Here is a 144,179-nt window from a genome sequence, read left to right as displayed (position 1 = left end):
TTTTCAGTATTTATCATGTCCACTATTTACCATCATTAAAGCTTGTATTCTTTTCAGAAGACTTGCTTTACATAATGTTGGGAGAGATGAAGAAGCCGGATGCATGTGCAAGTCCTTTGATTTTTTGAAGACGTTGAAGGAAATGAAACTACAAAAGTGACTAAACAAATACGGAACACTAACACTAACACTGACAAAATACTTTGACAGAGAACAAAGGACAAAGAGACATGAAGTAAACTGGTTAACAAATGAGAAATAACCAAAACAGGGCCTGGGAGAACAAAACACAAAGCACACAAGCAGAGGTATAAATACAAAATATTTGAAACCAGAAACACCTGGGACAAATGAGAGAGCAGGGCTACAGACAACAGATAGGTGAAACAGATGACAAGAAGGCAGGACCGGGGAGGAAACAAAGACCAGAACAACAACAAAAGCACATGGCCTACATAAACAAAAGCACCTAGAACTAGAAAACAAAGACTGAAACAAAGTAAGACGAGGACAGGGCCAGACAGGATGCTACATTTTCAGTGTTTTAAAGAAATCTGCAGGGATATTTTTTTACAATATGAGTTCAGTCTTAGAGGTTGGTTGCATTTTCACAATCCAAGTTGCTTCTCACAATCCAAGTAATCCCAAGTACATTCTGGGGTGGTCAGTCCATTGTTCTGAAAACACCAGCACCTTAATGAGCATGTCTTGATCTTCACAACAGTGTGCTTGGGATCGTTATCTTGCTATAGAATGAATTTCTTTCCATTTAAACACATTCAGAAGGTGCATTAACATTTGTTTGTACTTATCAGCGTTAATGATGCCTTCAAACAAAAACAAATCACCAACTACAGATGTTGTTATTCTTGCCTAAATTGGCACTGATCCTCCACCAAGCTTGACTGATGGTTCTAGACATGAGTCTTACATCACTTTGTTGGCAAACATGCAACCTTCTGTTACTTCTAATGCAAAGTTATTTTTTTGTCTTTTTTTAAAAAGCTTCTTGACAGCTACACATCCTTTCAGACCCATAGCGCTGTCTTCTCAGAATGTAAGGATGTTTCCTGCTTCTTTTCTAACCCAAACTTTGTAAAAATCATTTTTGTCTTTTGTTTTCAGTTTTTGACATAATTTATATTGTGAAATATATGTGAAGATGAATGGACCAAAAAATTACTTGGAAAAATGTCTGGTTCCATTGACTTACATTAAAAGTAAAGTATGTTTTTTCCTTCTCCTGTAAAGTCACCATTTTAGAGATATGACATTTTGTACTGACAACAGAGAAATGTAAGTACACTCTGACCAAAGAACGGGGTTCTTTAAGTGTTCTTTAGTAAAGGCAATGGTTATAGATAAGATTGTAACAGCTCAAAGAACCATTTAAATTGCATCAGTGATTCTATGTATGGTTAAATGGTTCTTCTCTATGATGGAAAACATTCTGTATGTGGTTCTTTAAAGTACCTTTAAAAAATGCTTTCATAATACCTAAAATTCTATTATTAATACTAGACCTAGAGGCTTTTTGCTGCTATGTAGAACCCTTTTTGCTGAGAGTGTAACTAAAAAATTCAGTCAGGACCATTTTGTTGGTTTGGTCAGTTAACTGTACTATTTTCTCTGGTTTCACTACAAATATTGGTCCTGAAAATCCACTTAAAACAAACACAAACATACACACACACACACACACCACAGGACAGTAAAACGATGTTGAGCATGAAAGGATAGAGGCCACAAAACAGGATGGGGAGGAGGCTCTGTGAAGTGTTTAATCAATACCACACAGAGTGAAAGAGAAATGGGGACAGAGAGAGAGAGATCAAAGATAAAAAAATGAGTACAAAAGGAAGTGCAGAAACATTCCCGCCACAGTTCAAAGCCCAGTAATTTCCGTAACCCATCCTGCATTCTGATATGGCTCCCTGCCCTCCCATAGACACAGACACAGAAACGTCATCGCCTTCGATTTTCTTCTGCGGCTGGAAAGCTTCATTCAAAGCATTATGAAAGTCTTTCCCAGCAGTTAAATAAATCCATAACAGCTTGTGTTTCACCAGCGTAACATCAAAAGAGCAGAGACACAGGCTTATTGACTCACTGAGAAGATTTCAAAGGAACAGATGAAGTCTGATGACTGATTTATTCACGTGAAATCATGTGCAGATGATTTATTAAATTGGATGCAATATTTGAAATGGCTCCCAGTGCTGCTGCCTGTTGATGGATGAAAGAATCACAATCAGAATATTGTTTGGGGTAAGAGTGTTTGTCTTGAAGCAGGTGAAGCTAAATAACAATAGAAAGTACATATTATATAATACAATACACTATACTAAGGCATAAAAGATGTGCTCTGAAAGTTATGTACAGTTACATTGTGAATATTGAAATATGGCTGTCACATTCAATTATATTAATAAGCAGCAGATTATTTGATGAGTAATCAGAGTTTTTGCCAAAGGCCAAACAATAAAAATGGATTTAACTGAATAGTAATAAACCATGTGCAGCCTAAAACACTTTATAGGAAAAATTGCAAAACACTATGTAGTAAAAAGTGCATAAATGGATCCACTGGGCTCTGTTTCAAGTAAGAAAATCTAAAATATGCATTATCATTAGGCCACCAATTATTGGAAATTTCTTTGAGAAAACAAATTTACTAATTTTTTTCAATTGAGTTTAATCAAGTATTCATGATGGGCCTGTATTGAAAATGTGTTACAGGTATAAGTTATACCACTGTTGATCCTTCAGAGAAGGCCTGTAAAATAAAGATAATATATGATGACTGTAGTTTAATTCATTTTTATTTAATATAATCATCAAACTTGATGTATTTAAGCTCTGCAAGTATTGTAGCCTCTTATTTCATTGTTAACAAAAGGGTTATTCTTGGAACACCCAATGGAAAATTTTTTCCCATGGTATCTAGGCAGACACAGTCAAGCCAGCTCTCTCATTGGTTAGGACTTCAGGAGCTGAACTGAAGGCCTGACATGTTAGATTAACTACCATTATATAATTAAAAAGTGACCATGGAATCAACCAATCACTTTTTGATTTACAATGAGTGGGAAAAATCAATCTAGGCCTTCTGGAAGTCCTAGATATGTCACAAACATAGAGTGTTTGTCTGACCAGTGCATTTCAGATAGTTGTTAAACAGAACGTAAAACAGAACGTAAAACAGAGGCAGCTCTATTTCAGGGTTCTTTACTGAAAGAGTTACTGTAAAGGTGATAAAAGGAAAAATATATGTTAAATGCTGCAAAAGTCCAACGGGGATTTCACTAGCAGAAATTAGCATTACAGGTAGAGGTAGAGGTGTGTTTTCCCTTCCTTGACTCAAACTGAAGCCCTAGCTGTAATACTGGTTCACCACTGAGTTATACATAATTTCCAGTTAAAGATGTAAATAGTAGCTCTGCCAGAAAGGGGGTGACCACTTCATAGATTTGGGAGAGAAACAAAGAGAATATCTCTGGCTGTCAAGACATTCTTTATAACTCTCTGATAAACAAGAGAGTTGTGTTTATAAAGGAATTCATTCTTCTGTGTTTTATTGGACAGTAACAGTTTTCACTTTTGCTGCTCATTAAAAGTTTGAAGATATCCAGCTTTCCAAAATAATGCTTTTTAGCATTTGGAAATAACCAGGTTTATTTTGTGGAAAACTATTTGACACTTTCCTGGTAAATGTCCTTCACAGCACTACACTTGACCACAGTCTGCATTACCACCCTATATGAAATGTATTAATTGTGTGTTGCAGCATCTCTTATTGCTACTTTGTTGAGACAGGATCTGTCCTACAGAGAAAGTGTTGGGGCAGCTAAATAATAATTACAAATTACAAAGACCACAACAAAAAATGTTAACAGAGAGCCACAGACCACTTCAATTCATTTTGTAATTTTTACATTTTACATTTGGTGGAAAATTTGACCCCATTTGGGTTTTCTCACCTAACAGACATGTCCTGCGTAAGAGAATTCCATTAACCCAAATTGATAAGAGTGAAAAGGGTCCCTGACCCAGACTAGCCCCACACTGACCTACTTCAAAAACCTGAACAAACCTGATCTCAAGAGCTTGCATAACATGCAGGAGGCCCCGATTACTACCGATGGATTTAACTCCGTCAGAGCAGAAGCAGCAGTAAATTCCACGAGTGGCTGCAGTAGAGAGTGTGAACATGTACCAGTACAGTGCACAGATGCCCCCTCACTTTCATAAAGTCACATCTTCACTGAGTGTGAGTTATTGTTGGCGCCTGGTGAGTACTGGGGCAATGAAGTCGACACGAGAGGCGAGAAATAAAACAAAATGAAACGATGCGAGACAATAAAAAGCAGCCGTTTACGAGGAGCCGGGCGTGTGGAAAATAGGTTTAATAAAGTTACTGAGGGATGAGGTCAGCACTGCAGCCAGAACAAACCACTCTCTCTTTCTCACTCCCTCAGCAGGAGGAGCGCAAGAAAGCTTTCTTTGCTTTTTTTCTTCTCCATCCCCAAGAGAAAATGCAGAAAATATATAAATAAGGTGATTAAGTGAGGAAAATGTAATGCAGCTGACGTCAAAGAAGCGTCCTGAGGGAGGGAGCTGATGGCTATCACAGGGTTGGCCTCTCCTCAGTGTCTGTGCTGTGATTACAGTGCTGAACTGTAATGTTACCTCTCACACACACACACACATACACTCCAGCTCTGATATGGCGACATTTCACAAGTGGGTCAGACACTCCAACACCCCCTCGCTTGTTACATTTATTCCATGGGAGTGTTCCCCAAGGGGGCTATTTTCTTTTTTTTCACTCTCTCCAGGCACTGAGCTAATGTATACGTTTAAGTAAGAGTCACAGAATGGGAGTAAATTAGGTTAATAGCCCTCTACTTAAAGCTGGAACATATACAGAGACTCATTATTTGCAAGAAAGTGGAAAGTAGAACCAGCAGATGAGACTTAGTGTAATTAAATGTGCTTTTTTTCTGTATGCTTTAATGAATTCACTGCTTAATTACTCTTCACACAGACTCTCCACAAAGTAGTCATCGCTTGAGGCTAGTGCTGGGCAAAATTGCTACCATTCAATATAGTCATTTAAATTATATATGATTCTTTGAATATATTGCAGCATATGATGTTTACATTTTTATATGTATATGCAAGGATATTTTTCCAAACATCCACATCTCCAAAGTTCAGTCAGAAGTTGTTTGCCTTTTCTGCTTCACACAATCCAAATAATCCCAAACACATTCAGTGATGTTGAGGTCTGGACTCTGGGGTGGTCAGTCCATTGTTTTGAGAACACCAGCATTATATTATCAAATCTACTCAGAAATAGTCTTATAGATCTGACATGGATTTTTTTGCTCTCAAATTGATGAATTGTCTCTTAAAGGGAACACAGGACTGTAAACATTAACCACATCAAAAATGAAATTTATATTATAGTTTAAAATGCTACATCAAGAGGTTCCACACAACTGTGTTAAGTACAAGTACTGTGCTTATAAAGGTAAATGGATTTAAGTTGGTTATACATAATTTAGTTAAGTTGTTACTGCAATATCCAGCTGTTGTAGAAACGCGGTCAGCAGCAGGACACATGGTAACTCACTCTGACAGCCAATGAGGCCAAGCATTCACAAGTAAAGCATTCACAAGTGAAGGCCAGAGGAAAAGACAGAAAATGAGTAAAAGAAGTAGGAAAGAGAGAGACAATATTCAAATAGCAGGTACCAGGATGGGAAAGATGAGTTGACCAAACAAGCAGTTACCAGCCCACTGTGATTCATTGAAACAACACAGCTGACTCAACTTCTGTCAGTTATATGCATTCTTGAGCGAGGTCAACAAAATTGACATAAACAGTGCGATTTCATTTTTTCTGTGTTTTCTTCATTTAACTTTATGATTTTTCCAGAGAGCAAACTATTTTGTTAATTTTATGTATGTTAAACTGGTCCTTCAAAACATCTGAAGCACCCAGTAATTGGCACACACTGCAGTTAGCTCTTTGAAATCTAAAGAGTATGATCTAACAGGGCTGAAAACCAAATAAATTAAGTGTTTCCATAGTGATATCAATTGTTCTGAATGCATACGCATGCTCAGAAACGATCACGCTGCATCCAACAATAAAGGCAGTATGGAGCGTCTTTTGTACAGGGAAAGGAAACATGGTAGCTCACAGAAACCTCCCAATTCCACATGTTGATCCATTTTACTGTGGCTAACATGGACATCCACGCTCACCAACTACTCTGGGTAGCAGATTTTAATGAGTTAAATAGGCTTTCCAACCTTTCTTTTTGTGTTTTGTAGTTTTTCAAAAGTTCCTCCCACCTTCAAGATGCATCATCAGAGGGGGCTTTCCGAGTCTTTAAACCTGAAAATAACTGTAGAAGGTGAGTGGGCATGTTTACATCAGAGACATGCCTACTCATATGCCTTGGCCAGAGTGACCCATTAAAGGGGACAAAGACAAAGACAAAGAATGTATCACTGATGAGATGTTGAGAAGTTTTTAATCTATCACTAAAACGTAGACATGTGTGATGTAAATACCAGTCTATTTGTATAGACGAAATGTCTCACAACAGTACTTGAGGTTCATCTTTTTACATCAGTCATGTATTCACAGAATGGGAGGGGAATCCACCTAAGACTCAAACCTTCTGGCTCTTGGCTTGCAGTCCTGACACACCATACACAAATTAGAGCCTGTGATATCGTCAATCCAGTCTTTGGAGAGCCAAGCCAATCTTTTTTCTCTTCCATTCCAGCTTCCAGGACACCTGAGCCAGACAATCACAGCTCCACAGCCCATGATTACATGGCACAGGTGGGCACTGTGCTGAAATCGATCAAAAATTCCATCTGTCTGGAGTCCCCAGTGTCAGGACTGCTCCCCTCAGCTGTAGGCCATGTGTAATCAACCAAAAGACCCAAAACGGTACAGAAAACGAGAGCTTCATTATGGTACAGTTCAAGCTCTTTTGCAACACAAGAAGCAGAAAATGGAGTTTGTTTCATATATATATTTTGGTACATTTCATCACTTGTGGTCTTTACATTAATCTGTTAAGTAAGAACTGAATGGAGCTACAGTTGTGAGGCAAAAATCTAGGTACGCTTCAAACTGAATAACTGCTAATATGTGATCTTATCTTCATCAAAGTTGTTATAAGACATACAGATAAAGACATATTTATCAGAGTTACAATGATAAAATCTTTATTGTATAAACCTTTTCAGCATTGTAAAATGTTGGACATTTTTTGGTAAAAAAAATCTTTTTTAATAAATTTGTTAAAACTTCTTTTTATTTTTATGATTATCATGCAGATTGAATCACATTAGAGGAGCCATTCCTTCCAGAGAATTCAAAAGAGTACCTATAAGTCACAAACTTAACACCAACTGACCTGGATAAACATGACCCAGTCCTGTTGGAGTGAATTGTATGATTTGCAGATTTCAAGACATTTGTGAACCTTTTGGAATTCTCAAAAATCTAGTACTTAATCTACTCTCAGAGGGTGACTGTATACCAGTAACACTTTGTGTGAAGGCTACCAGTACAGGGACATAACATGCACAAACACTGAATAACATTTATAAAACAGTACATGAGTATTTATGAATAGCTTATGCCAGTATTGGCAAAATTACATCAGGCATAAGATGTTTTTTGAAATAATTGACATTGTGTTGGCATAAGGGGCCTTAAACCTTACATCTTAGACACTGAGCCCTGTTTTATCCCACACATAAACACAGTCACTAGCTTTCTATTAAGTATCTTTCTATCAAGTAGCTTTCTATTATTTGAGAAATATTGCTAAAGTTTTCTCTCTCAGAGTGATGCAGAGAAACTTGTTCATGCATTTGTTAGACGCGGAATTGACTACTGTAATGCTCTTCTTACTGGACTTCCTAAGAAAACTATAGATCCCTTACAACTCATACAAAATATAGCAGCATCCTAACAAAAACAAAACAGAGAGATCAGATCACTCCTGTTTTGAAAGAACTGTACTGACTACCTGTATCATTCAGAAAAGCTCTGCTAGTTTTTAAGGCTCAAAATTATTAAAGCACCTGCTTACATCACAGAATGTCTGTCTGTTTATGTTACAGCTCATGATCTTAGATCTGCAGATACTGACCTTCTGCAAAAACCTTCTGTAAAATACAGAAAACATGGAGAGACTCGTTCAGTTACTCTTCTAAACTGTGGAACTCAATTCACCATTTATTAGACAGTCAAGCTCAGTGCTCACTTTTAAGAAGGATCTAAAAACGTATCTCTTTAACTTAGCATTTAATTAACACTACGTCTCGTAGTATTTATCTTTTAATTTGATCTGTGTCATTTTCTTATAAGGTTCTAAATGACTACTTACAATTTCTTGTATTACTGTTAAGCTTTATCAACTGTCTGTAAAGCACTTTAAGCTGCCAGCATGAAAAGTGCTCTATAAGTAAAAAGTATTATGATTATTATTAAACTAAAGTCACAGACATTTGTTCAACTTACAGCACTGTTATAAAGCATAAGTCCCAAGTTATGGAACTTATAAGGCAGAGGTCTGGTTAAAAGCTAAGCAACAGCTAATATGAACATTTCAGACACATCAACAGAATGAAGGATGAGTTTCAAACTTCCATCCATCCATCATCTAAATCGCTTATCCTTCTGGGTCGCGGTGGGGTGCTGGAGCCTATCCCAGCTGTCACTGGGCAGAAGGCAGGATACACCCTTGACAGGTCACCAGTCCATCACAGGGCAGACAGACAGACATATACAGTCACACCTAGGGGCAATTCAGCATATCCAATCAGCCTGACTGCATGTTTTTGGACTGTGGGAGGAAACCGGAGTACCCGGAGGAAACCCACGCAGACACGGGGAGAACATGCAAACTCCACACAGAAACGACCCTGGTCACCCAGCCGGGAATCGAACCCAGGCCCTTCTTGCTGTGAGGCGACAGCGCTACCCACTGCGCCACCGTGCTGCCCTAGTTTCAGACTTATGATTATCAATAGTTAAAAAAAAAAGTTTACAATTTTTTTTAAGAAATACGGCTTAAAAAATTAATGTTTTGCCCAGCGTGCTGTTACACACAGACGTCAGAATTTGTCATATACATCGTACGTGTTATGTAGATGGTGGACGTCAATTTAAGAAGTCAGATTTCAGGGGCTTCTGCATACAGCCCTCTTACAGGCCTGCATACAGACACTTCATCTAATAATAATAAAGAATAAAGACAACAATAGATGTATAAGGTGTCAGTAATGTAGTGTACTGCAACAGCTGTCCTGCATATGGTCAGGATGCCAATTATGTCAACCAACTCTTTGCTCATCTCATCTATGACCTCCCGTTTACATGCAATTGACCAGATGGGTTTTAAGGATGACCACTGCAGGGACTACAGAATGGAAGTCTAACTATATCATCAACGCATTACTCAGAAGATTATTGCCGCAGATCTGCAGGTTGACGTGTAGGCTTGACAGCCAGTGAGAGTGCTGGCCTTCAAACAAAGGACACAGTAATATTACAGGTATGAATCATAAATATATCCTCTTCCCAAGACCGGTCAATCCTCCCTCTGGGCTCTGAAAGACGACTCGCTTTTCAAGGCACACTCTAATGTGTGACTGCACAAGGGCGAATAAGAAGGGTAACTATAATAGTGAAATTCAATCTGCTTTTCCGGATGTTTGAAGTGCTCGCCATTATAAATGGGGCTCTAATCTGGCCCACGCTTCTAATACCTATTCTAATACATATATCTAATCTGTGCGGCTCATTCATGTTGTTCTGTTTCTAAAGTTCCTGTGACTCCATTTCAGGGAAAGACTGAGCTGTGTAGGAGAGAAAGCCTTGAGATCGGCAGCTCAGAAGGACACAAATCAAAGCCTGTAGGTCCATGTCTCTTCGGCCTCTGAAGTGAAATTTGAGGAACAGCAGGGGTTCTTCAAATACAAGCATACAGGGACACCAGAGACACCTTCATCAGTCATGGCCTTGGTCAAATAATCACATACTATTGGTTTTGTTAGAAAACCATGTATTTCCGAATTGGTAACATGACAGGAGAAGGAAAAAAATGTTCTTATCTTCAATTTACATCAACACAGTAAGATTTTAATCTAGGCAATGGTTTAAATAAACATTTCTATTGGTCCATTCCTCATAAAATGTTCAAACAGTGCAGGGCAGCTACTGTGAAATGGTGTAAAACATGAAAAGTTATGATGTTTGTCAAATGTACCACTGTAAACTGTACACCTATGATGGATCTGATTAACCAGAGCCCTCTCTGACTGTTTGGCCCTCCAAAAGCCTCAGAAAGAAATTGATTTTGATTTCTAGGCTGGGGGGGGGATTTTTCCCTGAGTTTAATTGTACTCCCCTATTTAGTTGTATCCAATTCCACCCACTAGTTAAGACTCCCCCAATCACATGATACCACCAGCACTAGGAGGGCGAAGGCTGGTACAGGCCTCCCCAGAGACCTGCGAAGTGCCACCACATCTTTTTGAACTGCTGCTAACACAACATCATTGGACAGCCGAGTGTGCTCAGAGGAAAGCGCCAACTGCCAGGTCTGTAAATTCAGCTAACCGACGCCTGCACTGACTTGCATCGCGTTGAGTGATGGGGGGAGAAGGGGGGCCATCCTACCTCTCTCCGCCTAGAGAGAGCAAGGCCAATTGTGCTCTCTTGGACTCTCTACCACGGATGGCTGTAGCATCACCAGGGATCAAACTTGTGATCTCCTGATGATAGGGCCAACACTTAGATGGTTGCGCCACTCAGGAGCCCTTGATTTCTATAAATAAATAAGTAAATAATATGAGAATGCATTTTCCATGATCATCTTTCAAGTTCTGTTTATCTACCTGTTGTTTCCAGTTCCCACACTCCACCCACCTCAACACCCTCTGCCGCCTCAAAAATAAACGTGGTTTGATCTTCTGGCCCACGCTTCTAATACCTATATCTAATACCAACCAGCCTCATCTAACTTCACTGTTGTTGGCTATAGATGCCAGTTTCATGAGGCTGGTTGGTGGTTAGTGGCTGTTCACGAGTTCTGACCTGTTTAAAATGAATCAAAATCAGGAATCCAGAAACGAAATGAGAAGAAAGAGACAGACAGAAAGAAAGCAAAAAGAGGGCAGGCAAATTCTGACCCAAGACCATTTCAAAAAAGAGGTGAGCCTAAAGTGCCAAACTTTAAATATGTTGTAGTAGCATGAGCTAAAGTTAGCTAGATTAGCAAGCTAGAAATTACCTACATTTGCAGTCAAAAGAGGAAAAATATTTTTAAATATTTAAATTTAAAATGAAATATAAATATATAAATTAAATGTAAACATTAATGAAAATACTGCAACATAGACGAATGACTGAAAGTTCTTGTTCTCCTTTAGCAGTCCGTGTTTTTGGGCAGTAATAGCTTCCCTGCTGAAAAAGGACCATTAGACACCATTAGGATTCAAATCTAATGGTTTTGCTTTCTAACGAAAATTGGCTTAATGGTTTCCAGTAGAGACAAGGAGTTTCCTGTAGAACACCAGGTCCCACTAGGAAACTATCAGATGCATTTAGAATAAGCCATTGATCACCTGTTAAACCATTAGGATCCTTTACACAGCAACCTGTTAAAATAATAATAATTCGCAATAGAAAATGTGTGTAATTTATCATATTTTATGATATCACCTTTTTATAGAAGCATTAACCACTTAAGGCTGTGTGCTGCAGTGATTTTATCATGTGTAAAGGAGTTTGAGGAAGAACACTCCTTCTCCATTATAAAATCACAGTAAAGCACAGCCTCAGAGGGCTAATGGTTGTAATTTCCTTATTTATGTATGCATGTTTGTTTATTGTTATAATCTAGCACTTTTCATGCCGTTGGCAGCTCAGTGTGCTTTACAGACAGGTGATAAAGTTAAACAGTAATACAAGAAATTATAAGTATTAATTTAATATCATAAGAAATTGACACAGATTGTCATGCTTCCCTCTGTTCCCGCTGTCTCTGCCTCCCAGCCTCTGGACCCCACTCCCAAACACATGACTACCAACCTCCCTCACATGACTCTCCAATGCTCTGCCTCACCTGACTACTGATCACTCTCACCTGTTCCTTGTTATAGTTACCTGTTAGTTTAGTATATAAGACCAGGCTTTAGCTTAGTTCAGTGTGAAGTGTTGCCTCTGTATTCAGAGCCTTACTGAACCTTCTATTTTATCTGTTTGCCGTTTTGTGTTTGAACCTTGCTTCGTTTTTCTTTGACCTTGCCTTTTTGCCTTGCCCTCTTAGTATTGTTGTGATTTCTGGTTTGACCCTGTTTTTGTTTTGTGGACATTGTTTTTTGGACTATCATCATGGTTTCTGTTTTAGGGTGTATTGGTTTTTGACATGGGACTGGCTGACTTTGATTACAGATACTACCTTTGTTAATAAACTCTTTTTACCTAAGCGTGATCTGCAAGCATCTAAATTTTGTCCGAGCCAGATCAACACAGATCAAATTAAAAGATAAATACTGCGAGATGTACAGTGTTAATTAAATGCTAAGCTAAAGAGATGCATTTTTAGATGCTTCTTAAAAGTGAGCATTGAGCTTGACTGTCTAATAAAAGGTGAATTGAGCTCCACAGTTTAGAAGCAGAATAACTGAACGAGTCTCTCCATGTTTTCTGTATTTTACAGAGGGTATTTGTAGAGGGTCAGTATGTGCAGATCTAAGATCACGAGCTGGAACATAAACAGACAGACACTCTGTGATGTAAGCAGGTGCTTTAAGTCATTTAGAGCCTTAAAAATTAGCAGCAGAACCTTAAAATCTATCCTGAACGATATAGATAGCCAGAGGAGTTCTTTCTAAACGGGAGTGATGTCATCTCTCTTTTTTTTGTTTTGTTTTGTTTTGTTTTTTGTGAACTGTTGATATTTCCTTATATGGAAGTTTGCACCATGGCACTAGTGAGCCTCTGAAAACGTTTAAGCATTGTTCTAATTTACTAACCATATCTTTATCAGTTTTGCATCAATTGTACGGAAAAAAAATTCTCTGTGTGGACACATCCTTAAATTTGTAAAGATGATTCCAAGAAGCTGGAATGTAAACTGTGCAAATGAAGTTTTTTTTTTAATCTTCAGTGAGGGGCTGCTCTACCAGCAAGTGCTCCTCCCATGAGTCAAGAAACCACAGAAATGAGACAAGGCAGGATTCACTGCCTCCTCCTCTGTGTGTGGCATGCATAATAAATCAGACAGTCTCACAGTGATGTTGTGCCAAATCCAGCTGACATGACAGCTGACTTAACCTACTTAACCCTCCTATTATGTCTAATTGGTTACATCACTGATGTTTGCAGGTCATTTTTGATCCTGTATGGCTAAATCACCTCCAAACAGTCCTAGAACATGTTACTCTACAGTTTCATTTGACCTGACAATTACTTACCCTTCAACAACTTAGACATTAACTTATTTTACTGTATTTTATTGTTCATGATTACCTTATTTACTCATTTTCATTACAAAACGCAACCTTAGAGCATTTTATGGTTTTAAAATGCTACTTTGGATCTAAGAACCATATTGCTGCTGTCGGAAGAAAACCTTGTATCTCCATTTTTGTTGTTTTTCAGATTTTGACATAATTTGAAAACGCCTGTTGCCCTTTACACTGTGTGTAACTTTCATGAAGAATTGACCAAAAGAAATGGCCCAAAATTACTTGGAAAAAAGTCTGGTTCCATTGACTTACATTAAAAGTTTTTTTTCCTTTTCCAACTCAAGAGTCAAGTCAAGAGGCTTTTATTGTCATTCCATTTATGTACAAGTACACAGTGGAGCGAAATTACATTCCTTCAGGATCATGGTGCAACATGGAACAAAATAGACAGTACAGACAAAGTGCGAACGTGCAGACGCAAGTGTGCAAAACATTAAACTAGAAACAACACAATAAATCCGATAAATAAAACAGACATTAGACGCAGTAGATGGACAGGACAGAGTAGCGCCGACACAGCACTCATTTCTGGACATGAGGTAGTGAGAATAAGGTGCCGAGATATTTCACATGCTGTGATATGTGAGTATACACAGTCAGATTATAAAATATGTGAGCACAGCAGTTACTGAGGTAGAAATACACAGTATTTGAGTAGAACACAGTTCTAGCAGCAATGTTCCCTGTTTCCTACAAAGTTACCATTTTGAAGATATGAGGTTTTCTTCCGACAACAGCGATATCTTCTATTCGATTATCTCTTTCTAGCAAGTATGTATGTCACATATTTTATTTGTGCTGATGACATCACATCGGGAATAAATTCACAACTTTTATGTTATGGGTCAAAGTTGGCCCTTATGTTACAAATGAAACCAAAAACACAAATTTTATTCATTTCATTGAAGAAAATTTTGACATCTGCTACTCTTGTGGTCACTGAGTCAATCTAATTATATGTTGAGGTGCCATTCTTCCCCGAGTTTCAGAGGGCGGTGAGGACTGTGCTATTTGGGTATTTTTTGACATGAATTCCTCCTTTTAAGCATTTTGCTGCACATCAGTTTCTTCTTTAGAGCATAACTCATCATGGTCTGAACCGATCACCATTGTCCTCTCCTTTCAGATGCCTCTTCTTTTATTTCATGATTAGCATCTTGTAAATCATGGCCAAACATGAGAAGTGCGTGCGTGTGTGTGTGTGTGTGTGTGTGTGTGTGTGTGTGTGTGTTTGTGCGTGAAACCTTACAAATTGTAACAAATTTGATCTGCAGTGTTTCCCCAATCTGCTGCATTGCCATTTTTAACCTACAGGGTCAAATGAACAGCATCTTTGTGCCCAAATTCTGTAGAGACTTTATAAAAACATCAAATTGGTCATCTTAATTTTTACACATTCATATCGACACTGTTGAGAAAATCAGTTTTCATGAAAAAATGATGAAGTTTAAAGGTCTTTTAGAGATATTGAAACCTGAAAAGGGTCAATTTTGACCCAGAATACAACAGGAGGGTTAACTCTACAGCAGAAGCTCTGGGACCTGAGCTGACCCGGGTCACGCATACCATCCAGCAGCTCAAGAGATGATCTCCACACAGTCACACGCACTGACCACACCAATCAAACACATGATTCCATGATTCTTCAGCAGAGGGGGATGACGCAGAGTGCTGGAGGTAGAGAGGGGGAATCTGGGACAGATCACAGACAGGGTAGGCCAGGCCATTTCAGCCTAGGTGACGCCTTTCCTGAAGTCATTCATTACGGTGACTATTACCTGGCCCGGCTCAGCCACCGAGGAGGAGACCTTTTTTTGCGCAGGCTCTGTAAATTACGCACTTTGTCGTCAGCGGCCATCCGGTCACTGGGCGAAGTGGCTTTCTGGCCTTTAAGAGGCTTTTTCGTCTCTACCATGTAAACAAAACTACCAGCTAAGGAAGTGTGAATGAGAGCATTGTGCTCCATCTGCTTAATCAAATCAGCGGTGTCTTCCCTCACCAGCTGAAGGGGTGCTGTGTGCGTGCGTATGAGTGTGTGCGCGCGAGAGAGGGCGCGTGCACAAATGCGTAAGTTGTGAGAGAGAAAAGCAGCTGGTCTTAATCATCAGCTCTCCTCTCCACGTGAGGTGCGGGTGGGCTGGCGTCAGTGAGCGCTGAGCAGATAAAGCCTGATGTCACCAGCAGGGCTCCAGCTAACCCCTCACAACCCCCACCTTCTGCTGCCTGCAGCCCAGGCAAAGCACATCTGAGCCAGCCCTTCTGATCTGCACTGTCCCTGCTGGCTTTCCAGCTGGCCACACACTACACCTTATTCAATTTAATGCTACCGTGTAAACTTTGGGTTAGCAGTGGTTGAATAGCAGGTGTCAAACTGCATCAGTGAACCATGATGCATGACGGTGAAGGTGGAAACTGCATAAATATTGGAATGTTAGAAATGATTATAACTGATTATAAATGCTGGAATTCTGTAACAATTCTCTATCAAATCTAAATGCAGTAAGATTTTGGCAAAAATAGCTAAAAGTTTAGTGAAAATGAGTCAGAGGACACACTCCTGAACATTTTAATGCATAACTACTGTTTATTTGCTGAATTTAAGTTACTGGGGGAAAAGAAAAAACATAAAATGTGGTCTGTGCAAAAGTTATGGTACATTTTATGTTTTATTTTTTTCCCAATATGTTACACTCGGTAAATATATTGAAACTGTGCACTAATGACTGGCAGAAAAATGACAGTTTGTTCCCGATACAGAATTTATTAACTTTTTTTTTACAAAACGTCATTTTATCAGGAGTGTTCGCACTTTTGCATATGACTGAATATTTGCATATTCCCTATATTTTTAAGAACAGTTCTAAATCTTCCTAAAAATCGGTGATTATCACCAAAGTGGACATCAGCTGGAAATTTGAATCAAAATTATTATTCTTTATGTTTTACTGTAATTACAAGATATTGGGCATATTAGATAAGGGGGGGAAGGTGTGTTTCATTGAGAGGGACTGTGTTAGAGGGACTTAGCTGGAGTAATGAGATTAAATCAGGGCAGTGCAGCAGGGACAGAGACCCTTCTGTTTATTACACACACATGGACACGCTCTGGGGAGCAGATGTCCAAGTAGAGCATCCAACATACATGTCAACAGTTGCACAGACGCACACAGGTAAACACCTGAGAGTCGGGGGGCCATATGAACAGGTGCACAGTGTTTGTCACATGGAACAGACTGACTGAGACACTAAAAGCTGCCAATCTGGTTCCAGCTAGTGCACCAGTAGAAAGAGGAGCACCGATTGAACACTCAGGCTACTATGTGGCTACATGCTGTTTGCACCGCAGTCCACAAAGCAGACTTGGCAAAGAAAATCCTGTTACACAAATGCATGCACCCACACAAATACAGAGGCTTGTTTGTACCTAAACTCACAGCTTAATTTTCCATATTGTAGCATCTGTGTAAAACAAGACACAAGGCAGGCCATGATTCCACCACTAGAAGTGCTTTTTATTAAACACCAGGGCAGAACGACACATACACAGCACTGAACTCATGGAGGAGGTCATTGCTAGCCATACTTTTCCCCCTTAAGTCAATGTAAATATATTTTAGTCCAAGTAATTTTAGAGCATTGCTATTGGTCCATTCATCATGAATTTCTCACATGATGTAAAGGGCAGCCACCATATTCAAATGATGCAGAAAACTAAAAATCGACAAAAATGGAGAGAGTTTTGGAAAGTCAAAAACAAACACAGATGGATGTGTCTTGTGTGGCCACAAGTGACTTTTCATTAGCGTGACGCTGTTGACCATTCCTACTGCAAAAATGCACATATCTAAAGTGATCATTGGTCCAAATTTGGCTAGTTTGTTGGATCAGTTGCAAATCAAGGCAAAATATAGACTTGGGAATTCATGATTTTCAGGATTAGATTGATATTCACTTGGGATTCACAAGACACCAGATGGTAAAGCTTTAAGATACAACACAAGTTTCCAAAATGCCTCTGGCTTGTCTAGACATTATTTTGTACGCTTCAGAGTTTTGTGATGAGGTTGCAGGTAAGGTTCCCTTCTGATGACTCAGAACAGACCATGTTTGTGCAAGTAATGTGTGGCACCACTCCTGTGTCATCTAAACCTTCCAGCAGGTCTTTTGCTGTCATATGGGGGTTTTGCTTTGTCTCTCTGGTCAGCATATGAGCAGTTCAGTCTGAGAGTTTTCTTGATTATCTAGATCTTGCCTTGACTTCCACAGTTCCCCTTAACAGTCATTTCTTAATGACATTTCATACAGTGGAAATTGTGAGCTGGAAGCGCTTTGATATCTTTTTATAGCCTTCCTCTGCTTTGTAGACATCATTTTCTAATCCAGGTTGTTGAGTTTTAGGCCAGGATTTGGCATCAGGAGTGTCAGAGAATTTATTTTACTCTGAAATTGTCATCAGCTAATGACAAATGTTGTCTTAGCTAACCAGTCCTAACAAATCAATTAAGGCATGACAAGTTCATTAAAAGTTATGAGAATTTACAAATAGAAGGTTGTCACACCATTTGCACATGCCACAATTACCATTTCATATTTTTATGAAAGTTATTTAAATATGAAAAATCTATGCATAAACATTTGCAGAAAATATCATTTTTTGAAATCGTTTTTTTGCTTTCTGCAGTTTGTGTTTTCCTGTTTCCACTTGAAAACAACAAAATCTGCAATTTTTGTCAGGGATGGCCAAAGTTTTGTATAAAACTGTGAACAAGATTGTCAACATGGTGGTCGCATGATTGACTTCAATGCAAAAATACACAATCAAAATGTACAACAATACAATATAAACAAAGAGACAGATACAGTACAAAATGCAGTAAAATGACACACCTGGATTATAATCATATTCCTAATCCTGACCACACAAACACTTGGAGGAAAACACTGTACACGAAAAAATGTCTGAAACTGTCACTGGGTGGTACCTCTCCTGTCACTGGGGTGGAACCCTCAAGGGTACATCTCAGTACCTTTAGTCAAGGAACATAATTGTACCACAGTCCAGTGACATTATATGTTCTAAGTTGTACTGACTCCACACACCCCGTCTCGTCTCTAGGCTTCTTATTTTATTGTTCTGCTTTAAAATATGAGGTTATGAAAAGCACATACTTTTATAAAAGTATGTACTTTCCTCTGGGAAAAGCTTATTTAAGGTGGGCGATTGGACCTTAAAACCACTGTTGTGCCTTTGAGGGTACATTTACTTTGTATATACCTTGCTGAACGAAAAATGTACCTGCACAGAACCTTTATTTCTAACAGTGTAGGGAACCTAAATCTAAGAAAAGCAAACTAATCTGACTGAGCCAAGACGCAAGTGAGCATGTGTGACCCCCCTATCAGGACCAACATCGTCACAGGTTTTAGCTAACGCCTACACTCATACATGAGGAGCTTATAATTAACTCTGAAATACACAGACATGCAGTGTAAAGCCAGATTAGCAGCTTTTACGGTTTATGGAAAATGACTGGCTCGACTCATCTGAGTCACAGCGCCCTAATTTAGCCAGGGGCTTGCGCTAATAAGCTCAGGATACCCAGGACGAATTGAAGTCATATATTAAAGTCATATGCTTTCAATATATATGTTTTCATTGATGTGGACTCTTTTAATTGGGCAAAAAGGAGAGACACACACACTCACACGTACACACACATACACACACTCTCACCTACCCACACACAAATACACATATTCGTGGTGACAGTCACAGTGAAGGTGAAGTCTGATTAGACTCTGAGTCATGGCTGCATGTGAATATAGATCTGATACCCACACGCTCTTTCTACAAATAGGCAGGAATCGTCTGCCAAGAATGTGCCTTTCATATCCATACGATTATGATTCACACACTTCCATATGATTCACGCACCCCCCTCAGGTTCGTTCGCCTCAACACCTGTCCACAAGCCTCAAAATAGCAGTCAGCAAGACCGAGTCAGACTCCTGACAACAATCCTGCCAAAGTGCCTGAATGCTTTGTCTATGTCAGGGCTTTTCCAGGCTTATAGGACTACATCACAGCTCACTTCAGCTCCTTTTGCTCACTTATATATTCTCATTTCATCAAAGGCTAAACTGAGCAGAATCAATTAACATCATGGAATGGAAAACTAGCTGTATAGTACTGACGACTGATGCCCACGTTTCAGGTACTCCTGTGGTGTAGAGGTGGAGGTGAAAGAGGTATAATCTATGTTCCATTCACCCTCCTGTTGTGATGAAAAAGCCTCAGCTGGATGCCCTGGAGATTTTAGCCATAGCCTATCATTATACGCCTCTTGAACTTTTGTCATGATTTGCAATGAGTTTCGTCGCTGCCAGTCCCCGCATGAACTTCCAACCTGTAATCCTACATTACACTCATACTGAACTGTTCTCATATTTAATGTCCTCTATATGTCCAACACTATAAGTAAATCACCAGGCCTGTCCAGTGGATTCTTAACATTGATCATGGTTCAGTCTTTTACCGTACCTCTGTTTAATCCTTGAAAGGGTGTGCTACTTATGCCCTATCTGCCCCATCTGATTCTGCACAAAGCAGGATGTGTTCCACTTTTGAGTCTTGGTTTCTTTCTCCCTGATACTCTTATGGAGTTTTCAGTATTTGTCCATTTGAGAATTTTGGTTCTTCTGAGTGGTTCTTCCTCATGTGCTTAGGAAGTCTCTCCTTTTGAGACTTAGTTCCTGACAGTGGTTCTTCATCATGCTCTTAGAGAGTCTCTCTTTTTGAGTCTTGGCTCCTCTCAGTGGTTCTTCCTCATGCTTTCATGGAATTTCTCCTTTTGAGAATCTTGGTTCTTCTCAGTGGTTCTTCCTCATGCTCTAAGGAAGTCTCTCCTCTTAAGTTTTGCTTCTCCACAGTGGTTCTTCCTCACACTCTTAGGAAGTCTCTCCTTTTGAGTCTTAGTTTCTGACAGTGGTTCTCCCGTGTGCTTTTAAGGAGTCTCTCCTTCTGAGTCTTGGTTCCTCTCAGTGGTTCTCCATTATACTCTGAGGAAGTGTCTCCTTCTGAGTCTTGGTTCCTCTCAGTGTTTCTTCCTCTTGGAGAAGTTGCAGTTGTGGTCCAAGAATAATTTCACAGTTTTTAAGTACTGTTAATGAGGGACCTATTGATCTGTGTCCACCATGCATTGCAGTGTTACAACCCTCCGCCCAGTCATAATATTCATTTCTTTAAAGCTTCATTAACATTGTGTAGCTTTGCTTTCTCCTGTTTTTGAGGAGGTGGTTAGGGTAGCTCTTTGTGTTTCTGTTTCTTTTTACTTTAAGGTCTAGTTAGCCAGTTGTTTTGTTTATTATTTTGGCCCAAGCTTGTCCCTGAGGCAACAATCACTCCATAGCTTAGCTATCTATCATCTTACAACTGAAACTTTTAATAATATAAATAACCCTAAGCTGGTTTACTTTAGAAGGGTGTTTGGTGTTTAGTCTGGTGGCGTCTGGGGAGAGACTCCACTCTCACATTCTGTTATGTTCTGACCTTAGACTGGGTCATAACAGACTGTGAGCGAATATATTCAATTCAGCAACAAGACAAAGCATTCCTGTCAAGCTTGATGTAAATGCACAAATGCATTGTTGAGATATGACCTCTCTTCCTGTTTCCAGAAGTGCTGCCTAGTGACCAAACAAGTCCATGAGTATCCTCAGGGCATGATGCCAAAGACATATCTAAAGGCTGATACCGCCTCACTTCCTATGTGAAGTTATATGGCAACTTTTTTCTGTCATGGGTAAATGCTTATGAATGGAAAAAAAAAATTAAAAATTGCAGAATTACAGAAAAAAATGGCTTTCATTCAAAGTCAAAAAGCTGTATAAGCTGTTTTTGTTTTAAACTGTCCTGCAGATGAGAAGAGCAGATGATCATGTGACCGTATTCATAAAAGTAAAGGTATATATTAACGTCTTTGATAGATTCAGGATCTTGTAAATACAGTAAACCAAAGAGCTCCAGCTAGCGGCACAGAACTGGAATGATAATGTAATAATACTGTAATGTTACTGTAAAGTTCAGTTCATGAATGCTACAGGAATACTTTATGTAGGTATTGTGTTTTCCATATGCTTTGTTTTAGCCTTAATTGCCTTATGACCATAAACTTGAATGCATGTTAAGTGAGCTTCCAGTATGTTTAGTGCTATAGGCCCAGTTTTTTTTATGTATTCATGAACGTATCATGATGTATATGCTAAGAATCACTGAATGTGTTTCCAATTTATTACAAATTACATGTTACCCCTTAATAAACATGTTTAATACATATTTTAAATGTAAAGGAGTCTTACTGCACTCTTTATGAATATGCCATGAATGATTCATATACATGTAGTTCCTGTAAAGCGTTAATTGATGTTTTTGTCTGCTGGAGTTTACAGCAAAATGTCATCATGTGGACTTCTGGACTGCAGTGTGTGAGTAAGTTTGGGTAGTTTATACAGTGTAATTTGCTGTTGCTGAGTGTGGAGAGTGAGTGATGGAGCTGCTGCTGGCTTCCTGTCTCTCCCACTCCTTCCCTCCGCTAACATCTCTCATGCTCTGAACACTGACGTCTTTCCTCCCTGCTGATGCGTCTCACAGCGTTCCTCTGTGTGTGTGTGCTTCTTTTCAGACAGTGAAGTTTCTGTGGAAGAGGAATGTCAGGCGTGTGTTTCTCTGGAGGAAAGTAACAGAAAAAACGAGAAGAAACAACATTCATTTTCCTGCAGCCGCTGTGGAAAAACCTCATTCTGCAGCAGGTGCACTCCAGAGATAAGAAAGAGAGAGAGAGAGAGAGAGAGAGAGGGAGAAGGAGTGTGAAGTGTGAGAGAGAGAGAGGGAGAAAGAGTGAGAGAGAAAGAGAGTGAGTGTGTGTGTGTATGAGCGATAGAGAGAGGAGAGAGGGAGAGAGAGAAAGAGAGAGAGTGTGTGAGACAGAAAGATGGGGAGAGAAAGAGAGAGGGAAAGAGAGAAAAGAGGGAATGAGAGAGAGAGGAGAGAGAGAAGGAGTGTGAAGTGTGAGAGAGAGAGTGGGAGAAAGAGTGAGAGAGAAAGAGAGTGTGTGTGTGTGTGTATGAGAGATAGAGAGAGGAGAGAGAAAGAGCGAGAGAGAGAAAGTGTGTGAGAGATAGAAAGACGGAGGAGAGAAAGAGAGAGGGAAAGAGAAAGAAAGAGGGAATGAGAGAGAGAGAGTGAAATAGAGGGATTGAGACAAAGAAAGAGAACATAACATAATAATCATCCATCCTGTCTCGCCATGCAGTATTTCCTGCTTGCCCAGCTAACTTCAAGCGTGATGATTTAACCCTGGTGGCAACGGCCTTTACTTTCTGCATATTTAGGAAGTATGATTTCTTTTTCTTCCTATGGCAGCTTCATGTTTCCTGGGATTAGCTGTTCATTATAAACGTCACACTTTCATCTACATGCACACAAGAAATAGCCTGACTACCCTGGAGCTTCCTGCTGTACAACACTGTGCAAACCTCACCTGCATGAACTGACCCTCCTGATGATGCTGCTGCACAGACTCGAGCTATTCAAACACAGACATTGCTTCACCTGTTTTTCTCCTTTGCTGTATTTTAACACCTAATACTAATGATAAAATCTTATTCCCTGTCTATATTGCTTATGTGTTATTGTTTGCTATCTAGTGTGGACCAGAAGAGGATGGGCTCCCCTTGTGAGTCTTGGTTCCTCTCAAGGTTTCTTCCTCTTCCTATGAAGACCCTCCAGCGAATAGTGAGGGCAGCTGAAAAGATCATTGGGGTCTCTCTTCCCTCCTTCACGGATATTTACACAACATGCTGCATCCGGAAAGCCACTAGCATTGTAGATGATCCCACACAACCCTCACACGAACTGTTCTCTCTTCTGCCATCTGGAAGAAGGTACTGCAGCATTCGGGCCCTCCCAGCCAGACTGTGCAACAGTTTCTTTCCACAAGCCATCAGATTCCTCAACTCCCACAGACTGAACTGATGGACACCCACATAGGCACACACACATATACATAACAATATGAGACCAACTCACGCCTCACTTCTTGCAATTCCAGACTATGTCTGACATCCTGTAATTCAATATAATTATTGAATTTTACACTGAAATACTTAATAGAATATATATATCTGGTCAACCAAATACTGTATTCTGTTACTGTTGCTCTGGTTGCTACCTCAGTGACTGCTTTGTTCATATAGGTTACGCCAGGGGTCAGCAACATGCAGCTCCAGTGTCGCACGCGGCTCTTTTAATGCCCTGTTGCAGCTGGACTTTTGGTGAAAATAAAATAATCCTCCTTTGCAGAAAAATAGAGCTCTGCTGTTCATTCTAACAGTTTTAACAATAAATGGTCTTAAACACTGGAGTTAATATAGCCAATAACTGCTAATTCACCTACCTTTAAACCTGAAGACTGGTGCACAGATTGCTGGTCACCATAGCAACACAGACAACAGTCTCGCTTAGCTAGTAACTAATGAAAAGACAAAGAAAAGAAAGATTTAAGACTAACATCAATAATTTGGAGACGAATGGACACATTTGCGTTTATAAGCACTCCAACTGGTTTCTTGATACATTTAATTTGCAACGAGAAACTGAAACTCTAAAAAGTCACAAAGCTGAAGTCAACTTCCTGTTAGAACTGTCCCGTTCCACCTTAAATAGTGCAGCAGATTCATTCTGGTGCCTCAGACACCATTTGAGGTGGAACAGGAAAATTCAAACATGATACTGGTGAATGAGAAGCTGAAAAAAGTCGAACGTTGGGAGTCATTTTACAAGAAACTATTCAACTTCTGAGGTAAAGTTTCCTGCTGAAGATGCGAGAAAGGTCGCTATAGATGAGCTAAAGCTTAAAGCAGAGCAAAGTTAGTGTGCATTTTCGTTTTTAGCCTTTACTAGAACTTCAGGATATACTGAGGCATATTTACAGCCAAGATGGTAAAGTGGACATAAAATGCTGTGGCTCCCAAGGTGGTTGGATTTTTATTTAAAAAAGATGTTCGCTTTTTTTGTATTTATTGTAAGTCTTTTGTACTTATTGTGCTGTATTGTCTGGACTGTGTATATTGTATTGTTTTGCACTTTGTGTTCCTGTGTTGCCCCATGGTCCTGAAGGAATGCTGTTTTGTTTCACTGTGTACTTGAATATAGCTGAAATGACAATACAGTCTCTTGAACTTGAACTTAAACTTGAACTCTTGCTCTGTTTGGAGTTTGTCCTTGCCACTGTCACCATAGGCTTTGCTCATGGCGGCTTGGAGTCAGATTCTTCTGTAATGCTGCTTTGTGACAATGCATTTGTAAAAAGCACTTTAGAAATAAACTTGACTTGACTGGCTTTATCACAGTCTGAGTATCTAAACCTGGACTAACAGAGAAAACTGCTAACTACTGTTGTAAAATGCTGTTGTGTCTGTAGTTATTAAGTTTTGTGAAACTCAAAGTTGTACCTGTTTTCTTAGACAGACCTCAGATCCACTACTTCTTCTGGTCCAGCTAGAAACTAAAACAAACATAAACATAACATTAACACTTACACATCTTTATCTGTATCTTTTCTTCTCCCGTTCTCTTTTTCTTCTCCATTTTTCAACTTCAGATGTGTACGTTCTTTTCTAAGACATAATTACCCAGTTGTTTCTTCCCTCACTCAAGCATCTTAGACAATATAATGCTGCTTTAAAAAACCCATAAGTTGTTAGAGAATGCTTTAGCAGCCATGGGGCCATAAGTAGCTGATTATGTCACTTCTTAGGTAGAACCAGCACTGGAGTCTGGGGAGGAGCAGCTTATGCACAGAGCGTTTGTTTAGTTTAAAGATGAAGTTGCTCAAACACTCTGGAGCCTGTTCAGGTGTCCTTGCATGGAAACCTCTGCAGTGCGTCTGCAGGAGTCCCTCAGTTTTGGAAATTAGAACATTTTTCTGGATCCTCGAAAGGACAGTTTATTTCCTACACAGTCCTGTGTGGAACACACAATCCTATAAACTCAAACAAATTCACACCATGAAAGAACACAAACAGCCTGCAGGTTAATACCAGCACGGGATGTGCGGTGTGTCAGGCCTCACACAGCATGCATGCATGTATGTGGCAGTAAAAGCGTGTTGAATATTTTTAGAGTTGGCTCATGTGGTGAAGTGATGTGCATTAGCTCATAGCTGCTTCACACGCCATGCTCACGCAAGAGAAACCACGCACGCACAACTTAAATGCGCCAAAGCGGCAACGCACAGACACACAGATGCATCTCAAAACCAACAAACGAGAACAATGTCTGTAAACACGTCAATAAAACAACATGCATATCTAGAGCGTGTGACACAGGTTACTGGTTAAGTTCAATAGATGAAGAAGCAAACAGTAGGAAGAGGAGTTAATCATTAATGAAATATCCTAAATTGATTTCTCATTTTACAAATACTGACAAAATAACACTAGAATGCATGTGCACCTCCTTCAGCAATTGCAGTTTGCCTGTATGCTGACAGTCAGCTGTGCTGTGCTGTGAGGGAAACACATCAGCCAATGAAAAACACACTTTTCTTGTATTTTATTTTTCCCCTGATGTCTGCATAAAACATTTTGTACAGGTTTATGTATCAAAAACAGTCATAGCTCATCTTTACATGATCATTTTCCAACATCTCTTTATCCCCTAGAACAAGGTGCCAAAACATTTTGCAATTTTTTTAAAAGTATTCTATAAATATTATACTATGTTTTATTACAAAAACACATTAAAATGTCATTTTTGAAGAAAAACAAATATGTAATAAATTACATTTCGTGGGGTGGGGTTAGCTTTCTGGTGGGCCAAATCAAACGGGCCACGGACCTGCCTTCAAATTTCACAGGCTTTTTTGTTACTGTGTTTGATATATGCAAATGATTTCTATTCTGATTGGCTGTCCTGTATTGTGTATCATTCAAAAAGCAGTCAAAGTTTAAATGAATGTTAAGTTGTTACATAAACTGTTCCAGCTAAAAATTCCTTTGGAAGGCTGCAATGAGACATTTGCTAAAACCATCACAACATTAATTGCCCCCCCGCCTCATCTTCCACTCTAACATCACGTAACAGACTAGCTGCAGGAACAACAGCCCACATGACTTCAACATGAATGGGTGCAGCTACGGAGCTATAGGCTGAATGAGTGATCATATGTAAAAAAAAATATATATATATATATCATGAATTTAAAACGGGTTGTTTTTGCAGCTCTTTTTCCATAAGTGACAAAAGGGACAAATTTCAGGTTATTTTTATTTGATTATTATCATTTTTGTTTATATATAAGCTCTGCAAGTACTGCGGTTATACTCATTTCATTGTTTTTGCTGAAAACAAAAGGGTTAAATTCTTTAAACACCCAGAGGAAAATTTATCCATCCGGATTTTTTTCTCCATACTATCTATTTAGCTACAGCCAAGTGAGCTCTCTTATTGCTTAGCACATCAGGAGCTGAACTGAAGGCCTTAAACATCACATTGACCACCAACAAAATTAGGAAATAAGAATGGAATCAACCAATATTGTTTTTAATGTTCAATGGTTGGGACTGATTTCACGAGAAAGATGTCACTTCTGGAAGTCCTAGATACAACACTGACTGTGAAAATGAGCCATAGTGTAAATAGGCTTTAATCAGTTGCTAGAAATGGAAAACAGTGGTAGCTCTATACATACAAGGTAAAATATATGTTAATGTCTGATGCTAGCTTAAAATAAAACATATAGAATGTCTTCAAACATTAGTGTTTAATCTAGATTGGCCAAAAATCTTCATGTGACATGCTGTTAGCTTAGTAATAACATACATACATACATACATCATCTAAACCGCTTATCCTTCTGGGTCACGGTGGGGTGCTGGAGCCTATCCCAGCTGTCATTGGGCGGAAGGCAGGATACACCCTGGACAGGTCGCCAGTCCATCACAGGGCACTTAGTAATAACATGGTACAGGAATTCCATAGAGGTGCTAGCAGAAATTGGCATTTTTGACTGAATTTTGACATTTATGGCCCAAACTGAAGGCCTAGCACATTTATCACCACTGATAAATGGACTGTATGGACTGGGGAGTGAAATTTACATTTTGAAATTTCAACCATGTTTACATACTACATCAAATCTACTACAACTTTTATTAGAAAAAAAAAAGAAAATTTCATTTTTCATGATACGGCCCCTTTAAGACTCCACTGTAACATGTAACACGGTCCAACGTCAGTGACATTAACCCCACTAGGCCTGTTAGCCTAGCATGAATATTTAACCTTCCCGACCCAATTCACTTCACTCACTCACTCTCTCTCGCGCTCTCTCTCTCTCCCTCACACACACACACACACACCCCAGTTAGTGGTTACCATGACCTCATATGGACATCACATAAGGCCACATACACCCGGAGCAGCCACGGTGTGACGTGAACCACATTAGCTTCGGCTGTTTGGCTGCTGCTCGTCTTCAGACAGTGTATTCAACCACAGCTGGTATAAATATTAAAGACTCCCACCAGGCCGCAACTGACAAGGTCAAACTGACCAGAGCCACTGGGCATTCACACACACACACACACACACAGTAGCAAGCTGACACCATCTCACTCACTACTAAAAAGTAGTCATGTCAAAGTTAATGCATTATTAATGTGTCAAAGCAATAAATTATCATTAAATTATTAACGGCACTAATTTTTTAATGCTGTTAATGCATTTTCCTAGTTTGACCCTTTGAAGAATCCGTAGTTCCAGCCTGAAACCCAGATGCTCACACTGTGTATGTTGCTATGGCTCCGTGTCTGTAGCCCTCTCGTTCAAGTACAGCTTTTAAATAGCATATTCACCGATGGTTCTCTTGATAAAAGTTTCCAGCTACTGCATTGCCGTGAATTTGTTTATCACCGAAGTACATCGAATCTGAGGTTTCATTTATAAGCACTAAAACACTGACATACAAGTAATATCAGTAACATTAGCACTGGAGGGCACCTTCAGCAGGCTACACTAGACAGTGCTCATGGGAGAACTATGGATAAATCAACCAGCAGCAGACTAGACAGTTTCCGTCAGAACAAGACATAACATAACATAGCAGTTTAAGAGCAAGTGGGCTACATTCGCAAAGCTGGAACATGCAAGCACTGCTGATGAAAATTGGACACGTGATTTTCATGATCACCCTGCATTCATGTGATTTCATATTCAGGTTCGTGTTGAATTACTGAAAGTAAAAAAATACATTATGATGAAGCTTATTTTGTCCACTCATATAGCTATAAAAATGCACTGCTTTTTAAATGGGAAAAAAAAAATCAGGGTCAAATTTGAGCTAATAAGATGAAAGTGATTAATTGCGAATAACTACAAAAACTAATGCAATAAATCTCAACTAATTATTTTAACCATTTGACAGCCTTAACACAAACGCAGTCTCTTCTATACATAATACAAAGACGGTGTGCCGCCCCTCTCTCTCTCACTCTCTCTCTCACTCTCTCTCTCTCTCTCTCTCTCTCTCTCTCTCACACACACACACACACACACACACACTCACATACACACCTCTCAGGAGTCTGCAACCTGAGTGTACAAACTCCTGAGTGTACACAGTGAACTTCACAGCAGACTGTGTTCTCTAACTAATACTTCCTGTCGGGACACACGCACACAGACACACTGTAACATTTACGCAAGATAGATGACACACACATACAGTCACAGAGAGAGGAGAAAAAAATGAAAAATGATCCCAAAGGGATCACTGGGGGTTGCTTTAGGTGTGTGTTGCGGTGGTGGTGGTGGGGGTTGGTTCAACATTGAGTAAATTCTTCTTACATATACAAACCCAATTCCAGAAAGGTTGAAGTAAGAAGTCAAGTCAAGTCAAATTTATTTGTACAGTGCTTTTTACAACGGATGTTGTCACAAAGCAGCTTCACAGAAATCCATTAAACACAAAGTTTTAACATGAAATGTAAATCCTCCAGGTGAGCAAGCCAGGGGTGACAGTGGCAAGGAAAAACTCCCTCAGAGCTGAGGAAGAAACCTTGGGAGGAACCAAGGCTCACAAGGGGGGACCCATCCTCCTCTGGTCAAACTACCTACACAATTATTATACTACTAATATTAATAGTAGTAGTAGTAGTAATAGTTAGGAGTCCATGAAAACTTCAGTGTAGGGTGGGCAGCTAGTCCAAGGAAAGTGGCGGTAGCTGGGCAAGTGGCGGAGACTGGGGCATGAGCAACTGGTCGAAAGCGGGTAGCAGGAGAGCTCTACAGACAATCATCCATCAGTGTCCGGCTGGACAGGTGGGCAGTCGTTTACTCAGAAAAAGGTAGGGAGATGGAGTTAGTTTTGTTCTGTATGGGTGTTTGTATAATAATATGTAAATCATTTCCAGAGTGTGGCTAATGACTCCGGCAGATCTGTCTATAACAGCTTAACTAAAAGGAGAGAACCAAAAGGGCACACAGATACGGGAGCACCCTGAAACAATTTGGCATCCCTCTGCTCCACCGTCCACAAACCTGAGTGATCGCGTGCGAGCGGCGGGACGACAGCACCAGCGTCTCAGTTTACTATAATTCCCTGTGTCCATGGCCCTGGATCTGCTGCCTTTATCTAAGGGGAAACATTAACTACCAAAAGCTAAACTAAACAAGTGAGTTTTCAGCCTAGATGTGAAGATTGCAACTGAGTCTGAGTCCCGAACATTTTCTGGAAGATCATTCCAGAGTTTGGGGCTTTGTAAGAAAAGGATCTTCCCCCAGCTGAAACCTTCTGAATTCTGGGAACTATTAAAAAGCCAGCACTCTGTGATCTGAGTAATCGTGGTGGTAATGGGAAAAATCGCAATGGGAAGAATCAGTAAATTCTTTTTGGCCCGTACTAAACTGAAAATGGGACAAAAACACAATATTAATACAGTCTTAACATGCATTTTGTGTATTTAGTGATGGATGGTGTTTGTTGACAACAATTTGTCAATGTGTTCCCAAGTGCATGTGCATACCATATGAGGGGTCGAAGGTCATGGTCATTAATTTGTAGTTGTCTGCCTTTTTCTTTACGCACAGAGATTTCTCTGGATTTCTTGAATCTTTTGATGATATTATGCACTGTAGAAGGTGAAATGCTAAACCCTGCAATGTTATTATTAAACTGCTGGACTATTTGCTGATGAACTTTTCGCAAATTTGTGAGCCTCGACCCATCCTCGCTCATAAAGGACTCGGCTGTTCCTAATCTTAAATCGACTTTTTTATGTGTTTCAGGCGTCAACTTTTAGGACTTTATAACTCTGCACTTTATAACTGTGCCTCATGCACATTCGTGATGTCGATGCAAGCAGACCTCTTCACTCGGCCAATGAGCTGATCAGCTCTCCAACCAGTCAGCAGTCAGTAGCAGTAATGCCAACCAGTCAGCACTCAGTAGCAGTAATGCCAACCAGTCAGCACTCAGTAGCAGTAATGTCAACCAATCAGCACTCAGTAGCAGTAATGCCAACCAATCAGCAGTCAGTAGCAGCAATGCCAACCAATCAGCACTCAGTAGCAGTAATGCCAACCAATCAGCAGTCAGTAGCAGTAATGCCAACCAGTCAGCACTCAGTAGCAGTAATGCCAACCAGTCAGCACTCAGTTGCAGTAATGCCAACCAGTCAGCACTCAGTAGCAGTAATGCTAGCCCTCTATGGCACAAAACTTGATGCTGCCTACTTTAAAAAATTAAAGAAAGGTTCTGTTCTTATTACAAGTCATAGAGTGTTGTTCTGGTACTATATAGAACCACTTTCGCTAGAACTGTATATAATAAATGTAGGACATATAAACCCAAGTTCTGACATTATACAAAAACTATTGTATTATATATTGTGTGTCTGTATGTGTGTGTGTGAGTGTGTGTGTGTGCGTGTCTAACATCACAGTATTATGAGCTGTTCTGTGAAAACGGCTGGGCCTCTGCGCCTCCTACTGACCTCACAATTACTGACTGCACATAGGACATGAATCACAAGAGCACAACAAAGCAGTGACACACACACAAACACGCACACACACATACACACACAGACCTACAGTGACGTACACATGAGTTGCACATACACTGCCAGTCAAAAGTATGGACACACCTAACTGCATATGTACAGTTCATCACTTTAACACCTTAAAATCCCACACTTATTACTTAACAAGCCTTATTATTCAGTAACTATAGGGACTTCAGTGCAAACTGGTTGAGCTAATCTTAGGTCACAGAAGTGTGTAATAAAACTTTGAGCCTGCTGGTGGGCCCAGGCCATTTAAGGGGTTAAAGGCATTCTGATACAGACCCTAATTTTTAAATCCAAGTCAAATGTGTTTCTAAGACAAATGCAAATAGTGACATTACATGTATACAACGATCACATTTGCACAAGTTTGTCTTACTCACTCAAATTTGACTGTAAACAACGTTTTTTTCATTTTAAAAGCAGTGCATTTTGTTACAGCCATGTGAGTGGACAAAATAAACTCCGTCAGAATTTCATCTCCATGTTGTCTCATGAACTGAGCAGGAGAATCACAACAGTGGCCGCAAGCAATCTCCTCTGTGATTGTAGCCTGTAGCTGTCATATGACTATGTTACGTCATGTTTCAAGAGGATCTGGAGTTGATTTTGGTAGTTTGCTGCTAGTTGACTTATCCATAGAATAACAAAAGAGTCAGTCACAGCAAGTTACAGCATGTGAGCAGTTGGGATTCAGGATGGAACAACCAGGCCTCAGCAAATGTGTATCTCTTTCAGCTCTATTAGAAAAGCATCTCAGGTGGCTCTTCATGAAGCTGCGTGACAGAATGACCAAATGCTGCATCAAGATAAACAGCCAATTTTTAAAAAAGAATCAATAATAGAAAATAATTTGACTTTTTAAAACATTTTTTTAGTCTCTGCATAGTGATGTCTTGACTTTTATTGGTGTGCGTGTGTGCGTATTGGCAGGTGAGGCTATTGCAATACAAATAAAATGAACATGTATTAAAGCATACACACACACACACACAGTGACATCTGCGTCATCCACTTTCATCATCAGAGCGCTGACTCACAGACAGACAGAAAAAATGAGTTAGTGGACCTTGCTTTGTGCTCGTGGACCATGTCATCACACGGACACACGTGACACCAGTTCTGAGAAATCCACACTTGTCTTCTCTTCTAGATGGCCGTTATCAGGCCTTCAGCTCCCTGCCAGTCCCTGCTGAGCAGCACTAAAGTTCAACATTGTTCTGACGCACTGACCACAAGACCGGTCACAGCAAAACAGCTATGAGGCAGAATCAGAGCGGTGTTTGTCAAGTGAAAACACACACACACACACATACCCACATACCTAGAGCAGCATAATGATGGTGTGAGGAAACGGAGCCAAATGAGACAGATGTCTGCTAAACGCACAGCATGTAAAAGACAGCACAACAAAAATCTACACAAATACTCAGACATGCACGCATTTGTCCCATATGTATTATGTACATATATTTATTGGAGTACATATATATATATATATATCACTGCTGTCGGAACATAACCTTGTATATCCAGCAAGGTAACAAGGGACCATTTCTGTGGGTCCGTTCAACATGAAATTTTGACACATCATAAAGGGCCACTGGCCTTTTCAAATTATGTCAAAAAATGAAGATACTAAGTTTTGTCCCAACAGCAGTGACTATATACACCGATCAGGCATAACACTATGACCACCTCCTTGTTTCTATGCTCATTGTCCATTTTATCAGCTCCACTTACTATATAGGTGCACTTTGTAGTTCTGCAATTACAGACTGTAGTCCATCTGTTTCTCTGCATACTTTGTTAGCCCCCTTTTACCCTGTTCTTCAGTGGTCAGGACCCCCATGGACCCTCACAGAGCAGATACTATTTGGGTGGTGGATCATTCTCAGCACTGCAGTAACACTGACGTGGTGGTGGTGTGTCAGTGTGTTGCGCTGGTCTGAGTGGATCAGACACATAAGAAAGAGACTGGGCAAAAATGGCCTCCGAGTTCCAAGACGAAAACCACTGCTGAGCAAAAAGAACATAAAAGCTCGTCTCAGTTTTGCCAGAAAACATCTTGATGATCCCCAAGACTTTTGGGAGAATGATCTGTGGACTGACGAGACAAAAGTTGAACTTTTTGGAAGGTGTATGTCCCATTACATCTGGCGTAGAAGTAACACAGCATTTCAGAAAAGGAACATCATACCAACAGTAAAATATGGTGGTGGTAGTGTGATGGTCTGGGGCTGTTTTGCTGCTTCAGGATCTGGAAGACTTGCTGTGGTAAATGGAACCATGAATTCTGCTGTCTACCAAAAAATCCTGAAGGAGAAGGATTTATGACCTCAAGCTGAAGCGCACTTGGGTTCTGCAGCAGGACAATGATCCAAAACACACCAGCAAGTCCACCTCTGAAAGGCTTAAGAAAAACAAAATTAAGGCTTTGGAGTGGCCTAGTCAAAGTCCTGACCTGAATCCGATTGAGATGCTGTGGCATGACCTTAAAAAGGCGGTTCATGCTCGGAAACCCTCCAATGTGGCTGAATTACAACAATTCTGCAAAGATGAGTGGCCAAAATTCCTCCAAAGCGCTGTAAAAGACGCATTGCCAGTTATCGCAAACGCTTGATTGCAGTTGTTGCTGCTAAGGGTGGCCCAACTAGTTATCAGGTTTAGGGGGCAATCACTTTTTCACACAGGGCCCTGTAGGTTTGGATTTCTTTTTCCCTTAATAATAAAGACATTCATTTATAAACTGTATTTTGTGTTTACTTGTGTTATCTTTGTCTAATATTTAAATTTGTTTGGTGATCTGAAACATTTAAGTGTGACAAACATGCAAAAGAATAAGAAATCAGGAAGGGGGCAAACACTTTTTCACACCACTGTGTGTGTATATATATATATATATATATATATATATATATATATATATATATATATATATATATATATATACACCACAGCTATGACCGCCTCACAACAACTGAAATCTGTATTACTGCACCAAGGCACGAAAAATCCTTCAGCCCTTAATGGAATATCCATTTGACTCTAATACTGATTGCATGAAGCACCGAGTGAACTGATGAAGTAGGAACCTGATTTTGTTTTAAACTGAGGATCTGAAAACTTATTTCAACAGGCTAAAAGATAGCAAACATGATAAATAACTCCAACATTAATATCACAGGCTTGAATTAAAGTACTCAGGATATGACTCACTGAAAACCGGCAATATAAAAGCCTAAAGAATGTCACCTGAATGTCTCACACGCTTCAAATGTCTGCTTCAGTCAGAGGTAGCATCAAACCCAGGCTGAATTCCAAACGGCTCCATACTCCCTACATAGTGCACTGCTTGTCGAGTATGAATGTGGATGAATCCCAAATGACCATTATTAGCAATATTTTTCATTGTTGGGGTGCAGGAGTCAGCATTTAAATTCCTATGTAGTGCACTATGTAGGGAGTATGGAGCCTTTTGATATTCAGCCCCAGTGTGAGAAAAGTGGCCTGGCTGAAGACTCGCGGTGGTAATTTGGTGACCAAAAAGTACTGAAAGTATGTGCATTAAACAGTGCTGTGTTATCATATGTTCACTGTTATACGAAAAAGTTTTAAAACTCATTAAATGTCTGCAGTTTACAGTGAGTGGTGACCGAATGTTCTTCTCCTCATTCAGCAGTCAATGGTTGCTTAGCAACGATACCGTACTCTAAAGGAACTACATTTCTTGGCAGAATACTTGTTTATATCAATTATTATTCATAATAACTCAAATAATTATAGAAAAAATTGTGTATTTTAATATATTTTATGTTGGCCGCTGTTTTATAAAAGCAATAAGCCACTCAAGGCAGTGCATTACTGCGAATTTATCATGGGGAAGGGAGTTTTAGGCATTCTGCTTCGGGTCGTGCCAAAGAACACCCTTCTCCGTGATAAAATCATAGTAACCCACGGCCTCTCGTGGCTTATTGCTTTAGCATACCACATATATAAGGTTCTAATTACATCCTTTAACAAAGAAAAAAAGAAACATGAACTTTTTGTAAAAAGCACAAGTCATGACAGGTCATTTTGTTTGTCCTGAAGGTCAGCCCTGTTTTACTCTGCCTTTATTGTGATGATGATTATTATTATTTTGCAATCATTCTAACACCAGTGATACTGTGATCTAGATTAGTACTGCTAATTTATCAGCTAATTTGCCTGTGCTGATAAATTAATGTTAATGAAAAGGGTGATGAGCTGCTGTTGCTTTCACTAATCCCCTAATAAATTTGTTTTCTATGAACCCACAACTGTCTAGAACAAGGTTAATATCTTCAACCTTAATCTTTAACATCTCCTGTTCAGATCCTGACAAAGCTGAATGGGCATGAGCAAAAAATCTATAACAGATTTTACATGTAATTGTTTCCATTTATGTTGATCTCATTTTAGGATGTTGACGCTCTTTTGTGATTAACATCATATGTGTGTCTGTACATACTCTGTGTGTATTTTATGTCCAGTTACAGAAATTATGAACAGCTTTCTTGGCTAGGGCTCCATTGTAGAAGAGGACCTCTTGGTAAAAGAGAGATTAAAGAAATTAAGCTCAAGTACTTTCAAAATAGGTAAAACTGTTTTGCAGGGATGTTTTTGCCAGTGCATTCTAGAATCAGTTCCAGTGACCTTTATCAGTTTCTGCCATATAAGTTGTTGAAAGCTCCTTGGAAACCTCCTTATGAGCTCAAAGCAGCTGGAGCAACTGACACATTAATTGAAGAGACGTTCATTGAGTCTAACTATCTTAGGACTTCTTTTCTGAGAAAGATATTAGAAAATAGAAGTATTTGCATAGTTAACTGACGTAAACATTTTAACCAGGCTTCAAATCATCACAGAGGAGTGAGAGGATATTAACAAATGTAATAAATGACCTTAGATCAAATATTGCTGAGAATAATAATTAAGTTCTTATCTTAAATTGTGTTCTATATTTAACTGCAAGACCCTATTTTCTTAATTTACATAACAAATGTAATAAAATTCTCGTTGGAGTACCACAGGGCCCTGTACTTGGACCACTTTTGTTCTCTTGTATACGCTACCATTATGTCAAATTATTCATGAAAATTTAGATTTTTATGCTTCAAAGATTTGGAACTTGGTACTCCTTTGCGCCCCTCAAAAGTAAAATGTTAGAATTCAATTCAAAAAGTATTTAACCACAGGGCTGCCAGCTTTGCCCCCATTGCCCACAGTGGTGTTGCCGTGGGGTTAAAAAGATGTTTGGGATGAGCAGAGGGAGGAGACACTAATGAGGTAACAGCAGGAAAGGGATGAATGACCTCACTTTGCAGTCTAAGCTACTAGCAACATCGAACATGCCATCTGAGTTCAAACCACTAATGCTTTAGGATTCTCTCTCCAGTGCCCTCATATACTCTTTCTTTCTTTCTTTCTCTCTCTCTCACTCTTTCTCTCTTTCCTGTCACACATGTACTTCTTCAAAGCTCAGTAAAAAATTGATGGTATCTCATTAAATTGTTACCACTAGCAGACAGCGGTACAGATAAAGATCTAAATACCGTAGGGCTTTGCAACATGGCTGAATCTTATGGCGTGACTGTCTTTGATTACTGCTTAGTGATTACCCATACTAAGTAGTTTCACTAAGTCTAAGGCCAAGTGTGTTCGCAGGGAACGCACATCTATTTTTGCTAACTAGTGTTTGGATTTTCCTCTTACCAGGTCCATGAAGTACAAATAGGAAACATCATGAACATCATAACAGGAATCACCAAAGCTGGGTGCAGTTCACTGGTGAAACTCCAGATTTGCACAAATATAATATATAACAATACCAGTAATTGCGATGCAATAGAGTAACTAAGGTTGTGGAAAAACTGCATGCTATCTGAAACCCTGAGATGACGGACATTTTCAAAAGGAATGAATTTGTATTTAAAAAAATCAAACAACCAATTATGTTATGCATCACATGATGCTACAAAGATGGGAGGGTGAAGGCTAGTCCATGTTTTCTCAAATACACGTGAAGCACCGTGCATCTTTTCAAACTGTCACTACAACATTATGGACGGCTCAACATGCTTAGAGGAGAATGCTAACCTCAAGTTCTGTTACCAACAGATGCCTGCATTGGCCAGCATCACATTGAATGATGGGGAGAGGTGGGACCATCCTACCCACCCTGAAAGAGCGAGGATAGTTATGCTGTCTTGGACTCCTGACCACCGACAGCTGTGGTATCATCAGGGATTAAACTTGTAGACCCCTGATAACAGGGCCAAGATGGTAAATGGGTGTTTTTTAAAGGTGTTTAAAAATGTTTACATTTTCTTTTCAGCTTTAGTAAACCTCAAAAACACCTTAATCTAAGACTTGCTTTGTAAGCCTTTTAACACATTCCAAATCATTCTTTTTTTCTATTTCAAAATGAGGTCATGAGTCAAGTAAAAAAAAAAAATCTGTTCAGTGATATTGTGGCCATATACTGCTTCAAAAGGCACCGTTCCATCACATTTCAAATGTTTCCCAGTTTTTGAATTGCTCTTTTGCTGTTTTGCTTCATGTTTGCCCCATAATATTAGTATTAACCTCGGTAGAACTGTTCTATGAAGACTCCTCTATAGTAGCCTATTGGTTGGAGGTTGTGTAGTGATGTCACCAGAAAGGTCCCGCCTCTGATTTATTTACTTCTAAATAAAATCATCTTACACTTCATAAGGTAACGAAGATGAGCTCATTTTAAAACAAGCTCTGCTCCAACAGCTTTGTTTTCCGTCATTTTCATGGTGCTGTTTTTTTTTTTCCTTTGCGTCATCTGTTGTGTCCTCGAAATCACTCAGAACATAGGCTGCATTTCTAGGCTGAATACGAAGGGTCTTCCCTTTGGAATGGCCTTCTATGACGTAGCAGCCGAGAAACACAGCCTACCTCAGCTGCAGCCTAGGCTTTGTCTCTGTAAGAGACAGCAACTCTCATTGGCTGGCCTGCCAGCTTGTCCAGCAAAATACTCTCTGGGTATACACCAGATACACAAGGCTTGGATATTACAAAATGCATTTTAGTACAGTACATGTCCCAATGTACCAATATACAAAATGCACGTATGCCAATCAGATCACTTATCAGTGTCCAACACAAATAATACAGTGAGGAACATGGCAGTCAAAATATGTGAGGAAACTGCTTACTTGCAGTAGTTTGCTAGTTCACATGGCAAATGATTGAGTTAGTTATTCAGTCAGTTCTTTGTATTGTGTATAAAGTTAATATAACCTGTGATTGGTTAACATTCAAAATACTGTGCACTGGTACACTGACTGCACTGACTATAAGATGATGAAATAATCAAACTGATGGTGATCACAGCTTTAACAGTAATCCACACTGTGCTCAGTGGTGCTCTTTCCACATACGCACAAACAGCATCAGGTTTATCTTTTTAAATAGCGATGCTGCACTGCACAACAGTGTGGGTAACCAGCTGCACTGAGCTGGTATGCATAGGACGTCACCAGCACAGTCAGAGAATATGCCTGTGTGCACACACGTCAAAACGGGCAGAGCTCTGATGTCAACAAGCAGTGAGGGAGTGCGTGTGTGTATGTGCTGGGGGGGGTGCAGGGGGAAGTGACTGCTAGTGAAGAAATTAGAGAAATAGACAGATAGCAAGACAGGAAGATGTTTTTGTGGCTTTAGCAGTTGGAGACCACTTAGCACCACCAAACTGCACATTTGTTTATTCTGAGCCTGACTGTTCTAACGAACCATTCTCACAAAGTCAATTTCCATGAATAAATTCACAGTGAATTTGCATATAGTTGCTGGGATTTTTTTACACCACTTGAAAACACCAGCTGCCCTTCATATATGAACATTACATGATGAACGGAACAATAGCAATGGTCCAACACTACACTGAAAAAAAAAATAATTTACATAATTTTAAACTGCACGCAAACATATATCGGTAACACTTTCTATGAATTTGTAAGCATCTATAAACACATTTATAACATGTTATAATGCATTCATACGGCATTATAAACATGATTATAAACATTTATAAAAATGAATTACACTTTATAGCCATGTTTATTATACATTATGAATTGTTAATATAATGCATTATAAGTAGTGTTGATAACATGTTATACTGTCAGTGCCAAAGAAGTCAGTCCCAGCTTGGAGACTGCAAAGTAAAGACAAATACCAAGCTAACGGTGGTGTACACTGACTTTCCTGTGTTGGGTAAAACACTGATGGCAGCACTAGTTTAAACTCTGACATTGGAAGCCTGTAATGTGCTGTACTTTGTACGTTGACGTGTTTCAGTAAATCCTTCAGTAAATACTTCAACTTGTAGCCTCACTGTTAACACTGGAGGAGGCTTTAGTACAGTACCTTTCACTTTACTTAGAGTGGACAAATACAACTTATGAGTTCTTATAATTTGTTATGATCAGTACTTATAATATATTATGTTAACAATTCATAATGCATAATAAGCATGGCTATAAAGTGTAATTCATTTTAATAAATATTTATAGCCATGTTAATAATGCCTTATGAATGCATTATAAAATGCAATGAATGTGTTTATAGATGCTTACAAACGTGACATTCATAGAAGTGTTACCCAAATATCTTACATGAACAAAAAGTACACCAACACAACAGTCTCTCAGTTCACTTATTTTGCCAAAAGAGGTTTATGTAACATATTATATTAATGTGTGATCAACTGACACATTTGAAACAAATTCACACCACGTTTTTCAATGTGTTTGGTATAAAATCTCACTACATTAACTTACATTCAAAGTTAAGAACATTAGGCCTCATTCACCAATATCTTCCTACGTTTTTCCTTAAACTTGTTCTTGAGAAAGGTCCTAAGAAAAACATCAGATTACGTCAGATCTGTGTCAGATTTATGTCATGTTCTTAAGAACTGTTCACACCTTTGTATTCCTGAGTGTGTGTAGTTTCTGTTCTTACCTAAGAACAAATCCCAAATAAGAAAACACTGGTGAATGTCAGATTCTTTATGAAAACTGTGCACGTGGGTTTTATGAGGAAATCTCTTTTTAAGAACACTTGGTGAATGAGGCCCCTTTTTCCCTTCTCATATAATGATTCCTATAAAGAAACATTATAAAGGAGGAGGAGACGGTTCAAAATGAAAAATGAAAAGCAAAGCTCGTAATGCTCCACATGGTATCTGTTTCTGTCCTTCAGTAAAAACAGCCCATCGGCTTAACTGGAAAGCTGCAAGTGAGAAAAGGCCTCCCTTGTTGTGGAGATATGTGCCTCCATGTCAGCCAGTAACCAGAATAAACATGCTTTTTTGTGCATTATTTGAGCCAAACACTACAAAGTATTTGTGCTAGTTTTGTCAGATTTTACCAGTGATATCAAATCTGTTTTTGAAATGTTAATGTGGCTTTCAGTTTCAGGTTCATAGATCTCCCCCCAGTCAAAGAGTAAGGGGGACAGTTTAAGGGAGCCTAGCAACTTCCCATGTCTCCCATTGTAACAAGACATGACTTCAGAACACTAGAGAGTGTCCACAAGTGAGTACTCAATGAATGGGGATAGATAGAGCCTAAACAACTGAAAACAATAAACGAAACACGGTTCTAGCCATGTATACAGAAACTTTAACTGTGGAAAGTAGAAAGAAAAACAGTATCTTTCTGTTTTTCTACAGCAAACAGGTTTTGGGCAGTAGGACACTAGCATTACTGCTACTGCATGCTGACTGGCTGGTGAGCTGATCAGCTCTTGGACTGAGTTAAGTGGTTCATGCTTAATGACTTCATGAAAGTCATGAAGTCCTATAATTGATCCTATACTTTGAATTCAAAAGTGCTCAAAAAGTGCTGAAACATTTTATGTTGTTTTGTATTGAGAAAATTAATGCATTTTTTGACATAAAAATGTTAAAGCATTTACAAACTATAATTTTGCACAAAAGCTCCATAGGAGCCCATTCATTTTGGACTCACCCTAAGCATTCGCCAAACCCAGAAGGCATTATTGAGCGTCAATTCTCTTCATTAGATATTCTCTGGTATAAGTGGGAATAAGTGCCCAGGCCATTGCCAGGAACGCCATTCTCACCTGAGAAATAGAGCCATAAAAGAGCGAAGGGGAAAAAACACAACTCCAAACAGCACAGAGAAGAAGGGAAACATGAGAAAAAATAAAGCTTCTTTTATGAGAAATATCAACTACAGCCTTCGCCTTCATGGTCAGCTGCATTTGAAGAAAATGATGGCTTAACTGCATGAAAATGACTGCGTCAGAATGAGGACTTCAAGCAGGTTCTTTACAACTTCTCCTTTAAAGCACAATAGCCCTTCTCCATCATCGTAGCCTATTCATTAGACGCAGAGATTACAAAAGAGCACTTAGAGAGAACATAAAGAGAACAATACTGCATACATGCATGCACGCTGTTAGAAAAAAAGAACATCCACCACTGTGCAAGTCTTAGCCAGCCATGAAAACAGCTTAAACCTTTTCATCTGGCTGGTAAAATAAAATATACCATTGCAAAAGAAACACGGCAAGAATCTGAGAAACATTCAGTTAAAGTATTGACCAAATTATGCCAACAAATCTGGAAAAAAACACCCAGTGGCCAGCAGATTGGAAGAGGCCAGTTTGTATCTCAATACCAAAGAAAGGAGACCAGAAAGAGTGTGCAAACTATCGCACACTTTCCACATGCCAGTAAAATTATGCTCAAAACCATTCAGCGCAGACTAAAGCCTTAAAATGATGAGAACTGCCAGACGTACAAGCACGATTCAGGAAAGGCAGAGGAACAAAAGATATCACTGCTGATCTATGCTGGATAATTTAAAAGGTCAAAGAATTTAATGAGAAAGTCAATATGTGTTTTATTGAATACAGCAAAGCTTTTGAAAGTGTCAGCCATGACAAAAGAAGGACTTTAGAGAAAACCTTTGATGGCAAAGAAAACCGAACGAATTGTCGGCCCAATCAAGCCTCACCTCTTACTAAAAGCCCTGATAACCAAGCTCTGTTATTGTGACCATTTTATGAGAAGAATCAATTCATTGGAAAAGAAAATTATGCTCTGAACAGTTGAAGGTAAAAGAGGAGGAGGATGGACATCAGAGGAGACATGAACAAGACATCAAGAAGCCTGAAGAGTTAAACAGATGACAGGATATTATGGTGAAACGCTATCTATATGGTCGCCAGTAGTCAGACCCAACTCGTAATAACCATAATAATAAAGTATGTTTTTGAAAATAAACACCCTATTTGACATCTAAATAAATAAAAGCAAACATAAATACAGTAAACATAACCAGATTTTCTTGTTTTAATTTTAAAAGTATTACTAATGGGATTTAGCTATATTTAAATTATATATGCTGGATGCAACATGTTCTTGTTGTTTTTTCCTTTCAGTTTTGCACTGTAACAAAAACAAACAAATAGGCTGAATGTCTGCAAGTGCAAAAATATATATTTTACTCATTACACAGTGGGCAAACTGTGATGCTGAGAAAGCTACTTTCCTTCTTGGAAAAGCAAAAGGAGCACGGAGGAACTTTAACAGCAACTTTATGAGATCTTTCTCATATAGTTCAGTTGTCTGTAACCCAGTTTGAGCCCCATTTGAGCCGGTTTTAGAGATGAGACACCACCCATAACAAAACAGAAGGCAAACTAGTTCTTTTGATGTTCTGGTTATTATTAGTATTCTCGTTATTAGTTATTTTATTGACATGTAAATAAGTTACACAAGCAAATTGTGCTCGATTTGCAATGGCTTTAAGACTTTTGAACAGTACTGTGGAGGCCCATGAACAGACATTTTGGGGGCAGGGGCTCAAGGTAAGGTGACCAGATATCTGAAATGAAAACCAGTAACATTTCCAGTTCGGCAGGTAAAATGTCATTTCAGCACCACCCCAGACATAATCTCTGTTCTCTAATGCAGGCATCAAGTTGTAAAAAGTCTTTAAACTGACACTATTTACATACTCAAGACCAGTAGCGTTTCAGGGAAATATGATACTTTTGAACACATTTTCTATTGCAAGTTTGCTTTTATGTAATTTCAATTACTGTTTTAAATATATGAAACAAAGCTGATAATTTTTATCTAATCTTTTTTCTATTGTTTTTGTTTAAAGTAAGCCTCATCACTTAACTAAAAAAGGTTTATTGTTCATATTCAGATAAAATAATATTCAATCAAATTAGCTTATAGTAATATAACAAATCAGGACAATTTCCTTCACAGTATACCAACTACCCACATTTTCTTACCAGCCCTAGTCTCTCTTGCAAAAGAGATTTTTATCTCAATGAGACATTAAATCAACATTATTCCACATGTATTGTGACATTCACACTGACATTTACTGTAGATATAAAGACTAACAGCCATATCCTATGTGTGGTAGATGTAAGAGGAGGGCAAGAACACAGAGCGTTTCCGTAACCATAGTAACTCACTTCTCCCTGTGTGTGCACAGTGCAAAGGTGTTTAAAAACTCCAGCAGCACTGCTGTGTCTGATCCACTCGTACCAGCACAACACACACTAACACATCACCACCACATCAGTGTTACTGCAATGCTGAGAATGATCCACCACCCAAATAGTACCTGCTCTGTGAGGGTCCATGGGGGTCCTGACCACTGAAGAACAGGATAAAAGGGGGCTAACAAAGTATGCAGAGAAACAGATGGACTACAGTCTGTAATTGTTGAACTACAAAGTGCACCTATATAGTAAGTGGAGCTGATAAAATGGACAATGAGCATAGAAACAAGGAGGTGGTCATAATGTTATGCCTGATCGCTGTAAACTCCTTCAATAATAAAAGATATTAAGTTATTATCTCTGTTGTTCAAAATAACCACATTATAGAAGGTGAACCCCCCCCCGGGACATGCACACGCCTGGTGCACAGTACTGATCTGCAGTGCATGAGTCTTTAATTTTCTTGGTTTATTCTGATGTGCATTGAGTTAATTACTTACTTTATATGTACCATCTGCAGATTCCAAACAATCTGTGCTGTATGTCTTTGTTGTGTGTGTGCTTGTGTGGAATCATGTCTGCATGTGTTTAATTTTCCTCGGAAGGCTCAGGTGGCTGAGCAGCCCTTAGATCATCGGGTCGTTACATCACCATCAGCACTTACTCAACTCGCACTGACGCACTTAAACAAAGCCATCGAACATTCCTGACATTTCCAGGCTCCCCGCCTGCAGCCCACTGCCTGCAAAATGAGCCTCACGACTGCACCTTCAGCCAATCTCAGGTGTGGCACAGAATCAGAGTCAGGATCGCCACCCACTTTATCTGAAACCCCTACAGTGTATGTGCACCCACTGACCGCTGTACTTTACTGACCACTTCCTGTACTTACTGTATATGTACCGTAAAGGTTTTCTTCCAAGGTGTGCAGATACACACGGTAGCCCATCTGTTGCCGCACAAATTGTCAGCCACCATCTACTCCGTCCATCAATGGTCAGTCTCTAAACAAAGGGCCACTGTTGTCCAGATATTATTTGGGTTGTGGACCATTCACAGCAGTGACACTGACATGGCAGTATGTGTGGTGCTGGTATGAGTGTAGCAGATACAACGGCTTTGTTCATATATATATATATATATATATATATATATGATAGTTCAATCACAATCACTCAATCATATGTTTACACTGCAACTAACAACATGCGAACTGGACGCATGTTTATCAGCTGCATTGGAGCAAATGCATGTAAATACAATCAAACAGAAAACACGTTTATTGAGACAAGTCATGGATAGACAGGGCAGAAAGATTCATTGGTTTTATGCTGAAATTTCAATTTGAAACTTGAAAATTGCATAAGCTGCCATTTTAATTACAGCCTATATTGTCAACAACATTGTCTTAAGTTTTAAGCATGAAAATTTAATAGAATGGAGCTCGTGAACTGCTTGTAGAGGAGCTAGACCCATCAAAAGCAACCCATATTCTGTGTACATGACAACACAACCACAACTAACTGGCGGAAATCTGGCGCACTATGTCCTGCATTCAAGCATCACTTCAGAAAAAGTGAATATTCTTGGCCAACATAGCAGGACTGGAGCTTAATTTATAGAAAGTAATAAAATAATCAATAATTGCAATTTAAATTATAGTCACAATACTGCACAATACGAAAAATGCTATTTATTTTCCAAATAAATGCATGTTTGTTCTTATGAAAACAAAAAAGTTGTAACTTCTGACTGGTGCTACATCACCTTTAGAGGGCAGCAGTGAGTAATGTTTGTTTATTTGAGCTCGAGCTGTTTCTGGCTTCAGTTGGGAATATCGACAGTCAGGAAGCAGCCAATCAGCTAATTTTGACACTTAAGGTACTACTTTACTAGCTGCATGCAGTGAACAAAAGACATTTAAATTGGTAAATTATTTACGTAGTAATTCAGCTAAAATTTCATGATCATAACAGGCCCTAATCACTAATGCTGGATAACACTGTCCATCAACAGATGGGTTACACTCTATAACTGTACAGCAGCAAGATGGAGCTACAAAGGTAGGTGTTTCTAACAAAGTGGCCAGTGAATGTATATTTACACATACAAGGGATTTGTCTTTAGTTACATCATAGCACACAATAGAGAGTCTTCACACCGACATAACCATGTCATAAACATGTCATGGCAGACGTCCTATGTGGCCATGAGTAATTTAACAGTGTCATGTTACCGTTAGCATTAACAGTCATATGTCATGAAAATGCATGTCACATGGTCATTTTTGCCATCATGACGTCAAACATTACAACATATGTCATGACAATTATACCTAATGGTCATGTGACACTGTTTACAGTATTGCTCATAATCTTTCATGGCAACTCATGACACTATATGACATCTGCCATGACATGTTTATGGCATGGGCATCTCGATGTTATGAAGAAGGGTTCGAATAAAGTGTTACCCCTTGACTCAGACACTATCTAAGTTGCAATTCAGCAGATTCTGGATCAGGAAAAAAAAGAGCAGATCACCATCAGACAGGGCTCTTTAAGTAGCTGTCCTATGGAGTGTCCACGTCAGGGATGCCCAGTCCTATTCCTGGGCACCCCAGTTTTACATCATATGGTATGACTCAATCTGATGAACAACCTTGTAGGGTATCGTCATTGGAAAAGGCTGCAATGCAGCGTTTGCATTTAGACAGCTTTATCCTAATCAATATGGCTAGTGTGGAGCAGCCTGGTGGGAATTCTACATCTCCACGCATCTGCCCACTGCAGATTACAGTCAGGGTCAAGGTACAAGTGCTGTGATATTACTAATACTCAAGCACTAAAAAAAGCACCATATGACTAACAGAGTTGACACTGAAAATGCATCACAAAGAAAGGTGCTGAAAGCTTTGTACACCTGACAAAAGTGATGTGAAATGGACCTGAAAATGTCACAGGAGAATGGATAAGTATTGTGATTAAAGTATGAGCACAGTAATTAAAGTACGACACAGATTTAATTGGCGTGTAATTGCTGTGGTTGGGAATCAGCAGGGAGAAGCTGCTATTGTAGAAGTCATGGCCAAGAGCTACAGCATCTGAATGTGCGGCCTGTGCGCACATGAAAACCGGTGTCACCAGAGACGAGTACTTGACTCAGGTACTTCATGGTTCAGTCTGTTGTGTCACAATTCAAAGGAATGTGGAACAGTAATAAAACCAGTAGCCATTTCTTGCTGTAAGTGGTGTAAGGAGTCATTTAGGGACTTTTTTAGTATCCTTTGTATTAGTTCTGATATTGGCAGGACATATTAAAGCAGCACTAATAATCATTGATAAACACTACTTAATTAGACCGCCCTTCATTTAATTAATTTCCATTAAAGCGGCCATTAAATTACTAATTTTTCATCATCAGAAAAAAAAGCAGAAACAGTGCATATTTAACATAAAATTACACAGAAGCTTCAACAACTAAATATATATTTTTCAGTATTTAGTGTGTCAACTCTGCCTTTATAACAGTTTCCATTCTTCTAGGGACGCTTGCAAAAAATCTGCAGAGATATTTTTCCACACCTCCAAAGTTCAGTCTAAGAAGTTGGTTGTATTTTCTGATACTCATCATCCAAATAATCCCAAACACATTCAGTGATGTTGAGGTCTGGACTCTGGGGTGGTCAGTCCATTGTTCAGCTTCTTTGTTTGAAGTGTCTGTCTCCTTTTCTCAGTAAGAGCTTCTTGACAGCTACACATATTTTCAGACCCACAGCGCTGAGTCGTCTTCTCACAGTGGAAGGATGGACAGAAACACCTGTGGATGTTTTCAGATCTGAAGCAGCTTGATTTTCTCCTCTCTCTAAAAGACAAAAGTTTTAAGTGCTGTTTATCCAGTGAGGACAGTTTTGGTGTCTACCAGGTCTTGCACAGCTGTTAAGGGTCCCATTTTGTCCATATCTTTTAATAATTTTTTGAACTCTAGTTTTGTAAACTCCTGTTTTTTACTGATTTTCTTGTGACTTTACCCTTCCTTTACCCTACCTTTTAACATAATGGCAGTTTTGACATAAAATTATAAATGAATAAAGCATAAATGAATGGTCCCTGTCTTTTGCATAGTACTGTAGATAATGTAAAACAGATAGCTGTTTAAAGATTCTGTTGGCCCTGTGTATAGTTCATTTCCGTGTGCACCTTAGCATTTATTAAACTATTTTCCCGATTAAAATTAATGATATTTTTAAAATTAGTATGATAATTTTATGTTTATTTTATCTTTTTTGATTTCATTTCTATAATTCATATCTAAAAATATGACTTTGGGTGGGAAGGACCCTCAAAGCAAGATGTTGAAATATTCAGAAACAGCCCAGTCTACACTGGAGATGTGCTAATGGGATACAAAAACTTGCTTACAAGGGTGTCCAAAAGGTAGTAATCTCTGGGGCATCAACTTCAGGTAAACACTGACAATCCAAAAAATCAAAAAGGGGAGGAAAGTTAAACACATGGATCACAATTCCTAGGACTTATTTCCCATGTTTGAAGGAAAAGAAATATATCTGAGACAGCCCAAGTGAACTGAACTGTATGTTTCAATGTCAATTCTCGCAAGCTTGTCAAGTTACACTAGCATTGTACTAAACGTACCAATCCTAGGGGAGGTGTTGGACTAAGTATTGGACAGTACTCAGTCACTTGGTTTACAGTGTGCTACTTTCTGAAAGTCTTGTTTTTCACCTCACCTCCACGACTGCAACAGTGACCTGTCCACTGAGACAGACCTTGCATAACAGAGTGTTACACAGATCACTTTACTTTTACGCTTCTCTGACGCAGGGAGAGATACTGTTGCAGCAGACGGCAACCCAGGGCGAGAGAAGAATGTTGTCTTTACATGTGGCTCTAAAACACTCATACATTCTCCATTCTCCACAGAGTCCAAGCCCAGTGGAGCTCCCAGCACACACACGGCTCGCTGTCAGTCCTTGAGGTGGTGTTAATGTGGAAAGTAACCTAAATTACGCCAACGCTCTGAATTGTCCATTGACAGTGGAAGGCGTAAGAGGTAGTATTTTTGCGGCACCAGACTGGCAGACGTGCGTAAGAGGCTGTGCTGGCCTCCAGGGGAGGCTGTCCACTGAGATTACTCTCACTTTCCTCTCTCAATGGCACATTACTGCATTTCAGCTTTGTGACCTTCTCCTTCTCTCATATTTGGGGCAAACTGAAAAGTATCATATTCATGAAAAATATCCTGTCTTATATTGAATACTCTGTAGTGTAATGTATTATAGCTGCTGTAAGAAAACTGTCTCTCTCTGAATTGGTGGCTTACACGAATAACTTAACAATTGATTATGTAACAAGCTTTAATTACAAGTCATTTTAAGAGGTTCACACATGTAAAGGGCAGAGGTCATTTAAAATAAAAATGGCATTACTGAGTTACAAAGTTGCAAAGCTGTTTCCACACCTAGTTTGTCTGCTAAAGTTCACAGTGGTTTGGGGTTTTGTGACATTATGTGTTTTTCATTTGCTTCCATTGGTTTCACATTGCAAGGCTATCATGCAAATGACACACATGGGTGTTCACTGATCTGTGAAAAATCTAGTGGGGTTACAAGCACTCTGTTCCTTTACGTTCATCTCCATTAGAGCAAAAAAAACTTCTAACCCATCACTGTATAAAACCCTTATCTATCCCTATCTATCCCCGTAAATACTCATGTTTGTTGTACTTAAACTCTGCAACTATTGTAGTACTACTGTAGTATTGTACTTATGGTTGGAAAAAAAAGGGTTAAATTCTTGAACCACCCAATGGAAAATTACACACACACACACACACACACACACACACACACACACACACACAAACATTTTCTTAGTCGCTTATCCTCCTGGGGGGGTGCTGGAGCTTATCCCAGCGTTCATTGGGCAGAAGGCAGGAAACACCCTGGACAGGCCACCAGTCCATCACAGAGCAGACACACAGACACATAAATTCACACACATATTCACACCTAGGGCCAATTTAGCATCTCCAGTTCACCTGACTGCATGTCTTTAGACTGTGGGAAGAAACCGGAGCACCCGGAGGAAACCAGTGCACACATGGGGAGAACATACAAGCTCCACACAGAAAGGACCCTGTTCACCCAGCTAGGAAATGAAAACTATCCAATTTGAATTTTTTTAAGATAGAGCCCAGCAAGCTCTCTCTTTGGCCTGACATGTCAGATATATTACATAATTAGAAACTGAAAGTGGAACCAACTAACCGCGTTATTATTTTCTAACAGGTGGGTCCAATTTTGTGAGAATAAAGGTCTCTCTAGGGCAGAAATCGGCAACCCAAACCTTTTTTCAACAAAAATCAAACCACCTTTTACATTTATTTTATTGTTTTATTGGTTTACTGGTTTAACATCTTGGTTGTAAATATGCCTTCGTCTTGAATCTTTCTCTATTTTGCCATTTCATAGCTACTAGCTAGGCAAGATTGTTGTCTGCATTGCTATGTCACCAGCAGTCTGGGTTAATTGTTGGTGAATTTGCATTTATACATTACTTCTAGTGTTTAAGACCACTTATTGTTAAAACAGTGCTCAAACTATGAGTTAGAATGCTCAGCAAAACTTTATTTTACCTCAAAACATTATTTCACTGCAAAGGATGGTTATTTTTACCTAAAAATCTGATTCTGCTGTGGAGCTGCAAGGGGGCAGTAAAAGAGCCGCATGTTGATGACCCCTACTCTAGGCCTTACGGAAGTTCTAGAAATCTCACTGACTATGAATACAAGCAGTAGTCTAACTAGGTTTCAACCAGTTGTTAGACAGAAACTCTATGCCAGGACGCTATACTGAAAGACTAACTGTAAAACTGCCAAACCAGGCAAAATATACATTATCAGTTCAAATAAAGTATCAAATAAAAAACAGAATGTCTTTTACACACTTCAAGTGTCCATCTTTAATCTAGAATGCCATAAAACATTCATGTGAATCACGATTAGCTTAGTCTTGTCATACTAGAAATTACAGAAATCAACATTATTGTAGAGGTGTTTTTTCCTCACTTTTCTTTGTTTTGACATGTGTGGCCCGAACTTAAGGCCTAGCTCTTATATTCACAGTTCACCACTGAAAAATACGTTCTGCAGTCCATGTGCCAAAATCAAACACATTTCTTTGGCATTAGTTTATTGCTTGTATGCCATTATTAGCAGCAGCCCATACTGCAAGAACAACATGAGCATCTGTGAAGGGCGAAATGTTAAAATGAGACAGATTATGCAAACATTACAGGGCTGACAAGCTGCTAGAAGAAGACTAGAAGAAGAAGAGAGCGTGTACTTAAGTTGAATGTTTATGTTTGATGTAGACCACCGTAAACATCAGCAGCAAACAGAACTGGGGCTCACTTATAAGTGGGCCTTGATCCATGATTTTTGGCGATCCCTGGTTCAGTTGTCTGTTGTGCACCTGGTTGAGGTGGGGAGTTCACAGCTGTCAAAATGGACCACATTAAAGAAAAGATTCTCAGCAAACAAGGTCGGTGTGAAAGTACCTTTAGGATACAATGGGATTTACTATATATATCATGTGAACAGTGTGAACATATATTTGTTTCAATATATTACAACTGGACTGGGCAAAGTTACAAAGTGGACAAATGAATCAAATCAGTATTGTGCAAATACAAAGCTATTAATGACAGAACCACTCACAAACCTGGTGAAGTGCTACATACAGCAGTTTGGGACCAAGGCTACAAGTAACTTCTAAAATAATAAAAAAAGGATCTACATCTACATATCCACCAAGACAGTGTTTTCCACACCAAGACTAAATGGTGGATTTTCTCAGGTCACAGATTATAAAATGTGTCTGCTGGAAACCATTTCTGGCAACAACATTCACAAGAAATTCCATCATCTGTTGTTTCGTCGACTGTGGTGGAAACCACTGTTTCAGTGGCTGTTCCAGATTGTCCAATGAATCTCCCAGCTGAGGTCTGGTGTCTGAGGGGGAAAGAGCGTAATATTTTTACATTAGTCTCATGCCTTATATATTATTCAGTGAGTATTCATGGACTGTGAGACATTGTTGTCTAAGACACTATTGCCACTGGAACATACACGCAGGAACGGTTTAAGCAGTGCCATACAAGCCTCGGGAATAGCTCCCAGTTAATTAACATGACAAAAAAAATATGCTGCATGATTCAGTGGATGCATTGTTGTCACTGCAGTACTAGAAACTGACAAGCACTCACTGAGCATTTGACACAGCTGCAAACATAGTACAAAGCAGAGTGTCTGAGTGTAACTAGATGTTGAAGCATTCGCTTTCATATAAAATATGTATCCTTTATTTATTTATGTTTACTTAAGTATATTAAATGTTACCTGCATGTTTTTTTCTCTAGACACAACATGAATTTATAAGATATAAGAAACCTACAGTACAGTGAATAACTATGCGGACAGCGATAGTATTTTAATGGTGCATTTATGTGAGTTCAGCAACAGCAGACACATGAACAGACCACAGAAGACCACACTAGTCACCAAAGATTATGTTTAGTCAGTTGAACGGATCAATAAGACTCTCCAGAACAGGCACAGGTGTGTCAAAGACAAGAAGAGAAAAATACAGCATGATCCTCCACAAGATGCAAACCTTGCAAACTAGTAAATCTCAAGGAAGACCAGATTACAGTTGTAAGGGCTGTTGAAATTAACATTTAAGGACATACAAAGCAAGAATTTTAATCTGTACCAGATTAAAAAAGAATGTAAGCATAAAAAAGAAATTGTGCATGATCCAATGCAAATCCTGTTTATGTGTGAAAGGTGGTGGCATAAGCATGGACGGCTGCCAAATGCGGGATGAAACTTGGTCACTTTCCTTTACAGTTACCTAAGTTCTATCTATCAACCAGATAAGTATGAGGTGCAAACTCCAAAGTACTAGATAAAGACAGTTTAACTAAATCACAATGAAATTACCAACAGATTCTTGCTATTCAGTCTGGTATTTTCAGTCTGGTATTCAACCTGTGAGTAGGTCTGTAGTACAAACTCCAAAGTGCTGTGTAATTGCTGTGGTTGAAATGATAACCAAGTACCAAATCAGTCTAACTAAGTCTAACTAAATTAGCAACTTATTCTAACTATTAACCCCATAACATTCCAGGCTTATTCATCGTAGGTCTTATTATTCAGTAACTACAAGGACTTCAATGCAAACTAATAGAGTTTTTCTTAGATTATAGAAGTGTGTAATAGAACTTTGGGCCCACCAGCAGGTCTATGGCTTGGTAAGGGGTAAAGCTGATAAATGTCATCGTAAAATGTCTCTATTTGCAGCAATAATATTAAACAGATACATACTATTTCAGACTGTAGTTTGTGTACAATCTTTTTACGTCTGGTACTTTTTTGGAGGGTAAAAAGTATGCAGTACTGTTGAGTTTGTACCTCAGACTTACCCAATTCATACCTAGATACCCAATTAATACCCAGTTAATACTTTACTAGGCATTTCAGTGTAATTTAGCTAGACTGTCTTGAAACTTCAAATCAATTTTACCCAAAATAGTTTTTCATGGCCGAAAAGTTTTTGACTGGCCAAGTCAGTCATCTAACCTGACCTCAACTAAGCAGAATTTTAAACACAAAAAATGAGACTGAAGAAAAAAACACTAAAACAAGCACGAACTGAAAATGGCAGCATTACAAGTCGGGTAGGGCATCACTAGAGAAGATACTCACCATCTAGTGATGTCTATGGTGTCTGTGGGATTTGCAATCAGGCACTAATCATAAATTTATTTAAGAAAATGCTAATGTGCCGGATTTCTTTTCGTCTCCTGTGTGTCTGTGTCTAAACTACTTAGACATTGCACTGAATTACAATAACCATTCTTATCAAATAATGATAATAACTATAACTTATAATCACTACAATAACTATTCTGTCAGCAATAATTACTCAGGCCATTACTTCAGTTACATTCTCAGTTAGGAACTGTCTAAAAGTCACCACTGTTTCATTGGGTGTTGTTTTCCTTGTAAAACTCAAAGCTGCCAGTGAACACTGACTGGGGCTCTAGGAAAAATAAGATGCGGGCAGTTCTGTGCTGAAATCTCATCATCACTGCAATAGTGACCTCCTCAGGACAAAAGTGGCACCACATCTAATCAGATATCAGTACTTTCTTTTTTAAAGGAGCGAACAATTAAACATCATCACAAACACTTTTGCAAACAACCCTTAATTTTGGAGACAAAAGTGACATAAAAAGGCGTTTTGGCACTTGACTATTTATGTGGGAACAGACTCACTCTGAGCTTACTGTAATTAAAATCTAGCAAATCTATACCTGCACATATAAATTGACATCTTGTACATCTTCTATCTATATCTTGTTTAATCTGGAATGTATATATCAATATTCTATCCCCTGTGTACCCTGCATTTAATTTATCTATCTCAGACTCGTTAATGGCATATATGATGATGATATATATCTGTACGCATCATAGCTTTTACATCATAAACTATATTACTGTTACAAAAACATTGGAACAGTACATTGGAAATGGTGCAATACGTGCAATACGTGTATATTATTAATGTATATTAATTTGTATGTGTATATATATATATATTTATATTCTATTTATTTATTTTGGTATTTAAGTACTACACGGGGTTATGCCTCCTAAGATTTTCACTTACCTTTGCACCTGTGTAAATGAAATGTGACAATAAACGTGATTTGATTTGATTTGGTTACCTAAAAGGATGTTAAAACAAGTAGCTGCTTCATCCTTAAAGATCAGCCGTCTTTTCCATTAGAAGACAATGACACTGGTCATATAACACCAACACTGCGCAAAAACTCAAAAATACAAGGTCTAAAAACTATGCAACAGCGGAGACTACATACATACACTGACCCTTACACCGGACTGGATTCATCAGCACTCAGCAGGACTCTCACATGCCTGCACTTTATATAGAGGTTCAAGTGATGTATTTGATCCAAAGGTGAAAAATGCATTTGGCCACATTCCTAAAGCTGAATTGCTTCCAAAAGCAGCAGTGTATCCCACAACACAAGTCTGATTTATTTTTTTTATGAACTCTTATTCATTAGAAGATACACCACCATACAATACACCAACACACTGAATTCAGACAGATTTGAGACTGGTCTGTATCTAGAACACCTGAGAAAGTGCTTATCCTTTTGGGTTTCCTGTTTGAAAGAAAGATATTAATTGATTAGCTGATTGGTTTACAGGACACAAGAATAAATTGCATTACTATTTATAGTAATGCAAGTTAGTACTGATAGTAGTACTGTGGAATACTTTTTAATACCCGAGATCTGAGTTTCTCACCTTTGTTAAAGTTCTCCTGGAACCTTCATTAAACGTTTACCAGCCTGTCCAGGAAAACCACCCAAAAGAAGAGGTGAATCACAAAAAACAGGCAATTTGGGGATTAAGCCTGAGGAGCCTATCTATAACTTTGAAAACTCACTGTTTGCAGTCCTCTGTGTACTATATCAGTGTGTTTTTCAAATTATTTCAGCATAGAAATGTAGATAATTGTGTATGTATTATATAAGGTATGACGTTTTGTTCAAAAGCCTTGTTCCGAACACCTGCTACGCATCCAGTGTTTCTTCTGAATTCAATGGTATTATAAGGGAGTTTGTCCCCCTTTGCTGTAGTAACAGCCTCTACTCTTCTGGGAAAACTTTACACTAGATGTTGGAACATTGCTGTAAGGATTTGATTGCATTCAGCCACAAGAGCATTAGTGGGGTCAGGTACGGATATTGGATGATCAGTTCTGGATCATGGCAGCTCATCCCAAAGGTATTGGATGGAGCTCCATCACTCCAGAGAACACAGTCCCACTGCGACACAGCCCAAAGCTGGGGGGCTTTATACCCCTCTAGCTGATGCCTGGCACTAGACATGGTGACCTTAGGTGGACCTCATGTGTGGCTGCTCCAGAGCATCCCATTCTATTGGCAATGCTTTTCTATGGAGAAAATATACATGCTGTGTGTGCAACTGAATGCCTGTGTCAGCAACTGGCGCACCTTAAAGTAGCTGAATTCACAAATTAGAAGCCCTGTCTGAATACTTTTTTGGACATAGTGAAGGATCAAAGCAACTTTGTGCCAATTTTGTGTCCTCCTTAGGGCGTGCGTGGCATCACATATGATCAAGGATCAGCACTTTTCTCTTTCTGTTTTAATTGGTTTGCTCCTATAAACAAACATTCACTCACAAACTCATTTATTTTTCTGTTCTCTGGGGAGCTCACATTGAAAACTACAACCTCCTAATAACGACCCTAAAGATGACACTACACACTTTAAAAAGATCGTTCTTCAAGGGTTCTTTAGTAAAGGTAATAGTTCCATTTAGAACCATGAGTTCTACATCAAACCTTTTAATACTCAAATGGTTCTTTGCATGGTGAAATGGTTCTTCAGACTGATTGACTGTATTCTACAGTTTTAAAAAGTTGGTTCTTCAAGAGTTCTTTAGTAATGAAAATGGTTTTATATAGAACCATGAACATTCAAAGGGTTCTTTGCATCATGAAAGTTCTTCCGATTGATGGAGAGCGTGCTGTAAATGGCTCTAAATAGAATCTTTTTGAAAATGGTTCTTAACAGCACCGAAAAAGGTTCTTCTATTATCAAGGTGTCAAGCTTGTAACAATAGAATAACCCTTTTTGGTGCTATATAGAACCATAGACACCATGTTCTCCATCAGTCTGAAGAACAATTTCATGATGCAAAGAATCCTTTAGTCATGCAAAGGGTTCTTTGATGGTGTTCATGGTTCTATACAGAACTATTTTCTTTACTAAAGAAACCCTGAAGAACCATCTTTTTTAAGAGTGTACATGGTTCTGCATATAATCTTTTTGAAAATCATTCTATATAGCACCAAAAAAGGTTCTTCTATTGTTACAAGCATGACATCGTAACAGTAGAAGAACCCTTTTTGGTGCTATATAGAACATATACAACACATTCTCCATTCTGATTAACCATTTCACCATGGAAAAACCTATTTAAGCATGAAATGTTTTTATGTAGAACTCATGGTTCATGGAACTCTTTACTAAAGAACCCTTGAAGAACCTTCTTTTTTCGGTTTGTACATTTTGAGAGGTGTTTCTGGAGTGATGGAGCTCCATCCAGTACCTTGGGGATGAGTTGGAGTGATCCAGAACTGATCATCCAACATCAGTACCTGACCTCACTAATGCTCTTGTGGCAGAATGCAATCAAATCATCAGAACAATGTTCCACCATCTAAAGCCTTCCCAGAACAGTATGGGCTGCTCCTGTCTACAAACTTGCCTTACTACTCTTACTATTAAACGCCCCCTACCGGCAGCTTGAGCTGGAGATGTGCTGTGAGGGAAAACACAACAACACTGTTAAAGAGGAGAGGTGTGCAACTTTTCTCCTTGGTAGTAAAACCACGCTTCGCGAAATCAGAACCTGGGAACTCACTTAACTGATAAAACCACGAAGCTGAGCTAACCTGGATCCTGAAAAAACATGCTGAGCCCTGCAAACGGGGAGTCGCTGAACGTTGTGACTAATTATGTGGAGGAGTATCTGGACCTCGTTGAATCTTTACCGCTGGACCTGCAGAGATGTGTTTCACTGATGAGAGAGATAGACGGAAAATATCAAGGTTGGTTATTAACGCTAACTAAGAGCGCTTAATGAAAGCGTACAACAGCATTAAACCTCACTAAACAAGACTTAACTTACTTGCTTGCTTAGTTAGTTAGCTAGCTAGCATAGCCGGCTAAGTGGATTCGCACGCTTCTTGTTCGAATTTCAACGTTCCACCTTAAATGTTGCCGCAGTTACATTCTGGCGCCTCAGTCGCCTGACTGTAACTGCAGCACCATTTAAGGTGGAACGGGAGAATTCGAACAAGAAGCTGGCGAATCAGAAGCTGACTTCAGCTTCAGTGTAACCTTTTCCCTCCTGAAATACATAACATTGACTGTTACTCTGGCAGCTTCTGTTGTCTTATGTGGATATAATAGGTTATATTTTTTATGAAAGAAGTTTAACAGGGTCATTTTAAGAATGTCAACACAGGCTAGCCGCAGGCTAATGGGCTAAATAGTCCGTCGTAACCTTACCGGAGAAATAAACACCACCACCACTCTACAGCTGTAAATGTAAATATTAAATACCTACATAAATGTATAAATATGAACGTAGCCAGCCCAGCATAACATTTATAGAAACTTTATCTGAGGCTGTAGATAACTAGTCGGCTAGGTTAGCTGCGGTCGGCTAAGTTAGCTTTCATACGTTAACGTTAGCTTTTGAACTAGCGCGCCGAGTTTAGTTCTCCAAGTGAGCTTTTCTAACTTCTTTAAAGGGGGATTCTACCATTTTTTACAAAAAAATGTGCGTAATTCAGACCTTGAGATGTAAACAGTGTCGTTCAGAGTGGTTTGATGTAAATTGTTTATTTGTAGAGAGATTCCAAGACTCTTTTTTCTTTACAGTGGTGGTGATGGGAACCAGGGGTCGCCATGTCTACAACACAAAATAGCTATTTTCTGTACTAACCTGTCCAAAACCACCAGTGATCCTACACGAGCCTTCCGAGTTTTACATGTAATGTTGATGATGATAAAGTAGTAATAAAACCTGAGCAAAAAGGTTTTCTTTGGGGACTATTTTGGGGACCCCTCCGTCATGAATGGTGTGAAATAAATGGATTAAAATACATTTTAAGCCAAAACTTTATCACAAAACTATCGTAAAGCAGTGTCTCAGACATGAGGCAGTATATGTCTAACCATTTCATGTAATAGCTTTCTGTGAGGAAGCTTTCAGAGGCATTAAACTCTCGAGATGTCTGGTTCCAATGACCTCTACTGCCACTGCTGTCCATTTACTTTAATCCATTCATGGTAGAGGGATACATGTAGGGTGTTGTAGGGTGTTGTAAGGCAAAATGGTCCCCAAAGAAAACTTATTTTTTCAATTGTATGACTATTTTACCATTCTCAATATTACATATAAAACCCAGAAGGCTTGTTTAGATTTACTGGTGGTTTTGGATAGTAAATGAAATGACTATACTTGTGTTGTAGACATTGTGACCCCTGGTTCCCATCACCACCACTGTAAAGAAATCAAGAGTCTGTAAGTTTCTCTACAATGAAAAACTGAATTATTAAAAAAATAAAATTAAATAGTTGGAATTCCCCTTAAACATTATCAACATGTAGACGTGTAAACTGCTCTGTCCTACTTCTCTCTCTCTCTCTCTCTCTCTCTCTCTCTCTCTCTCTCTCTCTCTCTCTCTCTGAAAGCACATAGGAACCAGACTCACATTCCTGAGTAAAAGGAACCCAAACAGCTCTCTCTATAGGGAGAGCACAAGGGAATGTCTTTCGTAAGATATCAGCCTTTCTTTATCTCTGAAGATATAAATACAGTCTCAATATTGTATTAATGAAGGATCAGGGATTTGAATACCACCTACCTGAGAAGAGGAGATGAACATAAGCATTTAATCGAGAGTTCTGGAGAAAAAACATAGGACCTCTTTTGCGCTTATTGCTCATAGACTGCTGAAAGATTTCTGAGAAGTAGAAGAGACTTATAAAAGACAATGATTAGATGTTTCTCATGTAAATGTTGTTCACCTAAGACCTGGGCGAGATGAGTCATACACAGAAAAGTTGAGTCATCTGTGAGGCAAAGCAGTTGTTTATCAGGAGAGAAACTTCAGAAATATGAGAAACTTGCGTAAAGTCTCATTCTGATTCCAAATAAGGCTTAACAAGATTAACAGATCTTATTTAAAATACTGCTTTTAGAATAAAAAAAATGAGAAAAACAAATTTAATTTATAAAACAATGAACACTTAAAACTTTAGATCCTAACTTTGTTACTTGTAGTAATACTGTTATCATCAACTCAGAACTAACATTTAAGTTTTATGGATGCTAAATCTCATATTGTTCAGCACCCAAACTGCTTTTTAAGCTACTATGTCATTATTTTTTTGTAAAGTCATCATTTACAGATGAACTTAATAAACACATTCCAAAGTAAAGTTCACAATATAAACAAGTTCTATCAAATCACCAAAAAAGTTAATTTTATTTCTTCACTTTTACTCAGTTTTGGGTCAGTAATGTGACAGAAAGACAGGAGTTATGTAAGAAATTTAAGCTTGTATTATCTGCACCCTTGACTATGGTTATTTGGCCACACTGGTTTATGCAGCAGTCTTGGTTTCCAGTTCTTGTAACCTATGAATTCAGATCATAATTAAAAAGTAAATATATTTTTGCTAATTTATCCTCTGTAATGTATGTAATTGCTGGTTTTGCAGAGATCCTGAAGGAGCTGAATGACGCTTATGAGAGACACCGGCAAGAATCAGACCCGGTGCTGAGGCGGCGACTCCTGCACTGCATTCAGTGCTCTCTAATCCGCGCTCAGGAGCTCGGAGATGAGAAGATCCAGATCGCAGGCCAGATGGTGGAGCTGGTGGAGAACCGCACTCGTCAATTTGAGTGGCAGGTGGAGCTTTTCCAGGCCTGTCAGAGCTCACCTGAGAGCGCCGTGTCCGTGGGCAGCGCTTCATCTGCTGCCATAACGACAGTAACCATGACACCACTGTCCACTCCGTTGCTTTCGCTGGGCAAACCAAGCACAGACAAAAAGCGAGACGAGACACCAGGGTCGGTAGATAAGTCTGGTGCGAAACGCTCGCGAAGGCAAAAAAGTGGCTCAGAGAACCGAGAAAACACCAGCTACAACTTAGACCACGGTGAAGACCTTGGAGCAGGAACACCAAAAGAGAAAAAGCCCAAGACTTCATCGACGTCGTCGTCGAAAAAGAAAAAGAGGTCGAAAGCCAAGCAGGAGCGAGAGGCATCACCGGCTGACCTGCCCATCGATCCGAATGAGCCCACCTACTGCCTGTGTGAGCAGGTCTCTTACGGAGAGATGATTTGCTGCGATAATGACAAATGCCCGATCGAATGGTTTCACTTCTCCTGTGTTGGCCTCCACCATAAGCCCAAAGGGAAGTGGTTCTGCCCGAAATGCAGAGGAGAGAATGAGAAGACCATGGACAAAAGCCTAGAGAGGTCCAAAAAGGAGAGGGCATACAGTAGGTAGTCTCTCACCTAAGCCAGCCTTACTTAACCTTCTCACTCACCTGTTGATACTCAGTATTATTGCAATAGTGTGGAATAGTCTGTTCACAATGGACCAGTTACATTCAGTTCATTCAGTGTTTTCTTTTTTCTAAGAAAAGTATTGAGGTTCACACTGTTCACAGGAGCTGTTTAGTCCAGCTATACTCAGTTATGCGTGAGTGTTCTGTTAAAAAGGAGTCCTCCAGTATTTTTCAGTCTAATCTAAGTCTGCTGTAGCGTGCGGTTGATTGCCACTGACAGTTATTTCCATGTATTTCGAGAAAAAGCCTGCAGTCTTCTTTTAAATACAGTCATACGCAAAAGTTTGGGCACCCCAGTCAAATTAGGTTTTGTTGAGAGAACAGAAAACATGCATTTTAGTGCATTTAATTACTATTTATTTGCTGATGTAAGTGTGTGGCATGTATTAATGTTATGGCACATTTAATATGTAATATTTTCCCCTAAATGTTAAATCCAGCAGATAATTAGAATTTGTGCACCTAATTCTGTAGAAAGTTGCCATATTTAAGTTTACTTGCTGTAGTACATGTGTTAACTTATTTTCACTTGGAAAAACCATGTAATTTGACCAGGGGGTGTTTAAAATACGCATACGACTGTATGTTGCAAGTCAGTGGGTTTTCTGCCCTTTTACTAGCCACAGGGAAACATCAGAATAACGGTCTGTCATAATCCGTGTGCTTCTGACACAGCGGGTAAAGATTAGGCTGGGTAACACTGGAATATTCCTTTAAGGGTTACATGAGGTCCGTAGTATCACTGAAAGTTATCAGTCTCTGTCTCAAATTGATCAGCTTCCTACAGACTGCTTTCAGGTACTGTTATCTGTTCATCTCACAAATCTTATAGCAATACCATATTTTTTGTAGACTTCACGTTTCCACCAGTTTTATATGCCTACTTTTTCAGTGCCATAATAAAAGTGCAGTTTATCCATTGTGTTCTGTGCTTTTAGCTTTGCATTAATACCGATTAACCGAAACGACATCCTAAAATTGTGTGTTTATCATGTGCTGTTACCCGGGGATTGTGTTCACTGTTTCCATTTCAATGAATACATTGTATTCTCTGACTAACAGCTTGCACACAGGACAGGAAACTGGTGCACTGTGTTCCAGAGGCCTTTTTTCCATTGCTGTTCACAATAGCACTCACTCATTTTAGGGCAAATAAGTTGCGTTATGTATTGAGACTCAGGCTGCCCTGTGGCTCATGCAGTTACTCTCAGAGATGTTAGAATGAACTGTGGAATCCACAGATGCCACTGTAGTTGTAGATAATCAGTATTTCTTAAATTACTACAGTATTACTTCAAAATGCTGCTAAGAAGAAAATACAATGGCAAATATTTAGCAAACTTCTCACCGTAAGAACGCTGATCTGGGGTCAGCTAACTGCTTTTATATAACACAAAATAGAATTACATAAAACTCATTAAACCTGATCTCAGATCAGTGTTTTTACTTTAAAATTTTTGACAAATATTTGGTCAAAGTTCCTATTTTTACACTCACTAATAGGTTATAGTTGTACAATAATCCTACTCTTTTATGTTCAGTATTGTAGGTCCTTAATGCACTTTTTCAGGCATTAATTAATGTCATTATATACTAATTCAATTTTGTTTAAAAGTTCACACTGAATCATTCCATCGGTGCCATTTGGGTATACAACGATTTTTTTGTCTGCAAAGACAAAGTGAAATTCCATCTCAAATATTACTTAAAAAATCAGAACTGACACAAAAACATTGGCATGCTCAATTGTACATCTGTTTCCACGACTACTTAACACTACTTGCATTAAGTGACCCTTATATCCCACAATGGGGAAATTTCACTTCTGCATTTTAACCCAGCCGTGCAGTAAAACACCACATAGTGAACGCGCACACACACTAGGGGGCAGTATGACACTTGCACAGGGTGTGGGCAGCCCTATCCGCAGCACCTGGGGAGCAGGTGCGTTGCTCAAGGGCACTTCAGTCACGTACCGTCGGCTCAGGGGATCAAGCCGGCAACCTTCCGGTCACAGGACAGGTTCTCTAACCTCCAGCCCACGACTGCCCCCTCAACCTCACGTAAAACAGGACATCAACTTGATGTAAAACATTTATGTACTTTAATACAGGTTTTGCTCAACTTGTCCACAAAAATATTGCTCTGTCACAATAATTCACATTTTAAAGTTATGAGTGTTCAGATTAATTGAGAGAGATTAAGAAATGTGTGGTGAGACTGTGCCATTACACTTTATGGGGCAAGTCTCAGCCAATGTAAGAGTTGGCAGCCTTGCTGATGATGGGTATATGGATGTCAATACTGGATTTTCTTTTTATTTTATGGAAAACACTGCATTACAAGTCTTCCAGATATTTTAGTATTTTCATTATTTACAAGTGCTGGAAAATGACTGACAACCAGTGCAAAAATCTGTACATATATTCAGCTGTGTTTCATATATACAAGATTAATAGGCTCACTATGGGCACAGTCAGGCATTCATGCATGTAACAGCATACAACACCAGAGACTGGGGTAGGCAAAAGAAAGAAAAGTATATCTTGAAATATAGTTTGATAAAGTTGGCTCAAAGGCATATGACTGAAGATTTGTGTGTGATAGTAGAGTAAGTGTTACTTCAGAATAGAGAATGGAGCAAACAAAGTCAGGAATACTATACACTCTATCCACAAACTGCACAGGGTTTCACCATCTTATCCTTGGAGCTGTCATGTCACGCTGCAGCAACATTAACATTTCAGGACTGGAATCAACACATCTACAGTCTTGCACCTCATGTTTGACCCAAAGACTTGACCACAAAAGCACCTCCACAGAAGCAAAGAGTGGATATAACCATGTAGTGTATGCCTGACAGAACATTTAAGGTTTCTGTAATGTGATAATTTACTCAACAGCCCTGCTACTGAGACACTTTCCTTAAAAGGGCATAAACCAAACAGATATTGTCAGTTTAAAAAAAAAAGTCCTTGTTGAAGCCATTCAGAGTTTGTAATGTTTGAAACATTCACAACAGATTCAAAATTAGTCGTGCATGACGGAACATCAATGCAATCAAACAATCAAAAAACATGATCCTGTACGGCAAAGTAAGTAAAGTGCATACAAAATTAAAAAGAAACATTGATAATATTTTTCCACGACTGACCACAAAACAAGAGAAACATTAAGTCCGAGTGTGTGGTCAACTGTCTCTCCAGCTCTGCTCAACAATAGCGGACACCCGTTTCTCATATTCTCGTTTATTTTCCTGATAGAGCTGAGCTGCCTGGCTGTTTGCGGGGCTGTTGGGATTGGGTTCGTCTAGAAGGGACTGTGGGGAAACAAAAATGAAGAGAGTTAACATTTAGGAGTGCATGTCAAAAAACAAGGAAAAGTTGTAGTGCTCACAGTGCAAAGAAAAACTCTGACTCTCCCTTTTCTTCACAGACATGACAGATATCCTACCATTGTTGATGAATTTAAAGGCAAGGTCCTGCACGTTCTCAGCCCATTTAGATAATAGTAGTAATACTAGTAGTAGTAATAATAATACTACTACTAATAATAATAAGGTAACTTTCAAATTGATCGAGTTTCAATTAACAGCAAAACTAGTGTAGAATGCATGTTTCTCTTCAGTTATAAAAGTACAAATACAAGTTGAGTCACAAGCAAATTTCTAAACCAAGTCTCAAATAAACCATATCAGTCTAGACATCAGATTTAGTCAGCTATTTTAATCTCAATATATTTATGTGATAAAAGCCAAAGAGAATAAAGAAGCTAGATATCAGTCTGTGTACAGTGCTATTTTTACTCCAAGTTTTGTTTTCAGTATTTTTTCCCCACTCTCTCTGATTGCTGACCTGAATTGATGTCAGGATAGATGAAACATCATATGTTGGACTCCAACGATTCTGAAGAATATCCAGACAAATACTGCCATCTGCATATACTGTGGACAAACAGAAAGACAGCGGGAGTTCAGCAAAACAGGTTCTGGACAAATCAATGTAATGTAGTTTTATTTACAAAGGATAACAGTAGTAACACTTTATAATTAAAGAAATGTGATGTTGACTGACCAAGTCTTTAACTAGGGGCCACCCTATATCTATAGTGCAAATATAGTAGTTTTATCTGGTTGAGTTACAATTACATTTTGAAAACAGATGGAATTTCCCTTTAACTTTGAGCACACATATCTACTGTTGAAGAACCAAAGCTAGCCTGAAGCTGCTCAGGTTTCAAAATGTATGTGGTTTAAGTCAAGACTTGTACTGGATATCCAGTAACAGGTTCTGACCCTGGTTTAGTTCCTTACTAAACAAAATAGGCCTTTAATAGTTTCTAGCCCAAAAGCAAGCGAGATGACCACTCACCATTTGGATGAAACATCTTTGAGACAAATCTCACAGTTGGGGGCTTGTTCGGGTATTCTTCTGTAAACTCAACTGTTAGCTTGAACGTACCTAGGGGTGGTTTAAATACAGAGTTACATATAGTTTGCCTGGGTAAGTATTTGAACTATGAAAATGAGTACAGTATGTGCAGCGCTTACCATCTTCAAAAGGTGTACCCTCTGGGCTGTTAACAGGGGGAAAAAAAAAAAATGTACAAAGAGAAGTGATTACTTGAAGTAGAAAGATTTAGTCATAAGCAGGAACCAAATATTTAGGCCAACTGTAATTGGGACACATAGGTGTCGCCACCCTACCAGGAGACTTGTTACCTAGATCTCACATTACAACACTTCAAATCAACATTGACTTAATAAAAATAAGCAAAAAGAAATGGTTTAAATTACTACTTTCTTGAATTTTATCACTTATTTGGGCACTCAAACTCACAAGCACTTCGTAAGAACCACAGTTGTGTCCTGCTTACCCAAAAATGACTGCGTTCCAGATCATGATGTTGTTCTCTGATGGGGCACCACTGACCCCAGCTGGGGGATCCTCCTGGAGCCTGTGGGGGCAGAAAGAACATGAACTCATCACACACGACAGATAACACAAAACCACCAATCACAATCAGACCACTCATTCTGTTGAAATGCCCTACCTCTCAGAGTCCTCGTTTTAGGTTTACGTCTAAACTTCTATTTTGACACAGACGGCAAAAAGTATGAAAATATATCAAGGAAGGTTGGTCGCAGTTTCTTTTACTTAATATCTGAAAAAAAATAAGTTATTCAGACTGATGGACATGTGTGGTATGTGGTTCTATATAGACGCTTTTTGAAAATGGTTCTATGTAGCACCAAGAAGGGTTAATCTACTGTTACGAGCTTGACATTGTAACTACATAAGAACCTTTTCTGGTAGGTTATATTGAACTATTCTCAAAAATCTTCTATACAGAAAATGTTCTATACAACACAATCTCCGTCAATCTGAAGCACGATTTCATCATGCAAAGAACCATTCAGAACTCATGTTCTATATACAACTCATGGTTCTACACAGAACCATTCCCTTCACTAAAGAACCCTTGAAGAACCACCTTTTTTAACAGTGTAATGTTGTTTTTACTCTGCTGATACACCTTGGTGACCCAGACAGCGTACCTCACCTTATGTTTAGCTAACGTTATCTCCAGGCCGCTTTGGCTGGTAAGGTATCCAAGGCTAAGTTTAGCTAGACAGCGACTTTCCTGACCATAAAACGTCTAAAAAACACCCAATATCACACCATGGTAGATATTCATGGTCTATAAGAGGAAGGAAAAGCTATTATCAGAACTTAACATTTTCAGTGAGACGTCGAGCAGTAAGACATTTTAGCCACCCAACAACCTAAATGTGAAGTATGTAGCTAATTGTACTGATATAACTACTAAATTATAGACATAACGTCTTACGTGATCATTGTTTTATACAATAAATTGATTTTTGTAACCTGTAAAATGCTACTCGGTATCGAGGATTCACCAGTACTCGTCAAAAGACGAAGCTGAAACCAGCTTCTTGTTCGGATTTTCCCGTTCCACCTTAAATGGTGCGACACTTCCATGTACCTGCTGTGCCATTTAAGGTAGAACGGGAAAATTCGAAGAAGAACCTGGCGAATAAGAAGCCAAGTTCAGCCTCGTCGTCCGTATGAATTTAGGAGTGAAATCCTTAAGAGGTCCGAGCGAAATACTGATATTTCAGCATTAAAATACGACTAAATCCATGAGAAAGTTAACAGGAGCCGACTGAACTGAACAGAGCAGAGCAGAACGCCGGTTAACCAGCTACAGCCCGGCTAGCTTACGTAGCGTCAGCTAACTTACCCACAAAGAACACATCAAATAATGTTACTCACCTTTTAAAATCTCTCATAAGTCGTCTTCTGGCAGGGGTTGACATTGTTAGTTGGCTATCTAGGTTAACAAATAGATATTTACACCGTATTGTACGCCGAAGCGCTCGGCAAACTGCGGTAAACTAACACAGCTACACCTCGGCTAACCTAGTGACTACACGAATTTCATCAAGGAGTCACAGCCTGTACCATGTCGAATACACGGGGGGACAGTGATGTTGACGCCTCATGGATCTTTGACAGTTTAAATAATATATGTTGTATTCAGTTACCGTTCTGCTTAACTCATTACGAGACATTTTTACTGTGTAAACGTAAATGTGGTTGAATAATAAGACTGTTAAAATATAACCCCCCCCACACTGTGCCTAGTTGGTAAAGTCTGTACTGGAGGAGCAGCGATGACGTTTTGTTGCTGTTTGCGGTGGAGTGGAGCGGACAGGCCCCAGCAGTAAAGAGGTAGGTGGCGATGGAGGAGGAGGGAGGTAGGTGGCGGAGGAGGAGAGGAGGAGGAGGTCGTCCTTTTACCATCATTTGTGGTCAGTCTTGCACTCAGTTCGCTTTACAGCTTTGCTGCTGGTGCACGGAAAGCTGTTCTAGCTTTGAATCCACAGTATTTTCCATAAGAAATGTATTAAAACAGGTGAACATTTTATGAGAACTAGTAATACAGGCCATTTGACGTGTAACTAATCTGTTTCTAACCTGTCGAGACGTTTTAAAGGCAAGGCGAGTTTATTTATATAACATCTTTCATATTCTGAGGTCATTCAAAGTGCTTTACAAATGGGAAAATACAATCAGAAAATACAGAGTTGTTTAAAAAAAAGTAAAGTAAACGAGAATAGAAATTAAAAACATGATTAAAACAATAGATTTAAAAGCAAAAATCATTCAATTAGAAATTAAATTAGGATGGTAAATTAAAACTATAAGTGGTAATTACATTTTTGCATGTACTCCATATGGTCTTTTCTTATTAATTTTAATGGGAGGAACATTTTTAATAGTATGAATGACTCTAGTTAATGTAAAATAAAATGTTATGTTGAAATACTCATCATATATGGTTTTATTGTTTTTACTAGTGCAAATTGAGTTGTTGCATGTTAAAAATGTAGTCATTATATGGAAAAATAAAACATTTTCTCTTCATCTCAAAATCTTGTGGAAACCTTAATAGAAGAGTGTGGGCTGTTATAGCTGAAAAGGAGGGCCAACTCCATATTAATGCCCATGGTTTTGGAAGAGGATGTCCAACTAGCTCATATGGGTGTGATGGTCAGGTGTCTACATTCTTTTGGCTACACTGTGTGTGTGTAATGGTAAGAATTTGATTTTCACTAGTAAGAAATAGATTTTTTACATGTAATAATTAGAATTTCAGTCATTTTTTACTGGTTAAAATTGAATTAGCTCTTTATCAACCCTAAAGTGAGCCCTGTTAGATCTGAATGCATATTGGAGCAGCAATTTGGACCTGCACCTCAGCCACATTAAGTTCTTCTGAAGTTGAATCTGGGGTGTTGGAGCACCTAACTATGGACTATGAAAGTGGAGTTGGGAAATGGTACTAAATACCCAAAAGGCCACAGCTGACACAGTTGGTGGTGGGAGGGAAGGACACTATCAAGTCCACACTGAGAGAGAAAGTCCAGGTGAATAGTTTTATTTAGACAGAGAACAGATTACAGGGCACGACTGAGATCACACTGCACCAGCTCATAGTTTGCATCCAGATTAGAATCCATCCAGGAGCCAAATGGTATCACAAACCAAACAGATGCAAAGAGCTCCTGATACATGAAGCAAGTCTCTCAGATAAAAGAACACACTTGACCAGACCCTAACAGTCCTACAGTTAGGGGGTAACAGGGAATTTCCACCCCTTCTGGTTCATATTAAACTTTTTTTAACTGTGATTAATGGGGAATATTTACATACACTGTATAGGGAACTCCTTAATAACCTCTCAATTAAAGGCATGAGATATCAAACTGATCGCTCTGGCTTTTTAAGACCCATGAAAGAGATGCAGGGTGCTGAAGAAAGTGTAGTCATACTGCTCCTCAACACTAATCGACTTCCGGTGCTCTATCTGACTGCTGACATCCTCAACGCTCTCAGCTGTGTCTCCAAAGCCATTTTGGTGGTTGAAGTGAAAACCATTGCCAAGGTTGCCACAGTGCAAAGGGAAGCCCATCCCAGCTTCTGGCACGAAGGCCGTGTTCCCATTCTCACTCTCTTGGATTTTTCCAGACAGGTGAGGCATGTTAAAAGTGCTTCCTGGCATTGGAGAGAAGAAATCAACCTTAAGGACATTTAAGATTGATATATTTTATTTTTGCTGAACATAAGTTTTGTTTTGCACAATAATTTCTGATGAATCTCCTTTTCTATCTATTAGAGGATTTTAAGGGTCAGGGTGGATAGTCATTGTGATAGTCTGTCAATAGATTATGAAACTGCCTTATATAACACGTTCACACATCAACCCCTTGATAGTGGCGGGCAAAGTCCTGATTCATGTAGTGATAACTTTTACCTTGGTACACACAGAGGAAAAATCAGCACACTGCCCTACATTTACCAAACATTAACCTCAAAGCAAGTCAGGTCACGACATCAACAGAACACTGATCTGATTTCACTGTAAAGGTCAGGAAATGATGTGACTGATACTGAGAAAATGAGAGACGAACAATCGTAGCAGGATGTTAGTTGGCTTTCTGTTTACATTCTAAGAATTCTTGTAAAGGAATGAGAGAAAACCTCTTCCTAAATCTGCCCCATATTGTTTTTCCCAAAAAAATAAAACCCAAACTGCCCTTCTGCTTGTCCACCACCAGAGGGCCAGTCACAATCCCCAAAAAACCTAGAACAAAATCACAGGCGAACATAAAACACAAGCTTTAGCCACCAGGCCAATAATTAAATGACGAGACATTTAATGAGCACAGAAAAGCATCAATATTAAGTGTCTTGCTACAGGGTTTAAACACACACCTTGCAATCAGAATATGTCTCTCTTGATCTTTCACAGGTCTAAAAAACCAAACCAGCACTTCATGACACCCATTTTAGTTTGTGTGCCAAGTTCTGGGCTCAGGTGCCATGTATTAAAGCGTATAGCCAAGAAAAGATTACATAGTTTCTTGTAATTGAGATGCCTTTTATTATGGTATTATGGCAAAAGGAGTGCTTTAATAAACTTTACAGAATTTCTGAGTCCGCTTTATTCGTTTAAATGACCATCAAAGTTATAAGAACAGAGAAAAAACAAATATAGGCTACACACCAAATTCAACAAACATAACTTTTAGCCCCTCATACAGTCACGAGGATACAGCAAGCCTCAAACAAACACAAAGAAACTTCCAGAACTCCCACAGCAAAGTACAAAGCTACAAACAGACTGCTTGTCAAAAAGACTGAAAAATCAAGAAATCAGCTTAAATAGCACCCAGCAGTTACTATGAACACATGGAAAAGCTGCACAGAGAAGTTTCAAACATACATCTCATACATTCATGTAGAGTACAGATATGCTTTGGCATTATACAATTCATGGTAAAAACAAACAAATGAAAGAAAACAATAATAAGAACACAAACAGTTCATGGAGGATTCGCACAGTGCCAATTTCTAGAGCTGGAACAAATTCCCTTCTTTGTCTCTCAAGGCAAGGAAAAACAGATCCCACTCTCAGGTCAGTAGAGAACAAAGTCAACCAGAGTTCAACCAAATCCTCAGGCAAATCGCCCACAGGGCGGAGACAGTGCTGAGTAAACACTACGGTCAGATCACAGACAAATTCAACATGTACTTAAAAAAGAAGATCTGGGCATCAGCACTGCTGTTAAACATGACTACAACCCTTACAAACAGATCTAATCAGTAAATGCTTATATTCTCAGGTGGTACAATCAAAATCACACACTGATTTAGGAAACTTATTGTGCAAAACAAAAGTACACTAATATATGAAGTTGGAATGGTTCAAACAGTGCAACTAAATCAATTTTCTTTTCCATTTTCAGACAAGGGAACAATAAGGCAAAACCTCAAAAAGTATACGCCTGTATATAACTGTTAATCTAAAGCTGTGTGTATATCATACAGTTTAAAAATAAGAAAAAACAAGGATGCTATACTTGTGAACAAACCCTTTTTTGTGTCAGCCTTTCAGTTATATACATCAACTCTTTCAAACTCTCTCGCACACAAACACAGCAAAGGCCACTACAGGTAAGCATAGGAGTTAGTGCAGCGACAGGGAATTTGCATGGAAGCCACTGTGAAGATCTCCAGCTCTTTTGGGGCCGGAGAGGAGGAGCTCTCCATTCTGCAGCCCTGCTCCTGCTCTGTTAGGGTGGTTATGGCACTGGAGCCCAAAGGAAGCGATCCGTTTAAGGATCCATTCCCACCTGTGTTGCTTGGTGCAGGACCAAACTCCATGTGCATGGTCTCCATCAGGTCCTCTCCACCAGACCCGTTCATCCCATTCATCATTTTCATTTGAACATCCAGATCTGCAATTATATGTAACAGAATATGAAATGTCAAGTGACCATACAGTGAGAAAACCTATTCTAGTTCCCAAAATATTAGAGATGAACAATAAAAAAGTATTAAATGCAAGTTCTGGATGAGCAGATATACACATGGATGTACACAGAACACCTATGAATAATTAAAATGGTGCTTAAAAGGGACACTGCGGACAAAAGGAATCACTGTTGTTGAAAACATGCTTATGTGCATCATACAGCAGTGATGCAGTAGTCTGTAGAGTGAGATTTCCTGGTTTAAAAACTAAAAAGCCCCCTTCGTGATGTATCTCGAAGGTGGGAGAATTCTTTGGGGTGGATTTTTTGAGGCAGACCATTTTTAAATGTTTTGTTTACTGGCTAGCGAATGCAGAAGGAAGCAGCTAATGTTGCTGCTAGGAAGCTGAATATCTTTTTGGATATGTATGTGTGTGGTAACTTATCATTACAATGGGGAGAATGGATTAAAATTAGTTGCATGGTATCCACTTGGCCATCTAGATACCTTCCCAGTTTGGCTTCTTTTCTCTGGCTGAAAGGGCTAAAAATGTGTCTCTGGTATCTACTTTGTGCTGAATAATGAATCTCTTTTCTTTACAATCTTGTTTGACAGCAGAGTAAGACTTAAACTAATGCTGTCTTGGTTTTGTTATTAGATTTTATCACCAGACTATAGATTAGTGGTGAGATAAGCAGTCAAGATTGGCTGCCAATCCACCACAGTGATAACCAGTAGTTATATAATGTTTTTGTGTAATGTATGTTGGGTATTGTAATAAGAGAACATTAGTAAAACAAAAAATAAAAATAAGAAGAATATGATGAGCTACAAAACACTGCATAACAAATAGTTTTAGGTCTGAATGCCCCTTTAAATGCAATCAAACCACAGCGATTTGAGATTGGTGATGAGATTTAAAAAACACACACATTTTAACTCCCTGGGATTTTAAGAGGATGTTTGGTTCAAATATCTCGCATCCTTAGATATACCAATTATTTAGCAGTATAAGAGCCTAACCAATTTTGATATTTGAGAATTTAAAAATCTGATATATCGGCCGATATTATTTTTTCCATCTTCTGCAGAAATACAAAGATTTTCCTCAACATTTTTATGAGCAGTTATGTGTAGCACACTGTGATAGTGTGCAGTGTGCATAATTTTTTAGAAGTGATGAACTAGTGAGAAAAGATAGGATCGTTGTTTGTTTACTCACTACACTCTCAGAAACAAAGGTATGAAACTGTCACTGGGGTAAATCTCAGTATCTTTAGTCAGGGAACATAATTGTACCATAATCCATTGAAAGTATACTTTCTAAGCTGTACTGACTCCACACACCCCGTCTCGTCTCCAGGCTTTTTATTTTACTGTTCTGTTTTAAAACATTAAGTTATGTAAAAGGTACAAATATGTATTTTTTCACCTGTGAAAAATGTATTTAAGGTACACAGGTGGACCTTAAAACCACTGTTGTACCTTTGAGGGAACATTTACATTGTTTGTACCTTGATAAACAATGTACCTGCACAGAACCTTTATTTCTAACAGTGTAGAACTGCCAAAATAAATAAATCTACAAAGTCTGTCAACAGAGTAGCCTGCACCACTCAACTACAATAACATTAAACATAGGCCAATCTTACTGCAGCAAAAGAAGGCATGGCTGACATGAATGTTGCCAGGCTTATTTAGGCTGAGAGAAGCAATGGGGATATTTGCATTATTTAAGTTTTGTATTTCACGTGACACTTCTCAGCTTACCATGAATGCAGACTATCCCTGTCGTGGGGTACTAGACTTTGCTTTGTGTGATTTGTGGTGTTCCAAACACGCGTGTGTTGCCAACAGAGAAGCTGCAGAGCACCCTCTATTGGACAAACTACACAACAGCATGGCTGCAAGACCTGCCTTCCACCTCTCCGTAATTTGTCAGCCACTATCAACTCTGATATTGTTTTATCTGAAACAAGCTCATATCGGCCGATAATATCGGCACGCCGATTTATCGCTTGGGCTGTAATTAGTATGTTATAATTCAAATGTCTCAACCTACCGCTGGTTCTGGCCTTTTTAAAGTGACTGGGCTCAATGCATTCAAGGGACCTCTTTCTATTGGGTGCCCCGTTAAGGAAGCTCCGCCCCTGGCTTAATTGGTGGCCCCCGTTGAGCAACCCCGGTGAGTTACTGGTGGAGAAGCCGTTAAGTTGGCTGAGCTGCTGGTTCTGCGCGTTGGACAACAGTTGGGCGCACTCTTGGAAGCCCTGGGCATGGGCTAGGTCAGCTGCAGTCAGTCCACTAGCGTTTCTCAAGCTGCGCAACGATAAAATCAGAATGTTAGCGTTCTTGGTCTACTGTAAAAGTGACCCACCCACACACATCTATAAACACTCATACACACAGTTCCTTTCTGCCTTTCTTAACCTGGTAATAACAAATCATTTGACATCAACATTGTTATTAGCCAATAAAGACATTTTTTGTTCTGAAACAAAGTTCTGACTGCAACAGAAATGAAACTTTAGAACATGCACTTATGCTGCCTGAAACCAGATATGACTCAGGATGAAAGAAAGCTGAATGCAGAAAGAACACCAGCTAAACGCTGAGTGAATGATCAGGTTATTAAAACTAGAAAAGGTCCTTAAGACATTACCTTGAAGCAAGAATGGTATTTTCAGATAAAGATGAATTGGGGTATTTGACAGTTCTGTAATCAATCCACTGAAAATGAGCCTTTTTAGTCAAAGTCCATTCAGTCTGAAAGAATTCAACTTCAAGTTGTTGGCAGGGTCTTAAATGAACCCCACTCATAAATTTGCACACTGAAGCGTAAATAAGATAGAAAAAGCTGAAGAAACTTCCAGTGACGGAATATCAGAATATCACCAAAGAAGAAGAGTGAGACACAGTGGTAGAATCCCCAAAGACGAGACACAGCCAATACAGTAACATGGCTCAAGAATAAATGGGAAAGCTGCATTCGGTGCTTCCTGAAGAACATCAATTCAATTCAAGCCTGCAGCACAGAAAGACAGGTTTCTGAAGGAAGGTTTCTCAGCAATGAAAGGTTTGATTCTTCAGTAAGAACTCTCCTCTGTAAAATATTACTAGGTGTTGATTTGGAATCGCCTCTGGTTGTGAGCAAAAGTAAGAAAGAACATATTTCGCAAATGGTTTTCAATTGAGAGACGATAGTTTGGATGTGATGACAATGACAGAAGCTTCTGATAATACAGAGCAAGTAAGAACAGCATTGAAACTGACGGAAAGAAGAAATTATAGCAGAATATTTTCTTAACTTGGTGAAAGGATCAATCAGTTCAAAACACTACACAGAATTCTTCAGTAAAACTTAATGAAAAGAAGTAACAGTGGAGAGATATGGAGGGTCCAAGCTGGGAAAGTGCCTTTACAAATCAGCAGCAACCAGCCAGTACTTATTTACTGTATGAAGTCTGGAAGAAGCAATGTGTGACATTTTTTAGGACATGAACATGAGAACATACATGGTTCAGGCCTGTGCATGAAAACAGTCATATTCTATTGCAGTCATGAAAAAAATAAGAATACATGGATGAACAAACCGTAAAGCATTGTAATACTACAGTTAATGAACTTACCCCAAGATACTGGCTATTTCCCCATTCCCATTCTAAATGTAGCCAAAAGCCACAAATGTCACCACAGGTAGCGCATCACAGTTAAACAACTCATAATGACTACTTACAAATGTAGCTGAATGGTGTAAAAACAAAAACAAAAAAGAAGCCTTTTTTGTTTTTTTAAAGAAAAATATTTTTTTCTTACTTTTTCCATTGGCCAACTAACATACATCCAAACTTTTGTAAGGCTACGTTCAATTGAGAAAACTTTTTATTCCCAATGTTGTGTTTTACTTTGTAGTCACTGAAGCCTGGGATAGACAGAATAGAATAAACAGAAATGGAGAAGATCCTGGAGCCATTCTCAAGCTCTGGTTTACCAATGGCAGCCCCTTCCATACAACTATTTCCATTGTGGCAGAAAATCCAATCAGCTCTTGCTCTGAATAGCAGGTTAAACAGGGGCCCTCTCAAATGTACTCATAACGAATTAAAGTGCAAGTGCTCCGGCAAGAAATGCTGAATGTTTACATTCTTAATGCCAGAGGAAAACAGTTCAGCGCTTGTTTTTTCCACGACTCTGCATCACTGGATTCAGTGGCCAAACACATTCTGGGAGAGAAACAACTGAGTCATTGTGAAAGACTGTGGTTATGATGCCTACGTGTCAAGAATTCAAGCATTTTGACTGAGTTGGTGGTCCGACATGGCATATGCGGACAGTTTCTATGTCCAAGCATTTCCAGGCACTGAAGAACTGACTATTCATTATTATTAACTTATTATCATTATATCTTATCATTTTATTAGATTAACACTTACTTACATGTCAAACTGGAAACCTTGCGGGCCAAAGTGCTGCGGAGATTAGTGTTTATCCTCATCTAACGCTCTGAATTCAGTTCGGTTAATTAGCTGATCATCTGAATCAGGTGTGTTTAATAAGGCAGTGTGCTGAAGTCTGCAGTGTTTTGGCCCGCGAGGACTGGAGTCTGACACACGTGCGTTAAGAGTTTCTCAGATTACTCTCATTACAGAAACAACTTTCTTACATCACATCTTTATGAGATCCTGCTCACCTGTGAAGCGCAACCAGTACATGACCATCATTAGACGGCTATTCCTCAAGCTCAAAATGGAAGAGTTTGCTCATTCATGAATTCATCATCAAAATACACTGTAAACCTTCATAAAATATCTGCCTTGCTAGATCAGTGAGAGATACACACACATACACACACATTCATTCACATACATAAATGCATTTCCAAATTAAATATATAAAACAAAATGTTATGTTGAATGAAAAGTAAAAATTCAAACTTTGTTCACTTGAACAGACCTTCCCCCCTCAATTCCTACCCAAAATCTGTTAAGAGAGAAAAAAACAAAGACGAATGCTTCCAAGCAGCTCTGTAAACAAGAGTAGAGGTGGACTGATAAAGCAGGACTGTTTTAAATGTTTGGCAATCAGCAAGGAGGTGGGTCTCAGACTGAAATCAAACTCTTAGATGCAAAAAATCTGAAGGACAAATGTGAACAATGTGCCCAAAGAAAACACACAAGTTCTGACTTGTCAAATGGATTTTAAAATGCCAGTAAGTGCAGTGCAAGATGCGTTGGTTATTTAGCCTGTATGTTGTAGATCTGGTTATTTTCCCCCCATATTATTTAGTGCATTTCCACATAGTTTACCTTGATGAAATAATTTCCACTGTGAACAAATTAAAGATTTATCTACGGCTAACTTCAGCTCAGTGTTAGAATATTCACATTAAACATTATGCTCTATAGTAATTAGAAACAGTGTTTCTCTATAGAGCTCATATGATCACAACACCTCCATGTGAACCCATCTGAGTGAACAGTGTCGATAACAGACTGCTCAGCTGTCTATAGGTTACAGTAGCACTTTCTTGTGCTGTAAAGGACCTAGGCCACTGTAGTAGAGCCTAGTTTTATTTTTGGCCACAGAGAGCATAACATTCAACCTCTTTCCACAACAAAAACAAGCAGTGCTTTAAATGCAATGATTTGAAATAGAAATTTGAATTTTAAACTACTTAAATTGGAATTTATGTCAAGGTATTGCTAATGTAACACCTTTACTGTACAATATTCTTCATAAGCAATTCTACATTACAGACTGACTATTTAGATCATTTACAATAGCATTCTACATGGCCTACATACAGTTAGATGACTAGTTTTATTTACATAGTCCATAGGCTGAAATTCTCATTTTTTACATCAAGTAACTTTCAAAGACATTTAAAGCGGTCATCAGTAAAGTATCATCATCCTGCACATGCACACATGCAAAAAAGGCATTAAAATGCCGTCTTTTGTTTGTCACACATTCTGTCCTCAAATGTGGATCGTTTTGAATCAGATTTCTGGCACCACTTTGATTTCAGTTTAACTGTAAACACTGAGTTTTTAAGCATATTACTTTCAATATTTTCCGTTCCAATTCTGTAGCTGAATGAAAACAGCTGCTTAAAATAAAATGCAACATTTTTTTATTTTTCTATATTGGTTGAACGTAGATTCTAAAACATTGGTAAATTCGATTCCTAGTACTTGTTTTAAAAAAGAGGAAATTTTACAGATCTTACTTAAATATATAATATTTTCATAACGATCAAAATGTATTTAACATGACACATTAAGCATTACTAGCATGAAATAACCTAAACTGATATTAGATAGGTGTTTTATATGGTGGTCTTATGTAAGCAGTTTTTGGCTATTTAATCTATATATATATTCAGATTGACTTAACTAAACAGCTTCTGCTCTTTTTATATGTACATTTCTAGTAAAAATTTAAATTTGTAGACAAATGATTTCCCTTATTCTCTAATATTGTCTCTAAAAAAACTCTGCCAGTCTTTCTGGGGCTGTGCTTTTCTTTCACCCTTTAAATCTATAAAGCTGTACAAATCTCAAAGCTTTATAAACAAACATTAAGATCTTCCTTTTTATTAAGTGTTATTCTTGAATGTTTTACTGTACAATATTTTTACTACAATCTAAAAGTAAATCAAAAGACTTTAGCCTACTTTTGCCTTAAACTTTTAATTATTATTAATATTATTATTATTTAACAGATAAGTATGTATGGATAAGTCTTCCGTGTATTGCTCAATTCCTAGCAGTCCTATGCCATGGTGGTCTCTGAAAATTGATATAAAAGAATGTATTAGGACAGCTCAGCATTCTTTGATGTGGTTTCAGTGCAGATATCTACAGTTCTGTAGTGCTGGTCCATCAGCATGTTTGCTATATTTTCCTGTGTTGTAGAGCTCTCAGTTTTTGGGTTTCAGAAAATAAAAACGCCACCCAATATCTTGGTATGCATCATTTACATATGATTTTAGATGTAAATATAGCCATGGTCCACAGGACATCATTTAGATCAACACAGCAATAAATACATATATTAACAAATTTAAACTCATAAAACTCAGATTTGCAGTGATGATTACACTGATGTCCTGGAGCCATTTCTATTTGGAAAACATAGCTATAGAGACATAAGCATCCATACATACTAGACGTACCTAAAGACTACTACAGAACATATTCAAATGAGACCCACAAAGCTCCAAGCATTTCAATGTCTACAGTGAAATTGATTTAAGCCAACTAATCAGGTCAATGTATTCATTCATCTGTTTGGTTTGATGGAGGCATTTGTTTTTGTTTCCTTCTCTCCTAATATGCTTTGCTTCACTATTCTGGGTACACAAACTCCCTGCCATTTTTGTCTCAGCCTAACACATAACCTCCTGAACGTCATGTTTTACTCATGCTTATTCTGAACGTGACAAGCGGAAACTGATTAGGCCTGTCCTACACATAAAAGTCCTATGGTTAGTTTACAAAGAAACAAAATAAAAGTTAACCAAGTTAACAAAAAACAGTCTTGACTTAAGGGCATAATTTAGCAAAGCATGCAGGTCTAAAAAAAATAAATAAATCAATAAATAAAAACAACTACATCTAAATTGAAAAGTCTTCTCTTTTGAAACTTCTCTACGTACAAAACTTCCTAGCAGTAAAACCAATCACCGCAAGAAATACCTCAACAGTTTGCCAGTGTGTTGATACTGAAGGGAGCGATAGTGAGAACACTCCTAATGCCACAACAGTGCAGTTTCGTTGAGGGAACTTGGAGTGAGTCAGCAGTGTCTATTTGGAATGCTCTCCCCCTTTTCTAGGATTACTTGAAAAAGTCAAGTCATTTCGAATTCAATGGCTGCAAAAACATTGAGACGTGTAGATTTTCTCTAAAAAATTTTGCAGCAACAGTTAACAGAATAAGATTAGTTGAATCTGCAGGGTTTCTTTTGTAATTGCGTCACTTTCATAAGGATAAAGGTGACAGGGTTAATAAAACAACATGTTCTATCATTATATCATGAATAATAACTCTGCAGATGACATTTTTTTAAAAAACAAAAACAATGAACCTCTAGGCAAAAGGTCTCAGCATAAAGAATGAAGACAGATTAAATAAGAGTTAAAGTAAAGTACAGATGTAGTAATGCACTAAGCCTGTGCTTCACCCTATAGACTTTCCTGAAAACTGTTAACTTCTACATGGAGGATTAAGGGCTCCTGAAAAGAAACAGAAAAGCATGAAAGCATATTTTCACATTTGGTATGCATGTTAAAAATTAATTTAATTGTATTTAAATTAGGTTAGGTTATCCTGGCTAAAGCATTTGGTGGGATTTTGGTAGATGCAACTGGATATTTCATCTGGAACCTTTCCATTGCAAAGGTTAAAGCACTGTATAAGCACCATGTATCTAAGTCTAATTTGCATATTGCCTGTAAGAAACAGGTAAGAAGCTATAAGGTTCGTGCAAAACAAACAAAAAAATTCAAGATTTAATCAGGTGATCAAACTCAGATGCACCAAGATCCAACTAGAGAACTCAAAGTGTGGAAATAAAGCCGATTTTAAGGCTTAAACACGACAAATGATGTTGTACTGGACAGTCGTGGTCTTATTTATTAATTAATTATTATTATTTAAAAGTGCACAGAAGAATCAGACGGTCCTCTTCATGTAATGTAAAGACTGAGCAAATCATCCATCCTTTCCAGCACGGCAAGGTCAGGACAAGCTTCTGAAACTCTCATTCATCTGGCAGGAGTCCCAGGAGATGTCTTCGAAAGAGTTTATAGAGTACAGAGCAAGGTCATCGTACAAGAGGCTGTTAAGAAGCCCAAAAATGAATAAAAAACCACTCCTGGCATGACCAGAACTGAGGAAGCTGCACAGAAGTGGCCACTCATGAGTAGAACTGAGTAGTTTGGGCAGCGTGTGATCTGCAGGGATTACAGATGGCGTATCGGAATCGATGGTTATCAGATCAGACCAATATCAGCAGAAAAAGCTGGAATGGATATTGAAAGGGGGGGAAGAATGAATCCTATCAATCCAGTAATAAATGTGAAACAGCACTCATTCATACTGTGATGTGATCTTAGCTGTGGAGTAGTAGAGTATATCAGTAGTCTCTGCATGATGCACTACTTTAAGATAATCATCTTAAGTGAAGTGCTTCAATTAAAAACAGCTAATTTTAAAGCTGAGCACTTTTTTTTTTTTAAAGAAAATAATATTGGATCTGTATCAGCCGATACTCAAGGTTTCAATATCAGTATCGGAAAAGAAGAAGTGGTCTTGTGCCGTCTCTACCAGGGGACTTAAAATAGAAAGGCGCATGAGAAGAACAGATAAATGATCCATCGCTCCATCTCCGTTGAGATCCATCCTCTTCAAAGAGAGACAGTTATCACTCGTGACCTAGATTAACGTGGACTCGTCATCAAGTGGTTCACATTTTCCCCGAAGCACATTCAGACACTTGGCAGAGGAGCTTAACTGGAGATTTAAGTTCCTCAAAGCTGAAGCAGAACCTTTAACGTCAAGGAGATTTAGATACATGGTGAACTGAACCAGAAAGTGTGGCCATGCAGATCTGCAGCCTCCTTTACTGCGTCTCTGGTCCAAAGAATTTAGCTTTGATGTTCCATTTCTCCACATCTAAGCAGGACCACGGATTGAGTCCAAGCATGAACAAGGAAGATGACTTGTTCAGGCAAGTCTGTGTCCACTGTGCTTTCTCCAAAAAGAAATCATGATTGAGCTGGTCATGAATGAACTTCAGTAAAGATGGAGACTTCAGCCTTTCAAATGCACAGTAAAAGAGAATTATTAATGAGAGGAAAAGTTCAGCTTCTTCAGGATCAAGGATGTACGCAAAAAGAAGACGACTTGTCTCAATAAACGTGTGGCCGTTATTTCTCCAGAAAGAAAGTCACGAATGAGATGAAGGTCTCATTTTGCAAAAATATTGTCAGTCTTGAGCCGTTTTAACCTTCGCAAGGATGACAAGCATAATATCCAGTTGTTTTGAGTTATTTCTGCGGATATTTTTTAAAAGCTGTTATAGTTTTTTGGGAATTTTCTCAAACTTCTAGAGGAAAAAAAAAAAGTTTAAATGTATTCTATTTTATTTATTTCTCCAAAAAATCTGAAAAATATTTTTAGAGCATTTGTATAAATTTAAATACTGCTAATTGTGTTTTGTTGCACATTTAAGTTAGTTCTCAAGGAAGATCTATTTTTGCCACTTTCTTCAGCACAGCTTCACAATGTTAAGATGCTGTAGCATTGCTATATGACTCATAGCAACAAGTTGCCCACCTTAGAGTCGAGAGGCTCTTACGCCAAACTGGTGACAGCAGAAGAACAAACAAAAGTAAATTTCTGAATAATAGTTGATATTGTTCTTGCTTATCAAGAAATGTGCATTTAAAAATATACGTTAACTATTTAACTGTTATATTCATACGTTTTATGTAGAATATCAAGTTTCTAATTACAATTACTTTATTCTTTGAAACAGCACATGATTATAAAACATCACAGGAGGTCTAAACATGCATTGTAAGTTACACAAATAACCAAGTATTATGCTAAATTGTGCTTAATATTACAAAAGTTACTTAAACAGTGTTAATGACTAACTATTTAATAAGAACAGATGAGATTGAAATATTTTGAGGTCAAGTACAAAACCTGACTGTTTAAACAAATCAAAAAATGAACTAAAAATGTTTTCCAATTAATATATGCACATTCCACTAACCATTTAACCCTCAAGAATTACATTAAAATTATTTATTATTTAAATAAGGAGTTTAGTTGCTGTGCTACATTTTTCTATTGCTGCTACCTTTTTATTATGACTACATTTACCTAGCAGTTGTATCTTTTTTTTGTTTAAAAAGAAAAAGAAAGGAGCCCCTCTTTCCTCCAGCTCCAACCCTGAACTCTAAATGTAGACCTGTCCTACTCCCTTACTTAAGAGCTTCTGAAATACTACACCTATCAAAGGAAAACAACATACTTACAACATTCTTCAATTCTGCCTTAACCTGCTGTAACACTACTAGTACTAATAAGACCTTGAAAAATATACAGTCATACAACAATAACAAACACAAATCTCAACAGATCCTGTTTGAGTGGATTACATGTGCACATTTCATCATTGCCTCAAACGCATCTGTAAAATAATGATAAAAAAGCCTTTGTTAAGATTCTGGTAGTAATTATCACCACACATTTGTACGGAGTCAATGAGTCTGAATGCCATATGTTGTCCTGGATGAACAGAAGACATCTGAATGGGACACTCTCACATAAACAGGTTCTTTTTGGCCCTTTTTTTAATCAACAGATACATGGCAGTCCAAGGTATTTAGATGATGTCAATTTTTGTAGGATTGTTTTATTTCATTCAAATGTAAAAAGACCATGAGGTTAAAGAGAGAAATCTCAGTTTACTTCAAATTGATTAAAGGGTCTTAACATAGTACAAGTCAATGCAATTGTTCAATTAGCTAAAGACTGCACTGTATCTTGTCCTAATAATGTCCAAAATAACCCTAACGATAAAATGTCGCGTACTTAAAGGTATATTTGTCAACTTTAGCATCAGATCCCTAAACTTTCACTGATCATTAAATTACCTTTATAAATTTGTGTTTTAGCTACAAAACATAACAGCAATATAGAGCTGGTTAAGGATTCGTACTGTTATAATAATGTTAAGGTGCCAAATGTCAGGTTAGAATCATCCCTGATGGGATACTGTGGAAGTTCTTGGATGCTGAACTAAAAACTCAGAAGCTGTTGATTTTAACCATGAAAATCAGCAACAAATGACATTCAGAGTCATAGGAGAGTTATTTATTATTATGGAAAACTGGGTTGTTGAGAGGACTTTAAACATGGAAGGGGATCTAGACCTAATGCTTCATATCTGTTATTTCACAGAAGACACAGCTTATTAACTTAAATATTTAAAAAAAGGACAGTTTACTCACCACAGTGCCATGAAAAACTGCACATTCTGATTTGAGTTTTTTCCCCAGTAACAGATGCTATTCAGTCTAATAATTCTAATAACAACTGTGTTGCATTAGTAAGCAAAGGATGACAAATAGCAAGCGTTGTGCCTGTTATTTTGCTTTGAATGTAAATTGTAATTCTGATTAGATTTTTAAATTAGTTAATAAATCTGGAATATTTATTAAAATTAGATCATTGAATATGAAGTTGTGATTTCTAATTACTGGAATTAAAAGCGTTAAGAGCTGATGTTAAATTAACTCAATGTTTAATGTTTTGAATCAGTCAAGCAATCTTGAAAAAGAAAAAAAAAAATGAGATGTGACTGATTTATAACTGTATTATTAAAATTGTGTTCAAGCCTGAGAAAATGTGTTTTTCCCAAATCAGATGAACATGTACAGTATGTAATTTGTTCTAATTTTGTGGTCAATGTGGTCACTGGGTTGTTTAATGATCAATTCAGTCTCAAATACATGCAAAAATATTTCCTTTTTTCACAGCACTGCAGGTTGTTACTGTGAGTATTTAGTGATATACATTCTAGAACAATCACAATTGATTTGGTGTGGTAAGTTTAAGACACTTTAGCTTGTGCTTATCTTTTAGTTTTAAGCCATTTGCATTAAGATTTGTTTTTTAAAGGAATCTAATGTGAACACTAATGGATGCTATTCAGTCTAATAATGTGACACTGAAAACTTTCAGTTAAAATATTAGAACTGAACTTGTAAAATTTAATGTAAAGTTTGAAACTATCCACAAGCTAAAATGTCAAATGTTATTATCCAAAAGTACAGCAACCACAAGATCACCAGTTTAAGTCATTAAGCATAAAATGGTGCTTCTGTGAAACTGCAGATACCTATTAGCATCTAAGAGCATCACTGGAATAATTCTATTAAAATAATCAGACTTCTCATTGTGGAGAGATATAAAATGGTGAGACCGCTATATAGTCTTCAGAATGAGCAACAAGGACTCTGTTGACCCAAGTAAACTTTAAGAGCCTGCTTCCCAGACCCAGATTAAGCCTAAGCCTAAGCCTAGACTAAAAAGAGTTTCTAATGGTAATCCACCACTGGTGCTGCAATTTAGTCCAAGACTTGTATTAATCCAGGTCGAGGAAACCCTTGACAATTAGCCATGCACATATTTCAGGTCCCACCAGTTTGGAGGCTGGTGCATCTGAACTACGCACAACACCCATAAACATGAACACGAACAAAGAACAGGTGTAGCTGTAATGTTTCAGTATCAAATATCAAAGGATGGGCGTCTTGTTGCAACACGCTGAAGTTATGTAGACTAATGAATATTAATAATCCATTAGGTTCTGCAGAAAGCTCTCTCTGGAATGTATTAATTAAGGGTAAATCTAATTACCAGAACTTTCCTGAACTCAGTTCTGCTGTACCTGGTCATGTGCAGAGAACGTCTTATTTAAAAGGGGAAAAGGTTAAAATTAGTTTAATACAGTAGTCTTTATCAAATGAGTGCTAAGCCTGTTGGGATATTCAGCCAATTGTCAGTGACGATTTGTACTATTCATGTAGATTCATGAATTAACTTAACTTTAAATTTACTTTTAAATTTTGAAAGTGTTTAATGCCCAATGTGTTTTAAATTTAAAGTGGTACAAAAATACTGTTGAACAGCAGCTCGTCCCTTACTTGCTATTTGATATCAAAACGCTGCTTCATTTCAAATAACTGAATGAGTACACTAAGCAAATCAGGCTAATACCCTGCAATAGCCTTTCAGAGAGCTTAATTGGTTTATCATCAGTGCGGCGTCTAAAGCACTCGCATCTCTCCCATTTTGCATCTCTCAACAAGGAACAGTGGATCAGCAGCGAAGGACCTGTGCTTTGAAACAATGAGGAAATGTGCATTCAGCTTTGCAGCCGGGTCATAAAAACACACTTACCAAAAACTCAAAGTGAAAGAAAACAAAAAGGACATTACCTCAGCACCTGATGACATATTGCAACACACAATGTAAAAATGGTAAAAACTTCCCAATTCAGAGTATAACAAGACACATTTAGCAATAGTCACATTAGGACATTAATTCTTTTCTGTCTGGACAAATATTCAAGAAGGACTCCCATCAAAAATAGATTTTTGATCCCAAACATGTTTGATGAGTCTAATAACGGACATTTTTGAATATTTTATCAAATACTTTTTTGATGACTTACATTCTATTATTCGATATGTTCAATTTTAATGATTTTATTTAAAGACAACTTTAGCGGAAGAGAACAATTTAATAGCAGTAGAATATAAATGAGATGAAAAGCTTCTGTGTAGGACATAAACCCTCTTATTAACCCTTTTGTTTACTGGTTTTGGGACAAGTGTTTTTCAAAATAACTTGGGGTTAGTTCTGCCAGAACTGATCTTTTGTCAAGGCTATGAAATTCTACTATTGTAGATTCTGTATGATGAAGGTTGTTAAGCTGCTCAAAAAACTGCTTTCTACTAGATCATGGGCTAAACTCATCAGTATCAGTCTTAAAGTCAGGTGCAGTATGAAGAAGTGTTCCACAGCTCTGAACTTCCTGCTTTCTACCACACCCTTGTTTATCACTAAAATAAATGCAACTGAGAGCACACCAACTAGCTAGAAGTCAGGAGCAGTAGGACATTTATTTGTACTGCACCTGCTATTAGGACAGATACGGTCACCTCAGATTAGAGCTTGGGACAGAAATGAACAACACATCCTTCATTTATAGTAACTGCTCAATTCACATCAGCAGTTTTGGCTTTTATAGCATGGCTTTAACCCTGCACCATCATCAGCTGGTTAAAAGGTACAATATTAACATTTGTCAGTTTACAGTACAGAATTCTCCCAGCTGGCCATACAGGGATGTTTCATCTTCAGCTGTTCTTTCATGCAAGTTGTGCTGTTGTGTCAGCTTAATTCTTGTTTACTAGACTACACTGAATATTACAGTTCAGTTTCTTTTAAACCTGAGATGTGTTTATGGGTTTGCGCAAACCATCTGGAGTTTGAAATGACTTATAATAGGTAAATTACTCTTAATTGCTATTATTTTATTCAGGTTCCACTTATACTGCAGATTGAAATACTTTAAGTTAGACACCATCATTTATTAAATGATAAATAATACATAGTAATTATTTTTTATAGTAATTTCTTGACAAGTTATATGCATTCAGTCATTAAACCATCTTCTACAGCTCTGTTCATCACCGTGGACACATCTAAAATTGTTCTGTTATCCAATGTCGACCAGAGAAGGATGGGTTCCACCAAAATTCCCCTTGGTTCCTCTCAAGGTTTCTTCCTCTTGCTCTTAGGGAGCTTATTCCATGCCATTGTCACCATTGGCTTGCTCATCTGGGACTCAGAACCGGATGTTCTGCGAAGCTGCTTTGTGACGACGCCTGTTGTGTATAATTTTTTTTTTTTTTCACAGCTTCCTACAATGACTTTAGTGTAGAATAATCTCAACTTTTTAATTATTTATTTATTTTAATTACTAAAATCAGTGACCTTAAACTTTGAATTGTGAATCCAAACTGTAATGCTAATGTAGAAAATGTAAACTGAGTGGTTTGAGGCCAAAAATGTGTAAAACAAAAATTTGCTTGATATTTCTTTTCTGTCCCTCACCAATTAAACCTGGTAATTAACCGTTTGCAGAATTACAACTGACACCCATTTCATATGATCACACTCATCTCAACATTTCTACCTCCGTCAAGCAAAGCAAACAAAAATCTGCACTAGAAATGCCTGTGGCAGTAAATCAGAATTATTAGACTAAGAAATAGGGAAAATGTGTTACTGAGGAATGAATAATGCCCGACACATACTATTCTGATCACCTGGAGGATGGTGGTGTTTTTGTTTCATTCCTGAAGTTCAAAACTATTAACGGGCAGAATTATACTGGCCCTTTGGTAAGCTAAACTTTATGTGGGTTACTGTATTTGCTTATAAATATCTTAATATGATGTCTAACTATAAATAATGTTCAGATCAGTCAGCTTACTAGTTTGCTTTTCTTAATTCAGCTGCTGACATTTATCTTGATAAATCAGTCAGCTTTAACAGGACTGTACAGCTCCCACACTTTAATTTTATTAATGTTTGCTAAAAGACCTAGTGTACAGAACAAGTTCTCCTCAGCATCTAATGTTAATCTGAATCTGAGGAGCTCCAGCACTAGTCCATCTGAAAAGGCAGCTTTGTCGCTAAAACCTCCTCCTTATGAGACATTACAACCTGCCACTTTAACTTTGAGTGACTGAACGTTTTCCCTGGTTGAGTAATGTAAATACGGTCACCAGAATTTCTGTTTTCATTAAGCTGGCATGTATGCGTAACTTCTCAGTTCTCAAATACGTACATCAACTTATAAGGCCAGTTTATTTTTGAATGAAACATGGTTTAAAATGTACTCTGCACGCTTCTACATTCACCTTTGCGCTACTGAACATTTTAGTTGTTAGCTCAGAAGTCACTGATGCTACCAGGTGGCCTGAGCTGAAAGCTTGACAGACATAGCAACAATAACTAAGGGAGGCGGGACTTTCTCTGAATTTTGCAAACGGTCAATTAACTGATGAGTTGAATTAGGAATGTCAGATCAGGGAAAATTGCTGGACTTTTGTTCTTCCACAGCCAAAAATAATGGCTGCTTTATGCTGTATAGATGGACTTGGATCCACACTGGACGTATACTTCGAACATTAGAAGATCGAGTTCAGCGAAGGGCCTTGGCTAAAGGCTAATGACTAACAGGAATCCATTGCGCCTCTTGTTCGTCTAACTTGAGCAGCTGGAAAGGGATTTTTGATGGGAGTCCTTCCTGAATAAAAAGTGCCAGTGTGGTACTTTCAGGGATGCTGAGGGTAGAGAGATGCAGTTAAAAGAGGTGACCAGCTATGAGTTTGGACTTACTCAGCTTTCGCCCCCTGGATCAGGAGAGTGTTAATGCACTCAATGCTACCAGCACGGGCTGCCTTGTGGATGGGGGTTTCTCCCACATAATCCTGAAGAAAAGACAGAAGTGAATGCAAGGAGCAGTGATGAGAGGGAGAGAATAAAAGGAGGAAAATGAGAAGAAAGTAGAGGGAAAAGAGAAAAAAAGAAAAGAAAAAAAGATGATGAGCACGGACTTCTCATAGCACTGATATCAGTCTCAATGTGGTCAACCAGTTGAGACCAGGGCTAATGTGTTTTAAAAGGCTCTGTCTATTTTTCAGGGGTCTCCTGGTTCTGAGAGCACAGGTTGAAGATTTTTCAATGTAACACACCAACTAAACCTAGTAATTAATTGAGAGTTCAATCAGGCATGTTAAAGCAGGACAATGTGGAAAAACTGTGCTGGAACCGGCCCTCTAGAACCAAAATTGCTCTATTTGGTAAAACCCAACATATGGCAGCTGCATTTATAACATTTCTATTTTAGCAATACTCTGCAATCAATACCAGTAAATAGTAAGAATGTCCTGATATATTTTTGCCCCCCACACCAATCAAAGTACTTTAAAAAGTACTTGACAAAAAAAGTTACAATCTCTGAGTTTTTGGCATGTCTATAATGCGACATTGTGGACTTCAGCTGGATTTGGCTACCAGTTACTTTATAATGCTGCAGTGAAATCACCTCATTTTTAATATGTGCAATACATGAATCGGGTGAATTTTCATTCATTCAGTTGAAGCAAAAATGCATAAATAAATGAAAGCTGGAAATGCAGTCCAACACCTTTAGAAGGCTGCTGTGGGTAATGTCCATTTATTTAAGGTCAAAGCTTAAATAAATCAGCCAACTTTGCCACTTTAGGGTTGTACTTTAACAGTTAACAAAAAGGATAATTAAATCAGCACAGTAGCTCTCTTTCTCTGAGTTTTGAACATGTTCTTTCTGCCGAGTTTAATTTTCAACTGGCTGCAATTTACGAATGAAAACGTGGTGGGAGGGTATCGTTTACGTGGCATCCAGTTCATATTAATTTGCAAAAAACAGACTCAAAGCACAACAGCTCCCTGCTCACATTTTTGTGCCAGTTCTTGGACGAAACGTGACTTGCTCAAATACACTTAAAACACTGGTACTGCAGAGATTTCATATTCCACTGTGAAACAGTTCCACACTACAGACATTTATATGCCTTTGTTAACTTCCCATAACACAAGTCACTGCTTCTAGGTGCGGATAATGTCTGTTTACGGCGACGGTGGAGTACATAAAACACATAAAAACAAGAAACATAGGACCGGAAACTAGATCAGGCTTCACGGCCGAGACCCCATCTCAATCCCAATCCTCAACTGACAGATCCCCAGTAAATAGGCCAGACAAGTGACACTTTCCCATAAGGAGCCACGACCTGCTCACCCTGAGAGAAACCCATAAAAAGCACACAAGAGATAAAGAGATTGGCCGAACATCACTGAAGCCCTCCAGCCTTGACTGTGACTCATGGGAGGAGAATGTAGGTCAGCCCAGAGTCAAGCATCACTGCTCTCTATGCACAGAGCAGAAAACAGAAGAGCCTGAGCACAGAAACTGGTCACAGGGTGAAGGAGAACCAGTCAGGTCTCTACATGATCATAATCAACTTGATGTAAGGTTACCAAGGGGGCAGACAGAAGAAGAGAGGATGTAGATGAGATTATACTAGGAAAAAAGGCACAGCTTCAGCAGTTGCATATTGTTGACCCACTAATCTGTGCGCAGCGCAGCCGAGGCATCAAAGGGCAAAGTCGGGCGGAGCGTCTGAGAAAGTGGAGTCGGAAATATGTCTGAGATAAGCAATACTAATTCTCACACACATGGAAAATACAGGGAGGCACAGGGTGCTGAAGAAATGTGAACATGATTGGACATGTGGTGCTCAGACACAACCTCAGAGTGAACTCAGCTCTTGTGCTGGCAGATCAGACAGACTTACTTAGCCCTACGTTTAATTCTTTGTGTGTCAGATTTAGGAGCGGGGGTCTTCACCTTTATAATAGGATTCGTTCAATTCCATAAAACATCTGGCATTTTCAGTTGGGCCAGGTCAGCTCTAGCAATCTGGCAAGAATAGAATATTCTAAAGAAGAAGTCTATAAAAATACGATGGATTAAATTTTCAGTGATTTTGCTATTTATACAGACTATTATAAAAGTGAATTAGACAAGAAAGACAGGGTTTTTAAACTTCCTATCGGCCAAATATATTCGCCGATACTGATATGATTCAAATTTTCTTTGTGTATCCCCATTCTATGCGCCCCACAGTGTTCATATGATACACAGACTGTATTTAAAACAGAAATCTGCGTACTCTATAGTGTGTAAGCTGTACAAGGTATGCTTTTCTTCACAGTAGTACACATTACAGACGCACCAATTGGAATATTTATGGCCGATGCAGCTTCCTATGTCTTCGTGGCCAAATTGGCCGATGGTTTATTTTTTGGGCCAATTTTTTAGTAGTCTCCTCCCCCCCAGCCTGAAGGACACACTGTGTGGGCTACATTAGCACATGAAACACACCAGTATACTTTCTATTAGCCCAAGTCACCAAATAAATAACATTACTTGCTCTGTAATGGGGCAAACTGGCATAAATTGACAAATGACAATCAGCTATTTAAATAACATGACTCAAATAAAGTGCTTTATCAAAGGTAAGAGGCAGTTAGCTATTTAGCACAATGAGTCATGCATAATTACAATCACATGCAAAAGTATAAATAATCCAGTCAAATTTCATGTTTTGTCGAATTTCTAAGTGAAGGCAAGTTGACACACTGTACATAGAATACATTTATATGGTACTTTACTGATTATTTTAGTGCACAATTTCTCTTTATTTGCTGAGTTTGTTATACCCCCCCCAACAATAACTTTGGCACAGTCCATACTTTTTGTTTTATTCTCTTCTCCAATATGTAAAACTCACAAACTAAACAGTAATTGTTTATTAAAATGTGTACAAGTGTGTTCTCTGTAGAGGAAAGCTTATTTTCACTTAAATCAATGAAACAGAGTTTGAGAGATATATATATATACACACACACACACACACACACACACTTGTATTAGGATATTTTGAACATAGTTAGTCATTCAGATAGACTGCAATACATTAACAGAAGTATAGGAGACAACATGGCTTCTTTGCTAGAAAACAAATTGCTTGCTACACTTCCATGATGGATGTGTGCCAGGGTATTGTGGGACGAAACCACAGAAGACACAATGGTTCAGTTAGTCAGTCTCATCCATCACAGACATAAAAACAGGCCTAACTATTTCCATGCAATAATCCAGCAGAACTGCAGAAAGTCAACAACATGCTAGGAGGTCTGACCCAACATGTTCAAATATTACAGCCAGCTTCCAGGCAGCATTTCTCTCTCAAATATCAAGCTTCTCAGATTAATCAGAGATAATTTAAGACCAAGCAGCTGTTGCTATATCAGCGTGTTTACTCTGAGAGGCTTTATGAACATGGATCCAAGTTTAAGGGTAACCAACCTGTCTGTTGATGTCAGCCCCAGCCTGCACCAGCCAGAGCAGACACTGTGGGTGGCCACCAAAGGCAGCGATGTGAGCAGGCGTCTGGGCAAACCGAGAGGTCACAGAGTTCACTCCACAACCCACCTGTACCAGCTGCATGATGCACTCCAGCTGTGTGAAATCAGAGAGCATGGAGAGAACACTAATTAAACAAACACGAAGGACACAAAAAGCAAGAACACAAAAATCTATGAACAACAGAACAGGCTGACCTAAATAGTACAGCATTGCTCAATGGGTGTGCATGATTTTTTTTGGTGGCTCAATGTATTCTCAGCTACATAAATAAAAAAAACTGTAATAATTAATTATTATTCTGATATTGGAAATATTGTAATTACTATAAATAGTTTAGTACTGTATTTTAGCTTGCACACACACTGATGCACTAGGTGTGTAACAAAATACATATATTCAAGTTCAATATTATTTATTTTCAATGCTGGGGACAAAATTCAATTCGATTTTCAATTTATTTACATCTTAAAAGGTTATATACTACTATAGGCCAGCAAAATGGCAAAAATACCATGATATGTAAATAAAATTTCACAATACACAATTTGTACCACAATATTTTGACACACAAACACAACACAATGCACTGCACTACAATTAAAAACTGCTACCAAAGACTTTTATTCAAACTTTTACACACTGAGCTGAGCTAAATCCAATTAAACAAGACTATTTTCTCTTTGTAATCAAACAAGCAGTGAGTGTTTTTTTTTATATGAACATTTTCCACAATATGCTAAGAAAAGCATATTGTTGATTAGACAATAAAATATTGTCATATTCCCCACCTCGATACACTACACTGATAACTAAACGTTATCAGATAGAACTATTTCTATGCCTGCCGCACCAGCACTCTGACAAAATAAGTCCCAAAAACTGCAACATCTAGAGTTTTAAGTGACTTCGGGCCAAAATACTACTCATTTGAGAGGATGCAACCATATGCATAGAGGATCTACAGTGCTTAACCCTGCACTAGGGTCTATTTCCCTGCAGAGTTTGCTGAAGATTAGAGCTAGAAAAAAGAAAAAGAAAAAAAAAAGAAAAGAAAAAAACACATACAAGCCAATGGGAACCTCTCCAAAAAGCAAGTTTATGATCTAAAAATGTTCATTAATATGGTTCTTAAACATTTAAACAGCACTTCTTAAAACATGTATAGTAGTCAGAGTGAGGAAAAACAAATGATAAATGATAGTTGAAAACATGTAATATTTCCTGTTACTCCCCTGAAACTATGCCCATGCAGCACCACTCCCATACTTTAACTGACAAGATACACATACATGGCAGCTCCACCCTCTGTGTTTGTCTAGAGAGCAGCCTGAGCTATTATTACCTTATCAAACCTCATAAACGAGCTTTGTAAGTTATCTTGACGACTGACAGGGTGCATACACACCTGTGTTGTATAAAACCACAGTGTGTGTGTTACGGTAAGAGTAACAGTGTCTTCATTCATCATCGTTTCACATGACACATCATCTCTGTGGGTTACCATGTTGACTGTGGACAAAAACCTAACATGGCCAGTACCATTTAACGCCCAAGCATGACTAATCCAAATTCATGCTGTTGGGAGCTGTGGTCCTCAACTCTGACCAGTAGACGATGTGCAATACGAGCACCTGAGAAAACACTACGCTTAATGGCATCGCTTACTGGTGAATTATGGGGCTCAAAGCCAAGACAAGCATACAAGGCTGAATGCTAACAGGAAAAAAAAATATTTTTATGGCAAATGACATTCTTAAAAACAAACGTCATAAAAACGTCATAGAAGAATCACCTTTTCTCCCTAAAGAACCTTTAAACTTGAACTTTCTTTAAAGAACTATTTTTGGAAATGAGATGTGTGAGGGTTAAAAGCTTCATAAAAGTCTGTGCCACCTCCACATAAAGTAAGGGTTACATACTAATTAATATTTTTTTTGTAGAACTGTATGTTTAATCCAAGAACCTTCATTCTGCAAGAGTGTTCAACAGAAGGCACTGTTTTTGTAAGACACCTGCAGGCCCTGCACAAGCAATGCATGGATAAGGAAAGAAAATGTTTTCATCTACAATGAATTACTTTATGACCGTAACTTTGCCACCTAGCCCACATTATCAGCCCACCGTTGGGCCTCAGTTATGGAGAGGAATTTGTCCCGAACTGAAAAGCAATCGCTACAGAGGAAACACATGAAATGCAATGCACACATGACATTACTAAAGTAGTACTTTCCCCATCGGGACATGCAGAATATATGCCAAAAAAAAACAAAAAAAAAAACACACACAACACTCTCTATTACATTGTTTTTATTTTGCTTGACCTCTATACTGAAAAACAATTTATAACATTTTAATTTTAAAAGTGACATGGTGAACTCATGTCAGCATTTAATACAGTCCACCTTCAAATTTAATAAAGGCACAACTATAGTGGTTTCCACTGTGCAGTACTTAAAACAGCTTAAAATCAGTGTTCTACTTTTCAGCTTGGCCTGTTTTCTGCATGTTACCGCATTTTTCCTGTTTTAGTTGCATTTCAGTGAAAAAAGTACAAAGTACAAAAAAGGTCAAGAGACATACAAACACTGCAAGAGAGGTTTTGCTTATTATTTGGGAACATATTCTGCAAAAAAAGTCACCTGTGGAAAAGCAATGTCAAGTCAGTCAAGTCAAATTTATTTGTATAGCGCTTTTTACAACTGATGTTGTCACAAAGCAGCTTCACAGAAATCCGTTTAGAACAAAGTTTCAACATGAAATGTAAATCCTCCAGGTGAGCAAGCCAGGGGCGACAGTGGCAAGGAAAAACTCCCTCAGAGCTGGGGGGAGGAAACCTTGGGAGGAACCAAGGCTCACATGGGGGGACCCATCCTCCTCTGGTCAAACTACCTACAAAATTATAATACTACTAATATTAATAGTAGTAGTAGTAATAGTAGATATTACGTGTCACGTGTGTATTGTATTTTTACTGTTTTGATTACATTTGACTGCACGGTGGAAAACAATATAGCCGTGCCTTCATTACATTGGAACTGTATTCAATTCTGACACTAATTCAGCATTTCGTTTTTAAAATGCAATTCCTTGTGCACTGCTTTCCAGTAAAGAAGTAAAGCAACCTGAAAACAAGGTAACAGAGGGTTTGTTTTTCACTTTGGCATGTATTCTGCATGTCACTACTGAAAACTAACGCCATGTGTGCATTTCATTTCACGTTTTTCCACTCAGGTGACTGGTTTTCAGTTTGGCACAAGTTCCTCTCCACTCTGAGTGTCAGCTGTTTGAAAAGAAAAGCAAACCATGCTTCTGTAACATCACCTTTTTTGGCGGTGCTGGTGGAGAAGGGTGTTTTATTCCATACTGCACAGATATGTTAATGTGTGTCATGGCCTTTCCAGCATGATTTGGTTATGAGTCTATTATTAGCCAGCCAGTAGGCCAATGCTTGAGCAGGCCAGTGGGGTTTTTTCCCCCCACACTGAAGCCACGCAGGCCTCTTTTATCTAACAGCATCAAACTGATTGAGTTATTCAGACCATCTTTAAAAAGAGAGATTTGGCCAAGATTAGATGAATAAAGTCTACGAGCTGAGCCTTGACTATGCCTTCTTTTCAGCACTCAGCTCGAGCGTATGTAGCTAAAGCAGCTGATGATTCGAATTTCCCGTTCCACCTTAAATGGCCCACTGCGCTGTGGAGACGGTACAGGCGCCAGAAAGTAACTGCTGCGGCACTTAAGGTGGAACGGAAAATTCTAAAAATGAAAGTCAGCCACACAACACAAACCACTCTTCTGTGCTTTTAATGGCGGTAATGCGTTCATTTTCTATTCACCAGCAATGAGCTAACTGCACGTTTTCAAAACATAAACCAGGCTTAAACCGTAATAACATATTTATAGGTCCAGACTTCAGCTCCTCATTCTCACTACACAACTACACAATTCACGTACTAGTTCCGTTATAGTTACTGACTACTTAAGATTAATGACTGCTTGTTCGAATTTTCCCGTTCCACCTTAAATGGAACAAGAAGCTGACTTCGGCTCCGTGTTTTTCAGGGGTAACCTGAGGGCAGAGGTTATGTTAATATTACCGTTCCGAAGTGTGCAGCCCAGTGTAGCGGTGTCCATCCGTAGAAGGAGTCCTCCACGCTCAGCTCCGCCGGGTTGATGTGCTGGAGCAGCGAGCAGAGCGCGCCCACGTCCCCGTCCCTGCAAGCCCTGTGGACGGGGAAGCGCACGCTCAGCACCTCCTCACTGGAGAAACCGCACTCCGCTCCTACAGACATGAGGACACACGGCCTCGGAAGAATGGGGGACTGGCGAAAACGGAGAAGCTGAGCGGGAAGTGGACAGAGACGTCCAGGCCGCCGGAGAGCCTTCAGCCGAGTGTTGATGGGCCACCGCTCCAAACAAAGGAGGGAAACGAAACCAACAAAACCTGGAACGGAGTCTCTGCGCGTCTGGACTGGAGTGCAGGGGCGAAACCCGGTATGGATTTTTACACTGGATGACGCGGATGGCAGACAGACAGACACTGACACTCCTTCTGATTAGCGAATTCAGCTTCTTTATGGCCAGACAGGCGCAAACATCTCGTATAATCCATAAAAAGCACTGTTAATAGAATGGAGCAGCCGCACATGAGCCTAGAGCAGTGTTTCTCAACCATAGTCCTGGAGGCCCATTGCCCTGCGCTGTTTGTGTTATCCCTGCTCCCAACACTGATACAACCAGTCATCTCTATAATAGCCACTTACTGAGTTGAAGTGGGTGCATTAAAGCAAGGAAAATACCATAAAGTGTAGTGCAGTGGAACTCTAGGACCAGGGATGAGAGACACTGGGCTTGAGGGGTATAAAGCCCCAAAGCATTGTGCTGTGGAGCAGTGGAACTGCATTCTCTGGAGTGATGGAGCTCAACACCTTTGGGATGAGTTAGAGTGATCCAGATCTGATCAGCCAACAACAATACCTGGCCTCACTAATGCTCTTGTGGATGAATGCAAGTGAACTTAGTGTAAAGTGAACTTTCCAGTGTCTTCCCAGAAGAGTTGAGGCTTTTACTGCTGCAAAGGAGGGACTAACTGCCTATCAATACTCCTGATTTCAGTAGAAACATTTTGTAAGCCAGTGTCTACAAACTTTTGGATATGTAGTATATTTTATAATCCAATTAAAATTAACTGATTTTTATCCCTTGTGTGGTGTTGACGTGTTTGTTACTCAGTGGTCTGGTGGACCCACCGCATTATTGTTTTTTAAACCAATACAGCCACAACAATTTAGGTGAAAATACCAGATGTTTACAATATCATGAGTGGCCAGCGTAGGGTTCTCCTTTAGCAGCTATAGCCAGTCAGCAGCCTGTCCATGTTGTCTACCCTCTCTCACACACACACACCCACACACACACATTAACAGCAGGCCATGTAGGAGGAGAACAGAGTGAAGGACGCAGCACCTCCACACTTTTATTCCCTGCAGGTTTACCTAAACACCACATGTGTAATATAAATGTGTAGGGTGTAACAGAGTGAAGGCACTGAAAATGGGTTATTTTATATGTTCTTCACAGAAAATGAGCAAAGACCAAGAAATCTGAGGTTGAAATAATAATAAATCACATTATTTTTTATTTTGGTAAGGGAGGGAATATCGGTTGTGAATGGGGACTGTTTAGAGTCAAACCTAGTGCTTAAGCCATGAGCTAGAAATCTACACTTAGTACATTATACAGACTCATATCATGGGTGTGATCAGTATTCTACCATACATCAAACCTCCAAACAAAAGTGCATGGCAGACAACCGAGTACACCTTACAAACTGGGCGTTCCTAATATAGTGTCTGCTAAGTGTGTGCAGCTGAAGAAAAAGACATGTCCAAGTGGACAAAGTGTAATGAAGCACAATATTCAGATGTCATTTTCTCAGAAAGTAATAATAGGCTATTCTTACCCTCTGAGATGCGACTATCTAGCTACCTGTCTGGGGTGTGCAGTGCATAATTACATATAATCCTGTATGCATTTCATGGCTTAATTACGAATGTCAGTAAGGGGCTTTATGATGACGTTTCCATGCTGTCTAAAATAAGCCTAATTAGTTATTTGAAGAAAACACAGCACTGTGCAAGAGTTTTAGGCAGCCAAGAAAATAGTTTAAAGCTATATATAAACAGTAATTTTGTTTTTGCCTGTGAAAGTACTCTATATTATACTTAATTATACATTATATGTTATACATTATGTACTGTATACTATACTAAAATACAAAAAACATAAATACAGTAAAAAGCACCAAGAAGTCTTGTTTTAAAAAGTTAGAGGAACATTAAGGAACAGTTGAAAGAACACAGGTTTGGTTCCTGACTTCTCACTGCACTCCAGTTATCGCAATTGCATCAGCAGCACAACTGGTCTAATTTAATGATTCATTAGATAAACTAGGTGTTGGATGGCAACTGTAAATACTTGGCAACTCTAAATACTACGATTGCACATTGACACACATCAAATCACAATGAATTGTGCATGTGTTGGTTTGTATTTATTCTAATGGTAATGTTTTTTTTTTTTGGATCAATAAACACTTCCTGCCCAGATTAATAGCTTTACATATCATTTCCTCAGATGCCTGAGACTTTTCTACAATACTGTAGCTGGATCATTCTACTGTGGTTCACAGTCAGAGTTTGAAACACATTTCAGATTTTTAACTGAATTGGACTTTAGACTAAAACCTATTTGCTTCGAGTGACCCTTTACCTTAATTATGTTTATTTTTTTTCAAATAGATGATTGATCATTCCATTTTGTCTCTACCAAAACAATCATAACTCTACCAAAACATTACCACGTTTCAGTAGTGACTGTTTCAGTAGTGACAATTTTAGCTCACTAAAAAAAACGCTAGGCAGTACATGACTAACAAACACAGCTTTGAAAAAAGTCCTAATTATAATTAATTTTTATTTAAACACAAAAAAGTACTTAATTGCAGAAAAAGATATGTTTCGGCAGTGACAATTCTTAATGTTACATACTGATTTTCAGACTTTGGGACTCATTTACTTCAAACTAATGGGATCTAACTGCTCACCATGTGGAACATTTTCATGTTTTTCAATTTAAAAATTAAACTCTTGATAAATCTAAATCTTTCAACTTCACTTTAAAGAAATAAAAAAAAATCTTTAAAAGCAAAAAAAATTAAAAAAGAATAAATAAAAATACAAAAAACTTTAAAGTATTATTTTCACAAGTGTAAAGTTAAGGGTCAGGGTTTGGGACTGACACTGTCCAATAGAAAGTGCCTTATAAATACAGACATATGCACGCATACATATAAATATGTACGTATACACATTAAATACATATACACACATACAAACACACACTTCTGTACACAGTTCTATGCATCAGTACGCTTCTGTGTGCCTAGTTTATTCTGTATTTATTGTTTACTGTCTATTTATTTTTTTGTAAACATACTGTCATCCTACTAGTACATGTGCATTCAAGTGTATTAGGACAATAAAGTTGAATGGTATTGAATTAAATGTATGATGATTCTGTGTATATTTAACTTATTATTATCTCAATTCATGAAGTGGGTTTAGACATATCATCACATGATCCTTGTAAACATATTCAAACATTTTAATTGTCTGTGGATATGGCCATATGTACAAAAATAAATGTGCAAAAATAAACAAAATGTTTAGTAGAAATTCTGAGAATCTTTTATTCTCCCTTTGTTTTGTAACGTTTCATTCGGATGATCCACTGTAGATGCTTATCTTGCATTTAACTTACCTTCAGTTAAATATCTATTAATGTCTGTATAAACTAACTTAAACTCTAACCCTCAACTTAACCTAACCTTAAACTCCACCCTGGTCCTAAACTTAACTTTGGTCCAAATCCTAAGCCTAACTGTACTGCTGCTGAACATCATCTGATGGAGTTCATCACCAGTTAGTTATCTGATAGAGTTCTCTGTAATGTCACAGAACAAGGCCATGTTTCTGTGTGCAGGTCAGCAATAGCTGCAGAGAAAGGTAGCAAAGTGGATGAGGGTCTGGTAACATACTGAGCTAAAAAAGGTCGTGAACTGCTGCTCTTGACATCTACTATTGAGCGGGTGTTGCAATGCAGGGTAAAACCACTAGAGCCCTGTTTCAAAATGATTACATACTCATGCGGACAGAAAAGATGAACTCTCCAGCAAACCCTACCCAAAGGTCTCAAAAACATATTTCGCTGTTTTCCGAACAAAAACTTGTATCTCCAAAATGAGAACTTTCCAGGAAAAAGAACAAATCTACTTTACTTTTAATGTAAGTCAGTGGAACCAGACTTTTTTCAAAGTCATTTTGGGTCGTTTCTTTTGGTCCATTTAGCATTAAATGTACACACAATGTAAACAGTAACAGGTATTTTTTAACAGGCATCAAATTATGTCAAAAACTGAAAAACAACAAAAATGTGGAGACAAGGTTTTCTTCCAACAGCAGCAATTTGGAAGTTTACCAGCCCCAGTGGTGACATCCATATAAATAAAAATAATGCATGGCCACACCGCATTAACGCATGGAAACGAGATCCTAATGTGTGGCCACAACTTAGGAAGGCGTGAGAACGAGAGAGTGAAGTCATGCCCACGACTTAGTAAAGCGTGGTAATGAGAATCTTTTTTAAAGCTGTGGTCAAGGCTTAATTATCTCGTTCCCACACCTTACTAAGTACTTACTAAATATGGCATGGCCACGCTTTATTTTTATTAACACAGGATGTCACTAGGTGGCACGGTGGTGCAGTGGGTAGTGCTGTCGCCCCACAGCTGGGCAACCAGGGTCCTCTCTGTGTGGAGTTTGCATGTTCTCCGCATGTCTGCATCAGTTTTCTCCCCCAGTCCAAAGTCATGCTGTGAGGACAACTGGAGATGCACACTTACACTTACCAATGAGCACTGTAAGCTTATTGACATAAATCCTGGACAAATTTACAGAGCCCTGCTGGTGACGCCCCGTTTAAATAAAAATAATGAGAGATCCTAATGCGCAACTTAGTAAGCCACACATGATTTTTATTTATACAGGATGTCAGAATATTCCATATTCACTACATACATTATATCTTCAAAAGTTTGTAGACACCAGTACGTCCAGTGTTTCCTCTGATATCAAGGGGATTAATAGGGAGTTTGTCCCCCTTTGCTGCAGTAACAGCCTTTACTCATACAAGGATTACAGACTAATGATGAAAACCGACTCATCAGTGCCATCTACAGGCGAAAAACATCTCTGCAGCAGCGTTTTAAGGTGGACCGGAACATTAGAACGAGAAGCCAATTTCAGGCTTGACTTTTTGCTGGGAACTCTGAGTAGGTGGACATGGTGACCTTAGGCTCCAGAGCGGTCCACTCTATCGGTCAATGCTTTTCAGTGGAGATTATACAAGCTGTGAGCAAATGAACACCTGTGTCAGCAATAGGTGACCTTAAAGCACCTGGAGGGCCGGTGTCCAACTCAGTTGTTGCCCTACTCATTTAAAAAGTATGGTTCTTCAGGGGTTCTTTAGTAAAGAAAATGGTTCTATAAAGAACCACGAAAAACCCTTTGCCTGATTAAAGGGTTCTTTGCATTGTGAAAGGGTTCTTCAGATCGATGGAGAATGTGCTGTCGATGGTTCTATATGGAATCTTTTTGAAAAATGTTCCATATGGCACCAAAAAGGGTTCTTCTATTGTCACAATGTAAAGCTTGTAACAAAAGCAGAACCCTTTTTGGTGCCATATGGAACATTTTTCAAAAAGATTTCATATAGAACCAGCAGCAAATGCAAATTCTCCATCAGTCTGAAGAAACTCATGGTTCTAAATAGAACCATTGCTTTACCAAAGAGAACCCTCTTTTTTAAGTGTGTGCGACTAAAACTATTAGTCAAACCTCCTGGATGTTTGAGACAGCAGTACTCGGTCGCGGTCGGCAGATGGCGCTATTCTCTCTTTTATCATTGAAAAACGCAACCAAATAGGAAACAAAGACCTCCAAAAAGCAGCTCGGCTCTCGATGCACAGTTCCTTTCCGGCCGCACCCTCTTATCACGCTTTAAATCGAGAAATTCACCAGCGGGCTTTCAGTTTATCAGCTATTACAGCTTGTAATTTTAATATTTTCAGTTACGAAGTCATTTATAAATATATTTAATGAATAATTATATAAATGCGCCAAGTAAGTATAGCATCTCATTCATTCATTCATTTACTTAAAGAAAGAAAACTCTCTCCCGAAAACAGATCTGCACATTACGACCAGATTATCTGCACCTATTTTAAAATAATCAGTTAAAATCAAATGTGACAAATAGAAATGATGACAAATATACATGCGCAAAACTCCAGCCTCGTGTTCAGCATTACTCATTTGTTTTTAGTGTTTTCTGAGCGCCCTGTTGCTCCCATCAGTCTCTGTGCATTATGTTTTTTTTTCATACCCGTATTGCGACAGGCTCCGCCCACCCAGCGCTCTGATTGGCCAGAATTTTTTTCACTGAACAATGTAATATAGAATTACAACTCATGAACTTTACAATTAAAATAGATACGTAAATAATGTAAAAAAGTAAATATTCTTACTTTTTTACATTATTTACGTATCTATTTTAATATATACCTATATATATATATATATATATATATATATATATATATATATACATATATATATATATATATATATATATATATATATATATATATATATATGTTTGTGTGTGTGTGTATGTATATATATATATATATATATATATATATATATATATATATATATATATATATATTTGCTTTTAACCAAAACACACACAAAACTGTGTTTTTTTGCGTACTTTAGTTAAAGGTAACAAAAAGATTTTCTGTAATTTTATACACTTTTTACTTTTAAAAAGTAATTTAACAAAGTAAAATAAATCTTCTTAAATACAAAAATGTATGTTTATATATGTAATATTTAGCCAATATAATAAGCGATAATGCAGCGCTCACATCCTTCTTCTCAGTTATATCCCAAAATTAATGTTGACATAATTCAAACTCATTAATTACTGAACTATTGGAAATGAGCCAGTGGTGCTACGGCTACAGTCTGCTTCTGTACCAAAAACCATACATCAAAAATCTATATGAAAAGGTCTGCGGGGTAAACATCACTGACAGTTTTGAAAAAGGTGGTGGCCACAAATGTCCCGGCCTCTAAACGGTCTGTTCCGGGAGTTTGAGCCACTAGCCAATCCTAGATCAGAAATGGAAACAATAGTAGCCATTCACACCGCTGGAGGGGCGGGACCTGCCTCAGTACTGGTGGGTAAAGAAATAAAGCAGGTGAGTGATCGACGTGACGTCACGTCGGGCCAGCCGGGTGGTGGTGAGCTGCTCTGTCAGCTGTGAGGGCGAAGCAGCTCCATTTCGCTCTGTTCCTTTAGCTAAGGACTTCAGGCTGTCGGTCCGCGGTGGTGAACCGACCCTAATGACTTACTGCAGGCGGGCTGTGAATGAACCTGCTGCTGGATAATGGGTGGAGGAGGAGGAGGAGAAGTGTGCTGCTGCTGCCTGGAGTGATCTGAAGAGGTCGTTTTCGTCTCAGGCGAGACGGTGAGGCAGCAAAGTTTGATAAAAATAATATCTGGGTAAGTTTGAGAGATGCTTGTGTCTTTGTTGGTGTTGTGAGGTTCCAGTGATCAGGTGTAGGGCTCCCAGTGGTCATCATCCACTCTTAGTTAGAGGCTAGGTGGTGTTTTTGGGCTTTATCCTGTCCTGATGGCATTTTGGGCTCAAAAGATGGTACTTCAGTTGGAGAATGAGTGTGACCTTGGAGGATTCACTGTGTTACACTGGTGACCACCTGTCTCTGAGAACCAAAGATAGGATAAAGAATCAGTCGCAATCAAGAACATCAAGAACATACCACAGTGTGAGTGGACTTTTTGCACATATGTTAATGTGGTTTACATTAACTACAACACCTCGTAACTCACAGAGCACTGTATATGCTGTATACGAGTAATTGAGTTGATGTTGTCTTCTGCACTGTCTTGTTTACACTGTGTGTTTGTGTAAATCAGTGTGTATAATGTATGGTGTTCCTCGTGTTCTACGGCCACAGTTGCACCCAGATCCCCATATTTTGATCTTGGGGATCAAAAAAGTACATCTGTATGTTTGTTTGTCGTTCTGTATGTGGCTCTTCTCCAGTCCAGCAAAGCCAGTGTCAGGTTGTAGCTGATGCTTCATGATGGTGTTGGGTGTCAGTCTCCTCTGTTCCTCATCATTTCCAGGAATGCACAATCATAGTGGAATCGTATTGACATCAGTGGATAATTGCTTTAAAAAATGCATTTACTGTAACCCTGGAAGGGCAGAACATTTTGTGCTACTGGGCTAAAACGTTTTTCATTTTGTTCATTTTACTGCATTTGTGACCCCACAGAAATTCAGTCGTATACAAAATGCACTCGTGGTTAATTTATATGTTTTGTTGATTTTGTTGACATCCTCTAGCTGTGCATTTTAATGCTGTTTATTTGCTGAATTAACATGTTGGGGGAAAAACAAAACATAAAACACGGCCTGTGCGAACATTATAGCACATTTTAGATTTTATTTTATTTTTTCAGTATGTTAAACTCAGTAAAGAAATAGAAATTGTGCAATATAACTTGCAGAAAAATGCTACATTTAAGTTTGCTCCATGCAGAGGATGTGTTAATTTATTTTCACTAGGAAATTCAACCAAACATATAATTTGACTTTTGCACCATCTGTGAATGTTATATATCTCTGTTATGTTAATCCAGGTAGGTTTTCTACACTATATAAATGTTTATGCAGCAGCATCCAAAATGCTGGTGCTGATACATAAACAGTGACAAGTTTCATGATACAAACTCCTAAATATCAGACATCGGCCCACAATTGCTGTATCAGTGTGTTCCTAATTATTTGCTTAAATTACAGGTTTTTAAACACAGTAAAACCATAAAACATTCAGATTTATAGAATTATGTTAAATTGCTGTTGTTGTTATTATTATTAACTAGAATGTAATTCTGCATGCAGTTGAGCTGAAGGGTAAAGATGTTATTAGAAGCATAGTTATTAGGAAACACCCTAGGATTGTAAGTAATGCTCAGTAATGCTTGTTTTAACCGTGATTAATTACACTTAAAACTGTAATAACTTGCAGGTGATTTTCTCTGTTCTCCTCAGAGATGGCGAGTGACCGTGTGGCCATCCTGACAGACGATGAGGAGGAACAGAAGAGGAGGTATGTCCTGGCTGAGCCATTTAATACCCTGTCTCTAGGGCAAGAAGCAAACAGTACTCCACCTAGTCAAACATCGCCGCCCGCCTCATCTGAGTCACCGCCCGAGCCGCCCGCTCAGCAATCAGACTGCCTGGAGCGGACCTGCATGAGAATAGACAGCCGCCTCTTAATCTCCAAGGTGTTTTACTTCTTCTTCTATGCTGCCTACGGCTCCTTGCATCCCCTTCTGGCTGTATACTATAAGCAGCTGGGCATGACCCCCAGCCAGAGCGGCCTGCTGGTTGGGATCCGCTACTTCATAGAGTTCTGTAGCGCCCCCTTCTGGGGAGTGGTAGCCGACCGCTTCAACAAGGGCAAGGCCGTGCTGCTCTTCTCCGTGTTCTGCTGGGTGGTGTTCAACTGTGGCATTGGCTTCGTTAAGCCGGCAGCTATGACTTGTGTAGAAAAGGGACCAGATGCTGCTACGCCGGCAAACGTGTCACAGTCCGGTTCCCCTGGAAACCACACCAGACACCGTAGACACTTGAATGGGGAATTATTCCACCTGCCACTACTTCATGACTTGTCCGAGGCTTATAGTCCTCAAAATAGGTACAGAAGAAGTGATAACGTGAGCGTCTTGGATGTAAATACTGCACAGAACTTTACCAAAACGCTGTCCACTGACCTGATGACAACAGTGTCCACCACGTCCACCACAACCACAACAAAAACTACTTCCACCAAGTCAACCTCCTCTACTGCCAAGTCCAAAGACTACATCATCATTTACAGTAAAGACCAGGTGGAGACCATCTTCCTCGTAATCCTGCTGGTCATCATCATTGGAGAATTCTTCAGTGCTCCAGCTGTGACCATCGTAGACACGGTGACCCTGCAGTACTTGGGAAAGCACCGCGATCGCTACGGCCTGCAGAGAATGTGGGGCTCTCTGGGTTGGGGAATAGCCATGCTGTCGGTGGGCATCTGGATAGACCACACGCACATCACCCTCATCATCCAGGGCGCCGGCTGTATTTTGCCGGACTACAAGAACTACCAGATCGCCTTTATCGTCTTTGGGGTGCTGATGACAATAGCCCTCATCGTTTCCACGCAGTTCCGCTTCGACGGCAGGGAATACCAGCCAGATGGTGAGGAGACGGTGGAGCAGGAGAAGACGGAGGAGGTGGAGATCCCACAGGTGATCCAGAATGTGTCGGAGTCCGGCTCAGACGAGGTTCCGGTGTGCCCTGAGTCCAGCAGCCGGCCTCCATTCCCCTATAAGGTATTGTGTTATTTAAGGGTGTGACTGCATTGATTTTGCACTAAATGTGCACTAAATATGCACTTATTTTGTAGCCTAGCCAAAAATCTTCATGTATTGCTTTTATTGTCCATATTCTATTATTGTGTAAATAGTTCTTCCAGTCATGTATGACTGTTATATATATATTTTTAAGTTCAGTCGTAACAAAATAATCAAACTGAATCAAATTGTGGTGAAATTTGAGGTTTCATGATGCATTAAATTGTTTCCTGAAGAATCGTAATCAAATCGAATCATGAAGTCAGAAATGTATCAACTTGTGTTATTCCATCTTTATTATAGTGGTTTGAGTTTAGTTTTGCACTGTTATGTATTGTATTGTAATATAGAGTATTTTACCGCATTTTCCTGTTCAGTTGTACTATATCTGTCTTATGCATTGGTCATGTGTACTATTTAGAAACTCAGGCCCTGTCTGTTGATGAGATGACGCTGAAGTCTTTCTTTACTCTTGGTTAGGACCTGATCCGGCTGCTGTGCGGCGTCCGTTATGGCTCCGTGCTCTTCGTGGCCTGGTTCATGGGCTTCGGCTATGGCTTTGTCTTCACATTTCTCTACTGGCACCTGGAGGACCTGAAGGGGACCACCACACTGTTCGGGGTCTGTGCTGTGCTCAGCCACATCTCTGAGCTCACCGCCTACTTCATCAGTCACAAACTCATCGAGCTGGTCGGCCACATCAGGTATGAGCTTCCTGAGGAGCAGAAAAACAAGATGCACATATAAACACACTGTGTTATAAAGCAAATGTACACAGTTGTAATTGATCAGCCAAGACATGTCAAACCTTGGTTTGCTTGGTTAGTTTTGCGCTGAAGCTACAAGGCTAATGTTGCTAACAGTTAGCACTGTGCAAACTGCATGGCTAAATCAAACAATAGACTTGAACCAAGTTAAAAGGAAACAGTAACTTGAAAATTTTAACTATCGCTACATCTGTTTAAACATGCTTCCCTGCCTCGGTGCAGCAGCAGACATCAGAGTGGGCTTTTCCCGTTTAAAGACTAGGAAAACTTCCTTCTTTTAGAAGGTGAGAGGAGATTATACCAGATTGTCCATCATAGAGAAGAATATTTACTCGTGCATAGAACCATTTATACATTCATATGGTTCTTTTGAGTTTTTATGGTTCTATATATAACCATTACCTTTACTAAAGAACCCATGAAAAACCCCCTTCTTTAAGGATGTAGCTCTGGTGTCTGTTTTGTGCTGAATACAGGTACACTCTTAAAAAGATGGTTCTTCAAGGGTTCTTTAGTAAACACAATGGTTCTACATAGAACCATTGAGAACCACTGAGAACCATTTGACTAATGGAGAATGTGCTGTATATGGTTCTATATAGAACCTTTTTGAAAGGGTTCTATATAACACCAAAAAGGGTTTCCTCTATTGTTACGATATCAAGCCTGTAACAATCGAAGAAACCTTTTCAAAAAGGTTCTATATAGAACCATATTTAACACATTCTCCATCAATCTGAAGAACGCTTTCATGACGCAAAGGGCCCTTAATCATGCAAAGCGTTCTTTGAGTGTTCATAGTTCTACATAGAACCATTTTCTGTACTAAAGGACCCTTGAAGAACCATCTTTTTTATGTGTGTAGAATCTCTGTTGTGTTAATGATTTTGTTCGACAGCCAAAGTAAGAGTTACACTGATTCTTGCTTGGTTGTATATATTAGCCTATAGTCAAGATTGAGTGACACCACAGGGATTCCCGCTGGTTATTTGTGCAATGCATGCTGGGTATTGTAGTGAGAAAACATTACTGAATGAAAACATGAAAAGAACTTAAAATCAAGAATTCTGTCAAACCGACGAGGCTAAGGGACAAAATGCTGCGCATAATGCAACAAAACACATTAAACTCTAGTTTGAACTGGCTGGAATGCCAGTTTAAGTGCTCTCAAATAGACTTGCTGTTCATGTGGTTTCTGACACTGTGTGACATACTTTTATCTATTCATAGCTAAAAACAGTAGCAGCAGCCAGCTTGCCCCTTTTTCTAGAGAACTGTGTGTTATACAGTTTCAGAAACCACATACACAAGCAGGATTTCTTAACAACTTGATGCAGTTTGAAGGAAGGGCATGTTGATAAAAGCATGCAGCTTGCACAATCCTAATTGGTGAGCTCCCATTACTTGTTCACGACGTTAGCTTCTGCAGTGCAAAGCTAAAAAGTCTTCAGACACCACACTTTTTTTGTTAAACTATTCCTTTAAGGCTTCATTTAGTCAGGCACTCAAATCAGATTCTATTGTCTGATGTATATCTTATCCTTTCTTTTAAGACCAGTAAAAAATAAATGCAAATAAAAACAGATTATTCCATTTTGACTAGGACTACATTAAGACTGTACTGCATATAGTGTGGCAAGTGGGCACGTTCCAACAGTGGGTCTTAATTTGGTTTAATCAGTACATTCTGAGGGAACAGAGTGTGGTATTAGATTTATAATCACCTCTTCCTCTGTGAAGTGTAGCTCAAATGCAAAGTACGTCTATAGCTTCCTGTTTCATTGACTTGCGTGTGTATGTGCGCCTACACGTTTGCATTAGCCAGTGCAAGGAAGCTGCTTGAGTTGTGAGCAGTGGCATTTTTTCCGTTGCTCCTTTACACAACATGAGAACAAAGAGCTGATAGGCAGATAACATTTTCAAAGTCATCTTCAGTTCACTGAGACTGTGCCAGTCCATCCTTCCTCTCACGAACCACGTCTGCAGTTCAGAATGCATAAAAATCTATGAGCCCTGTGTGATGTGTCCAAGTCCAAGAATCCTCACTTGCATGTTAAGTCCTCAGTGTGCACTTGTTTTTGAACGATTTCAGCCTTTGAGCTCAAAGGGCTTCATATCAGGGAGAACTGAATTTTCCCCACTTTTAGAAATTACAAAAGTTTGATAAAGTATTTTGAAAGTTTGATGCAGTAGTTAAAGTTATGCCCATAAGTATTTGGACAGTGGCACAATTTTTGTCATTGTATCTCTGTACACCACCACCAAAGATTTGAAATGAAGCAATCAACATCTGATTGAAGTGAAGACTTTCAGCTTTAATTCAAGGGGTTTAACAGAAATATTCCATTAACTGTTTAGTAGTTACAGCCATTTTTTACACAGTCCACCTGTTTTTACAGGCTCAAAATTAATTAGATATTTGGCTGATAAGCAGTTTCATGGCCAGGTGTGGCCTGTTACCTCGTTATTTCATGACAGATTAAGGAGATAAAAGGTCTAGAGTTGATTTCCACTGTTGAATATGCATTTAGTAGCTGTTCCTGGGAACTCTCAATATGTGGTCCAAAGAGGTGTCGATGCAAGTGAAGGAGGCCTTCATTAGGATGAAAAAACAGAACAAACCTATCAGAGAGACAGCAGAAACTTTAGTAGTGGACAAATCTAGTTTGGTGCATTCTTTAAAAAGAAATAATGCACTTGCAGCTGATTAGCAACATTAAAAGGCTAGAAGATCACAGAAGACAACTAAAGTAGGTATCGCAGAATTCAGTCTGTGGTGAATAAGAACCCCTTCACAACGTCTAGTCAAGACAAGGACATTCTAGAGGAGGTTGGTGTATCAGTGCATCAAGGCTACAATCCAAAGGCGCCTTTATGAATGTAAATACAGGGGGTTTCCCTCAAGATGCAAACCACTGATAACACTCAAGAACAGAAAGGCCACATTAGACTTTGCTAGAAAACATTAAAAAAAAAAGACTGTTTTGATAAAAGATTCTTTGGAGAGATGAAACCAAGATTACCTTGTACCAGAATGATGGAAGGGGAATGTGGAGAAGGAAAGGAAGGGCTCATGATCTGAAACACCACATCATATGTCAAACATGGTGGAGGTAGTGTTATGGCTGGGCACGCATGGCTGCCAGTGGAACTGGGTCACTGGTGTTTACTGATGATATGACTGCTGATAGGAGTAGCAGAATGAATTCTGTAGTGTATAGAGCTACACGTCCTGCTCGGATTCAGTCAAGTGCTGCAAAGCCGATAGGACAACACTTCACAGTACATGGATAATAGCCCAAAACACACAGCGAAAGTAGCCCAAGAGCTTCTTCAGGCAAAGAAATGGGATGTTCTTAAAAGGCTGTGTCAGTCACCTGACCTCAACCCAACTGAGCATGTTTCTCACTTACTGAAGGCAAAACTGAAGGCAGAAAGACTCGCAAACAAGGAGTAACTGAAGGCAAACTCAGCATTTGGTGATGTCCATGGGTTCCAGACTTCAGGCAGTCATTGAATTCATGACTTAATGCAACATTTTGTTAGAGCCCTTGAATTAAAGCTCAAAGTCTTCACTTCAATAACATCTTGACTGCTTCATTTCAAATCCACTGTGGTAGTGTACAGAAGCAAAACTATACAAATTGTGTCACTGTCCAAATACTTATGGACTTGACTGAAAACATTGTTAAACTTTCAAAAACGTCTGTTCTTGATGCTCTGGGCAGTGTACTGCTGGGAGACTCTGGGTCCAGGCATCCATGTGGACCAGTCAAACACCTTCATGGCTGTGGTATTCCTCACAGGGTGGATACATGTAAATGAGTTGGTTCTTGTGACATCACAGAAACAATGAATTCAAAACAGGCTGTTTTCAGCTTAGTTTTATGTGTGGTCTGTATGGACTCGGTATTGAATGGTACGGTTTGAAACTTTATTAATGTTTATACGTTACTTCAAACGCCTTTTATTTAAAAAAAAATTGAGGGACCTTCGGTTTTCCATGATAAGGGTTCTTTAACTTATTTCTACTTTTCACTTAGAGAATCAACAAAGTCTGTAATTCGACCAGGGGTGTTAAACTTTTTTCATATATAGGTGTATGTGTGATATATATGTCACCAGCTCACTCCATCAAGGTACTCTAGGTGATCTTTTCTGTCTGTCCATCTTAAATAAGGTTTAATGTTCAGCTGCGTTTCTGTCTGCAAAACCACAAGTGTTAGTATTGCGGTTTTATATGTTAAGGCAGAGCGTAAAGGGTTGTTTTATTCTACCTGCTGTACCTGCCAGCTTGTTGACTTTAGCCCTAAATCAGCACCACTGGCAGTCTTTCCATGGATGTTTACCAGCTGTTAAAAAAGGGCACAGGCAAACAACGCCATGACCAAACAGAGAGCGGACAGGGAGCTCAGGGCACACTCTGAAACACGCTTATCCTCCATCTGCTGCGTGCTGTTTCTCCAGTGAGTGTGTTTGCTAAAGCTCCCTGCCCTTCAGACAAAGTGGCAAATCACTGTGAGCCGGAAAGTTTCTTCTTTTGGATTCTGTGAATTTTATTGATGAATCATTTGATGGCAGGTTTTAGAATTCATTTATTGTTGTGTTAAAGTAAAGCTGGACAGGTTGATTCGATTGGTCTGCCTGCTGTTCAGCTGGCGGAGCAGAAACCACCAGCTCCCATAAATTCAGTAATGAATATCTCTGGAATAATTTATGTCTCATTCAATTGGACTGATTCGTGTAAAGAGGCCATAGTATTACCAGTAATAGGCCTTTGGATAACGGTTATTCTTCATTTCGTGTCTTCTCTTCAGCAGAGTTGTTCTGGTGATGATTATTAGGGTTATTTTTAGACTTAAATTGCATTATGCATCATCTGGGTGATACTGTGTGGCAGTTGCTGTATATTCTGCTCTATAAACTGCACTGTAATATGACACTGGCTGTTATTTTAATTTAAATGTTGTAATATTGCCCTGTCGGTTTCTATATCCTATCAGTTTAGCATTTCTAAGCTGGCCTTGAGCGCTGTTGTTCTGCTGTGAAGGTAAAGGCTGATTTTAGCTTGGCTGCAGACACTTTCTTTGAAGTACTTTCTCTCTTTAGTGGCCTAATTTCAGCGCTGTGTACTAAGGGAGCCCATGGGCCTGTGTAACTCTATCCTCCCATTAGCACGCCATGCTTTATCCGTGCATTTAGTCATTGATCCAGTGGGCTTCCTGCTCTTGTGGATCAATTCAAAAGCAAACCAGCTGTGCTAAAAACCTGGTGACAGAGCCAAGGCCATGTGGAGTAGAAAGCCTACATGCCCAATTTGCATGGATATCTCAGGCGCTTGTCACATCAGCGCTGTGTTTGCATGGTATAGCATTTGCAAAGTCACGTGACCTTGTCGGCAAGAAGTGGGGACTTAGCTTTGTAATGATCCGTTTGAAGCGCTACAGATCGCTGTGGTACTGCTGATAACTCCATTACAGTCGTCATCAGCCTCAGATGCTCCGCCCACAGAGTTAAACGGACTGTCTAATGTATGTTGTATTGGAATTTTGTCAGTTGCTTGCTGCTTGGCTGTCCTCACTTCTGTGTGTGTAACTTCAGTTTTATCAGTTCACACACTGTTTTATATGTGCTATATCTGTACTAGTGAATCTACTGCTAATGGTAGTGTATTGTTTTTACATACCGTTTAGTATGGAAGTTTTAGATGCAGCCAGTCTTTTGCAGGTTCACTGTGACAACAATAAACCTTTCAGACTAAGATATAGTCACTAGATTGGAAAAGGTTTGTAAAAGTTACTCAACGGTTTCCTTTAAAGCACTTAATAGGTAGTGAGATCCTCATGTTTTTGCAAAGGCTTACTATTTTGTTGCACATGTGCCTGTTTTTGTTTCAGAGCCATCACAATCACAGAGTGCAAGAATTTAGTATCTAGTACTCTCTCTAGTATCTTTTACTCTCTAGTAAAAAGGTACTAGACTGTCACTGGGGCAGTACCCCTCTTGTCACTGGGGTGGTACCCTCAAGGGTACCTCTCAGTACCTTTAGTCAGGGAACATAACTGTACCATAATCCATTGAAATTATATTTTCTAAGTTGTACTGACTCCACACACCCCGTCTCATCTCCAGGCTTTTATTTTATTGATCTGTTTTAATACATTTGGTTATGAAAAGGTACAAATATGTAATTTTTACCTGGGAAAACTTAAATAAGGTGCACAATTAGACCTTAAAACCACTGTTGAACCTTTGATGGTGCATGTACACTGTTTGTACCTCGATGAACGAAATATATACCTTTATTTCCAACAGTGTAAATGAGATTCTCACGCGTGTGCAAAGATGTAGAATTATTTCACATGGATCTGTTTTTTTGCAGGGCCGTTTTGATAGTTGACACAGCATATAGTAGAGCCCAAAGGATGCCCAGTTTTGATCTTGGGTGGTGGTTTCCGTGAACGATGGCAAATGAGAGATGCTCAAAAGAGACTAAGGTGTTATTTTGGAGATAGTTTTAAATTGTGATGCATTATTTGGATTGTTCATATGTTTAATACTATATTGAAATCGTTACTCCTGTAGGAGTCACTAGTGCTAGCAAGTTCTGTTCTTTGTCAGCTCACTAGAATGGACAGCTTAATGGATAACACAACCGCCACACATACAGGAGATTGAAGGTTTAATTTTCTGCTTAACAATGTTAAATATTTACATGAAATAATATAAATGTGTATAATAACTGTCATTTCTGAATTAGTCATATCATGGCTGTGTAAAATGAATCAATGTATGAATCTTAAAGAGTTTTAACCTGTTTTATTCTAAGTATAATAGAGTAATATATTTGAGAAATCTTCAAACAGAAATGTACAGAAACTGTAAAATAGGGGTGAAATCAGCTGCAGTGGTGATGGACCTCATGGAGCTAAAAGATGATATTATAACTCAAAAAAGGTCAAATCTGCACTGCAAAGCAAGTTTAGATGGAACATAAAGAGATGTGTTATAGATTCAGTGGATGCACTGGAGCTGTTAGCTCAGTCCTTTACTGTCCGTCTCTCGGCCCCTCCCTAGGAGAGCGTGACTCATTCTCTTACAGTGACAGAATGGAGCCTAATGTCATGATTGCCAAACGGCACTGTGTCTAAACATGACAACATCTCTGTTAAAAGAAACGGGCTTGGCTTTCATTAGCTGCGCCCTGCGAAACATTATGTCCATTTTGTGTATTCTAGCATTGTTTCTTTTCATTGAGCTACAAAGAGACGGGAGGTGTTTTTGTGTTGTTCTAAGCAGCTTTTCATGTCTTTTGTCGCTCATTATTTTCTCTCCCGCCCTGCAGAGTGCTGTATATCGGCCTGGCCTGCAACACCGCACGCTACCTGTACATTTCCTACCTGCAGAATGCTTGGATAGTTCTGCCCATGGAGGTCCTTCAAGGTGAGAGAAATGAGGCGTGTCTATGTTGACTTGTTAGCCAGGCAGTGTTTGAACTGGAGGCTTGACTAGAGCTCCAGCCTCAGCTAAATGCATGAATCAGCTTTTTGACTTAAGCTCCTCTTCTTTAATACCTAACGCCCTTTTGTCTGTTGCAATAGCAGTTCAGAATTGCATCTGAGTGTGGATGTGGAACATACTGCTACATTCTTAGTTAATGCTGAGACATTAATTAAGAAAAGACTCCTTTTCTTGTATTAATGTGATTTCTCAATGCTGTGATTTATTCCTTTTGGTATGTAAATAACAAAATCTAACAAACTTAAAAAGTGTATCCTTTTACTTTGTGTCAAACCATCGCATTATTAAGCGAACATTTTTAATGAGTGTGTTTACATGCGCTTAATAATCTGATAACTGCAGAAAATCAGATTTTGTCAGTAATTCGATCAACATGTTTACATGCCCTTATGTAATCAGATAATGGGGAAACTCTGGGTCCACATGAGTCAAACGTGATGTAAAACTCAAACTTCACACCGTGGCTTTTTTATTAAACACATCACACCACTTTACCTGAAAATATGAGCATACATCATCTAGAAGATGAAGATATTTAAATGCTTCATTTCGTCAAGCATTTAGTCTCGTGGCAATGCTGCTTGCTTATTTCCAGTCCCTCCATCTGTTTTCGCACATGAGCAGACTGAGAAATCCCAAAGAAATCAGAGTAAGGGTGCCTACAAACTAGACAACGCAAGGACGGAGCAGTAGACGCATACGCATGAAGATCTTGTCCGTCTAGAAGGCGAGTACACGGCTGGAGCGAGGCAGAGTTCGTACAGTTCCAGTGGGAAACAAAACGTTTAGGCTAGACATAAAGAAATATGGGCCATTAAAAGAAAATTTTGGCAATGGACACATTCAGAGCCAAGCAGACAACAGCCACGAAGGCAAAGAAGCCATATAGAACAGGGAATGAATACACAGCATCGCTACTGTCCTCCATCTCAGATTTTCATCCGTCTTCTGCCTCCACGTTTTTATTGGTTGACATGCCTCCATGTCAGAATCCGTTGCAGCAAAAGTTGAAATGGTTTGAACATGTTTGACGCTCGATGAAGCGTCTTTTCACTGCGTACAGTCCATTTCTAGTCCGACAGAGCTGAAATACGTTGGAGGACTGCGTTTCTGACGCTGCGTCAGCTTCTAGTGTGTGGGCACCCTAAGAGTTTACACGCACTGAGAAATCTGATTACTGAGCTAAAATCCAGCTCTCTGCATCAGATTTCTTAATCAGATTTCTAGACCTTACCCCATCTAGGAAATCGGAGTATGCTGTTTACATGACCATTTGAATAATCAGATAAATGCAGAAATCAGATCATGATCGGATTATTGAGTGCATGTAAACACACTCATTGTTGCAAACAAATCAATAAGACACCTTTTCCTAGTGTTGTGAATGTGTGCACACTCACAGTGCATCCAGCAATAAAGGCAGCATGAAGCTTCTTTTATACAGTGATATGAAACATGGTCCTGCATGCAACCCCTTAAAATCCCAGGCTTATTACACACAAAGGCTTATTATGCAGTAATTACATGGAAAAGAATGCAGACAGACTGAGTTATTCCTATGTTATAGGTGTGAGGAATGGAAGTTCAGTTAGAGGACACACAGTTAAAGTCACTGAATGTACGTTAGGGTAAGATAGGGTTGATTTTTATTTACTGAATAGAAGGATAATGTTAGGACAATTAATCTTGCTGTCAACCTGCATTAACATTCCACCACAGTAGCCTTTCCAGTCCAGCAGGTCTATACAGTATTAACCAAACCCTGACGAGCTTCATTTAGCCATAGACGGTAGAAGCCAGTTTGGCTGCTTTTGCCTTTGTTGTTTTCTAAATATGTTGACTGTAAACTACCAGGTTTTTCTGGTTCTCTCATCACCAGCCTGAAGGGCAGGCTGGGCTTGCTGGCCTTTTTAGTATCTGTTGGTTGACCCAGATGAGATGGTGACCTTAAAAACCTTTCAGTAGTAATTTCTGCCTCCACGCAAACCAAATTATGTCATTTAAAACGTTTTTAACTATTTTTTGCTGTCATATCAAAACCTGGCTCTTTTTTCAGTTTTTAGTTCTTGAAACTGTCTTGAAAATCACTTGAGAACACCAGCTGCCTTTTACATAGAGTATTTAATGATGAATGGGCCAGAGTTTCTTGGAATAAAATCTTATAACACTGACATATGTTAGAATTTAATTTTTTTTTGTGACAGTAACAAATTATTTTAATCTGAAAACTTAAATGAGCTCATACATTTTTTTTTATTTTGCTTGGCAGTTTATTGGTGCCTTTTGAGATGTTAGTTCTTTAATCAACATTTAATTCTTCCAAACAAAACTTTCCACATAAATTACCAACATTTCAAATATCAGGCTTGATGTTAACACACAGCACCGTAGTGTTAGCAACACTGCTGACAGTAATACGTCACAGTTAGCTTTGAAATGTTTGTTCTGGAGATGCAGCTCGCAGTGATTATCAGTGATTACTAATTATATTGAGATTAGCCCCAGAGATTTTAACTCTTCAGTATGCAGTGTTGCCAGGTATAGCAAAATCTCCAGCCCAAAGTTTACGTAAAAGCTGCCCACCAGAAGCTGCGGCCTAATTTGGCAGGAACACTGTGAACCTGGCAGGGCCAGGCAAGGCAAGTTTATTTATATATATTTCCTACACTGCTGTCATTCAAAGTGCTTTACAAATGAGAAAATACAGAGTCAGGAAACACAGAGTAGTTTAAAAAAAGTGAAGTAAACGAGAATAGAAATTAAAAACATGATTAAAACAATAGATTTAAAAATCATTAAATTAAAAATCTAATTAGAAATTAAATTAGGATAGTTAAAAAAATCGAAATAAAAATTAAAAGTTGGATTAGGATATAGAAAGCGTGTGATTCAACATAACCACATGCGTCCACTCTGCTATGATCACATGCAACTTAGCAGGAAGCACTACCATGGTAAATTTCACAAATGGAGGAAATGAAAATGTTAATAATAAATATATTAAGTGATGTCACATTAATCCAAAGGAGATGGAAAAGTGTGCTGGTCATTTTACAAGGGGGATGTTTTTTTTTTTTGGCTGGGCGGTTGCCATCCCCTCTCATTCGCCTTCAAGTTGAGCCCTGCTTACACAGGTGCACAGTAACAGACTGCAGTCCCCTACCTCATTTACCATTGGTCAGTTTCTGACCACAACCCAACTGTTGACCAGATATTGTTTATGGTAGACTGTGCCCGGCACCGCAGTGATAGTAGTTTGTGGTGCTGTTACAAGTGTAGCACGACACAAAAATAAGAAATTATTTATTTGTTCTCTAAACCAGTTAAAGCACCAGCTGCCCTTTACATTGTGTGAACTTGATAATGAAAGGACCAACATGTTTCAGACATAGTTTTCTCACGACAGAGATGTTATGTAACCCGGCGTCGAGGGCAGTACTGTATCTTTTCTGACGTTATTCTGTCCTGCAGGTCTGACGCACGCGTCGGTTTGGGCAGCGTGTATTTCATACCTGAGTGCAGCAGTTCCTCCAGCTCTGCGCACCTCAGCGCAGGGCATCCTGCAGGGCCTGCATCTCGGCCTGGGGCGCGGCTGTGGCGCCATGGTGGGAGGAGTCTTCGTCAACTACTTTGGTATGGCCTTGACAAAGGCAAAAAAATGCAAATCTGAACCACACCTGTGTCTGTCACAGTCTGTATGAATGACAAAGGTCACATGCCTTACGTCACTGTGAGATCATTCAGACCCTGTTAACAGATATTCGACTCTACTGAAACCTTTATGTTTATGTAGAAGTACTGAAGATGACGTTCAGAGAACATTTACAACACGTAATAATTAAAAATAAAGTACATAAAAATGTATGGATGAATACATTGACACAAAGTGAACTATAGACTATAGACAAATGGATAGATGGTCTTATGGACTTAGACACTGTTTCTTTTGTTCCTGTGTTTCCTTTTGTTCGTGTGTAGGAGCGGCTGAAACCTTCAGGGGTTTAGGAATGGCCTCTCTTATCATCCTGCTCATCTTCGCCCTCATTCAGAGTCTTATTGGGGAGAATGAGGATAAACGTAAGTTTTCAGTGAATATTATTCTAAAACAGGAGGAGGTAACACTTTATTTGGAGTGATCCTTTGTAGATGATTAATAAACTCTTAACAGATTATCAGTAACACATCAACAACATATCAGTGAAGTAGCAGTAGTGAAGCGTCTGAATACACTGAAGTAAATATCTTGTAGATGTTCTGTTGATACATTACTTACATTAAGAAGATGTTTTGTTAATATGTTACTTCCATTACGCAAAACCTAACCTTACCAACCTTACCAAAACCTAACCCTCACCCTGGCCCTAATCCTAACCCTAACCCTAACCTCAACCCAAAACCTAACCCTCACCCTGGCCCTAATCCTAACCCTAACCCTAACCTTACCAACCTTACCAAAACCTAACCCTCACCCTGGCCCTAATCCTAATCCTAACCCTAACCTCAACCCAAAACCTAACCCTCACCCTGGCCCTAATCCTAACCCTAACCCTAACCTCAACCCAAAACCTAACCCTCACCCTGGCCCTAATCCTAACCCTAACCCTAACCTCAACCCAAAACCTAACCCTCACCCTGGCCCTAATCCTAACCCTAACCCTAACCTCAACCCAAAACCTAACCCTCACCCTGGCCCTAATCCTAACCCTAACCCTAACCTCAACCCAAAACCTAACCCTCACCCTGGCCCTAATCCTAATCCTAACCCTTTGTCCATACCATTTTTGTGTTTATATGTAGATGAAGAAATATTTTATTATGATTTCAACTTGATGAAAAGTTAATGTTGTTTTGCAGAAAGAAAAACATATTTACATCCCTTTTTTCATTTTTTAGTTAATTAACATTAAAACAGATGGAATAACATCAGAAGGTCCCGTCGATACAGAACCATGTTGATACAGAATGTAATTGACTATTATTATTATTATGCAATAATTAATTATGCGATTTTATATGAAAGATATGGAGCCCTGCTGGTGGCCGTATAAATAAAAATAACATGTGGCCACGCCATATTAACACATGGGAACAAGATCCTAATGCACGGCCACTACTTAGTGAAGCATGGGAACAAGAAAATTAAGTTGCGGCCACAACTTGGTAAGGCGTGGGAACGAGATCATGGCTTATTAAGCTGTCGTCAAGGCTTAATTATCTCATTCCCATGCCTTACTGTTGTGGCCACTAATTAGGATCTTGTTCCCACACCTTACTAAGTTGTGGCCACAACTTAATTATCTTGTTCCCACACGTTACTACGTTGTGGCTATGACTTAATTATCTTGTTCCCACACGTTACTACGTTGTGGCTATGACTTAATTATCTTGTTCCCACATCTTACTAAGCATTATTTTTATATGTTATTTATACGGGACGCCACCTGCAGGGCTCCATAGTATTACAAAATGACTCTAATGATTCTTCTAAGGGTTAAAGATTCTCTTGGATGAACTGAGACGACCGCACAGTAAAGGTATCGTGACACATGGACTCGGAGAATGCACACTGATCTACATGACGGGTTTGTCCACACAGGGGACTCGATGTTGGCCGAGAACATTCCAGTGCCTTCCAGTCCGGTGCCTATCGCCACCATAGACTTAGTGCAGAACCCCACGGAGTCGGCACCAAGGCTGGAGAGCAAAGCCCCTGCCAAGAAGAGCAAGGCTCAGGAAGAGCAGGAGGATGTGAATAAGCCGGCATGGGTGGTGTCCACTTCCCCTTGGGTCACCGTTGCCTTCGCCCTCTATCAGATCAGAGATATGGTTGCCAAGGCGAAGAGCAACAACCCGACCCAAGAGACCCCACAGGTAGGCTGGTACCCACTGTAACGAGCAGCGCATCTGAGGCCATCCATCACCACATATCAGACGTTTCTCTTAAAAAAGCTCCTAAAAACACTGATGTTTAATTTTTTTCTTTCTCTTTTTTGCTTATTCTTTACTTCAACTTATTAACTGTTCTTTAACCTATTAAGTGGCTGTCTCTTAACGTTTTTGTGTTTGTTAACCAGTTTCAAGAAATGCGGGACTGACTTTTCAACCCTTTCTTTTCACATTCATGCTTTCTCTGTGCTCAGACGAAAGGTGAGAAAACCTTCTTTTATGTTCTTTGGCTGTGTGTTCACTAACAGTCTGTAACAGTGGTGCTACCTTTACTGTGTTGAGTAGCGCTGCATTGCTCTGTCTACACATTTCCTGTTCTGATTTATCATCGTACCACAAGTGAATGTAACTGCTTATTGGAACATTTCATTAACACCGTGTCTGTCTTACTAGCGAAAATAAACCGCAGATGCTATATTTGTCCTCTGATGTCTTATCATGGAAACTCTTTGATAAAGTGTCTTGAAGTCTGGCCTCCTTCCACTCACGAGTTCTGTTTGTTCTGTGCTTCATTTTCCTGCTCAAGCTTTTTTTGTTTCGAACTCCAACCTTTTCTTGTAATTTTGGGATGAAGGAGAGCCGAGGGGTGACCAGCGTTCACCTCATTCCTTCAGCTCAATAAGCAACAAGCCAAGTTTTTAGTAGAAGTGATCCTCATTTTAAACAGTAACATGCACTGTATTGTTGCTGCATTACTTAGTCCACTAATGTTGTAAATACAGTCGCGTAGAAATCATTCTTTTCCTGTGGAAGAGTGTCTGCTCCAGAGCAGTGAGACAGCCGTATCACTAAATGTAGGTTACAATATCGGATCCATTAGTCAGTCACTCTACAGAGTCAGAAGTGCATAATAATTATCTGCAGTTTATCAGAAGCCAAAAGCACAGACACACAAATAATTCACAGCTTCTGCTCGCAGCAATGCGTCCAGTTGGGATATTTCATAGAGAACTTAAAGCTTAAAGCTAAAAGTCATCTAATAGAATAGGGGATATTTCTACTGAACAATCCTCATTTAAAGAAGATTCTACTGATTTTCTGCCTAATTCATTCGGTAAGATGTAAATAAAGTCACTCAGTGGTTTGGTGTGAAATGCTCTGTTCTAGAGAAATTTAACAAGTCAAAATAGTTCACAGTGGTGGTGATAGGAACCGAACGCTTCTCTGGAGTTTAATGCCTTTCAAGCTTCCTCACTGAAAGTTATTACAGTAAATAGTTACTGAAACACTGCCTGATGCCTGAGACATTGTTTTGTGATAGTTTTGAGAGATTTTGGCCTGTATTTTACTCATTCATTTATGATTGGAGTGGTGCACACTGGGAGTTGTACAGCAAACTAATACCTTAAGAAAACGATTGTCCAACATTATACCATTATCAACATTGAAAACTCACAAGACGTGTAGGCTCACTGGTTTTGGATAGTAAATAAAATATTCATGTCATAAAGTGATTTCTGGTTCCTATCAGTGCCATTATAAAGAATCTGAGGCAGCAAGTTGCTGTAGAACGGTGTAGTAGTCATTCTTTGTTTTTAAATTGGTGTAATTCCCCTTTAAGTAGTTAAAGCCTGACTTTCTGATGTGTCCTTTGCTTGTAGGAGAGCAGTGAACAGGAGTCCACAGCGCCATCTGCTGGAGAGGCTCCAAACCAATCCAGCGAGCCTCCCACTGCACCAGAGCAAGCCTCGGCAAACGAGGATCCCGATCAGCCAGTTTCTGATCAGAGCGATCAGAGTGCTTCACATCAGACAGATGCTGGCGAATCAACAGAAGACCCACAAGCTGTCACTAATAATGAGGAGGCTGTAGAGACCCCCAGTACTGAACCAGAACAGCCTCCCCAACAGCTACCCCAAACAAATGAAGAGTGAACTCTCAAATTGAGGGTCAAATCTGTCCACAATGGAAATGGATTTAAAATATAAAGACATGAACTTTGGACCAAAGAACAGATGTCAGGTGTATTTATCTGTTGTAAGGGCTGCTTTGTCCATTTAGTCTGCCCTTTAAATATGCTTTGCACTGCCGCCTGTGGGTGTTTGTAGCATTGGTCCCCACTTTGTAGCCCTGTACTGACTGTCTAAGTATCAAACCTTGTGGCAAAGCTAGGAATGTTTTTAAAGATGAATGAAGTGATTAAGCTCAAAGCACACTGACCAAACGGACGCAAAGAATGGAAAGTTATCAGTTGCCCTTCAGGATGATTAGAAGAACCGGCAAGCCAAATTAATCAGCTTGAGTATGGGAGCTTCTGTGTATGTACTGTGATCCCATTTGTGCAGTCAAACTGTCCACATGCAGCTAGAATGTATCCCAGAAACACTTAAGTAGAATAAGCACCAAATTCTGGCAGTGACAGTGCATAGCTTTTCATTGTAAGCGTAATTCAGATATGTAAAAGACTGACTGATGAGCTCACAGTCCGTCCTTATAAGCCCATCTGGGTTTTCTTAAAACTTCATGTGTGTTATATACAAATACAGCACCTTAATTTATCTCCCAGTACAAGAACAAGATGTTTACATGTAATGCAACGGTAATAATACACTTTGACATCTGAAATTACAATGTCATTTGTATTTATTAAATAAGACAAAAAATAAAAAAATAATAAAAACTTGCTCTAAAATGTATATTTTCATTAAAAATATGTAAAATGGATATGTAAGGAGAGATTACAGTTTATGGTAAGAAGCATATACAACCAAACTGAAAGGAGGGCAGACAATTTGTTCACACTAGAGCTGAACAATTAATAATTGTCATATCAAAATTGCAGTTTGAAAAAGTGCAATTTTCAAAGAGTAATAGCTGCAGTTTTAATTATATTATTTACAGTTGTCTTAAGTTTTATGTGGAGAAATTTAACCTAATAACTAACCTAATAACATTCATAACATAACATTCAGTGTTCAAAGTCAGAAAAATTTATATGCTGGTCTTTTTGGCAAAAAATGCCCAGAGCTTAATATATAGAAAGTATCCAGATTTAAATCGCAATCAGAATATTGGTTAGAAAAATCACAACTAGACGTTTTCCCCAAATCGTTCAGCCCTAGTCCACAATGCACTGCTGATGGGAGTGTGGATTTGTTTGAGTGGTTATTACCCAGGCAGACACTGGAGGGCAGTATTTCCCTGAATAACAAAAAAACGGCCTCATGATTCTGATGTACTTCAGACAAGTACAGTAAACATTCAAGCCGTTATTAACATTTATACAAAACAGCAGTGTTCCCAGCCCTATTGAGACCTAATGTCTATACATCTCAGGGCTAAAAGTAAGAAATTAAGCATCAAGTCGCTGCTGAAAAGCTAAAATCCCAGAGAGTCTCTTGAAGGAGATGATTTAAAACAAAAGAAAAAGAGAAAAACACGGCCTGACAGTACATTCCTGATAATACAATAGCTGTTCTTCTGAGAGAAACACTCTTCTGATGTGTTTTATCCTACAGAGTGATCCAGTAATCGCTTCAATGAAAAAGAACGAGAGTAAAAGGATTTTGTGTTAAAGTCTGTTTTCTGTCAGAAGGGCTCGTCGTCTTCTTCGGTGAAGGGAAGCTGTGGTAGTGGGGGGAAGGGAGTAGGGGGGTATGGGCAGATTGGACCTCCATAGGCAGGTGGGCTGGGCAGGGCAGGAAGGGAACTGAAGGGGCTAGGAGTCGGAGGGTTGTGCGAGTATGAATGTAGCGCATTTTCGCTGAGGTCTTCCGATGTGGGCGATGACTTGGCCGAGTTCAAGAGTGCATTTTCGTCATACTCCTCTACCAGACCGAAGTGCTGCTCATGGCTCTGCTGCTCATGGCTCTGCTGCTCAGAGGCAGTGACATGGGCTCCACTGCGCAAGAACTCAGCAAACCTGTATGTGAGTTAAGACAGTGTAAAGAACAGCTGGTCAAAAACAGAGCTGAAAGAGTGTTGGAAGGAGCTGCTCTTAATTTGCAAACTTAGATGTTCAAACGAAGAAATTGCATTAGATGTCATAATTAATAGTCCATTCGCCAAAATGCACATTATCACAGTGTGGCATTGCAGTTTCACAAGGTCACAAATGCATTGTTTCACCCCTAGATCAGAATTAATTTTTTCCCCCATCACACTTCATTGCGCCTGTGTATATCGCTGTGGTCATCATCCAGTGTGGGCAGCGTGTCAGCAGTGGCTAATTTGATGACAAATTGTGCGCATGCAGGTCTTTTTAGGGCATAGCTAGATGTGTTCACGCTAATGACATATATGGGTCACTTACAAATGCAAACGTGGGCTGCCAAGGCGGAAATATTGGATCTGGTCTAAAAAAAATTTAATTCAAGCTTCTAGTATGAATATAGTCTTAGAATGCAGCATCGGAATAAAAGACACACAAGTGCTGTAGCCTGCTTAGTAAACCTCAAGGTCAAGTCGAGTTGAGTCAAAGTATAAGTCACACGTAATCGAGTCCAATTCTAGTCACCAAAAAAAATGACTCAAGTCCAAGTCCTGGACTGAACCCTGCCACGCTTCCTTGCACAACCGTTCATGCATAGGTAAAGACTGCATGCTGTTACTTCCATCTGAACTTACAACTGAAGTAATGTTAAAACATCTTTAAATAGTCCGTATTACCTTTGTGGAGCGCGGAGTTTTAGTACGGTGTCCCATGCAGGGAAGCCAGGATTGTTGCAGTATTTCCTCAGCTCCTCCAGAGAGGCTTTAGTGTGTCTCTCCCCTTGCTCCCTGTACTCCTCCTCCGTCAGCAGCCTGGTTTTCGGGTGCCTCCTGCTCCGGAAGAGACTCAGCAGCCAACATATTTGACTGGGGATAGAAAGGCAAATGTTAAGTTAACAGACACTAAGCAGGATATTGGGATCATATTAAAATTTTCACATGGATTAAATGAATTAATTAGCTTGGAAACAGAAACTTTATTGATTTTTTTTTTATATGACTTTGTAATTCATTTTGATAAGACCAATAACTATGTCATAAACATGTCATGGCAGATACACACTGTCATGACTTATGACAGATTATATCCAGTGATACAACAGCATTGCGTGACTATTGCCATTAATTGTCATGACATTATGACAACGTTTGATGCCAAGATAGCTAACTGTCTGCATGTGACATACGCTGTTATGACACTATAGAATATGGCATCTGTCATAATAATTACCATTAATAGTAACATTACTGAGCAAATCTGTCATAACAGTTTATGACAGCATGTGACATTTATCATGACTTGTTTATGGCACAATTGTCAGTGTTATGTAACAGGGTTCACATGAAGTGTTACCTTAATTTCTTTTATTAATTCTACTCCTGATAGGGGATCTTGCCTCAAAGTTAAATGTATTCCATAATTTAGAGTAGACATCGTCAAATCTAGACCTTTAATGACAACATCATTCCAACATTCCAATCATAGTCCTCAGGGTCACTACATGCTCTATGTTTTTGCTCTATTCCTGCTGGCAAAACACCTTTGCCAAGTACTCTGCATTCTTCACCATAGACTTACTATATCTTGGCCAAGGAAACAGGCATCTGCTCAGTGGTACCCATTTCTGCTGAAGTCTCTGCCTTGTTCAAATCCATTTTTATAGTTAAAAATTTAAGCTGCCATTTGCAGCAATTATGTTAGGACCTGACTATAACCAGTCACTGAAGCACAGCTGCTGCAGGCCTGTGGGACGATGGGCCCATACTTATGAATCCAGTAATACTAGGACTACAAGGAAACAGTTAAGTGTCTGCTATGGTTTGAAGTTCCTACCTACGAGTTATCAGGAAAATAATTGTTTTGGGAGTTTCCTTACCCAAATTCTGCCTCTGGGTGTGTTGACAATTGGAAAAAAGCAAGACCAGTAAAAACCGACAGTGTACAGGACACTGTTTCATGATGCAGTCAAATCTCAGTACCTCCATATCCCCAGCAGTATGGCCAACACCAAAGGCACAATCTTATAGCACAGCAGCGTGGCCAGTAGCATCCAGGAAATAGGGGCGTAGGTGATTCCGTGGCAGGCCACCACCATGGCTACAGCCTGCAGACCCCAGGTCATCAGGTTTAGTGTGCGCCTGTTGGTAATTGGACCATGTTTGTAGCAGAAAATAAAGCTGATAAGGCCTGACACAAGCAGGTACCCTGTGGGAAAGTAGAGCACATGTAGGGTCAGACTCATGCCTAGTATTTATAACAGTATGAATGCACACAGATTTATCTCATTCATTCTCCACTGTTGTAACTAAAAACTGAAAATGATTTTTGCTAGTTGAATTCAGCCTTATATACAACATACATACAGCTTTAAGAACAATATTAAATACTCAGGCTTTACAAAGGTGTGTGAAGCTAAAAAAAGGTACTGTCAAGACTTCATTATCCATTTGCTACATATATACAGTACTCTGCAAAAGTCAGAGACCACTCTTAATTTATGCCCAGTCAAAACAGCCATTAAGTACAATGTATTCATTTTTCAGCTTTGGAAAAAAAAACAATTATACAGACACTTCAACAACTAAATATAAAATAAAATTTTCAGTATTTACTCTGACCAAACTTTGCCTTTAGTATAGCTTCCATTCTTTTCAGGAGAGTTTTCAAAGAAATCTGCAGGGATATTTTCCAAAGTTCAGTCTTAGAAGTTTGCATTTTGCAGTTTGCATTTTGTGCTCTTAAAGATCCAAGTAATCCCAAACACATTCAGTGATGTTGAGGTCTGGACTCTGGGGTGGTCAGTCCATTGTTCCGAGAACACCAGCAGCTTCTTTGTTTGATTTGTACATTTTTTTCTTTCTCAGTAAAAGCTTGACAGCTACACATCTTCAGACTCATAGTGTTGAGCTGACTTCTCACAGTCGGAGGATGGACAGAAACACCTGTGGATTTTTTTTTTTAGATATGAAGCAAAAGTGGAACTTTTTTTTTTATTTGGTCTCTTTAAGATGAGAGGTTTCAGTATCGTTTATCTGATGGTGACAGTTTTGGTGGTCTATTAGGTCTTTATGATTGTTCTAATCTCCTCAGAAATATCTTCTCAAAAATTATTCACTTGTACTTCATAATCATTTTGACTGGAAATCAAATAATCGAAGGGTGGTCTCTGATTTTTGTACAGTACTGTATGATGGTTTAAAATTAACCTAAAACTATAACATTTCCATGTCTACTGAGACAGGATACTCTGTACTTTATCATATTTTTCAAAGAGACAGGCATCTCATAGAGGATAAAAGTAGTGAGCATCAGAATGACTAGGACAGACTGTTGGTATGCTTCTCTCACATTAAAACAAACAAATAATCAAACAATTTCTGTTTATGCAGTAGCTAGAGCGCAGAGGAAGACTGGGGAGCATTTGTAGTGTAGAAATGAAGAAGAAAAGGAAAAAGAGACATTTATGCTGTAATCCTCCCAGAGCCTTTTTGTTCCAAGCATAGAAATCAATGTTCCGGCAGCACTGCTCTGTGTCTCTCTCTTAATCCTAATATGCCTGTGGTTCTCGCCATTTACATACTGATGCGAACCCAGTGAGAGCTTTAAAAACAGGCAAATTGATTTGGCAGAGAACAGAGTCTATTGAACAGTCAAGAGGCAGTCACTCCAGTATTCAAACACTTGGCCTCGTATTATGACACTAACTAAGCCAGGATATAGAACTGAAAAGGTAAATGCTCCAGCTTGTTACTGTGTAATGTTGATTTGGGGAAATTCTGCCTGACCAATTATGCAATAATTTACAGTGGATAATACTTGTTTAAATAGTATATTAGAAATCTTTACATACACTTACTAATCATTTGTTGTAGGTAAAATGGCATTATGTCCTGACGGAGAAAGCAAATGTATAACATTTGATTTTAACCCTGCTAATTTTAGGTGTTTGAAGTCTAAAGGAATGAATTTTTGATCCATAAATCCATTAAGTGACCTTAACAACCGATTTCAAAACCATGTCCTCTTTATCTATGTTTGTTCATACGATTTTAATTGTTATTTCTGTGCTAAGAGTTTTTACACACTCTCACCTATACGTTGTATCAAACAGTGGTGAACGAAGTACACAAATCATGTACTTGAGTTAAAGCAGAGATACCCAAGGTAAAATATTACTCCAGTAAAAGTAGAAGTTCCTCCCTTTAGACCTCCACTTGAGTAAAAGTACAAAAGTATTTTCCCTCAAATGTACTTAAGTATCAAAAGTGAAAGTACTAAAAGATTAATTATGAATGTCCTATTATCATTTTTATAACAAGACTCTGCTTCATTAACTCATTTTAGGTGAAAATACTCCAGTGTCACTCTTGGTAAAACCATCTTTTAATAGAATGTCATTACTTAGTGATGCTGAGCTCTACTAAAATGATCATAAGCACAAAACACTGAAGGCAAACAATTTCCATTAGGTAGAACTGAGTGGCTCTGAAATGACTTTTTGCAAACAAGCAAAGTTTCGGTTTAACATTTATATGCAACTTAGTTACAAGTTTAAGTTTAATAAAAACTTTAAACTCAGGTTCACCAATGAGTTTTCCTTTATTGTACTGCATCTGTAGGTCTCTGTTCATAAACATAAACTAGTCAAAATGAACTTACTATAGAATGAAATAGTGTTTGTATAAATTCAGAAAAAAGAAACAGTCACAACTGCATATGTGTACATATTTCTATATTGTGGTCTATTTACACAAATTTAGGTTAGTTCCATCATTTATGTAGGAATAGGCACTTCCAAACTTCTATGCTTTTACACTGATGTTGAACCGTGTGCTTGCACTGGGTCGGTATGACCAACAGGTCAAAACAAGCTCAAAACAAAGTGTGCGCTGTGCCCTGATTGGTGTTCTTGCTTTGTGCTTCTTTCATTTTGACATGTTACATTTTTGTACACACGCCAAAAGGAACAACAGATTTCTAATAATGTAGTGGAGTAAAAAGTAAGATATTTGACTTTGAAATGTAGTGGAGTGAAAGTAAAAATTTGCTCAAAATTGAAATACACTGAAGTACAGATACACAAAAAAACGACTTAAGTACAGTAACAAACTACATTTACTTCATCACTGTCCACCACTGGTATCAAACAATGGCTGTCAGTGCAAAGGTTTAGCGTTTCCTCTTTGTATCAGACAATGATACCTGAGACGCCAGCTGTTACTGCGGTACAGAGATCTGCAGTCCTCAGGCTGTGGAAAACTGCTGCTTAGGTTAGAGGCGTGGCACACCTTTTCACCTGAAACTAGTTCAACAACTATTCACCTCAACGTTCCAAGTGAAACTGTCTGATGATCCTTATGGATCCATAACTAAGACTGAAACAGTAATTATACCCCTGCACATGTTTTGGGAGTTACCCTGTGTCCAACAGGTTTTCATCGAATACTGAACAGATGTCTGAGACTAAGGGCGTTCATCTCATGGCTTCGCCCATCCTTTTCCTTTGCAGTGATTTTTTTTCAACAGCGCTCTCAATTTTCTTAACAGCAACCAAGAAGCCAGTTTTGCAGCATGTATAATGCTGTGCAACACCACCCTTCACTTACTTTACTTACAGTTAACAATTACAACTTTTTCTCCATTGTCCAGGAGTTTTTTGAGGAACTTAGATATAAGATAATCTACTTGTAAAGGAAGGGAAAAGTCAAAGGAAAGAATGAAATTTTGGAACTCTAATTTAGGAGTTTCCAAAACTAGAGTTCCAAAATTATTAAAAATTACAAAGAAAATGCAACTCCTAACATCAGATAAACAGCACTTAAAGCTTTCATTTTTGAGAGAGAGGAGAAAATCAAGCTCCACTCTTGTTTCAAATCTGAAAAAAATCCACAGGTGTTTCTGTCCATCCTTCCACTGTGAGAAGACAACTCAGCACTATAGGTCTGAAAGGATGTGTAGCTGAAATATTTAGTTGTTGAGGCTTCTGTGTAATTTTCTATTAAATATATGCTTCCTACTTTTTCCTGACACTGACAAGTGAATAACATGAACTTTTTCTGTTTTGACTGGAAATTAAACAAATGAAGGGTGTTCTCTGACTTTTGCACAGTACTGCTTTTCATATGAGGCCATCTGTCAGGAAGCAGGAAGCAAAATAGTCTAAACTGACAAATATCTGATTTAAACAATCTTAATTCTCTTCAAGATAAAAAATAAAAAAAATGAAATGAAAAGACTTCTTCATAAAGCAAACTGAAACAATTAATAAATGTGCATTTGCAAACAACAGCACCTTGAAGATGGTTTAAATTTATGTAAAAGGCCCACACAAAGGAAGCAGACTACTCACTCCCCAGTCTGTATATGGAAACTAAGGTTAAAAAATAACCTGTCTTGAACTCATCGTTTTTGTGATGTAACAAATACAACTTTTACAGTCTACAGCAGCTTAGCCCTGCCTATTCACACTAAAGTTACAAAGAGTGTTTCAGCACAGACTGCTTTCTGAATGAGACATAATACAGGGAACAGAGAACAGAGCTCTTTTACATTTACCAGTCTTAACGGCACATGTAAAATAAATCTTGAATCATTTTTAGGACATAAACCCCCACAAATGTAATAACATTGTTTTATGTGTGGCTAAAAAGGAAGGCATTAAGAAAGAACATAATGAAAGTGTCAAATACCTAGGACTTCTCTCCAATACACCCTCATGATGTCATCCCCTTCATTCAACACCTTCTGGATGCCCAGGTAGGAAAGGCCAGATCCAGCACCGAACAACACTAGGAAAAGTCCTCGCTGTAATGAGCAAAAAGTGGAAAAAAAACAAAAAACACTTCATTATAAACAGACTGCTATATTTCATATAACCTGTGAGTTAGTTGGTGCAGTATAGTTATTTTGGAACAACAGTATTCAGAAGTTAGCTGACTGACGACAGCTTGACATTATGACACAAGTTTGTAAAAGATCATGTCTCTGTGATCTTTCTATACATTTGACTACAAATTACTAAAATCAACACTAAATATACATATTTCTCACCTTTGGAACAAAGCTTTTCAGGACCAAAAGCAGAAAAACTAAAATGGAGACCATCCCCAGTGAAATCCCTGAGATGTAGAAAAATAATGAGCTCCTAGAAGGGGAAAAAAGTTAATGACAGATGAGAATGACGTTTTTTACCATCCACATACAAGCTTAAGGTCCCAAGAAAATATATGAACTAAATGTTAAAAAAAAACATCAAAATTTAGACTAAACCTTGGGATCTACCATTCCTCTCCAACACATTCCTCTAAAATAAAAAAAAATAAAAAAACAAATGTCAGCTGCTGCTTACCTACATACAGCTCCAGCAAAAAAGAAAAGAATGAGTCCACTTGCAAAGAGGAAAAAGCGCATCCAGTTAAACCCTGAAATTTAAAACAGATGAATATGAATTACTGTTTGAATTCAGTCACACAAAAATGGGGTCGGCTGGTCTGTATCATGTTTAACAAGCTTCATGCTGAGAGAACTCTGCACTGGAATTAAGCTGTTAGTGTGGATCTTTTGTTGTTGTCCAGGGGCCGTATTACAGAAACTTCTTAAGTCTGAAATCTTATCTTATCTGCTTAGTCACCATTACAACTTCAGTTAGGACTGAATTTAGGACAGAAGCTCTTACAGAACAACAGTTCTTAAGTTCATTAACTCCAGATAAGAAAACAGTATTACAGAAACATCCTAAAAAGACAAAAGTTCCTAAATTCTGTCCTAACTTTAAGACAACCCCAGGGGTGTCTTAACTTCTTTTTCTATTGTTTTATGCAGTGACAGGCAGCATAGTTCACTCTAACTAGCTTAATGATGTTACATTTATCAACATCAAAAATGGTGCTTTGACTTATGAGGTCTTTTTCTAACAACGTTTCAAAAAGCACAATATTCTTAACTTAAAGTTTATCACATTCCTTGTTTTGTCTGACCTTTTTTACATCAGTAATGGTAGCTAGCTGTTTGGCTAATTAACCTGATTATTTTGTTTGTGTGTTTGCGGTTCAGCTCTGCACGGATGGTCAGTTGCTAGGTAACAGACATGACAGCTGATCGTCAACTTCGAGCAAGGAAGTTCCTAACATAATGCATTCGTTTAAAATCTTATCTTGACCTGTTAGATTTTAAGACAAAAAGGAAAGGGAGTTTCTGTAATACGGCCCCAGATTTTATTGTCTTCATTTTGTGTCGTTTCCCATCAACATTTAAGCAGAATTTAATCTCTCCCAAAAGGAGACTGAGAGGGAGCCGAGGGGTTCTTTCTCCATGAATGGTACCATTTAATTAGCTGAAGCGCAAAAAGATCCTTAAAACAAATGACTCCAATACACTCGCTTTTCAGTCTGATGGGTCTCCAGCTAAAATGAAGCTAAATACAGTTTTGTTTTTTCCCCAGGGAACAAAGGTCTACCTCTTCAGTTAATGAAAAAGAACGATTAGCACCCATACGGGGCACAGCCTGACCTCGCTGTAACTGTAGCAAAACGCAAACAGCAAAGATACGAGCACTAAACACCAGAAATGACACTTGCATGCACAAACACACACATTACATATGATACAAAACAGAAGGGGCAAGAGTGAATGATGATGGTCAGTTGCTCACTCTGTCCTGCGACATGAAGGGTGTACTCTGCACTGGCCCTGGGAGACTTTGTCATGAAGAAAACATCCTCTTCAGCAAGTGGAATGTCCAGCATCTTTTCCTTGTGTACCCTGGAGGGCCAGTAGGGTTCAATCATACATGTTGCCAGTGTTAAAAGATTCTTAAAGGGATCATGGCAGTTTCTGGCCTCCATGGGGTACACGACGTAGACATCCTCAGAACTTGTCACACTGACCTACACATAGGGGAAAACATACTGCATTGGACATAGTTTCATCTATGGCAACTGCAGCAATGTATGATGAAATGCTATAAGCAAGTCATGTAGCAATTTGTTTGCACATTATTACAGTAGCAGTCATAATGATAGCAATAGTAGTTTAGCTATTAGACTGACCAGTTAAAGAGTAACTACACCCCGCTATTTTCAGCTAACTCCACCCCTGGCTCAACTTTGAAAAATGCTCAAAAATGGGAGGGGCACGTTGGGAGGGGCACTGTAGTGATGTTCGGGTTTGGAGGTGGGGCTGCGAGGGAAATCAGGCAGGCTGGGCTGCTGTGTTTGTATAACCAAAGTTAGCTACCAGAAAATATGGAGAGAGACAGAATCAAACAGCACTTTTGCAACTGAGAGGTCTTATGAGGCTGACGATTTTTCTCCACCACCATCCCCATTTTTGACGAGGGACGGTGTTTCTGATCAGGCAGTGTGACTTGAGCCTTACCAGTATGACTCAAACCGCTGAAGAGTAAAGTTACTCCTCAAATTTACGTTCTCCTTCATAAATCGAACCCCCGTGCGCAAGCACTCACTGAACAGAAATCAACGGCAAACAACACTGGAACTACGGAGAGCGAAAAAGAAAGTTCGAAAAAGGCTGCACGGACAAAAGGTTGACACAGTCACTAACAATGGCCATTTAATGTTAACCTTTCCTGAACCGTAGTTCCAGTGTTGCTTGCCACTTATTTCTGTTCAGTGACTCACACGCCCGAGCGTTCGATTTGTGAAGGGAAATGTGAATCGGCTGCAACACCGGCAGCTATATAGAGACTCCTTCAGGCTACCTAATCATACGTTGAACATTATTAATAAATGTGCTTATCATAACATCTTTATTACAAACTAAGCTCAGATTAACTGGGTTATTTACAGTTGTTACAGACATCTACCTTGTGAGGTGGTGCTGGGGGTATTTAGCTCTGTGTGGTTATGTCCTCGCTCCAGGGTCCTGTGCTTTCATATTTATGAGTGTGGCACGAGTAGGGCGTCATCAGGGGGCGGTAACATTGGTTTGCTGATTTGCATACTGTGACGTTTCATCCTACTTCAATATGAAGACACGTTATCTGCGCCTATAGCAGAGTGGAATCAGATGGGCGCTGCAGACGCGGAACTGACCACGATAAAAATGTTATTTTTATAGTTTGGAAAGATGTGTTCACATTTCAGCTAAGGCTGGTGTATATTATTATTACAAAGTAAAGCATTTCAGCTGTTAATGAAAAGAAAAAGGTCTTAGGGTGTAGTTACTCTTAAACAACATTTGGGTACAGACAAGAACATAAGGCTGTCTGTTCCGGCTGGTAAATTTGTGTGTAGGTACCTGGAATGTGGACCAGATGTCTTTCCATTTGATTCCTGCAGCAGTGTAACAAAAACATCGACTTCCATAATACTTAGCGGTGTAGTGTCCCTTCACATAGGTGCAATCTGTGGCAAGATGAATCATTAGCACAGCTTGTAAAGCACAAACTCCTTAGCCAGTGAGAGTGTGTAGTTACAAATGTATCTGCTCATAGCAAACGTTAAAACACTTTAGTGAGCAAATTTTATACTCACGATTTACAGTGCTAAGTCAAAGTGTCATTGAATATAAGAACTATTAACTCCTTTCTACTTTCCAGCTTTACCCCAGTCCTGTACTCAACTTGTTCTACACAGGTTCATGTTTTCCCGCTCTAGGACACCTGATTCAGCTCCAGAAGGACTTGACCATTAGCTATGTTTGCCACCTGTCCAGGATTTTCCTGGACTGTCCTAGAGTTTGGTTGTCTGTCCAGGATATCCAAGGATTTTCATATGTTGCCATTTCTTTTTATCCAGTCAAGTCGTTTATATTCAAAGAACAGGTTTGATTGGTTCAAATTACCCTTAACTTGGTGACAACTCTTCCAGAAAGGTGTACTATTGGTGACATGTTTAGACACTAGGCAGCCTAAGAAGATCTGGGCCCATATTCACAAAGCTTCTATGAGTAGGAGTGTTGATTTAGGATCAGATTCATGTCTTCTTTGCTTTGACTTTACTGACTGGAACAGATCCTTGACCAGCACTCCTAATCTGAGAAGCTTTGCGAACACAGGCCCGAGTTCTGTTGCTAAACTATCTACCTAATATTGAACAATGAGCATAGCTACACGTAGAGCTGGGCAATATGAAAATATTGCATTATCATGATAAATTATATCACAATGTGCTTTTCTAAGTATAGTGTGGACATCATCACTTCCCAATTGCATGTTTAATTAAAACGAGAGCAGAATTACTCCAGGAAAGTGTAAGAAATGTTGAATACAAGTAACTGGATTCATTGTTTTTGATAGAAGTGTCGCGTTTATCGCTATTAAGAGACACAGCTTTTGCTACAGTATTTTGAAAAAGTGGCACTATATGTCTGTTCTACTTTATCATATGCCAGAAGAAATAAATATCGTGAGAAATCATGAATCGTAAAAACTTCCTTAAGTATTGTGATATTACATTTTGCCATATCACCCACCTCAAGCTACACCACTGAATTTAGTATGAATCAATCAATCAATCAATCAAGCTACTGACCGAGTGTCCACGAATTCTACAAGGCTGATCTGGTAACTCTACCACAAGCTTATTAGCTATAAATTCAGGTGCAGAAAACACAAAACTGTGCAGTGCTGGTGGCAAACAGGACTGGATTTGGGAAACACTGGTTTAAGCAGTTGTACCTTTATTTGAAATGACATATCTCGGTTTCCACACATCAACATTCAGTAACGGCTTATCCTATTCATAACCAACCCGGCCAAGTTAAATAGCTAACTTTTCAACACACTTGAGAGAACAAGAAAACAATCAAATGAGGATTCCTTCCCCCAAACACTGACAGTTCCTGATGGTTTTGGTCATAAGTAACGTAGGTTAGATTAGTTAAATCTCTAGAACTGCCTTTTCAAAAAAAAGTTTACTTTATTTTACAACCTTTAAACTTAGCTGTCCACTTGTAAAGTAGGTCATACTGTTTAGTCTGTAACTTTGCTTTGGTTTGAAAGATGCAGAAACTGCATTATTTTTAGCATTAACCAGCTAGGTTAGCTTGATAGCTAACGACAGTCGTACAGGATCTTAATGTAATTTAATGCAGTAAACATGACGGCCAGCTAGTTAACAAATGTGATCGTCACTTTAACAGACCCTGGTTACTTATTTGTGGTTACTGGTAATCCGTAAATATTGCTCTGTGTAAATAACGCTACATGTCGTTGACTCTGTTGTTGGCTACGGAGCTAAAGTCAGCTTCCTGTTCGAATTTTTCCGTTCCACCTTAAATGGTGCCGCGGTTACACGGTGGCGCTTCAGAATCATATTTATTCGAACTCATAGGACATGATGTAACTGCTGCACCATTTAAGGTGAAACGGGAAAATTCGAATAAGCACCTGGCGACCAGCAGTGCATTAGCTTTACGGCTACCTGGTACGGATATTTTATTTACCTGCGTACGAATACCGACTGTTTCCTTCAGCGAGTGAGATGAGAACGATAATAAGTAAACCGCGGATAGACAGGCGCGCCTTCTCCATGTTAGATGAGGTTAGTTTACACGAGAGAAGCAGCAGCAGCGCGCTGAGTGTTACCTTAAGCTAAGCTAGGCTAGGCTAGGCTAAGCTAACCCAAACTAAGCTAACGCAAGCTTCCACTTTCAAATTCGGTGCGTTGCCGTGTTACAGACATGACTAACACAGTCGGAGGGCTCGTTCAGCAAAACAGTAAATACTAGTCATTAAAGTGGCACATTTGCTTCGTAATGATAAATTTAAGTCACTTCACACCAACACGTCTTTAACAATGTAATTCAGTAAACTATGTGAAGCTGTGCTTGAATCACCACCAAAAGAAGGGGTTGAGTGGAGGTGGAATCGATTAGTTGGGTCTCTACGAGTGGTTTAACTGACAGGGACCCTGAAGTTTTTAAAAATAAACAACATTTCTCCCACGTTATAAATGTTTAATATAGCCTGAATCTCTCATTATTAAGCATGTATGTGACATTGTTAAACTAAAAGACTGCCAAAGCCTGTAAGATATCATTTATGAGCGTAAATAAAGATAAACACACAGGGACATTTACACAAGTAACAGTTTATGATATATATATATATATATATATATATATATATATATATATACACCGATCAGGCATAACATTATGACCACCTCCTTGTTTCTACACTCATTGTCCATTTTATCAGCTCCATTTACTACATAGGTGTAGTTCTACAGTTACTGACTGTAGTCCATCTGTTTCTCTGCATACTGTGTTAGCCCCCATTTACCCTGTTCTTCTGTGGACAGGACCCCCATGGACCCTCACAGAGCACTGCAGTAACACTGGCTGCGGTGGTGGTGTGTTAATGTGTGTTGTGCTGGTACGAGTGGATCAGACACGGCAGTGCTGCTGGAGTTTCAAACACTGTGTCCACTCACTGTCCACTCTATTAGACACTCCTACCTTGTTGTCCACCTTGTAGATGTAAAGTCAGAGACGATGGCTCATCTGCTGCTGCACAGTTTGTGTTGGTCATCCTCTAGTCCTTCATCAGTGGTCACAGGATGCTGTTGGTGGCTGGATATTTTTGGTTGGTGGACTATTCTCAGTCCAGCAGTGACACTGAGGGTAAAGACCCCAGCAGCTGCTGTGTCTGATCCACTCAGACCGGTGCAACACACACTAACACACCACCACCACATCATTGTTACTGCAGTGCTGAGAATGATCCACCACCCAAATAGTACCTGCTCTGTGAGGGTCCATGGGGGTTCTGACCACTGAAGAACAAGGTAAACAGGGCTAAGTACGCAGAGATGGACTACAGTCTGTAATTGTAGAACTACAGAGTGCACCTATACAGTAAGTGGAGCTGATAAAATGGACAATGGGCGTAGAAACAAGGTCATAATGTTATGCCTGATCGGGGTATATGTACTGGTGGTTTATTTTCCAGCTGTTGTCAGCCACAGCTACTCTGTACATAAGCAGAGTTTTCTCTAATTGCTCATTTGCTACCCTGCTCACATTTTCTCTCAGTCTCTTCGCTCTCCCAGCCCCTCCCTCTACAGTAAGAGTTCTTAGCAAAATGAACCCAGTGAATACATGCTGAAGAACATACAGCCTGAAACTTACATGTAAACATTTCTTAAACACGCTACCATATTTTATTTTTTATTCTTCTCCAGTATCTTAAACTCAGCAAATTAAATAAAAATTCTGCACTCACATTTGAAGAAATCAGCCATATTTAAGTTTGTCCCCTGTAGATGTGTTAACTTTGCTTAGTAAACAAACAGAACATATTCATTTGATCAAGGGTATTAAAAGTTTTGCATACAACTGTACCGGTATATGTCTCTATATATGTCCAAATGTATCCAGACATCCTTTCTAATTAGTCAGTTCAGCTACTTTAAGCTTTTCAGCTACAGCTACTGACATAGAAATGCTCTGAAGCAACTGCCCATGAGCCTAAGGCAAATGTTGTCTAGAGGGGTATAAATCTGTCTTCTCTGGAGTGATGGAGCTCCAAACATACCTTTGGGATGAGCTGGAGTGATCCAGAACCGATCATCCAACATCAGAACCTGACCTCACTAATGCTCTTGTGGCTGAATGCAATCAAATCCTCACAGCAACGTTCCAGCATCTAGTGTAAAGCCTTCCCAGAACAGTAGAGACTGTTACTGCTGTGAAGGGGGGACAAACTCTATATCAATACCCTTTTAGAAGAAATGTTGGATGAACTGATGCCTTCAAACTTTTAGAGATGCAGTGTATATACTACAATTTTTTGATTGCGCTTCTTTCCCCATCTGCTTGTCCAATCTTGCAGCCTGAAAGATCTCAGATTTTCAGATGTAGACTCATTTTGTCAATGTGAGCCCATTAATCAATGCTCTCCAAATGTCTCCTATTGTTTTTTGTAGTGTGTGCAGTGGTAACACATCAAAGGAAGTCTAGCATAAGGCTTTGTACTCAACATTTTTGATCTCGTCATGAAACCTCGATGAGTGTCTGTCTGACTCTCTCTCCCTCTATCTCTCTCTTTTTCTATCTGTCTCTCTCTTCCTCTCTTCCTGTCTCTCACTCGCTCGCTCACCGAACACTCCGAGGCACAGACGCAGTCAAGCTGGGGAAAAATGTAAAACCAAAAACTTTGCAAAGGCCTGATGAAAATGTCATCTCACTGTAGCGCTCGCCCTTTGAAATGGAAGGGGGATTTTTGTGGTGGGCGTATGCACAGCAGGCGGCTGCTTTCTCATTTCTCTAGGATGCTGAGACGACAGCAGCTTTTTCCTGACAGGCACACCCACGCCAGGCTGAGGCCTACTGTCACAGACGCTCTCTTGCATACTGCAGAGCACACAGTACTGCAGATGCTGCTGTTTAAGTTTTAAACATTCGTGCTTCATCGGCTCGGAGTGGTGAAGCTCTGCTCTAGTTCAAATTGGGAATGCATCGTTCAGCGTTTCATGAAAAGACTGACATGAGATAACGCTTCTTTGTAGCACCTTCTGGCCTATCTGTTGTTTCTGCTGCAGTCAGGACAATTTGATTCATGAAATGAGTACACAAAAACATATAGGGTTGGGATGTAACAGAGTGCAAGTATTCACATTCTGTATTCACAATAATGAAGTATCTGTATTCAGATCAAGTTAAATTTTGTAAAGACAATATTTAAAATACATTTACCTTTGGATTTTTTAGGAGATTACATTTACAACATTTACTGAATAGTTTAAACAATATACAGCATCTTTAAAAGAAACACCATCAGAGCTTGTTAACAATTTTGAAATCAGCACATGGTATGTAATGACGTACTCTAATGAAAAACTCAAAAAACAACTAGTAACAGTGAGGAACGGTGTGACTTTAATAAAAATTACAACTGCAGAGTTTTCCCATGCGTCTTATTCTTACCAAGATGCATTCTGAATGTATTCTAAATGAATTGTGAATATGTAATGTTTTATGTATTGTAATGGAATACAGTATTAAATACATTTATGACAGCATATTCAGTATTCAGCCATAAATACTTTAGTACTCTGCCCTACACTGATCAAACATTACAAAAAAATCAGAATATTTTTTATTAGGACACACAGGGTTGTGGAACAATGAAAATTTTGCAAGCTTCTTTCTGCAGGCCCTGTAGAGGCCATTCGCTGAAGGAATGGAAAATCAAACACTGTTACCAGATTAACTGTGACACTGTGTGAAATGTTGAGCTGCTAGCGAGCAATGAGGGGTGTAAGGAGAGGAGTGAGGATGCTGCTGTGGAAACAATTGGTGCCTCTCCATAAAGGTGGCTGTGCTTAGATAAAACTTTCTTCACATCAAAATATCATGTATAACTGCTCCAATAAATATTTATACACAATAAAAAAAATATAGTTGAAAAGTTTGCTTCCAGTTTTGTAAATCAAAATATATTCCATCATTATGAATAAAAGAATGCATAGTTCAGCTGAGGGGAACAGGTGGAAATGACATTTTACAGCTACTGCGATTAAAAATAAAATCAAGCATCATTTTATCACTTTACCAAGATGTTCCAAAGGCAGACATCGTGTACAGCTGAAGTGTCTGACATGATCTTATCAGCTATGTGTTAACACTTCTTTAGCTGACATTCACAGCACTGTATATGTGTAAGCCTCATAAGTGCTTTCAATAGAATTTGCCATCAACAAACTTCTTAAACCACATATTTAGCTATCTGAAAGTGGATTGCTATCTTTTTAAAAAAGAATAAGTCAAACATGTTGAAGTTTGCACATCCGTTTTTTGTTTTGTTTTGACAGTGAGTGGATGCATGGTGTTGCAGATACAGTGGAGCATTTGGAAAAACAAGCATACAACGGTTAGAGGAAGGCTTTGTGGTTTCTTTTAAGGCACAAAAAGTCCCATTAATCTAAAAGTGACAATTCTGTGCCAGTGTTTGCCCTGCAGCATGTGTGTTACAGTAGAGCTTTAACTGGAACATCATTTCTTAACAGACTTTAAAGAAAAGTGGTGGTTAAAGAGGTTAAAGAAGTGGTGGAAGTTCCGAAATCCGGTGTTATTGTTGATAATGCAAGTTAAGGGCCTTGTAGGCGGAGGTTCGAGCCTGCACGATCACGATCTTTCCCATTTGGGCTGCACGCTTGTGGTGTTTGTAACAAAAACCACTACCACATTCATCACTTTTTGACGGATTTAGCAGAAGAGCAGGCCAGATGAGACTTTTCAAAAGCTGATTTTGAAACGGCTAGACGGGTTTATGGTCACATGTTCATTTAGAACTGCTTTACTGCGCTTTTGGTAGAATCATCAAGGGCTGCTTTCCCAGACTAAGTCTAAGCCTAGGCTATATGGAATATAGTATAACACCTTTGATATTACAGTTTAGTCCAAACTAGGGCTAAGCTCTCTTTAAATGTAATTTTAACCCAGTAAACCGATTATTATTCAGGTATTAACCTTAAGGCTTATTATCCAGTAACTATTATTAGTCTAAATTGTTCGGTTATTACTGATAAACTACAATGTAAGTTAAGTTGTGATTAGAGTGATGAATTGAAGTATGGGCCCACATATAGGTCCTTAGGGATTAAAGGGGAATTCCAGTGATTTTTGAGAAAATTCTGCATAATTCAGTCATGCAAATGTAAACGAAGACATTCAGAGTGGTTTGATGTGAAATGTTTCATTGTTAGTGAAACTTACTGACTTCAATTTCTTTACAGTGATGGTGATGTGAACCAGGGGTCACAATGTCTCCAACACAAATACAGCCATTTGATTTACTTTCCAAAACCTACAGTGAACCTACGTGTGTCTTCTGAGTTTCATATGTTATGTTGATAATGGTAAAATCGTGGTTAATTCAGATCATCAGATGTCAATTCACCACCCTTCTATGTAATAACATGTAATAAGTAACTCTGTGAAGGAAGTTTCAGAGGAATTAAATTCTTCAGATGTCTGGTTCCTATCACCACCACTGTAAATAATTCTAAATTTGTATGTTTCTCTAGAATGAAGCATTTCAGCTCAAACCATTCTGATTTTTGTTTTTGCTAACATCTAAATGATTGAATTGTACAGACATTTTGAAGAATCTGTGGAATTTCCCTTTAATGGGGTTCAATTGCTGGCTTATTATTCAGTTATTAATCTTAAGACTTGTTATTCAGTCATTACTAATTATTCAGTAACTACAACTAAAATAGTGTAAGTTATGTAATTATGAGAGTGAGAAACCAATGTGTAGGCCAACATATGGGCCTTTAGTGTTTAAATATGTTAAACATCATATGCTGGTTTGTAAAGAACTAAGCTAACTGATATATTTTAATTTAAACTTTTTAACTAAAAACTTTTTTTTCAGTAAAA

At 38.9% G+C, this 144,179-nt stretch overlaps 5 protein-coding genes across 7 annotated transcripts; 2 read left to right on the top strand and 3 right to left on the bottom strand.

The window, feature by feature from the left end:
* Positions 1-57,732: 57,732 nt before the first annotated feature.
* Positions 57,733-62,493, top strand: ing1 (inhibitor of growth family, member 1). Its single transcript, XM_036560511.1, has 2 exons — positions 57,733-58,027; positions 60,714-62,493. Exons 1-2 carry the CDS (start codon positions 57,889-57,891, stop codon positions 61,505-61,507), a joined length of 933 nt encoding a protein of 310 aa, XP_036416404.1. The 5' UTR covers positions 57,733-57,888; the 3' UTR covers positions 61,508-62,493.
* Positions 62,494-63,931: 1,438 nt separating this feature from the next.
* On the bottom strand, positions 63,932-68,233 carry LOC118799266 (ubiquitin-conjugating enzyme E2 A-like). Its single transcript, XM_036559420.1, has 6 exons — positions 67,865-68,233; positions 66,444-66,524; positions 66,118-66,143; positions 65,939-66,028; positions 65,423-65,511; positions 63,932-64,887 (listed from the first exon to the last, which is right to left on the bottom strand). The coding sequence occupies exons 1-6, from the start codon at positions 67,906-67,908 to the stop codon at positions 64,759-64,761; spliced, it is 459 nt and encodes a 152-aa protein (XP_036415313.1). The 5' UTR covers positions 67,909-68,233; the 3' UTR covers positions 63,932-64,758.
* Positions 68,234-69,517: 1,284 nt separating this feature from the next.
* Positions 69,518-97,490, bottom strand: ankrd10b (ankyrin repeat domain 10b). The gene is made up of 6 exons (XM_036558217.1): positions 97,145-97,490; positions 92,988-93,140; positions 89,411-89,502; positions 74,475-74,731; positions 72,292-72,396; positions 69,518-70,150 (listed from the first exon to the last, which is right to left on the bottom strand). Exons 1-6 carry the CDS (start codon positions 97,337-97,339, stop codon positions 69,879-69,881), a joined length of 1,074 nt encoding a protein of 357 aa, XP_036414110.1. The 5' UTR covers positions 97,340-97,490; the 3' UTR covers positions 69,518-69,878.
* Positions 97,491-104,470: 6,980 nt separating this feature from the next.
* Positions 104,471-124,450, top strand: mfsd6b (major facilitator superfamily domain containing 6b). 3 transcript variants are annotated; one of them, XM_036556060.1, is made up of 9 exons: positions 104,471-104,738; positions 106,318-107,642; positions 108,144-108,367; positions 115,776-115,873; positions 119,423-119,584; positions 119,930-120,028; positions 121,548-121,822; positions 122,092-122,098; positions 123,499-123,611. In XM_036556060.1, exons 2-9 carry the CDS (start codon positions 106,320-106,322, stop codon positions 123,507-123,509), a joined length of 2,199 nt encoding a protein of 732 aa, XP_036411953.1. In that variant the 5' UTR covers positions 104,471-104,738; positions 106,318-106,319; the 3' UTR covers positions 123,510-123,611. The 3 variants fall into 3 exon arrangements, with proteins under 3 accessions (XP_036411953.1, XP_036454784.1, XP_036454023.1); XM_036598891.1 differs by lacking the exon at positions 122,092-122,098 and having other exon boundaries at positions 104,471-104,703; positions 123,499-124,450; XM_036598130.1 differs by lacking the exon at positions 122,092-122,098 and having other exon boundaries at positions 123,499-124,445.
* Positions 124,451-124,487: 37 nt separating this feature from the next.
* Positions 124,488-138,385, bottom strand: nemp2 (nuclear envelope integral membrane protein 2). The gene is made up of 9 exons (XM_036557111.1): positions 138,234-138,385; positions 136,086-136,192; positions 134,479-134,713; positions 133,177-133,249; positions 132,879-132,972; positions 132,518-132,632; positions 127,808-128,033; positions 126,506-126,694; positions 124,488-125,759 (listed from the first exon to the last, which is right to left on the bottom strand). The coding sequence occupies exons 1-9, from the start codon at positions 138,319-138,321 to the stop codon at positions 125,426-125,428; spliced, it is 1,461 nt and encodes a 486-aa protein (XP_036413004.1). The 5' UTR covers positions 138,322-138,385; the 3' UTR covers positions 124,488-125,425.
* Between the last annotated feature and the right edge of the window lie 5,794 nt (positions 138,386-144,179).

The sequence above is a fragment of the Colossoma macropomum genome, unplaced genomic scaffold (assembly GCF_904425465.1).
Source record: "Colossoma macropomum unplaced genomic scaffold, Colossoma_macropomum, whole genome shotgun sequence".
Lineage (NCBI taxonomy): Eukaryota > Metazoa > Chordata > Actinopteri > Characiformes > Serrasalmidae > Colossoma > Colossoma macropomum.
Note: the sequence above shows the minus strand (reverse complement) of the source record. Positions and strands in the feature narration are given on the sequence as shown.

What these genes read in the sequence shown, in the direction of transcription:
- ing1 (XM_036560511.1), top strand. Translation starts at nt 57,889, where the DNA reads ATGCTGAGCCCTGCAAACGGGGAGTCGCTGAACGTTGTGACTAATTAT. An exon ending in GATAGACGGAAAATATCAAG is followed by an intron (nt 58,028 to 60,713) that starts GTTGGTTATTAA and finishes CTGGTTTTGCAG; the next exon opens with AGATCCTGAAGGAGCTGAAT.
- LOC118799266 (XM_036559420.1), bottom strand. Translation starts at nt 67,908, where the DNA reads ATGTCAACCCCTGCCAGAAGACGACTTATGAGAGATTTTAAAAG. An exon ending in TGGAACGCAGTCATTTTTGG is followed by an intron (nt 66,144 to 66,443) that starts GTAAGCAGGACA and finishes CCCTGTTAACAG; the next exon opens with CCCAGAGGGTACACCTTTTG. An exon ending in AAAGATGTTTCATCCAAATG is followed by an intron (nt 65,512 to 65,938) that starts GTGAGTGGTCAT and finishes GTTTGTCCACAG; the next exon opens with TATATGCAGATGGCAGTATT.
- ankrd10b (XM_036558217.1), bottom strand. Translation starts at nt 97,339, where the DNA reads ATGTCTGTAGGAGCGGAGTGCGGTTTCTCCAGTGAGGAGGTGCTGAGC. An exon ending in ATCCAGGGGGCGAAAGCTGA is followed by an intron (nt 74,732 to 89,410) that starts GTAAGTCCAAAC and finishes ATCGTTGCGCAG; the next exon opens with CTTGAGAAACGCTAGTGGAC. An exon ending in TCCTGCACCAAGCAACACAG is followed by an intron (nt 70,151 to 72,291) that starts GTGGGAATGGAT and finishes CTCCAATGCCAG; the next exon opens with GAAGCACTTTTAACATGCCT.
- mfsd6b (XM_036598891.1), top strand. Translation starts at nt 106,320, where the DNA reads ATGGCGAGTGACCGTGTGGCCATCCTGACAGACGATGAGGAGGAACAG. An exon ending in AGTCTTCGTCAACTACTTTG is followed by an intron (nt 119,585 to 119,929) that starts GTATGGCCTTGA and finishes GTTCGTGTGTAG; the next exon opens with GAGCGGCTGAAACCTTCAGG. An exon ending in CGACCCAAGAGACCCCACAG is followed by an intron (nt 121,823 to 123,498) that starts GTAGGCTGGTAC and finishes CTTTGCTTGTAG; the next exon opens with GAGAGCAGTGAACAGGAGTC.
- nemp2 (XM_036557111.1), bottom strand. Translation starts at nt 138,321, where the DNA reads ATGGAGAAGGCGCGCCTGTCTATCCGCGGTTTACTTATTATCGTTCTC. An exon ending in CCTTCATGTCGCAGGACAGA is followed by an intron (nt 133,250 to 134,478) that starts GTGAGCAACTGA and finishes TTTAAATTTCAG; the next exon opens with GGTTTAACTGGATGCGCTTT. An exon ending in TTTGCTGGAGCTGTATGTAG is followed by an intron (nt 132,973 to 133,176) that starts GTAAGCAGCAGC and finishes TTCCCCTTCTAG; the next exon opens with GAGCTCATTATTTTTCTACA.